Below are 144,179 nucleotides of genomic sequence, written 5' to 3' on the forward strand. Positions count from 1 at the left end.
CACAATCTTCTAACGTGTCTTCTGTGCCCGTGCAATTCACGTCATCTAGCCATATGGTTCCACTTCCGGTTCCGTAAAAGGCCTTAGTCTTGGCTACTCCACCCAACCTGTGGGACCATATTGATAAATCAATCGTAACCAAGTGTGATACGTGTTGTATCAAATACAAAAATGTAACCATGTGGAAAAAACAGTAGTTTTAAAAGTCAGATTGGTACCGGAATATTACACAATTGTGTTCATTGTCAAGGGAGATAATTCAAACTGCTGGAAAAGGGATGAAAGGAACACTAGAACACGTACACAGACTACACTATATATATGAATGCATTAATTTAGTGTGTAGTCTCGTTGACTTACGTGAAGCCTGCCATTCGACACACTACGCTTGCATCAGCGTTGTCCCAGCCGTCGTCACAAACTGTCCCCCAACGGTTCCGATACAAAACCTCAACGCGCCCTTCGTAAGGTTCCAAACCTCCAACCAATCTCACGCGCACCATTGGCTCTGAATTGAGGAATGATTTATTGATTTAAGTTCAGCTTTATATGCATTGTCAAATGGAGAGTTCCTTGAAGGACGAGACAGCTGTGTGATGAAGCGTAATTCATCTTTGGGCTCTACTGTATCTAATCAATGAAATGTGCAATTCACTTGTGTGTCTTTCGTGCAATTCTAGAGACCGCAGGTGGTAGATGCTGCCACAGCATTTTTAATTCCCGAGGTTTACAGTAACCTGTATGCCACGTTTTCATTTGAACAGCACTGTTTAGATTATACCAATGTACTTGACATTCTTTTAAAATCATCAGTTATATGGGAATTACTGATTTGATTGAATTATGGGACCTTTCATCTCCCCCTCTAGATTTTGAAAAAAAAATCTATATATTTGATTTTTCTTATTCGCCTGAGATAAACATCAATGGCGAATCCTGGAAGGACAAAACAGTCGTATGATGATGTATTCGTCATTATTAAGCTTAAGTGTATCTAAATTTGTATAAAAAAAGGTGTTCTTCACTTGTGTGTCTTTTGTACAATCTCGTTGCTCGTGAATTTAAGTAACACAAAAGAATGTTTAAATTTCTGTTTCGACGGACTGAATAGAAGAGGTTATTAAAAAGGAAAATGACCTTTCTTCACCTGGAGTGTGATTACGCCTGGGTTCACTACAACTTCCGTTATATTGACGTCACAAACATAAGTTCCGGCGTCCTTTAGCACCACGTCATCTATAATCAAGCGTCCGTCTCTATTGGAAGACTGGACGGGAAGTACCTACATCAGAATCAGAGTTATTAGCCGTCAGGGAGATTTATGACTCTGTAGCGCCATAAATCTTATCATAAATTGCCACAACAATGATTTTCAACTAATAGTTCAGAATACCTCTCGATGTACGTAATAAAATAATAATTATGACTCGTTGAATTAGTCGAATCATTTAATGTAAATTCACCTATTTTTCCATTTCCTTATTTGAAGACCGCTTTATCGGTTTGTGACATCGCCATAATACTCACTCCATTCGAGCGTGTCCAGTATATAGGTGCAGCGACAATTACGTCACCGGTGATGACGCACTCCAGCACGGCCTTACTACCTCGGTATACTATTATATCGTCTCTCTTGGTCTTCATGGTCAAGGACGGTACTAAATATAAAAGTCCAACGGTTGCAATAATGAACGCTATATAAATTCCACCATACAGAATACAAATCAATTTTGAAACAGTTATGTATTTTCTTTTACACCACAAAACATATTCATGTTAGCGTTTGCTAAATTATTTTAACTTAAATCAGAATTTAAACTGTTTTAGCATGTGTTTTGTATGTAAAATTAAAGAAGAGTTGGTACTGTCGGTGCAACACGAACGCGCCCACCGCTAACCAGTGAGACATGCCAAGGATGTGTTTTTGGGTTAATGGTATTTTAATTGATTGTTGTACACAATGTACACAATGACATTTCAGACAATATCAAGAAAATCAAAGGTTGATGTGCAATGAACCTATTCACAGAGGGTTTCTCAAACTCTCAGAGTTCAAGGGACATAACTCTGGATACAAGTCAAGTGACACTCGATATATTGTTACATGGGAATGTCATTTACAATATGTGTAATAGAACACAGACAAGTTGTTTTCCGACACTAAAATAGGTTATTATTATCATTTTTCATTATTATGTTCACTGATTGTCATAGCCAAATTATTGCAGATGTAATCAGATTCATTCTTCTTGATGCTAAAAATTAGTTTTACCTGCAGAATCTACGGTACAGAATATAAAATCAAATTGGATATCTGTCTGCATAATGGTAAATAATCTAAAATATTTGTATCTTCAAAACCTTTTGTTCAGATTCTGAAATTAGATATGATAATAACACTCACTGGCCACATGTTATAATTTTCACTGCAGTTACATACGGTTCTCCACTTTAGAACATCGATCTATTGTTAAAGTCATTATGCAAATATAATTTGTCTGGACAATACATAGTTACATGATTTAGGATTACCTTTCACGACAAGTTCCACAGTGGCCGATGTGACGTCATCGCCTTGTTTGTCATGACGACACTTGTATATGCCGCCATCGCTGTAATCTACATCATATATAGTCAGACTTCCTCTCTCTTCCACATATCCAGGTGACAATACCTATCATAAATCATATTATATACACAATTTACTTATCACAAAACATTTCTACGATTTTATTTCAAAACTTTTTTTTATGTTAAATCAAGGGACATATGTAAAGTCCCAATAACATATACTCTATCACAGCTTCCTGAAAACACTTATCTTGCATGACATGTACCCATAATACAGCTTACCGGAAACTGTTATCTTTCATAACGTGTATCCAATCAACTAACCAGAAACTGCTATCACCATTAATTGTACCCTAATACAGCTTACTGGAAACACTTATCTAACATTCAGTGTACCTTTGTTACAGCTTACTGGAAACACTTATCTAACATTAAGTGTACCCTGATACAGCTTACTGGAAACACTTATATCTAACATTCAGTGTACCTTTGTTACAGCTTACTGGAAACACTTATCTAACATTAAGTGTACCCTGATACAGCTTACTGGAAACACTTATCTAACATTCAGTGTACCTTTGTTACAGCTTACTGGAAACACTTATCTAACATTCAGTGTACCCTGATACAGCTTACTGGAAACACTTATCTAACATTAAGTGTACCCTGATACAGCTTACTGGAAACACTTATCTAACATTAAGTGTACCCTGATACAGCTTACTGGAAACACTTATCTAACATTAAGTGTACCCTGATACAGCTTACTGGAAACACTTATCTAACATTCAGTGTACCTTTGTTACAGCTTACTGGAAACACTTATCTAACATTCAGTGTACCTTTGTTACAGCCTATTGGAAACACTTATCTAACATTCAGTGTACTTTGTTACAGCTTACTGGAAACTCTTATCTAACATTAAGTGTACCCTGATACAGCTTACTGGAAACACTTATCTAACATTAAGTGTACTCTGATGCAGCTTACTGGAAACTCTTTTCTAACATAACAATATATAAGGCACCAAATCGAGGACTGTGATGGGATCATTCACGGGGGTTCATTAGGCAATACTCGAAGATAGCGCACTGCGAACTGTTAATATCTATGCATCATGGATATATGCATTGTAACTCACAGATATTTTACATACATGTACCCTATAATCTCTTTAAAGTTAGTACCAAGTAATGACGTTGATTTTGATCAGATAAGACATAGCTTAAAACAATACCTACCCCGCCTACTTTTGACCATGACAAAGAAATGTTTGTTTGGTCAATTCCAGACACACTCCAAATGCAGCCCAACACTGTCGTCCTTCCACGAACAGAGGTAACTACTGGACGGACAGCCCGCATGGACACAACTGGTTCTGTAGGGAATATAAACTTTTGGAAATGATAACTTGATAACATGATAATATTTTCAATTGCTTAACTAACGCGAGGCCGTCCGTGCAGCTTCCACTAAACAACTAAACACTGTATCAACAAGTGAAGCAGGACGGGAAAACTCATAACCAATCAACCAGCTAGTCAATGTCCGTCCATTTGTCGTCCGCTTGCCCGTCGTCAAATACTTTAACTATTATCATTTTTCGAGGAGGAACTAAATCGGAAAAAAGATAACTTAAAATCGATATAACCATAGTCAGTTATGTAACCTCCGTCAACAATTGGGGGGAGTGAGGAGGGCTACGATATTTCGCTTAATAACAAATTTACATCAGTATAAATTCAGAATACTGTAACTGGTATCCATGTAGACCAGACTTTAACAGTAAAGGTGCTTCAATCGGACTGTATGTTACAACATTCCTCAACCTGATTTGCCTCCTGAAGTAGACAATTTGCACTACAGCTTATGATAGTTGTGGAAACGTTACTTAATCTTTAATTAACGCAAGTAAACATTTTAATCGTATTTTCATTTGACTTCTATAAAGAAGTATAGATAAAATTACACCAAATGCATTCAAAATATACTGAAGTCTTATAAAAGAAAGGAAGAAATGTTAACTTGAAGGAAAGGAAATTCTGTGTTTGTGCTTATCGTCGACAATATCAACGATTCACCAATCAAAATTACGTTTGTATTTTGTGGTGATTTTGAAAAGTAAAAAGAAAAAAAATACCTGTTGTTGGCAGATCTATACCAGCCTTCTGCATGCCGAACTCCAAAGCACCGACGCGTGACGTCATGGCTTCCAGAGCGCCTGACATGTTCGACATTGAACCGAGAACGCCTTCGAATCTCCCTCCAAGGTCAGCCCTAGTGTCGTTTAGCGCGAGTTCAAACCCTTTCCTCATGTATACTGTCTGGTAATGGAGTTGTCGTATATCCGAACTGAGTGTCTGTAAGTGGGTCATAACGAGACGAAGCTGTCTCCGCGAGGTCCGGGTCCTCCCGTGTCCGTTCCTGTGTAGGAGTTCGTGGCTCCTGTTCAAGGCACTGGCGATCTCCTCGTGCATGTGATTTTTGTTTTGCAGGACCTGAACCTTGAGAGCAAGAAGTTCTGATACAACGTCTTCCAGTGTCATATTGGTAACCATGGAAACGCGAAGCGTATCCATAGAAATATCCTCAGAATTCGTTGCGGAATGACTTGTGACAAAAAACATAATGATAAACACACCCGATATTATAGCAACGTTCATTGTGAAAATTCTTCCAATGTGGTGAGGTTTTAAAGTCTATTTCGTACACTCTACTGCTCGCTGGTACCTGTTATGACAAAAAGACCCGACTAAATCTGCTCACATCTTTGAGATATTCTATTCAGTATCTAATTAGTGTTAGGTATCCAATTTCATCGGTGTATCTAATTTCGTTTCCTATGTTACAGGTATTGAATCGCACACCTTACAAACTAGACAACATCAATATTTCAGGCACTTTCGGCTAGTCCTAAGACACGTTGTATTTCCGAATCCAAGTTAAACGTGTTTGTTTTTCTTATGTGGGTATCTTGATGAAATTTGTAACGGTCTTGTCCGTCCATGAACTTCGTCCGATATGTGATCCGGAAAGTATGGTGTGAATATCCAGTGTCTGACGGGAAAGTGACCTAGCCAATCTTTCTATTACTCATGAACTCCCACCCATCTTGTTTTCCTGACCTGTGTTCGGTCCCGTGGTATGAAAGCCAGTACTCGCCATAAATGACTATTTCAATAATTTAGTTAATCATCTTTGTGGCTTTATTTTGGAACTTTAATGAGACAAGAAACAACACAAAACAAGAGGAATGCCTCGTTGTAACTGAAACTTCCCAGTAACAGTACGCTTACTTGATATTTTTATCCGTGTACTTTTTCATAAGTCTCCGTGTAAATATTTCTTTAGTTCATATTTTGCCCTAGTTTTATTGCTTTGAGTTTGGATTATGTTTATGTTTACATGTTGGTATATTTTTACCTCACCAAACTCCATTCAGGAAATAATTAAATTTCGTTATATCCATGCTTCTCTCCAATTTGCTTTCGTGAAAACATTTCAAATCAAATGGGTTTCAGTTTTGGACAAAATGACTTTATCCACGGTACCTTGGTTGTTTTCCTTCTGTGTCCGGAATGTACCGCGTTATCAAAAGCAAGAAAGAATCGCTTTGCATTAAAGCTATGATATTTATATCTCTTGTCGCGATTTCACGTAAATGTGTGGACCTAAAATAATTAATGTTTTCACACTTCATCTCGTCATTTCTATTTCCCCTACTCCTGACATACCCATAGAACAATTTTGTGCGTCTGTAACGTCACTATCCACTATTTAACTTGTCTTATTATATGTTTCATTCGGCAATATTCTTATCAATCATGTTTTTCCTGTAAATTGTTCTTCATCACCCTGTATGTATATGTATGGTAATAACACATGTTTACATTAATCCCATTCACTCAACTCTCAAGAAACAATAGACTGTTATCACGTTTTGTCACTTTAAGTGATATTAACGCTACATTAGCTAACACTTTCTTTTTCGCAAATGATCACCACTTACAAACTATTTCTGTTCGATCAAACTACAGCAGCTGGCATTTTTTACGGTTTGTTTCCGAATCTTGACGGAATTGGCCGCGATGCGTTCCGGTTTGATCTGTTCCCGACTGGCTTCCATACATGTACATTGTTTTCCAACTACTAGAGGCTGATAAGTCTTCTCATCAATTTGATATGCTGAAGTTTGATTGAAATATCGCATAAGTTAGGTTACACGTAGGGTGGTTTCAGGTCCATCTGTCTGCCATTTCCCCAGCTGGTCACTTCCCCGAGAGCCGGATGGTCAGCACGAGCGTTCTGTGGTGGTCACGCACGATTTATTTTGTATTACAAATCATGGTATCTGGACTAATTGATTAGATTTATCGCATGCCGAAAGTGCAGTAAACATGCTGGGGCGTTTCTTAATCTAGATGTGATTTCAAAGTCAGATTAGTCAATGATGTTGTGTATACATCCCACGCTTAACAGAAGAGACTAGAATGGCTCGGAAGTATTTCATTGTGCTCATTTGAATCGCTTGATCGGGTTTTAGAGAATATCATCTATTTCACTATTCCACCTCACCCCAGAAGGCCGAGCCCCACCATTCATGTAAAATTGATTCCTCCTCACCCAAGGATGATCCAGACCAAGTTAGACTTGATTTGTTTCAATATATATTTGACACTGGGTGTACAACCCTAATTATTTTAAGTCTATACCTGAATAATTCTGTATTACTATATATATGAATGTATGAATGATTGTGTACGGCATCCCATTTTGACCTTGACCTCATAAAAGCACTAGTTTCAGATAAAATTATGTATTAATGGAAATATCACGAATTCTGGGAAATAAATGAAAGTTCTTCCTCATCAAACTTCAAAACCAAATACCATCAAATTCAGTTGATTTTGGACTACTAGAAACGGGAAATAGTCCTTCAGCACTCCTTTCCTACATTTGAGATAGTGGTAAATGAAAAAGTCGGAAAAGACCACAAAAAACAGCCTCAATTGGAAGTAACCATCAATTTCTGCTCTTTACAAAGTTCTTCATTCTGTGCAAATAAATTTCTTGTGAAGCAGAAATTGTGTAGAGTGTTGAAGAAAAATGGAGAAACCTTGAAAGATAATAATTTGCTGTTAATTACAGTAAAATATCACAAACTAGTAGATATCGTATATACACTGTCAATAATATCTATAACCTATTAATTTATATAAGTAAGTCTTTGGTGTCATAAAATATTTGTTACGTCCGGGACAACCAATGATGTGGTAGCTTTCACATCATAAAATGATGTTACATCCTGACCAATAAAGGAGAAGATGGATGTTGATGTTGAGTTCTTGGATGTGTCTAAGACAACAACGGCTGTTCATTTGGGAATACGTTTCCTTCTCAATTAGATTTTTTTGTCAAATTCATGAAAAATTACTTTCTATTTAAATAATGTATTGCCATGAATATATGTTTCTTCAGTTTTAGGCCACGAAATAAGTTTTATTCACAAATATAATTAGCGGACGTAAAAGGACATAGATTTTGCAATCAACAAGTGGCACTTTTGGTACTTTAGATGAAGATGCATTTTTTCTACATTATTTTTTATTGCAACTGAATAAATAATATCTATAATTATCTCTTGACAATGATGCTATTCATCAGTTGCAATTAGGGTGTCCTGCGTTACATCCAGTTCAAAGTCCGAGTCTATACTACATCCAGATACAGGGGCGTAGCTTCCATAGAAAGAAAAAACCCGGGCTTACACATAAAAAAATCCGTGCATAGAGTATGTCGGACAAAATTACCAAAGTAAGTTAAATAATAAAAAGAACTGTGTCAGAAAACGATGCAAAACATCTTTGAAATTATGAAATTCATGACCCCTCGCCTGGGCTTACACATTTCTGCTGGGCTTGCTACGCCCCTGATGTATATTTATTTAAAAATATATACACCTGTCATACACCAGAAATTTTTAATGTTAAAAGTTGCTATACAAAGAGAATTGTGTCGGCATATTTCAATGTCAAAGTTATAATCTATTGCAGAATAGAAAGTTGGAAGGAAGACACAAACTTGTGTTTTGTGTCCCGTGGCGTCCAAGGAACAACTAGTCATATAATATGCAACATCCTTCTTCATTTGTTACAAGTAAAAAGACCTTTCTTGTATATTCTGTCATTTCAAAGAACATTTTCAATCGTTGGCCTTCATTTTCATCTAATGTCAAGGACGTAACATTAGCCTTTCATTTCTTTATTCTAACGGGTTTTACGTCCACTTTTACGACCAGCGGACGAGTGGATTTTCAACACCGCCCCTCCTTTATAAAGGTCATTTTTTGTATCGTAGTAGTGTAGACCCGCGTGAAACAATCGGAAAGCGATCTCTGATACGAACCTTGTAACATGATGTCATAAAACTTCTATACCAACGTCCTCGTAATAACAGATAAAATCGCTTTCGTTGGGACATTACATTTACACGTTTTACACAATCACTAAATGATTCAATTTCTTAAAAGCGTGTTAAGATGTTTTCCACTACATTCACTATTATCAGGCACTAATGCGAGGATATACTGCCACAAGGCGGAAATAATACACAAGTTACCATCATTCTAAGTATATCTTTGTACGTAACATTTGTTACCTCCATGTGCTAATATTTTCAAAACGTTGTAACTATAAATTAATGTACATTTCTAAAAAGTAAATAATTTCATTGATCTTTTCAATCTTACTCCATTTACCTTTTCTCATCACATTGAACAAAACAAAAAGTGCGAACAACTTAGAAACTTGATGTAACAGTCGCTGCCATAACAGTAGTATCATAACATAATCAATATAGGCAGGAGGTACTACATCTATTGTCTGTACTTTTACACGTGCAATTAAATTATTATTTTTGCAGTGACGTCTCATAATTAAATATTTTAAAAGGTGAAGTTTAAAGTGATTTTGGCTATTTTCAGTAACAAATTCATACACCACAATTGGCAAACAATACGCCAATCTGCGTATTTGACGACCTGTTTATATCGTTGTGTCATAATCAATATCTGACGGTGTTTAAAAAAGAAAGGAAACATGCTATAATTCGGAAACAAGTATGAAGTCCCCCTCTCCTTCACCCATGCACACTCTAATATGATATGTGTTCATACCCGAATAAAAGTCGTTTCCATGCTAATGAAGCTCTACCGTCATTTGCTGACTCTCTTCAGATATATTCCTTTTCTTTTTTTCTTATCTTTTGTTCCTTTCTGGTTTTTAGTTCGTTTAACCTTCGTCTGAAGACTTACAGTTAGCTGACATTTTGCGAATCATTTGTTAAAGCGATTAACTTATTGTATCAGCTCTGTCAATCTCTTGTTTTCTGTCATTTAAGAAATTGCTGATTTCCAAACAGGTATCAAACGGAGTTGCACGAACGCTCGCAAGTAAAGTGAAAGTAATACAAATTTGCAGGATCATTACTGCGTTTGTATTTATCAAGAATAGAGCGTCCTATGCCAAACATGATAATGACAAAGATTATGAGAAGCATGGTCGATGTGAGGATAGCTAGTAGTCGTTCCACAACGAAATCTACTGTTTCTACGGAAATAAGTAACCTTGTGACACCGGGAGATGTGATCACTGCAGACACTGGTTTCATGCGGTATGTTTGTTAAATTCCTCTTTACAGACACCAACGGTTAACATAAAGCGTTTTAGGTTACGCATTCAGTTGCAGGTTAAACACGTCTCTGATAAAAACAAATTTCTTCTTGTTACTTTTAAAGTCAATAAGTTTTAGGGATTCGACAATTACTTTTTGAAGAGAGAGGGAGACTTTCGACAATCAGCCGATATTTTTACTCTATTGACCAAGTACTGAAAGATGTGTTGTAGCGCTGGTACTTACTGTATGGTACAGTAATGATGAGGCTTCGTATTTTGGTGTTGTATCTCTGGGTTATGCTGTTATGTATACATGTGTGAAGACAGATTGGAACTATTTAACCAGAAACTATGTCATTTTTTCCATTGTTAATGAGTTGACCAAACTTAAGGGGGTGCCACAGCTACATTATCTTGATGATTGGAATTTACATAACTACAGAAGCTCTTGGTGTTGTCATCTTGGCCTTTCTGGTTGACATCATTAAGGTGTGTGATATCAGCGACATTTAAGGCCTTCCTACATTCCTCCTGAAAGGCTCTGTATTTACTCCACTGTCCAGTCTTCTTGGTGTGGTTGTATAGTTGGGCCTTCTGTTGTGTCCTCATAAAATTGTGGTTGAACCAGTGTCCTGACTTTCTCACTTTCATGAAGGGACGTTCTTTGTTGAGATGTTGCTGACACCTTCTCTGAAAGTATCCCACATAATCTGGATTTCAGTTCCTTGCAGCATGTTGGTGTGGTTGTCAGCATATGTCTGGCCAGTTTGCAGGCCTACAGGTTGTTTGACACCACCATGGAATAATCATTGATCCCTGGAATTGACTTGGATGGCTTGGCCAGGCAGGGGTTGTTTGTTACTCAAGATCCAGCATGAATCAAGGATAACTAGGCAAGATGTACAAAATGACCTTTATTTACGAGAAATTTTGTGATCTTTTTACATCTTTATGGATGTATTTATGTAACTGTGATAAGGTACCATTTGTTCCTACTGTGTGTACAACTAAATGATTATTTATATTCAGATTGGCCAGGGCAGAGAGGGTGGGTTGGTCTGTTTTGTTTGTTCTTTTGATATTAGAAAGTTAGGTTATTTGAGAGGATGCAGTGTAAAGCCATTGTAACCTCTAAATTAAACTGTTACTTTATGATATATCAAACAGAAGATTACTTTACTTTATGATATATTGAACAGAATTGTTAAATATACTTAAGAAGAGAGGCCATGATAGCTCAGTCAGCAGAGCATTGACTTACACAGCCTCAGGTGAATATCTGATGTGTGTGGTTCAATACTCCCTACCGTGGTGGTTGTATTTCTCGGGAAGGTGAGGAACAGGCCAGCCTGTGCTGTTCTGATTATGTTGTTGGGCTAGACACTTTACCAAAATTGCTGTGGATGGCATTTGAATGATGGACCTCCTGTATGTTGTTCAGTGAGGTAGTCATCATTTACTTTAAGGAAACTTAGTCTAAAAATAACTTTCACTATTGACGAAGTGATAGATTCAACAAACATGCTTAAGAAAACAACTTCAAGAAGCCAATAAGCTAAACAGTATCAGAATTGTATGAAATCAGAAAGAAGGAAGGAAATTGGATAATAATCTTCTCTGTGCCAGACTTTCAAATGGCATTTTGTAAGATAAGATCATTTTAAGCTGAAAAGAAATTCTGTTTAGTTGTAAAACAACATAAACTAAAGGTAACCCCACAGCAGTTCTTGCTAATTTAGGTATGATCTTCAGACCACTTTCTCCTAAACCATTGGATCAAAATTCACAGACAGCAGGGGATGATATCTGTTGGGTCATTTCTCTCCCCACCAATGATCAGATTTTGGTTGTCACAGCAACTGTTCTGTCAGTGTTAGAGTTTATGTTAATGATTGAACTTGTAGATTACATAAAGTATAGGTTGATTTTCAATTTATTGAGAGGATTGTAAAGAAAGTCAAATAAGAAGATCATAAAGAAAAAACTAAACTATTCAATCAGAAACTAATTTAACTTGTAACCATGTAGATTTCTTTGGTATTTCTTTCAAATATGCTTTGTCGGTGAGTTATTGCCCATGTTTTTCACGAAGTTAAAACCTAATAGAAGAATTATGTTTCAGTGGACATGGAACATACATGGAGGATGAAAAGCTCTACGCTTCTGTAGCAGGTGTGGTGGAGAGAGTTAACAAACTTATTTGTGTAAAACCTTTGAAAACCAGGTACAGTCACTGTTACGTAGATAAGTATTTTTGTGTCACAATATCTATCCATTACTACGCCCCTCATTCTCCTTTTCTAGCTTGTGTGTGTTAGCCAAGCTTCCTCAAGTCATGTGGCTTTAGTCATGATGAGTTGATTTTCTTTCTCCACGTCTGAAAATGTTAAATATGTTATGCGTAAGCATCAACTTTCCACTCAACCTTTGTACAGTCACATGTTTTAATTTGATTATTACAACAAGGCTGGTACTTCTGCTGTACCATGGTACCTCATTTGATAAAAACAAGAGCGAAAGATAGAAAAATAGATACACAGGTTTGTATATATTGTGTGTAATTCACCAATGAAAATCAATTAGAAAGCAACACTGCTTGAAAATGTATTTATTGTTACAATTGGTTTTAAAAACTTTGTCTGTCAAACAGGTACAATGGAGAAGTTGGGGATGTGATAATTGGTCGTATCCTTGAAGTTGGAACTCGCCGTTGGAAGGTGGATACTCATGCGAAATTGGATTCTGTACTGATGCTGTCCTCTGTCAATCTTCCTGGAGGAGAATTGGTAGGTAACCATAGTGAACTGACTGGCAGTGGTAACACTGCTGAAGTGACTGGCAATGGTAACTATGGTTAACTGACTGGTCAGTGGTAGCCATGGTATACTGACTGGTCAGTGGTAGCCATGGTATACTGACTGGTCAGTGGTACCCATGGTATACTGACTGGTCAGTGGTAGCCATGGTATACTGACTGGTCAATCAGATTGTGATTATAAACTTATTTCAGAGACATTTCAAACTGGCTTCTGATTTGTCAAGGCCTCAGGCAGAAATTTTCAGTATTCAATGAACTCTTTAAAATCTTTAGCATAGATTTCATGAATAGTTCCATCTATGTTTTGCACAAATGAAAGTGCGAAGATACAACTTTTTACTGCAGCCACAAAGTTACATTACTTAGATATGGTTTTTGATTTCAGAGAAGAAGGTCAGAGGAAGATGAGAAAATGATGAGAACCTACCTCAAAGAAGGAGATTTGATCAGTGTATCTTTTTTTGCTTTTAAAAACAGACTCTGATTAAAAAGAGATTTTAATCCAACCAATTTCCTGGGTAACTCATGTAACTAAATATTGGAGTTGACTGGAGAGTGTCCAAGTTATTGTTTAATTTCAAAACACTAGACAATGGTATGGTGACAGGCTGTGAGAATTATAGTTAACCTGTGAGAGTTTTTTTCTGAAACTGACCTTAATGAAACATCAGACAAAAGTACAGTCTGTATTTATGGGTAACAAGGAGGACTGGGTGTATTTTAGTTAGTCTGTGAGAGTTTAATTTGATACTAACCTTAACGAAACACCAGGCAGAAGTACAGTCTGTATTTTCTGATGGAGTTTTGTCTCTCCACACCAGGAGTCTCAAGTATGGAAAAGTAAGTAAAGATATTAAATTCTCTTTATGTATCCATAGTTATATAAACCAGGTATTATTCGTATTTATTTACTTGACAAAAAAACCTGACTTATAATTTATATGAAAATTAAGTGGTTTATATTGAATATACATTAAAGCAAGGTAAAAATGGTATTTATATACTTTTGTTTAGTTATCACAAGGTCAGTTGATTTCCATCTCACCATCTCTGATCAAGCGTCGTAAGACTCACTTCCACAACCTGCCGTGCGGAGCCAGTATTATTCTGGGTAATAACGGGTACATATGGATATGTCCTACCATCAACGAGGAAACAGAACAGACAGGAGGGTATGAGCAGAATCTGGAAGTAAGTGAACACTCTTAGTCTCCTGTCAATAAGATCAAAATAAATTGTATACCAGTATCTGTTCTTTATTTTTGGATTTTCTGATCAGGCAAATGGAGAAAAAACATTTCCTTTTTATATAATTATTCACAGGTAGGCAGGAAATTTCTGGCTGGTAGGGGAAAAGACACATATATTTATTTTATTTTGGCTCAACACTTGGTGAAGCTATCCACGAAACAATATCTGTTTTATGTGAAACATATGTCAGGGATGTCTATGTGAGGTCAGATAAAGTTTGTTTGTTATTTATAAATAAGACATTGATGAATCATTTTCTTTTAACATGTAATATTATGTGGAACATTGATTTTAATTACAACAATTTTGTTGGTTAACAACAAGGAAAATTGTTATTTTTAAGACCTCAGTGCACATGTCTGAAAGTCCATCACAAAGATTACAGTAGAGAGATTCAGAATGGTAGTTGAAAGGCAGACAAATCAGGCACGAAATGTAAATTTCCAGGTCTTCAAATTGTTCTTAGATGTATGTATTACAGCCAACTTGCCATTTAAATAATGAGTGAACTCCCCTTGATTAGTTTATATCTTTATTATACAGCCAATTCAGAAGTCTGACAGGGAAGTGATAGCCAGGCTACGTAACTGTGTACTAGCTTTAGCAGAACACAAAATGATGCTGTACGATACCAGTGTCCTCTACACATTTGAGGCCTCTCTTAAATACTCTGTAAGTTCCTATGTAGTTGCTTTCAATACTGTACTTAAGCCTTAAATATTTGCTAAATATTCAGTGGTTAAATATGGCATCAATAGTCAATGGCTCAAGCATTAAAGTCATGTTTGTACATAAATTGTACAAATTACTGCTTTGAACAAGTTTAACACTTTCATATATATCATGTAGAAGGTATTGATCTTTTCACTTCAAGTCTTTACTTTCATCTTTAGTCATTTTTAGCCCACCATCATCACTTGGTAGGCTATTTAAATCGCCCTGTGACGTAGTCTGTAAACAATTTTTGTTATTGCTATTTCTTGAGAAGGACTGGACAGATCTCTCTCAAATTGTATATATAGGTTCCCATTGGTCTCTAGATGTGCCCATGTAATTTTGGGACTGATAAAAAAAAACGGCCGAAAGACAACCATTTTGGATTTTGATGTCAAAAGTTTGTTATCACTATTTATTGAGAACTATTTTATAGACCTTTCTCAAATTTCATGTATAGGTTCCTTTTGGTCCCTAGCTGTGCCTATTTGAGTTTGGAAATGATCAGAAAAACAAAATGGCTGACAGCAGCCATCTTGGATTTCGCCTACTAAAGATTGTTGTCCCTATTTCTTAATTATTTACTTAATGGTTATCTCTCAAATTTCATACGAATGTTCCCTTTGGTCTCTTCTTGTGCCTGTTTGATTTTGGGACTGATCAGAAAAAAACAAAATGGCTTCCATGCAGCAATTTTGGATTTGGCAGGTAAAGATTATCATTGCTCTTTCTGCAAAGGAATGTTCAAATGTCTTAGCATTAAGAGCAAAAACAGAGAAGAGAAGAAAAAGAAAGAAGGGAAAAGATCCAACTTTCAAAGAACATATAAAGATAAAACGATGGTGGGTGACAAGATCCCTCTGGGATGTCCTGTTTTCATGTTTGGCACAAGAACAAATTTGATTGTGGGTATACAGTATTTTGCCTTTTCTGTTGCTTGCATTAAAACTAGTATCATGAACATTGGTCGTACTAGGAAAATGTGCAGTATACCAAATTCAGGGCCTGCAATCCCTTGATTACAGAATTATGTTGAAATTTCTGTCCAATTTTCATTTTTGGGTAGCATTCCTCAGTTTCACTCTTTCTGTCTTCCTGTCAAGTTCAATAATGCCACTCTTTTTTTTCTCCTGTATTTCAGGTGAAGGAGACACTGAAGCCTGAAGTGATGGCAGAGGTCATAGAGGTGACCCAGCAGAGACTAGAGAGGGAAGGAACATGATCTCCACACACCTGTACAATGATTATTGTCAAATCAATTGGGACATTTAACATACCAATAGGGTACAAAATATTGTCTGTTTCTCAAAACAACAGTCATCACATCATAAAAGGTCAAGGTTAATTACATACAGCAAGTCACACTTTTTTCATTTTAGAAGATATTTCCATTTTGCTAATGTGACTATTTTGAAGACCTAAAATGTGACATGTTTAATTCATTAAGGAGAATAAGAATCTGAAAGCGCTTTGACTTGTAAGAATATGACTTGGTACCACATAACTGGTGACTGATAAACAAGGATATGAATGTGCCTCAACACATCACTGAGTTAGGAGGGAGTCTGAATTTCTTTTACATAATTGTTGCGAGAATGTGACTACATCACAGGACTGATGTATGAGAGTGAATATGCTGCACAAGTGTGAGAAGTTGAATTTAATAAAAGATTATTGTCAACAAGTTGTGGTACTTGTTTATATTCTTTTCCAATCACAGATTTCAATTTTGATAACTTATGAATTCATTTTATAAAGTGTTGAGTGCCAATTGTAAGGCAATAAACTAGATATTATTAATTTATTTTAATTTTGGGGAAGGCACAAGTCAGCTATTTATTATTGTTTTCTAGTTACTGTTACGGAATCTATAAAAGGTCATGGAAGGTCACACACGTGACTTCCCTTAAAACGTCACAAGTAAAACTTGCCCACATTTAATATGATTCAGGAGAAAATTTTCTAAATTGCAATGTCCTTATGAAGCCCCCGATGTTCCAGGTGAAACCAGCCAAATCATATGAATATGAACCAACTTACTACGACTTGTCACAATTACTTTCCTGTTGTAGTATCCCTATTCCTCAGTCGCCCTGCATACATGCGGATATTATTCAAGCGACAAGTATCATAAACACTACAAACCTGCACTAAAGCAACAGGGTTGGGTCTTGGTTAAAACTATTCAGAGATATGTAAAGTCCAATGACAAAGGTCAAGGTCATTGGATCCAAGGTAAAGGTTGTATTTTCTACAGGTGAAGGATTAAAACAGAATCAAACAATGAAAAGTGTGACTATATCAATGTCACAGTATCAAAGGTCAGGGTCAAATGGAGACCAACCTTCCATGCTTCTGATTTGTAAATAAATTTGATTTAGCACCCAACTTAATATTGAATGAACAAATGTTGCGATAGTGTATTTACTTACCAGACAATATTATATGAACCTGATCAAACAAATGCAGTGTTTGATACAGATAATTATGTATAAAAGATCAATTTGAGTCCATGGGGGTTGATAACAACAAACTAAAAATGAATTTAATTGTTTTATTTTCACATTAATGTACAACCATATACATTGACTTTTTGGACAAAAATTGGCTTGCATGTCTAGTAAAGAGCTTCTCTCATAACAATACACTCAGTACACAGATTATAAAGCCAACTTATAGACACATAACACACAGCAGGCTCACTCCCAACTACCAGTTATATACTGTCTCTCAATTATAAAACATCTATACTTCACTCACACAAAATATATTTGTATGTAATTTACAACCTTAATTTCTTTTCAATGTATTTATATTTATTCAGGGGACCTAATGATACGATTTCTCCCTTTCTTCAAATAATCTAATAACTATATCACACTTGAGAAGAATTTAAGGTTGTAAGTTTAATAATATGAAGAAAGTATTTTGCACTTGAACCGACCATGAGCACTGTACAAGTTGTACTTCATTTACAAGCATGTTCCCATTTGGTCTAGAGTGAAACCGTTCCGTGCCAATATCTACCCATAATTTGGTTCTAGAAGTGTCCGTCACAAGACTGAGGCCATTTAAAGCAAGCAAAATGTACAGTTATTTCCATCAGCAATGGCATAGAGAAGGGGAGATAATTACAAATATTCACAGGTGTGTTGTTAAGTAGAAGTTTATCAAAACAATGACAATAATTTCTTTGTCTAAATGAATTAGGATTTTCTGTAAAAACTTTTACCACAAATAAATAAATATAAAACAATGTACGTTATCACATTTAAGCACATACGAACAGCCTTCCAACTCTCAACAAAAGGCTATTCTCGTTCGTTCGTTCTCCCTCTCACTTTTGCTCTCACATTGTACATGTGTGTAGAGGCAGGACACTGTATTATCATGAAGAGACCATGACATTTGTTCAAATGGAATATAAATGAAAAGGTTTAATTAATTTTTTTCAAAAAGCACCTCGCAACACTCAACATTGTACATTTATGCTTGAGTAAAATAGAGAAGGACAGTAAAGAAGCAAAGATGATCATGTTTAAAAACCAAATCCACTAATGCTGAGAGAGGTTTTTAGGTAGATTTATGGCTGGTCTGCCCAGGTACTCTCAATTTAACACATTATTCTACAATAGATCTGATTGACAAATATAATGACCTACTTGTATAAATCAGTCATTTATTTTACAACCCTGTCTCCATGCTTAGTAAAGAGAACTGATACCAAATGAATATCTTGGGAAGGCGTGTCTGTAGGTCTAAACAACCTTTTCATCATTCAATGTCAGCTGTTTGACAAAATAAATTGGATACATAGAAACCCAAAAATACTGATTCACATAACTGATATGCACTAATCGATACAGTATATATGTTCACCTGAAGCTTTTCACAACTAAGAAATATTTATTGTCAACTTTCTACCCATAGCTTGACTTATATTTCGTGTCACTGTAGTGAAATGGGTGACCATGAAAGTCCAACAAAAAACAATTCACCTTAATTTGTTAATCATCTGTAAATTATTAAAGAAACACTATCTAAATGAGATGGGGACAACCATTAATGCATATACAACCATTTGGTTTGTACAGAATAATGCCAGTATGTGGAAGTCATATAAATAGACTGTTTTTCCGTTTCTATATTGTTAGTATAAATATCTGGTATTTACAATTAATGAGAAAATTTTAACATATATATATATATATATATAATAAAGAGATGAAGATTTACAATGTGTGATAGCATACTGTTATACTTTTTCTATCCAAGCTGAGAATGGAAATCACCCCACACAGTCATTCCTGATCCACAATTGTTTCGGATATAATTAATGAAATGACACTGTTTTGGATGTAATTAGCAAAATTAATTTGACCATGTTAAATAAAAATTGCTGTGAGTGAAAAATAAACAATATTGTCAAAAAATTATCCAAGGTTTTTGAATACTTGTAAAATTAGTCACACGGAACTGTTAGAAATCACAAAATTAAATAAATCATGCTTACTTATTGAAAAAATAAACAACAAAAAAATGGTTTACTTTAGAACAGGAAGATCGAGCTTGTCTTTCAACAAACTAAGATTTAATACTATTTCTACAACTTTTAATGTATCAACAAATAAGTCCAATACCATTCTGTAAATTTTTAAAACAATTTTTAACAAAGGATATTATCAATGTTATAATATATAAGTATTATGCTATATTTCATAAGGAAGTTTTTAATATACCCATAAAAAACATCTTACTGTAATCTAAATTAAATGAGATATTGTAGTCCTAGAACTACAATATAATTCATACATCTTGATATATACCTGCAATTTGATTTTGTCTACTGATCACATGTTGCTTGCCTCATCTAGTAAAGGTACATACTTCATAGAACCCACATTGATTTATAGAGAAGATAATTAAAAGTTATTCTCCTGCTGGAGAGTAAGTAGAACTGATTGGACTAGACATGGAAAGACAAGATATAAAGGTACTGATTGTACAGGTAACAGACAGGGGAGTTAACTCTTCTAGAGCCCATCGCCTGCATTCTTTATAGCACACATATATACACACACTCTCTCTCAGTAATAGTACACACTCTCTACCAAGCACATCTCGTATATCAAAGTTTTACAGATCTGTACACAGTATGACGTATGAGTTAGTCTTATTTCATGTATTTTTGGACCTTAGTATAATAATATCAAGAATTAGAACAAAATCTATGCCAAAAGTGGTTCAGAATATAAAGCTTGCATGTATAATTCATGTATTAGTATTTGCATACTCACATTTCTTTTCATTGTTCATAAACTAAACAAAAAAGTATTCAGATATTGTCTTTTGTAAGATGATAATTGATTTCTTGAAAATTAACGACATTGCAAGCCTTATATTTGCCATCAACAAAAGTTGACCTTACATTGTTTTTATGTCAGGGTAAAGGTAAGTTTGATGTGTTAGAGTGCATATCATAGATATAAAAAAAAGTGGCGAAAAAGACATCAAAATATAAAAATAGGAAATGTAGTTTGTTGCTGATTCTATTTTTCTGTATCTATAATATGTGCATACTGACCATGATAATAACTTATCACTGTGCATCAAACAGCAACATTTTGTCCTTTACAATTGCAGTTACATAATTGATTGTATAAATATTGAAATTGTTTTGACTTGAAAGGGCAAAATTTTCAGCAGTAGAATATTTTGTGTAACACCTCCAGTTTCAGTAAAACCGATACCAAGTAAACAGATCATTGTATCTTTTAAACATTGAGAAGACAATAGTTATTGGAACTTGGGTCATTCAAACTCTTGTGATTAGCACTTTTAAATCAGCTTAATCCAACACTATGTAGGCAAAAATATCCTAGAAGGATTAGAAATTGAGTCAGAATATGCAGTTTGTGGTTTTAATTAGAAATGGGAAAAGATTACACCATCAAGTTGAACTAGGTCAACCTATGTATGCACAAATGTATGCATTTATGTTCCGAACAAAGTGTATCAAATTTGATAAAATAAAAAATACTGTTAGTGATAATTAAGGGGAGACAACTTTAACCCACATTCAATCACATGGTACTTCACGGGCACCAGCACAAAGCATTCAAATGAAAATCTACAAGAAGGCAGTTTAGAAGTGATGACAGTGAAACTTTCCCTCGATATATATTTCAAGGCATAAAATAATTACAGATGTTTCAATTTTTTTGTTTTGTTTCACATATTCACAAGATTTTTTTATTCATATGTAACTTTGATTTCAACACTGCATAAATCAGTTAATTTTTCTGTATCAATATATCCATGTAAGACAGAAAGATCTCTTTTCTGTTGTGTATTAGTATTTCATAAGTACCACTGTTTTTTCAATATTACAGGTTACAACCTTTGTTTTTTTCACATAAACATAATTTTAACGATGGAACAATTTTAATGAACCATAGTAATATTACCTTAAACTTTTCATGTTTGATTTTCATGTATACGAACCAACCCAACTTATCATAACATAAACAGTTCAACAAAATTCAATACATCTGAAAATTCAGAAAATGTAAAAAATTTACATTTAGAAAAAAACACACTTGGTATTTCTATATAAATATTGTTATGTTTTTACGTTATATATGTTTCTGTATCAAACTTGTTCACCAGTGTTAAACCATAAAATACATAGTTAATGGTAGCATTCTAGATAAGTTATATTTGGCAATAGGTTGTGAATTTATTTTTGTAATGAATCACTTCATATAAAGAGTTTTTATCACTGGTTACGTCAGACTAGAACCCAGACGAATCTTGTTTCATACACACATCAAGTAATGATGAAGATGGCTTCATGAAAATCCTTCACCATTATTTGTGTTCTTTTATCAAGTTTTGTTAGAGTTGGAATTTCATGCGAAAAAAGGATATGTTCCATAAAAAAAAAAAAAAAATAAATGGGAAAATGGAGATTTTGATCTTTCTACAAAACAAACAAAATGACAATATTTTATTTGGTGTGAATATTGACATATATGACTTAAACATAACTAATATAGGAACATGTCATACATGACAATGCTACTCTGAAAAGTTTCCCATCTGTACCACAACTCACAACATCTCGGTACAAAGTGCCTCTTTAATGTCACACTGGAACCTTTCACTTCAATTGACCTTTCACCTCTAAATGTATGTAGATCAAAGACCTTTCATATTCCGTGACTCTTGCACCAGTGAACTTTTCACATCCATGAAAGAATACCTTGCACTTATGAATTGATATACCTCAGGTTTGGTAAAACACATCACATCAACTTTCACTTTGGTTTTTAAGATCTATCAAATACCAAGAACACAGCATGGTCCCTATTTCTTGAAAAAATGCAAAAAATGAAAATTGAACTTAAGTAGACTTTAAGCAAATCCTCAGTCAATTTTTCTAATTTTCTTTTTCAGAAATGGAAACCTCACTTTTCACCTTTGTATAAGATCAATGACTTCCTGAACAGTCAGTTTGATATCACTTAAAAGTTTACCTCCTCCTGATGGATTTGTACTACTAAATTTTTTCAGATTTTCACTATGCAACTGCAGGCGTGACAAAAGTTCTCGCGCATGGAACTTTGCGTGTGGAGGAAGAGAGTCAATAAAATGTGAACACTGCTCATGGAAATTTAGCACTTGTTCTGAAAGTACCATGAAATTTGTGCTAGATTTATTTCCAGTTGCTAATAAGGAATCAATACAGCCTTTTAAATTACCAGACGAGTCCAGAATAGTTTCACGTGAAACCTTAGGTGTGTCTGAATCTGAGCTCTGTCCATGTAAGTAGCTCTCTGGTACAGTATCTAGAGTATCTATCATTGACTTTGACATGAGAGGGTTCATCCCACCCGATGATGCCGTCATCTTTGGTAATACAGGCTTGTAGATATTGTCATCTTTACTAGCTGTGGGTTTGTATGGTTGCATTTCTACACGAGGTTCACTTTTCCTCATGTCCGACTTTGTACTACTTGTCGATTTGTCATCTCTCAGTGATTCCCGCCCACTTTCCCCGCGTGTGAATGGTTTGAAGGAACTGAACTCACTTGATCCTGGTCCCTGTGACTGAAACATGGCTACTTTAGATAAGAAAGAGGCACCCTGTTTATCCTCTAGCTGGTTTTGAGCAATTTGCATGTGCTGTTGCATTGCTGCATTAACACTTGCCCACTGGTTTTCATCTGGTGTTGTGTCTTCTGGCCGTGGATAGTCCCCTGTGGATGAGGAACGTGACTTGTGTGTGAACTGGGGTCGCAGAGGTTGACCCTTGTCGGCACTATGTTTAAGTCGTGCCTCAATGGATTCAGGACTTTCTATAACAGTAGAGTCTGTGGTACTACCAGGGCTGTAGTCAAGAGGGGGTCCCAGTGACTTGTACACTGGAGTTGGTACAGACGACAGTGGCTCATGGCCCTCGTGGCTATTGGCCTCACCGTGGTCTGTGAACATACGAGACAGCCGGGGGCTGGGTTTAGGCTTGGGGTCAGAGTAATGTTTTTGGGGTTGCGAGGGGTCAATAGTGACAGGCATGGCTCCATGTGTCAAATCAGATTTATGTCTCTGAAGAAGAGCTCCATGATGAGAAGTGGAATTCTCAACAATTGTGTGCTGTGATTGTGATTTAACAAAAGCTGATGGTTTTACATTGGGTTCAGGTTTAATGATGTTTGCCTCAGTGCTGGGTACTACCTTAGCTGCTGAAGCCTCTGGTAGGAGCACTGGACATGAGGAAATGCTGGCAGTGTCTGTCCCAGAGTCATGGTCCTCTACTTGGGGAAGTTCCTGGACTGGATTTCGCTCAGTTCCACTCTCCATTGATGCAAGGTATGCTTCAATTCTACGCCCCTTTGGAATGGTTCCATACCTACTAATGGCTTTGGTAACATTATCCACATCTAATTTACCTATGGTCACACTCTCACTTTCAGCATCTAGTGAGCCTCGCCCTCTTATCAACTGGGTAGACTCAAATCGTTGCACATTTTCAGATGAGTATTTTCTACGTGGAATGCCCATTGCCTGTTGCGGGAGAGGCAGGGCCTTTTTAGGATATTGTTTACCTTTATAAGTTACTAAAGGAGTTGCGTCCGTACCTTCCTCAAAAGTGCTTGTCCCCTGGTCAACTTTTTTACTTTCTAAGTCTGATTGGCGTACAGTTTCACGATGGTATGGCAGTGAGAATTTCCTGCCACTACTTCGCTCTTGTGAGTGTTCAAACTGGCCAGATTTGACAGCACTATCTGTATTAATCAAATATTTTGATTTGTCTATCTGTGCTCGCTTTAGACTCTCGGTACTACTTTGTGAAATACCACTATCCTCCATTCTATTCTCCTTTAAAGCTTCCTTTGAATCCATCCTTTGGAAAGTTTTAGGTGAACCTAGTTCAAATCTTTTAGATGGTTGAAGTGTTACCATCATGGGAGTGAAATCTCCAGCTGATGAGTCCCTTTCTAGGGTTTCATTTTCATCATACTGCTCCACAAGAGTAGAACTTTCTATCTTAGCCTTCTGCAGTTTCATTTTTGCTTTCAATTCATTCTCCATATCTTTGGGATTTTCCGGTGTGTCCTTACACGATGTAGTTCTACGTGGTGGGGCAGGAGCCGGGCCTCCCTTTTTGCGTGATTTGGACAAAGACTTGCTGGTTTGTCGTAGCGTCAGTTCTGTGTCCTCCATTAGAGGTAACACACGCCTGCCTGCAGGGGGTGTTGGACCTAAGGAAAACAACACAAAATTCAAACTATGGTAACATAATAATATATAAAAAATTGTGACATCTTCAATTACCTCACAAATCTTTCTCACATTTGTCATGAAATGTGCAACTTTTCTTTGCTTTTGCTTTCTATTTCACCAGTCACTCAAGCACTAAAATATCTCTCATAACAAGAGGCCCATGGGCCTTAACGGTCATCTGACAAAAAGCAAGCCAAACCTAGAAAAAGGGTTGAGGTCATTCATTTGAACAAACTTGGTAGCCTCTCCTCCAAGCATCTTACAGGCCCAATATCAGCACTCATGGACTTTTGCTTGTTGAGAAGAAGTCGTTTGTATATTTTAACATATTTGACCCCTGTGACCTTGAAAGTGGGTTGAGGTCATTCATTTGAATAAACTTGGTAGCCTTTCCTCCCAGCATGCTACAGACCCAATATCGGCACTCATAGACTTTTGCTTATTGAGATGAAGTCCTTTGTATATTTTAACATATTTGACCCCTGTGACCTTGAAAGTGGGCCAAGGTCATTCATTTGAACAAACTTTGTAGGGCTCCATGGCAGCATGCTATGGGCCAAGTATTAGCCCCCTAGGCCTTCTAGTATTTGAGAAGAAGTTATTTAAAGATTTTGACATATTTGACCCCTGCGACCTTGAAAGTTGTTCAAGGTCATTCATTTAAATAAACTTGGTAGCCTTTCCTCCCAGCATGCTACAGACCCAATATCGGCACTCATAGACTTTTGCTTATTGAGATGAAGTCCTTTGTATATTTTAACATATTTGACCCCTGTGACCTTGAAAGTGGGCCAAGGTCATTCATTTGAACAAACTTTGTAGGGCTCCATGCCAGCATGCTATGGGCCAAGTATTAGCCCCCTAGGCCTTCTAGTATTTGAGAAGAAGTTATTTAAAGATTTTGACATATTTGACCCCTGTGACCTTGAAAGTTGTTCAAGGTCATTCATTTAAACAAACTTGATAGCCCTTCATCCCAGCATGCCACAGGCACAATATCAGCAATCTGAGCCTTTTGGTTATTGAGAAGAAGTTGTTTAAAGATTTTAACATATTTGACCCCTGTGACCTTTAAAGTGGGTCAAGGTCATTCATTTGAACAAACTTGGTAGTCCTTCATCCCAGCATGCTACAGGCCTTATTTTAGTTGCCTGGGCCTTTTGATTACTGAGAAGAAGTCCTTTGAAGATTTAAAGACATTTGACCCCTGTGACCTTGAATGAAGGTCAAGGTCATTCATTTAAACAAACTTGGTAGGGTTTCATCAAAGCAAGCTACAGGCTAAATATTAGTTGCCTGGGCCCTCCAGTTATTGAGAAGAAGTCGTTTGAAGATTTTAAGACATTTGACCCCTGTGACCTTGAATGAAGGTCAAGGTCATTCTTTTTAACAAACTTGGTAGGGCTTCATCAAAGCAAGCTACAGGCCAAATATTAGTTGCCTGGGCCTTCCAATTATTGAGAAGAAGTCGTTTGAATGAAGCATGATGACTATAGGTCATCGGACCCTTCGGGTCAGATGACCTAAAAATAGAAAGAGTATATTCAAGCCTGAAAAGACTGTACACAGAATATCCATACACATGGGTTACGCTTGAGAAAACTGCATTCTGGGTACCCAAATAGAATATCTTTACAAAGAGCTTAAAATTTCTTAAACATGTCAATTAATATCATGAATTTTGTCAAAAGTGAGGTTATTTCTTACCTGCGCTGATACGACCCTCTAGGTGTTCACTCCCATCCATACTAGGTGGCTGACGACCTTTCTTTGAGGGCACTCGTTTTGTATCATTCTTCTCCAACTCCTTTTCAACCTCTGTAAAAGATAGATTGTTTGAAGACCATGCATGTATATTAGACTTATCTCCTTATATGTGTTACATCTTTTGTTACATCTTTCCAAATAGATTCTACAGTATTTACTTTTGGGCACACTTCAGGGTCTTTGTTTGATATTTCATAAATGAGGTCTTTTTCAGAAAAAATTGGATCCTTATGTACAGTTTGAAAAGACCTCCCAGAAATAAGAAGATTGTTTAGTCAACTAAGTCAAATGCATAGGGACAGCTTCAATCAAACCCTGCTGATTCAGACACCGAAACTAGGACAAGTTAAAGACAAAGGGCCTCCAAATCTACTTACCTTCACTAATACTGGACTTCTCAAACATGTGTTCTAATGAGTTGTGTATATCCTTGAATGTTGGACGGTCCTTCGGGTCCCAATGCCAACCTGTAATAGCAGTCATAGAATCAATGATTAAGGTTCTACAATATATATATATATATACTACTCTACTGCATGTAATGCTTTATTGATTGTCCCAGAATTATTCGGAACAATTAGGGTCATGGGCAGGCAATCACAACACAAACAGCTGTAGAATTAAGGTTTGGGTAACTAAATCTTTATTACATTCCAATTTAATATTGTGCAATGCTTGGTAAGTATACAAACATTGTCTGCTATACTAAACTTTAGGTGTACTGAGAAAAAATATCAAATAAGGGGTAAGAAGACTCTGAACAAAAAAGAATGAAAATTTTTCACGCCATTCTTTGTACTTACATCTCATCATCAGTTCATAGACATTTGCTGGACACCCAGCGGGACGGTCCATCCTGTAGCCTCGCTCCAGTAGGTGGTAGACCTCCGTAAGTTCCACTCCAGGATAAGGCGACATGCCATAGGTAGCCAGCTCCCAAAGCAATACTCCAAACGCTGCAAGTAAGATACAGAAGGCTGAGCATATGAAAGTTATCAGGATACTACAGGAAAATTCACTAAAGGAACCAAAATATTCTAATTTTAAAAAGTATACAAGTTATCAAACATGTTTTATAAGTAACTCTATAATTTAACAAGGTATAACTTAAGCCAACAACACTAGCACAAAAATTCAGACAAGGATGACAAAGAAAACATTTGCTGTATCATGAAAATCTGTCCTGGTTGTTGTTCTACCATAATTAATCCATCAACTATATAAGATAAAATCGCGTCACATCTAAATTTTGAAAAATCAGAGTTATCACCTTTTTGGATGGCTTTTTCACTAATTTGAGATTGGGCATTTATGGGAATAAAATTTGTGAATTGGGAAGGAAATTTTCAAAAATAAAAATTTTGGGAATTCAGGTTAAAATATAAAACAAGGGTTGTCAGAGACAGAGTACGCTCCTTGAATGGGACAAAATTTTAGTGTGAAAATAACAAAGGGTTATAAACCTTGTGCAAGGCCCCCTTCTTGTTGAGATCCATCTACCTATGAAGTTTCGTGTTGATATCTGTTATAGTTTTAGTGTAATGCTCCAGACAAAATTATGACAGACAAAGTATATTAAGGTACAATCTGTCTTAACCTATGGGCTTATTACAGGATGCACTATTGGTTGTTCTTCCTACCTAAACTATAATAGATATGAATGCACAAAAAACTTGGCGTTGTCTTATCAGTATCACAGTTATACAGTATCAATACAATCTGAAGGACCTGCCCTTTCAGACTTACCCCATACATCTGACTTGGTGGAGAAACGGTTGTAGGCCAGTCCCTCAGGAGCCGTCCACTTTATGGGGAATTTGGCACCAGCGTGAGCTGTGTAGGTATCATCCTTCATCAGCCTGGCTAGCCCAAAATCTGCCACTTTGACTAGATGGTTTTCTCCTACCAGGCAGTTCCTGGCTGCCAGATCCCTGTGGTTACAAACAATGCACAATGAACAAAAATAATGTCACCTTACTATGTGTCCAGTCCCTGGCACAGAGTATGACTGAAATATCAGTCAAATTCCAAGTTTAGTTCCTGAAGTAAAACAGACTAAAAACATTAAATTATTTTCACATTTCTAGTATTTGTATCTTAACATGATATCTGTAAGTACCTTGTACACTACCCTATCAAACTTCTATAGTATCACATATGTATCCCTATTATATGTGAATTCCTAAGTTTAATCCCATATATCACATACATTTTCCCCCAAGTCTTTAAGTGACAGCTGAACCTGTGTTTTTACATATGATGTTCAGCTTCAGTTAAGTCACTGATCTAAAACGACCAACTTCTGTTCAGGTGACAGTCTATTGAAAAAGGGTTGCACTTACCTGTGGATAAACATCCTGGTCTCTAGATAGGCCATTCCTGATGCTATTTGGGTGGCCATATGCATAAGTATGGTAGCACCTACCTCCCCCTTTGGGGACCCTCGCAGGAAGTCCAGAAGGTTACCATGTGTCATGAACTCTGTTACTATATAAAATGGTGGTTCTCTTGTACACACACCTGTCAGAATGGAAAATAACATGAAATAACTACTACTTTTCTGAGGTTAGCTTAATTCATGTTAACTTATCATGCAATTATTCTACATTACAAGCCAATTCTGATTCTGAAGTTTAAGATGCTATTTCTCTCTTCATCTACTACAAACAAAACAAGGAGTCCGATTTCACCAACACAAACATTAAGCTGTACGGCTGATTGGAATGCCTTACATCATCTGTGGTCTTTCTAGGAGAAAACTGCTTGATCAATTAGCCAACTAAGTTCAGATTTAGTAAATGTTGGAGAATTGAAAGTATTCCTGATCAAAGATATCAGCTATGTAGTGAGAAGAAAACACTACATGTACAGTTTATAGATGCTATTTCAGTTCTATTATACGCTAGTCTTCTTACTGAAGTATTCTATTTGTATAATGCCACATTGAAAGGAAAAGTTAATACTGAATAAATACAGATTTTACTGCTGGTATATAGTACTACAGTTCCAGTCCTTACCCAGCAGCTGTACCAGGTTAGGATGTTTCATCTCCTTCATGATACATGCTTCCTCCAGGAAATCCTTCAGGGCCATCGTATCCTCCTGCAAGCAAAAAAGATTCATCTTAATGCCAAAATCATTGTTAATATTCTAAAAACATATTTCATTCATAATTTTTTTTTGTTCTTTTATATAACTTTTTTTTTCTAATAATTTTTTTCAATGATCTGTTGTATCAACAAAAGTCTACAAAAAGGATTCTGAAGAAAGTCCATCAAACTTTAAGGATTATTTTACAGTCACATTTACCTTAAACAAGAATAATACAAAAAAGATACTGTATGAAAAGCCAGACTAATACGTAACACCAACATTTAACCTTGACAAATACCTAAGTATCTATGACTATTAACAACCTACAGGTAGGAAGATTAAGGAGTCTATATAATACAGAGATATCTAGAAACACAAATTTTAATTCCTTCTCCAGTGATAATCAATTAAAGAATGCCATGATTTTGAAAAGTGAATGACCTCTCTATCATCATGAATAAAATTTCTGAAAAGCCTTTAGTAAACATTGTAAAATCTAGCTGCTGCTTGATGTTTAACATCGATTCAACAAATTATTTGTTTCATTAATTGATAAGATGTTGAAATAAAGATATGTATCAACTGGGTCACTTACCCAGGGACAAGATTTCATATAAACCCTGCCACCTCCTGTGGTATGTAAAAGCATTACTGCAGTAAATGTGTCAACTGTTTATATTTCTTACCTTTAGTGTTTTCACAGCCACAGTTTTGTTGTATCGCTTCCAAATTGCTTCATATACATCTCCATACTGCCCTCCACCTGAAAAAGCAAATAAAACACGACTTTAAAGATCTTCCTGAAAGGCCATAACACAATCTCATAGCTGTGTATATTATATTATAAACACAATGAAACTGATCTACTTGACTTTAGGACTCCAATATAAATTACTTCTATTAGTGGTTCAGTTCCCTGCTTATCAGTTTTATGTGAAGGTAATAGATAAACTGGGTGTTTTCCTGATACAGTATGTTTAGGGGCTTTTTTTTTGAAATTTTAACAGGTAGAAACTTTTAACAATTTTTATCCTGTTACAAGCAAAATAAGAATACTGCCAGCAGAACAATATACTGCTGTCCCATGTCAAAGAAATAAACCCAAATGGTTATAATGAGTCAAGAAGGTTTCAGGGAAAACAGTATACCAAGTTTTCATGAGATGTATGGAAAACTGGAAAAAAAAAACTCTGAACAAACTGAAGGAAGAGATATTTTGACAAGATAAAAAACAATTAAAAAACAGAAAAATAACTCTTATCAAACTTGTAAACTCACAATGTCATTAAGGAAAACACGGTATTATATGGTTATAAAGCCTTTCAAGTTTCAGAAAAAATGGTGAAGACTTAAGAAGTAGATCTCTATATAAAAATAAAACGCCAGAAAAGCAAAGGGCAACAACTCCTTCAAAAACTGCTGAATCATACTGACGTGTAGGAAAACATAGCTTCATTCATGGTTGTTAAGCCTATTAAGTTTGAAAGAAATAGGTGAAAACAGAATTTTCTTTGGACAAGATAAGCATCATCAAAACAAAAAGGGGCAGTATCTCTTCCAAACTGAATCAAACAAACACATTCCATGGTGTATAGGCCAACCAAGTTTGAAACAAATCATTTGAAAACTGAGAGAGATGATCTTTGGACAAGATTAACACTATGAAAACAACAAAAGGCAGTGACTCCCTTAAATACAGTTGATTCAAACTGTCCTTCAGGAAAACACAACTTCATGTTATGGTGATTAAGCATACAATGCTTGAAAGAAATTGGTTAAGGAGATCTCCAGACAAGATGAACATATCATAAAATCAACAAGGGGCAGTAACTTTTCTAAATGTAGAGGAATCAAACTGAAATTCAGCAAAAACAACTTTGTGTTAAGGTGATTAAGCCTACCAAGTATGAAAGTGATTGGTTGAAAAATGTGGGAGAAGATCTCTGCAAAAATTAAAGTTGATGACAGATGGACGACATCATGTTCCATAATATGTCCAGTCACAAATTTTTGTGGAGGGTACAAATTTTTCCTTGGGATTCCATTATCAACATGATCTCTGTGGGCATATTAATATGCAGGGCATTGATATTGTATGTAAAAATTAAACATTTGCACTTTCACCAGTAACTTCTACAATGTTGACAAATACCTAGCCTGTGTTTCATTGCAATTTCCGTGCGTTCGATCTCCCATCGGTCTGGCTCAGGACTGAGGCCAAATACAGTAGGTTTGGTGCGTTTTGGTGCGGGGTATAATAGTGTGGTAACCAGGCCATCTGAATGTATGGAGTGGTGGTGGACAAGCTCTGCCAGAGTGTTAAAGCGGTGCTCCTGGGTCACAAATACCTGTCACAGATACACAAAACCTCTAAATTAATTTCAAATATCATGAATTATTATCATGTACATGTTTTTAATCTATGGTTTATAATGCTGAAGATTGATTATGATAGCATACAAAACTTGTCACATACATTGTATTTCTTATAAAATGTCCTGCACTTCTGGATTTTTCTATGCATATAATTCATGACATTCAAATCCTTTTTTTCAAATTTTTTCTGAAACCACATGAAAACCCAACAGCTGATTTTTGAAGATAATTTTCATAAACAGAAATAACAAATGATATCTGACAGGACAATTTGCCCCTTACAGCTAAACCACGTCAATTCTATTCTATGACAATCAACAATAATTTTTGCAGATCTGTCTGCATTTCACGAAATTAATTGGTTTCGCAACATGGAGCACTGAGGTTGACTGTCTGATCAATATTGCTGAAATAAAATTATGAAGTTTCCATGGTATCCTTTTCCAAATCAATTATGGCCAGTTTAATTTCTTGATGAAAACTGACACCTCATCCCTGAACTCCTAATCTCTTCAACTGCTGCACAGCAAATAAAGAGAACTCATGATCTGAAGCTGGAATCCCAGATGTTACCTTCTTAAAACCAATTTTTTATTTTCTAGAAATTTGGCCCAGAAGTTCTGGTATTGAAAACAAGAGTAACCAACACAAAATGAGTTTTCTTTTCTTATTTCATGAATTTTAACCTCTTTTGTCCTAAATTTCAGCAACACAGCTGAGAAACAATTTTAACCAACAAAACAGAAACATGTTACTCTTGGAATACCATGGTCACTTGATGCAAAGTGATAATAAACAATTCTGAAAAATTACAACACTTCCATGAAAATTTATCTTCCAACATGAAAACACATATGACTACCTTGTTATTGTTTAGTTGTTGAAGTATAGCATTCTTTGTCATCTTTAAAGTATTTATCAGTCACATTAACTAAGAGTGTATTGTATACATGGATTATTTGAAGACCAGTAGAAACGTTTTATGAAAAAGTTCAAATATCTCAAGGTGATCTTACAAACAGATGTCATGAAAATGGAAAAACTTTTATCTAAATTGTCCATTCTAGAACAATATTTGACTGTATGAAATAAAGCAGATCTTTAAAATGAGAAACATTGACATATAAGTCTACCTTTCCATCTGAATCCTCGCTTATCCTGTAATGGTAGACCCTTCCTTCAAACCGAACTGATATTGACCTTTGACCGGGGCTGCTCTCACTCTCCCTGACCAGGAAGCTGCCATTGATGCCACTACTGAGCAGATATTCAGATGCATTCCGAGAAATCTGTCCATGGTACCAAGAAAATTTGTCAAGACTGTTGACAGGTGCAATGTAGTTGCTAGGCACCCAGCCGATGTCACCAGCCTTGTTCTTGACCTCGCACCATTCACCTCCTTTGTTGTAGCCCAAGATGGTCACCTGTTCACCTGCAGTGATGATGTCTGATAGTTAGATATATACTTATTCTAGTCTCAAGTTTGTCCTTTGTTCAGTCTTCAACATGCATCATGCCAACGTGCAAAATGCAGACACTAACACTAGAAGCTATTCATAAAGGAAAAGGAAATATTCACTACAGAAAAAGAGCATCGAATTTTACAAAAATAAGCTACAACACGTCAAAGAACTGATGAAACATCTAAAACCAAACAAACACAACATCAAAAACAAACTTGTTGATGGTTGAGAGGTGCTACTGTGGAAACTTTTACTTCAGTTTAACTTTCAATCAATTCATTCTTGTCAATAATTCAAAAATAAGATTGCCGTTTACAGTGACCAAAGTTTACAGCGGAGGCTGAAATGTAGGCTATGCTTTTAGGGCAAATTCAACACTGTAAAATAAATAATTTGGCAAAAGAGTGAAAAGTAACCCTAGACTGATGTTTCACTGTACGTAACACATTGATGATTGTACTAGTCATACTGGAGATCACAGCATCTGATTCTCACCATGTAAACAACTACACACTGTTTCAGTAAGTGACCAAATATAACATCAAAATGAACACCAAAATCATCGCAGCACTTGTCTTAAAAAAGCAAACAAAAACTTAACAATATACGTAATAATTCAAATTACATGTTTTAAACAAATTATCAAACATCTTTTCACCCTATTCATTCTAATCAATCCCCAATTCAGTATTAGAATAGGTAATGTAGATATATACAAGTATGATAACAAAATGTTACAGAAAGACCAACTAAGGAGGAAAATCAACAGAAAAGTAGACAAGATGCAAAATGAATATCAAATTGAAATACGTAAATGTAAAAGGACTAACAAGTTGATTTTCAGCAGGAAGGAAATCACTACTTCTACACTGCTATAGACAAAGTGAAAATTTGCAGACAGGAAAGAAATGTAATAATAACACAAAAAGTACAGTAAAGCTTTCAAGTTACGACTACATCATCACAATTACAACAATCAGGAGAAACATGGGAAGTGCTCATCATTCATCCAAATCCATAAAGTATAATAAGTAGTCAAGGGAGATAATTCACTCTTATACTCAAGGGAGAAAAGGGAAATCTTATAACAGTCAATTGGGAACGTGAGCTTAAATGTCCTGCATTAAAATAATAAGACATCCAGGAAGATCATTCCTTCCAGTAGTAATTAGTGCCAATTCTTTAGAACTAACAGGTAAAATAGTCAAGAGAGATAGCCAGCTTAGACCATCAAGGGAGATAACTCATAAACTCTAGCAGTCAATGGAGATAGACACTTAATAATTACATATTTTAAATGGGGAAAATAATTGTAAGTCACAGGAAATACCAATTTTGTCAGTTAAGGGAGATAAGCAACTAAGAAAGTCACAGAAGATAATCAGTTTTATCAGTCAAATGATTTTCATTCGAGAAATCATAAACATATACCGGTAAAATTATTCATTTCACATTTATTCCTAAGTGTCCCATACAACAAATGTAATTGAATATTTATGTTAACAATTTGGTTTAAAAAAAAATCTGTCAAACAAACAGCTGGAAAAGTAATTTGCTACAAACGTTAAGGTCTATTACACTCTTGTACAGCAAGACATGACAAAATATATTTTTGACATCAAACCCATCGGCCAATCGCTGATGTTTAATACTGTCTACAGAGTGTTTAATCTGGGTTCAATGTTACAATCGCTAACTTTTTATGTCCAGTAATTAATTCCATTATTGTATCCAAGGTTAGACACATCCTGTTCATTGTATTCTAATCAATATCCTGTCCTAATTAATGATTTTAAGACACCTGACTCCATTTTAATTCCATGATGTCGTTACAAATATCATTTCAATGACGCTTTATTGGGGAAGAAAGGCTGATTCTCGTCTTTGTTCTCGGAATGTTTACCTTTTCATTTTCAGAAAGATGACAGTTCTGCTAACCATGGTATCCTTAATGAAGATATTCAGTTAATTCAGCATTATTGCTAAAGGCAGTGACGCTTAATCAACTGTTTCTATGTCCACTGCATAAAAACTTCCCTAACATCACCTTTACTCTTGCAAACATTACATGTTCTTATAATTTTATATTGAAAACAGAATGTTTTGAAAATTAAAAATTTCCTACATCAACATTTCTTTGGACAACGTTTGTTATCATTAGCGAAATGACCTTAAAACAAACATCATTCTTACTGATGTGATACACATTTTTCTCCAATGTTTCCTAAACTGTCATGACAAGATTTGGGGTTTATTCATATTGTTGTTATGTAACATCTTGATCAGTATAACACACTGTCCTACCGATGATTCATCTGTTTACTCAAAATTATAGCATTTCTATATATATCCCGTATGTCAATCAATGTGGCACCTCCTATATGTTTCATCCCTAAAATACTTCAAACAGAATGATTGGATGGTGACCTTTTGAAGACAATGACATCTACCTTCTAAAGGATCCTAGCTAATTGAGGAATGTTAATTTCTGAACCATCCAAATTACTTGTATATGCTTATTCCTTATCACAAGGTCCAAAATGTCATTTTTAGCAACTGGAAAGGAAAATTATCAAGGCCATGAAGTCACCAGCATGGGACTTGAAACATTTACATATATGTAACAGTATTGATTTCGAACATGTATACTACACATGACAAAACCTTTATCTCTTCGATGAGAAAACAGGAATAGGTCGCTCTAACCATATAAAACCTATTAGCAAACACGGGATAACTTCAATTTACAAAACGGTTTGAAAGTCGTTTAAAATTCTCTTTGATCAACATACAAAATTATCTTTTTATGTTTACATGCTACACTTTTGTCTCAGAATTTGCTTCTAGTCTTTGAGCAGTAGATCTGTAAAGATTTATTTTTTTTAATTCTGACACTTCAATTATCTTGTTTGTGTTGAAACCAACCATCATACAATCTAAATATATAAATTCAATGTCATCTTGATCACTGGAAAAATTTCAAATACTAGAAATGTGAGAAACTGATACAACTACAGTATTGAACAACGTTAACTCTCTCAACTGTTAACCACAAATAACACAGTTTCCCTTGAAAGATCTAAAAAATGAGTGATCACATATCAAATCTAGGTCTCCTATCCGACATCAAATAAAGATGATTATCCAAAGTTGATCTCCTATACTGTATCAAAAAAATCATTGCCCTCCAACCTTCCTGGGGACAGATACCTTTAACAATGCTGAGCTGGTTGTCTCCCCCTGACTGAAAGTCGTAAAGGGCAACAAAGAGATTTGGATCATCCTCGTTCTGACTGGCCAACAGATTCTCTTTCGACATCCATTTTGTGTTGAGAACATCACCAATAGAGGGCGCATCTGGGAGGGGGCGTGTCTGCAGGAGGGAATCTGGAAATAAACCAAACATAATTCTTTGTTAGTATTATCTTTCACAATTGTATTTTATTCATAATAGAAGTTTCAAAATGTTTCAAAGTCCTTATATTCACTTGCTACATATCATGTTTAGCATACACTCGGCTCTGGTTGTTGATGTTTATGATTCAACACTTCAAACTCAATAAATACAACAAATAAACCAAAATCGAACAGGTAATCAGTTTCTATATTTATTTCAATAGACTGAAGATAATCATAAACGTGGTGGCAGATAGAGTATTAATTAGGCTTTTTATCTTGATTCATCATGATCTTTTTTTGTGTTTAACCTTGCCACTGAGACTGTTGACCCAATAAAAACATCAGCATATTGTTGAATTCTTTGTAAAAGCATGTTGTTTTTGTAACCCATTCACCCTTTGGTGTTCATCAGCCCATATGTTGATATCTATAGCGAATGACATTGTACAACAGAAAGGTTTCAATATCTCTCCTGTACTTCTTTATAACTACAATAAACACCATATACCCCTTGTCAGATAGATTTGACAATACTATCAAAAGTATATCTTGACCTATATCAAGATCTATCGTCAAAATCAAAAGTTTGCAAAAGAAATTACAAGTCTGATTCATCTCCATCAAAATATTTTGTTTAAAAGTTTGTCAAATACCATGTTACAGGTCTTTTCCAATAACAAAATAAATCTGTAATTGTTAATCAACTGGCCATGTTAGCAGTGATCACATACAGAAGGTCAGTTCTATTTTGTAACAGATATATCAGTGTTCTGTTAGGTTTGAACTCAGCTTTGTACTGTTGTAATATGAAGCATGTATGGAACTGTTCAACAGATTAGTAGAACAGAGAAGTCTTACAATGTCAAATCAAGCCATAGGTAATTTGTAATTCTCAATACAAACACATTACAAGAAGGCTGTGATGATTCTGCTTTTTCATCATTATTTTCCCCCCAAGGATCGGGAATTAAATCCACAAGCAGCTTCATCAGTGATGACATTTATCAGAGTAAATCACAGCATTCTAAAACAGAATTACAATGTACAAGATGAGATGAGAAGAGATTTGTAACAAAATGTGCAAAAAACTTTCCACACTGCACAGAGAGAAATTAATCCCTGTATCTGTACAAGAGATTCATTGATCAGCAACAGGGACTTAAAGGTAAAAGACACAACAGGTCCTGACTAGGTTAGGACAAACAACAGGTCCTGACTAGGTTAGGACAAACAACAGGTCCTTACTAGGGTAGGACACACAACAAGTCCTGACTAGGGTAGGATACACAACAAGTCCTGACTAGGGTAGGACACACAATAGGTCCTGACTAGGGTAGGACAAACAATAGGTCCTGACTAGGGTAGGACAAACAACAGGTCCTGACTAGGTTAGGACAAACAACAGGTCCTGACTAGGTTAGGACAAACAACAGGTCCTGACTAGGTTAGGACACACAACAGGTCCTGACTAGGGTAGGACACACAACAAGTCCTGACTAGGTTAGGACAAACAACAGGTCCTGACTAGGGTAGACAAACAACAGGTCCTTACTAGGGTAGGACACACAACAAGTCCTGACTAGGGTAGGACACACAACAAGTCCTGACTAGGGTAGGACACACAACAAGTCCTGACTAGGGTAGGACACACAATAGGTCCTGACTAGGTTAGGATATACAACAGGTCCTGACTAGGGTAGGACACACAACAGGTCCTGACTAGGGTAAGACACACAACAGGTCCTGACTAGGGTAGGACACACAACAGGTCCTGACTAGGGTAGGACACACAACAGGTACTGACTAGGGAAGGACACACAACAGGTCCTGACAAGGGTAGGACACACAACAGGTCCTGACAAGGGTAGGATATACAGCAGGTCCTGACTAGGGTAGGACACACAATAAGTCCTGACAGGGGTAGGATATAGAACAGGTCCTTACTAGGGTAGGACACACAATAGGTCCTAACAAGGGTAGGACATACAACAGGTCCTGACAAGGGTAGGATGTACAACAGGTCCTGACTAGGGTAGGACACACAACAGGTCCTGACAAGGGAAGGACACACAACAGGTCCTGACAAAGGTAGGACACACAACAGGTCCTGACAAGGGTAGGACACACAACAGGTCCTGACTAGGGTAGGATATACAACAGGTCCTGACAAGGGTAGGATATACAGCAGGTCCTGACTAGGGTAGGACACACAATAGGTCCTAACAAGGGTAGGATATACAACAGGTCCTGACTAGGGTAGGACACACAATAGGTCCTAACAAGGGAAGGACACACAACAGGTCCTGACAAAGGTAGGACACACAACAGGTCCTGACAAGGGTAGGACACACAACAGGTCCTGACTAGGGTAGGATATACAACAGGTCCTGACTAGGGTAGGACACACAACAGGTCCTGACAAGGGTAGGACACACAACAGGTCCTGACAAGGGTAGGACACACAACAGGTCCTGACTAGGGTAGGATATACAACAGGTCCTGACTAGGGTAGGACACACAACAGGTCCTGACAAGGGTAGGACACACAACAGGTCCTGACAAGGGTAGGACACACAACAGGTCCTGACAAGGGTAGGACACACAACAGGTCCTGACTAGGGTAGGACACACAACAGGTCCTGACTAGGGTAGGATATACAACAGGTCCTGACTAGGGTAGGATATACAACAGGTCCTGACTAGGGTAGGATATACAACAGGTCCTGACAAGGGTAGGACACACAACAGGTCCTGACAAGGGTAGGACACACAACAGGTCCTGACTAGGGTAGGATATACAACAGGTCCTGACTAGGGTAGGATATACAACAGGTCCTGACTAGGGTAGGATATACAACAGGTCCTGACTAGGGTAGGATATACAACAGGTCCTGACTAAAATATATACACTTACTATTGTATACCTTCTTAGACTGTCTCTTCGTAGTTCTAAATTATCAATAAATATCAAAATTCATGTTACATGTACAGCTATCATTTTTTCTAAACTGAAATTCACACCATATTTTTCATGTGTATGAATTACAGATCACTATACATATCAATCTTTATCTACAGTTACCTTAAATGAATAACAGGAAGTAACTAAATACATCTTTATCAGGCTTTAATTTTTGATGTTAAATAAACATGGCTATGTCATTGCTGCTTTCTTCAATGGGACTGTAACATGCGATTTGAACATGATCTACATGACAAGGTTACTCGAGAGAAAACTAGTTCACAATTCAACCTCATTGTCTTGGTATCTCACTGAAATTATATGAATGAGGAGGGATAAAAAATGGGGTACTAAAAATGATAAATGCCAATCATTGTAGTTGATTTAACAAGTATAAAGTAAGACTTACATTACCTTACTAAATACACCTGTAATTACACCTACTGCCCTGTGTGATATGCTGAAGTTACCCTGACAAGTAACGTTTCATTCAGGCTTACAGTTATTACACCAAATCACATCAAGCCAATTTATCATCTCGCATACCTATAATACACCCCAAATTTTATGACTGATTTCACTTTTGGCTTTTGAAGAATTCTACCCTCCATTATCATAAATTCATTCATGATGTCCAAATTCATGTAAAAATTCTGAATCACAGATATACATTCCATTCTTAATTCATTTATATAACTGGATTTACTCAAAACCTTTCGTTTAGGAACTTATTTCATTAAATTTAGTAAAACTTTGCAGTCAACATTGATCCAGACAGTTCATTTAAAACCCTTAGATCAATTCATGTCTCTGTATTCCAAAGGTAAAAGCAAGGCCTTATTCAATATCTATCTATTGTTTGTGTGATCAGATTTATTCCTGTCTTCAGACAAAAATGTCCACATTTTTAAGTATACAAGGCTGAGGTTAACGTTGTCAGAACTAAACATCCATGGAAATGAACATCTCTCATACCTAAAACCAATCTGTTTAAACACCTGATTAATGATCATGAAATTTGATCATTCCCCATTTCTGCATTTTTCAAGGAATGGTTTAGTGGTAGTGTGGTAACACACACTCACACTTTCACCAAGGCAACTGGGACTGGAATCCTAAAACCAGAAATGAAAAGGGATGGTTGGGTGGTAGTACTGGATCCTAACCACAAGGCTTTTCCCCAGATTTATGTAACATGTTTCATACTTGGTGTATTGATAAAAAAGTGTAAGTGAAAAGAAAACACCAATTACTATATACATGTATGAATACAGAAAATCAATACATTTGTATATGGTTTCTCCTCTTTTAATTTCTATTTAATGAACTGCACATTTTTACAAGGGTAGGCATCAGTAAATACCTTAATCAAATAAAGAGACAGCTAGCTTCATTTCAAGGTGACAATATATATCGGACATGCTGTATAGCTCATAATACAGGTTGAAGAACCCCGACAGGCATTGCCTTTCAGCTTGAACACTTGTGTTCCTGGTACTCTACCGAGGCACTACTTCACAGAACTGATGACTCAACTAACGGTATTACCAGGCTGTTGTAGTCCAGACAGGGAACTTATAATATCACCACAATGTACACACTTCTATAGTACTTTTTATCACATATTGCATGCCCAGCTATATTTAAAGGGCAAAACCATTTTCTGACCATCTAATGACATAACAACTTAGCTGCTAATCCTGAATACATACATAAATGTATTTCACACATTAATCGTTCAATGGTTTCAGAGGATTTGTGGTAAGAAAAAGATTTTTTCTGTCTGCCATAAAAATACCTCACGTTATCCTCAACTGAGTGCTAGGGAACTTGATGGGCTACACCAGAATGTTTGGACATCTAAAACCTAAGGCACTGATGAAATAACTATTGCCTCATCTAACAGTGATCACAACTGTGACAAACACAGGCATAAACCTGACTCAATCAAATGGTGACAAATTGCAGCCTGTCTGTATGGAGGCTGCAGCATATACCATGGTTAGAATCAACGTTGATGGACTGAAGTCTCATAATTGCCTCCTGCTTGTTTCAGTGATGTGAAGTATTGTTACAACCAAAGATATTGATGGTTTGGATCATAACTTGGTTTGTAAATGTCGGTGTTTGTGCCAGCCAGTGGTGATACAACTAACTATCACATGCACTACCTTCAATACAAATCCCTTACACAAAATCAATAGGTGTGCTGTTTTTTACAAGCTGCAGAGGGAGGGGCACACAGGAGCAAGCTAGTGTTGTATCACCTCTGCTAACCTCATTCTCCATAAGCCTACAGACACTCATGCCTCTAGCAGGCAATATTAAAGGGCAGGTGGTCAAGGCTAAATGAAACCTTTTTTTTCCCTTCTTTTTTCTGTTTTTGTTTTGATTTCTGGTTAGAATTGTTCCTAAAAACGAAACTGCAGTCAGACAAAAAAAGCTTGATCCTGGCCCTGTGTGATTTAGTTTTTTAGGAAGAAATTTATAGCACCCGCATCAATGAATTAGTGAGAAATGATATCCATCAACATAGTGAATTACACAATACATCCTTTTACATACCTCGCTGAACCTCACAGAAAATACAATTTTACTTTTTAACATTCTGAAGTTGTTTACTTCCCTCTGGCCCAATAATCCAAGCACATGTGATTTATCTATTTTTTTGGCTGACCACAAACCTCACAAAACTACAAATCTACATGTATCATTGTCACACACTAATAAACTGTGTTGTTGTAGGTCTCAAATTTCAAACACCCACTGCACCACAGACAGACACCAAGGTGTGTTTCTTTGTGAGAAAAGTCAACCCTAATGCTAGATGTTGATCCCTGTCAGTTTTTCTATTACTTCCTGTACTTGGCTTTCACAAAGAGTACAAAAGAGTTCTGTTTCAGGGTCTCTTCACCTCCATAACATATAACAGCAACATTTCAAAGAAGAATGTTCTATACAATTTTATACCACAAAAGATAGTTCCTAAGACATAGAAGTCTGTGGTAACAATATTTGTACTGATTACAGCCTACAGCAGACTGTTCAAAATGATATCTATCATCATCAAAGGTTTGAAAATGTTTACATCTCAGGTTCACATCCAATTATGAATATCTTGAAAGCAATAACAAAGAACAGAAAACAAGAGTTGGAAATTCCTCTCAAATCATTTTGTTGTTGTCTTTCAAATACATGTTATACTGTTTTCAATATCAATTCGTTTGAAATAGTAAGATAATTTTCCTACTGCACCTGGACTGACAGAAGTGATAATGTAACAATTTATGTTTATGACAGAAAAAATATCTACAACAGGCACATACATGATAACTGACTCTGTAAACGCAAATACAGACACAAAGTGATGGTCTTCCTTCTTTTCCTGTCATAGCAAACTCTGATAGATCATATGTACAGATATAGGTATATCTGTCATGGTACAAACACCTATATCTACACAGTAATATCATAGATAACATCTAAGACTCAAATACAGAAAACCCTGCTAGGTATAAAGGAAATCCCATGTATATATAATATACGTATTGTTCATACACACACCTTGCTCTCATGTTCTGTGGCGATATCAATCAGATATTCTGAGACTCATCATGTCTATTTCCTGTTCCAACTCTAAAGAAGATACTTGAAAACTTCAATGAGCTGAACAAGCAAAACAAGGACTTATTCAGCAAAATATATCATTTATCACAGAATCTGTCACATTAATGCAGCTTTAGTAAAATGTCGACTAAACAACCTGCTTCATTTCCCAAATTCAACAACAATGATTTCAACTGTTATCAACAATTGAAGTGGAAAAGCATGTCAGTAGGATAAGAGTACATCGGAAGCCCATTAGGGACCAGATCAGAGCCTGCAGGAGAAGTGGGGGGGGGATCAAACTGGTTTATCTTAAACCAGTGAGATTGGGGATGAGGAATGAGATGTAGACAGTATAGTAATATTGGACTGTCTATTGCTACTGAAATACTGGGGAAGAAGAAAGAGGGAGGGGAAGAAATGTTAAGTTTTTTGGTGAAGTTAACAAAAGTTGAACTTATCATAGCATTACATAAGAATAGATTTGTTTGCAGAGAGCTATAGATTTAAGTTCCATATGTGCTTCAAGGAAATAATTCTTTACTTATAATTAACCAAGAAAGGTTATTTGTATATTCAAACAATAGATAATGTGAAATATTAATAGAATGCTCAAAGATTAATTCATACTGAAGACTGCAAAATGTGAAGAATTAAAGACAGACAATATTTATTACATATATTTATATGTAGTCGTTTGGAAACTAGAGAACTACAGAGAGACAATATTTATTGCATATATTTATATGTAGTAGTTTGGAAACTAGAGAACTACAGAGAGACAATATTTATTACATATATTTATATGTAGTTGTTTGGAAGCTGAAGAATTTCAACTAGCAGGAAAAAATATCGTAGTTAAAAGACAAAGTCAGCTGGTCTAGAAATCATCTTACAACTGAAATCAATACTGTATGTTGCATACATAAATTTTGGTGTCAATGGCTGCCACTCAATTATACTTTGATAAAAATGTAGATGACAACCGCACAAAATGTATCCAAACATTTCTCGTTGAACTATAAGCTGATAACATCTTGAAATGCTATTTCCATCATTGCATGCATACATATCACTTATTGATGTTGTGTATTTATATGTAGAAAGCCTGTATTATGGCTACATCATAGTAGAGTGAGGGTCAGACATTCATTTCCTCCCGACCTAGTACAACAGAGGAAGTAGTCCATCTCTATTTAGCCTCAATTTATTGCCATTCCCAAGTGTCACTGATATATATATAGGTGAAGGACCTTTACAATTTTTAAACAACTGGTTAAAAAATGACTTCTCCAAAAATACGTTGAAGTAAAACTGTCAGAAATTTGAATTTTGATATTGAAAATTAGAAATTTCATAATAAGTTTACATAATTTATATAGGTGAAGGACCATTGCATTCTTTTGATAGAACCAACTATAAGAAAGACTGACTTTTCTGAAAACATCTTAATACAAAAGTATCTATTTGAATTTGAATCTAGGAAAAGATTCATATGGAGGTAATTTGATTTGTTTCCCCTATAGATAAATTACAGTTATACTGTATCTTACACTATTTCTACCCCATAATGATGCTAAAGGTATAGCTTTTAAAGTTTTGCAGAAATTTTGTCTGAAGAAAGTTGTGTAAAACAAAACAATGTCATTTATTAACTAAATACTATATAATTTGAGGAAGTGGTAAGTATTTATCAGCCAGATGGTGAAAATCATCAATAATCTTATTTTCTAATCATTGTAGTTTTTTGTCATACAGTCTTATATTGTTGAAATGATGGCTTAATTGTCTGATATGATATTTGTGGGGTTTTTTTTTTTGTACTTTTACACTGATCAATACAGCTGAACATTACACAGACCATAACATCTGACATGGTCACATCTACACATGTTCAACAATTGTAACAGTTAAACATCTTTAAAAAAAGTATTTCAATACCACCTAATTGTTTAAGAAATTTTAATATTTGTAATTAAATCTGAAGTGACTATTGAGTGTTTAGTGTGACACACCTCTGGTGGTCTTTAATAATAACACTGGGAACGCAAGATGGGCATCTTAGTAGAGGGTGGATAGAGGTGAGACGTGGGCGTGTCCTTCACACAATCACAAATACAGGTAAACAACTTGATAAAAAAAAACATGGGAAGTACATGTCAGTGAGTCTTTATGCTGATGTCAAAGTACTTTTCACACAATTAATGTCTATAAAGGACATGTGTGCAGGTTACAATTGTCAAATATATGAGTAACTTATAAGCTATTGCTGTTGTACTGCTCCTGAATCATAAGCTACAATTCAAATGTCTGTGGAAATTATAAGTACATTTCCAACTTAAAAAAGAAACTATATGTAGCCACCACTGTTTTGAGTAAACACTAACAATTTGTCGATGGTACAATACAGAACTAAGCCAACTGAACTCATGCACCTAATTCTGACAGCATTTACAATGTTGAGTGCCACTTTAAATTTGTTTATTTCAAAATACAGCTACAAAGTCACACTAGAGCTGCAATTACAGTACTGAAACAAGCATTACTTTTGATATACTGATAATCAGTTATGCATCATAAGCTATGAAATACTTCTGCACCACAGTATTTATAGTGTAATGACTGCCACTAGAATTTTATATCAGAACACATCTAAGTATGAAGTTAACCAGACTTAAAAATCTAACAGTGTTTACGGTATGTATTTAAGTGACTGCAATTTTGCCTACAAAAATCTAAACATATAGAGTCTACTACTACCAGACATCATGAACTTATTCCAGACATGTGATTTATCAAACTTGAGGTGTTCAATACCCAACACCGATCACCAGACATGATCCATAATCGTTCGACACATCACAGACTGTACACACCAGTGATTCTGATGCATTTTATGCACCTCGCGTGATGACTAGAGCACAATAAGCACCCCTCACAGGGGGAATCCATAGCCACAAATATCCAAACACGCACTGCATGCGCACCAACTCTTCAAATCAATGGCAGCAAGGAAAACCTACATGTGGATAACCATATTTGGTTATCCAGGATTGTAGGGGAAAAGAACTCACTGAAAACAATGCTTGAGGAGCACCTTGTGTGTCTGGCATGAAAAATAAGTTTTAACAAAAAATGATATCACAACATTCTCATGGCATTGTTTGAAGATAAGAATTTTATAGAACACTAGGAAGTATACATAAATTTGTACATAAACACACCAAGCTACTAAATTGTGTGGATATTTATGTGTCATCAGTTTAAGACACGTAGATTGTTGGTGTGCGATATCGTACATTGTTTGTGTGTGATCATGTGTACTTACATCTATGGTAAGACCTTCAACCCAGTGATGGTTACAAACACCACCCACACAGTCCTGGACCACCAGATGTGACCATATAAAGGACTTAAATGTCCTCTTGTTGACTGCAGCTCCACCTTGACAGAACTGAACCTTGAATGGCCAGTGTCACTTCAGAAACCTGATCTTAAACTCACTGTTGTTAGCTCTCTTGTTACTTTCCCACCGTCAGACTTGTGCCATTCAAGTCTTTACTTCTCAGAAGTCTTAATTAATGCCTTATAATAGTATAACCAAACATCAGATGACTGCATGGGTTTAAATTTTATGAAAGAACACTATCAAATGAATCAGAACATGGTAAACATATGACAGAAAGATGGGAGTCCGCAGGGATGACCAAGGTTAATTGAAGTCAAGGGCTATTACAGAGGTGGTTTGGAGGTGGTTCATGGGAGATGAATGGGAGAGTGAAGCATTTATACTATGGTACTAAACTACAAAGTACTGCCTTTAAAATTCCATTTTATCTAAAACTCTTGTTTTATCTAGTGTTCCAGACATACTGCCTGCGATGATGCTACTAAAAATTATAAAGTTCATTACTCATTCCCACCTGAACATTAAAATGTCTAGAATCAAGGATTCAGTTTCACTCAGTACAAAATGTACTGGTCATGATTGCCAGGGATGGACCACAACACCCAGAGATTGTCTCCACCAATGATTCATACATCTGGAGGTTTGGATCCTGTTAACAGAGTCCTCAAAGGATCCCCTATCATATATCAGTAACATTATCCCTAACAATATTCCTTATCAGTTGATATCAAGCTTAATCCTACTAGTCACCCCAAGTTTGCACCAATTAACCCTGAATTTACAGAGAAAGTGCTTCCTTATTGAACATAAACCTTAAAATTTTTAATTGTATACATATGTAATATATGGGTTATGTAAATGAATCGAAGTAGCTAAATACAAAAAAATACATGGCATTAGTAAAAAGAACATTTTGTTAAATTATTTCAGAAATGATCCAATAACCTTTAACATGGAAACAGAGTTTATCTCTGATTGAATAACATTTTAATAAATCAAAAACATGATCATAAAGCTACTTTTAAGGACCCCTGACACTAATGAAAAATCAGAATTCATTTCCCATTGAATAACAATCCAATAAAGAAAAGGAACCTTCTGTAAAATACCTGCTTGATGATTGGGTCGACAGGTAAATTCTCCTACCAACACTCTATTATGAGGGAGCTCCATCAGCAAACAATCATCATAAATATACAACAAAAATGTCTACAAATTGGAGGAGGGTAAATAGGTCAACAAGAAGGCCCCCTTAATTGTAAATAAGGGGTATGTTAGCTCCTCCCATGTGCCATTAAATTAGGTACTATGCGAAAATTCCCTTGGAATGTCCAGCATATTTTCCATGTGCCTCCTGCACCAGTGTTAAGTCTATGAGTAACTCAGATGCCCTGGAAATGGTATTACTTCTGCCAGGTTTTTTTCATTAATTGGTGTCATATTTTCAACAGAAACAGTTATCCTACATCCCAATAAAAACATAAGGTAATTATTTCTTTAACATTAACAACTATTATATGTACAATAAATTTGCTTTCAGATTCCTTTATCCTCCAATGTTTGTTTTCCTGTACATGTGCCAGAGAGCTAAGTCATTGTTGCAAGTGAAACCAGACTTATTATGCTTCATGGCATTTGACACTTTAAACAAATGTTGTTGACAAATTTTCTATCGATCACCACTGTAACGAAGGAAGCGAGAAATCACTTACTGGTACATCCTTATATATACTGAAGCCAGGTTTTGTCTTTATTCAGACCTAACCATCATTAACTCTCCCTCCAATGGAAGGTTCTACTTCATGATGTTAGGGTGAGAGTTACAGGAGATAATTAAAATGCACACACACACTGAAGTGGAAACTTTCATGATATCATGTTTGATTGTAGTAAAATATGGACCAGCGCCACCCTGTCAGATAGACCTGTCTCTCTGTAGCCACTGATCTGGTGTGATCAGAACAGAATACCAGGGGGGGAAAGGTCTTTATCTCCAACCTTACCCATTGATCTGAACCTGTGTAATATAGATTGCAGGGATTGGAAGGGTTAAGGAGAAAATAAGAGACTGCTTAGTGTTTTTATGACACAATGTGCAATGAAGTACAACATCTGATGCAAAGTTCAGACCATAAACAAGGTCTTTTTACAAAAACATTCTTACTTTATAACCCTTGTACCTTTTTTATTCCCAAATGCTTTAGGCACAACTTGCAACTAAATCAGTGGCAACTGATAGTCTTCAACTTGAGCAATACAACCCCTCAGTAGACCCATAACATCAGTAACACAGAGTACATAAAGACACACCAATAGACAGGGATTGAGACGACACAACAGCATGTATAGTTTATAGATTCCACAAGGGTGGCCTTCAGTGTATAGACATTAAGCCGAGATTCAGCGCCAAAATCCTCTGCAACTCAAGTGGAAAACAGCTGATGAAAACAGAGAAAATCTGAAAACTTGCATTTTTTGCCAAAAGGATTATTATATCACCTATATATCAAGACTTCAATGAACAATGTTTACAGAGAACCGTTCAAGTTGGAATAATATTCTGCACTTTTACTGATTCGCTTTCTTTTTTTAACTTCAAGAACTGCCATAAAATTACTGAGAGATAGAATCCATAGTAAACAAAGCTACCAATGATTCATCGTATAATGCCAAACTGGCTCTGCACTACTAGATAATTGATCTCTAACTAACTGTATAATTCCATGCAGGTACAGCTTGATTGTATTGCATGTATATATGAAATGTCCATTATGAGCTAAAGACATCTTTATTACAATGAAAATCTGTCAAAACCTAAATGGTCAAGCTTGTCATTCATGTTAAGTGGTGTGTGTATTGATGACCATGAATGTTTCGGATCAATGGACAGATTGTTCATCTGTACTAAGTGGTTACATAAACTCCAAGGTGAAAAGGTCGCTGACCAGATCTGATATTGTGTAGCGGACAATGACTTGTAGGTTGACACCCACTATTACGCCACATAGGTGATGTACAGGTTAACGTCTTTACCATAATGACGTAAGGTATACAGGGTAATGGACAAGTAAGGGCTGAATTATACATTATTGAACAGTTTAAGGCATCTACATAAACAGAGACAAACATCAGGTACCAGGCTAATAGGACCACATGATGTCTAGGGTTTAAAGTGCTGTAATGATACTATACTTCACCAATAAAGCGTTAAATGACCTTCAATTCATACAAGAAGCCTACCATGTGAATGTGTTTCCTATGTTGTAAGATGAAATACATATGCACTTCATTTAATTATTTATTGGTGGGATGTATTTGAACACCATAAGGGAATTTACTTTAATACTATTTATATAACCAATTTTCTATTTAAAGAATATGACCTTGTCTTTAGACCTTCAACCTGAAAATCAATCACAATGAGAAAGCACTAGAAAGCACTTTTGATAAGAATCAAAGCAGTCCTTCTGTACAATTTTTTGATTCCCATCTGGCCACTGGAAGTCAAGATATCCACATCTGACATATTCAAAGGACTGAGGAATATTTCCTCTGTAATTAGAGTGGTATATACATGTATCATCAGCTAATACTCCATATTGCCTTTAAGTCTATTTACCACTGTCCTACATACTCAATGTGTAATGACATATATAGCTCTATTGGTGTTACTAACAGTATCCCCCTATATAAAATGCTGAATGTGTTTACTATATCCATGAAGACTGTCTCTGGTCCAGAGAGCATTACAATCGCCCTACATTATTACTGTTAATTCCTGTGCCATTAAGATTAGAATCCAATGTGATTTAAGAGATGAAAATTAATTTAGCCTGTGGTCCAAAAAGTGCTGATGTTAAGAAATTAATTGAATTTCAGACCAATTTGCAGTTTTCTGACTAAAATCAGCCAATTTTCTCCAGTAATTTCTGATTTACACACAGAGTGGGAAATCCATTGTTGTAACTCTGGCAGAAACAATCAGCTATTACAGAAGTTTTTCCTCTCATTTCTTTGGCAAGACTTATTCTGCAATTCTCTTTCAACTGAAATCCTATGAATAATGTCAGACATAAACAATGATATATATCATACGATACAAAGATCTCACCACGCAATATATATATAAACATCCAATATTGTAAATAAAGCTTTCTCACACCAAGTAGTTACCAATATAACTTAATTCAATTATGTCTTATCAAACCTTCATTATTGATGACAAGCATTGATGAGAGATTAACAAATACATGTACATATATAAATTAGAGACAATTCTCTTGATGTCACTATCACATGATCATTAAGCATCCCTACTCACAAGAGGATGATTTGTTTCCTTGATATTTATAAATAGATCTTACTTAATTCAACAGGTTTTATGTCCCCTATTAAAGCCTATCAGTAGAGGAAAATAGCTCTTACACAACAAATATATATATATATATATGTATCCCATCATGAATCTAAAACAAGTAACTGACAGTTTCAAGGAAGGGGTATATACAAAGTAACCCTCAATGTTTGGTGGCTGTCAGTCATCTACAGTGACATTTACATTTGTAGATACAAGCCTATGTATATATTGGTGCTTACAAATATCACTACACTCGGACCTGTCAGAATAAATAACTTCATAACACTCTGCACCATTACAGTTGTTCTCTCACCTTTTTTCAATTGTTTTTCCTTGGCACCTTTCCTTAGTTGTAGTACCTTTTTGATAATTAAATCCATGTACCTGGTAGAGTTCACATTAAAATCAGACTTGACACAGGTGGCTGCTGTCCATTGTATACTGTGAGGACTGTTTCAATTATACAGTACACAACCTGGACGAACCTACCACCTTCAGTCATACAAAATACACTGAAATTTGTTGGAAAAACAACTACATAAGTATATAGACACAGGAGATTACATTACACTACACACAAGATAAACTAAAAAGTACTGTGTGCCCTTCGCTAACCACTTTATGGAAAACCCGGCTAAGTGTACCGGCCTGACTAGAGATAAGTGTGGGCGTGTGTTGTCCAATGTTGTCTCAGGTGTGTACCTGTGTTGACACCAGTATAATACTCTAACCTACACCTGCTGACTCAGTGTCTCCCAGATCCTTCTTTACCTACAATAAATCATCTACTTATACGCATTTAACTGCAAATTACAGCTAATGTCCAACACACAGTATAGCCCTGGGTATAACTCTACACAACATGTACATTTTCTGACTATTTACACACATTTAAACACATCTAATAAGGACATTAACTTAGGAACAAAATATTTCCATCAGTTCAAATCCACAGCAATATTTATACCATAAGATCAGTTCTCAGACCTTGGGTACATTTATGATGAAGATGTAACACTGAACCTGTTATCTGTTGGTGGATATACCTTATAGCTTCCAGGCAAGAAAGTTGTCTCATAAATAACTATAACTCAGAATACATAAGGAAACAAGCCCACCCAAAAACACTATTCTGACAAGAGAAGGATGGCAAATAAAGGAAGATCTATATCATTCCTAAACATCCTAAACAATCGTGCCCTTATTTAACCCCCAATTTACAGATATCATTTTCCAGAAGAAAAAAACTGTAAACAAACTTCACCAAAGTTGTAAGCTTTGGATCAGGAGTGGATAGCTCAGTAATTATTCCCCTTTCATTACGATAATCATGGATAAACAGTTAAGGATGAAAGAAGGGTGAGTGTTTATACAATGAATGAAACACTTACATGGTCAAACAAGTCTTTTTTTAATCTTTACAAAACGCTTCAGCATGACATCAGATTTAACCCACCTATACCGCAGTATAAATTAAATGCCTAGGTCACTGTCATACTTCATTTAATTCTAAGAGACAATATTTTACTTATCTGATATAGTAGTGAAACACATACATATATAGTATACATCACATCCCAAGACATTTTAATGTGCCTAAAGGGTCGAAAAAAGGGTTGAATGCCTTTGCAATTGTCAGATAAGCAACTTCTAGTCAAGTTTTGTCTTATTTTCACATTCATTTGGTAAAACTAATTAACTTTCCAGTAACAGTGAGTGTGAAGAAAATGAAAATAATGCTTTTGTTTGATAAAGAAAACAGGTGTGTTATTCACTTAATCTTGTAATAGTGTAATGAATCTTGTTAAGGTAAGACTCATTAATCTTACTCAATTATATAATGTCCAAAAACCATCTTCAAAAATAACGATCTTGTTCATTAGTATTTCATAAGCATAAGACCATATTGAAAAGGGAAAAATAAATTCTATGGACTAGTTAAGAAACTTGACGGAAGCATATGTCTGATATTTTTAATAATGTATAGGAGCCATATTCTGCTTCATTTATATTTTACACAACAAAGGGAATTAAAACTTAGTAGACAGATGAAAATTAAAAATTGTCACTTTTCTTATAAACATTGATATGCTTATGAATTACTAGGAAATCTTTCTTTACATCATGTAAATTATCTTTCTTCTGATATAATCTGAATGAACATTCTTCATTAAATGCAAGTTATTTTCTGCAAAGAACTTAATAAAATGAATAATTATCCAGATTAAAAAGAGATTCCATTAAATATGATATAGTCATTTAAAGAGAAATTGAGAAAGTGTAATCTTAAGCTGCTTTGAACACCTATAGTTGAAGGTCTGGTTGTGAAAGCTGGAGCTAACAACTTGTCAAACTAATCATCATCATCATCTGCTAAACAATGTCAAGAGCACTTAAAATCTACTTATGAAGTTTAAGTGGATGTAATGGCTGACTGTTGTACATGTTCACCACTGTATGTATGTAATATACTCAGTGGTAGCTTACACAAATAATATCTGATATTTCAAAAGCATTATAAATAGAAGCTTGGATAAAGTTGTTATAATTTGGAACTAACAGACTCATTCGTGACTTGAGCAATTATGAAATAAACTCAAATTCTGTCCATGTTTTCATGGGTAGAATTCTGGTCCGATCTATGTCCTCTAACAGCACCATCATCTTCAACATTAATCCAAGTTCTCAAATTTAAATGTTAAAACATCATCTTCGTCAAAACAAAATATCACAGGAAACATAACATATTTCGTGACATCCTACGGCCAAGATCTTGTTTAGGAATAAGATTCTATTTTGTGGCAGGGTTGTATGTAAGCTGGCCCTAATTTGATCACTAAACCAAAACACATGGCAACAGAACATTTGACACCATGGTAACACTGCACATGTCTGCACCACAATCAGGCTTTTCTCATTTTCCCATTCTATGCTTCAAAGTTTTACAGGGTATGTAATTACCACATACAACAGCAGAAACTAATATAGTGCCAGTTATCATAGACTGAATGACTTAGTTCTACCTCCCAATAATCATATATTCTGTTAAATTGAAAAAAAAAATCATGAAATTTAAGACTTCCTGGAGATAATATCTGAATCTGCTTACATTCACATAATTGCACAAAATTAACTACACCATGTCTTGTTCAGAAATTGGGTGATGTGACTACTAAGCAATTGGTTACCTGTGTACTTGATTGTATTACACTAAACAGCTCCTCAGAGTTAGTGTTATTTACAATGATTAATGATGCAGGTAATAACAGTGAATGCATCATCATAGATTGGGCAGGTGAGAAACCGATTCTCTACACCAAGGTGCTCCACAGTGTAGCAGTACATCTATTACTCTAATAACTACATACAGCTGTAGTGGGCTAGAATTAAATCCAGATCAAACTTGATACAAGAGGTCAGCAGGTGTATAATCATCACCATGACCACAGGAGAAATAGACTATGACCATCACTCTAACATAACAATCTATAAGGTTGGGATTTACTTACAATCATGAGTTGCATGGCAGGCTATTTGCAGTACTGTCAGATACTGAAATATCATTAATATTATTTCTCAATCACATCACTATCTATCTATGCTGGAACCACTAAATATTACTCCCACTTTTGAAGGCATCGCCAAATAGTGAGTTAATGTTACTTTGAGCTGATGACATTGTCGAGTAATCATTTCTCTTTGCCAGGATTGCACCTTCATTGATCTTAATGTACCAAAACATTAACAGATTAACAAGCTCTACACTGATGTAGTTCCACATGACCAAACACTGATGTTATGTAATTAACTAATATGTCACATAGGCTTTCAGCTAGATTCTAAACAACACCAACATACATATTTACCGGCTGTGACAAAATCATGTTATGCATACAGTACAAATGAACTTCTATTTTACCAATGAATTCATGCTCATTTTCCAATTAAATCTCCGTACAACAAACACAGTCCTCTAACTCTTGTCAATTCGAGGCCTTAAAGGTATACACACTACCTAGTCAAATCAATTTGCTTCAGCCCAAAACTAATTCTGAGTTTGACGGTTGAACAGCCAAGAGATTTAAAACTGCTTTCATACCTCCAAAGTGATTTTGAATGACCCATGTTAATGGAAATTTAGGTTGAAAATTTGTGTTGAGGGATGAGAAGGAGGCCAAATTTATTGACATTTTAAGACGTGTTCATCCTTTAAATCTCTATGGAATAGCTTTATTTTAATTGACAGATTATTCCAACACTACAGAATAGGGGATAGAGAAATATTGAACATATGCAGCGAAGATGATGCACTTTATGTTGGTAGCACTGCAGCAGCTGAAGTTATGGCAGCAACATAAACACACAAATTGTCAGGTGAGAGCACAGTTACTTCAGGAACAGCCAAATCAAAACACCATTTCAGTATGAGTTGGCATCACAGAGCTAGCATCCTTGTTAAACCAATGTGCTCACGGCATGATCAATAACCCTGCACATCAATGACCATGTGATGTAACTGTTTGATACACATTAGCAAACGACACTATATATATAGGCTCGTCTGAGACATGTTTCACCAGGTCAGGGTTAATATGTATGCAGATCAAGATCAGTAATAAATCCAAGTACAGACCTGTGGAAGTAAGAGTCCAAACATCCAGATCTATTTCAAAGGTCATTCAAAAACACAGATCTTCCAATGATCACAAACATTTAGGTCAGGAACAGTCAAAACACATAACACTATCTTTAGGAACACTGATCTAGGTCAGGTACATCCAAACACACAGATCTAGGCCAGGGATTTCCAAATCACAGATCTAGGTCAGGGACATCCAAACACACAGATCTAGGCCAGGAACATCCAAACATACAGATATAGGCTAGGGACATCCAAACAAACAGATCTAGGCTAGGGACATCCAAACACACAGATCTAGGCCAGGGACATCCAAACACACAGATATAGGCCAGGGACATCCAAATCACAGATCTAGGCCAGGGACATCCAAACATACAGATATAGGCCAGGGACATCCAAACACACAGATCTAGGCCAGGGACATCCAAACACACAGATCTAGGCCAGGGACATCCAAACACACAGATCTAGGCCAGGGACATCCAAATCACAGATCTAGGCCAGGGACATTCAAACACACAGATCTAGGCCAGGGACATCCAAACACATAGATATAGGCCAGGGACTTCCAAATCACAGATCTAGGCCAGGGACACCCAAACACACAGATCTAGGCCAGGGACATCCAAACACACAGATCTAGGCAAGGGACATCCAAACACACAGATCTAGGCCAGGGACATCCAAACACACAGATCTAGGACAGGGACATCCTAACACACAGATCTAGGTCAGGGACATCCAAACACACAGATCTAGGTCAGGGACATCCAAATCAAAGATCTAAGTCAGAAATATCAACACAAGTACACAGATCTATGTCAGAAATACTCAAGCACTCAGGTCAAGGTCAGAAAGAGTCTAAAAGGACAATCTATTAATTGAGATCTTTAAGCAAAATAGATTAAAGCCCTGCTCCATGCACAGACTTTGATAAAAAGATTATTTCATTTCACCTTCTACACTGAAAAGATTTTTAACCACAATACAGGACTGATATGAGAGATCATAAAGTTTTTATTCCATCAAAGACAGATTAGCCATGTCAACTTTGTCATTGATAGTTGGCACACCATAATCAGCCAGTCTAGCCATACACTGAGTGGACAGTCCTAAAATAGATGGACTGAATTCATGGTAACACATATGAGGGTATGAATATTCATACAGACAATAGGACAGGTCTTGTGCCCTGCAGCTCCTTCATATTCCAGTCACTGGACATGTACAACCCATAAAGTCAGGTTTAAGTCAGGAAGCAAATAGGAAAAAAGAATTCTGGCTAGGTCTTTGCAAACATAAATCTAATGTTGATATCACATTTAAATATTAATGATTTGGGGTGAGGATACAAGGTCTGTTACCAAACTTTATCAATAACGAGTTTCTGAATTTTCCTAGAAGATACTAGTCACATCAATGACCAAACAGTGTCAACACCATCTTAAATACGACTAATAAAAAAGGATGATCACTTCCTCACTGATATTCTTATAACTGTCACATCTAAAAGGAGATCATGGGCCTGTATCAAACTAGCCTCACAAAACTAGACACATAAAATAAAGGGATAAACAGCTCCATACTAACACAGAGCATTGTGCCAACTAGATTGGGTGCTCCAGACCTTCATACATACACTTGTGTTAAATTAAGTATAACACTAGCCAATGGCTTGACCTACTAAGCACACATCAAGCTAACAATACTAAGTGAAAATACAGCTAGTGACCTTGATGGTCATCCATACAAGGACCAGTGACTCTATTGTGATCAGTTATTGATGAGGCAAACAAATATTGCTAATACAGCAGACATATTCAAATATCAATGAAGAGCTCATCACTAAAACCTTGATAGAGATAAACATTACAGAATCGCTTAGTCTACAGGTGGACACTTGTCCTGGTAGAAAATTACTTATCATGGCAATTAAAGAATGTGAAACACTGATGGCTCCAGTTGTCCTGACAGTCACAAGGATGCCCAGCTACTGTAAAGAACAACCAAGGACCATCACTTTTAACTCTTTACTCTATTTACCAACTATTCAGTTCATAATAAAGGAATCAAAATGTAATTCCTGTATATGGACAACAACAATATAAGTAGGATGTAATCACAGTTACAGGTTTGGGGAGTTCCTGTATACTGACAACAACAACTATAAGTAATGTTCACAGTTACAGGTAATTCCTGTATATGGACAACAACAACTATAAGTAGGATGTAATCACAGTTACAGGTTTGGGGAGTTCCTGTATACTGACAACAACAACTATAAGTAGGATGTAATCACAGTTACAGGTTTGCGGAGTTCCTGTATACTGACAACAACTATAAGTAGGATGTAATCACAGTTACAGGTTTGAGGAGTTCCTGTATACTGACAACAACAACTATAAGTAGGATGTAATCACAGTTTACTGACAACAACTATAAGGATGTAATCACAGTTACAAGGAGTTCCTGTATACTGACAACAACAACAACTATAAGTAGGATGTAATCACAGTTACAGGTTTGAGGAGTTCCTGTATACTGACAACAACAACTATAAGTAGGATGTAATCACAGTTACAGGTTTGGGGAGTTCCTGTATACTGACAACAACAACTATTAATGTAACCTGCATGGAGTGTACCAGGATATCCTAATCTAAGACTGATCAATACAGATACAGAAAACCTCTTTAGGAGAACATTAAATCTTAACAACAGGGAGGCTAGCCCCTATTGTGTATATAAATGGTACTATGTCAATTATCTGATAATTGCAAGCTCCATATTTGCAAAAAGAAAAAAAATATTGTCACACACAGACATATATATATCTTTAAACAGTTTTCTGAAAACACACATGCAGCTGCTGGTTAGTTTAAGTTATATGTTACATGTAGGTCTGCTTTTGATTGTCTTTTTTTATTTTCAAGAACACTACAAGTTGATTATATCTAAAAGCTTATTAACAAATATGGTTTATGAAAAACCTAGGTAAATAATAGCAGACATGAATGTCCATGCACCCATGCAAATTAGCTAATTTTCTATCAAAAGTAAAGGTGACCTTGATCTTGGTCCTGGAGAAATTCCTTAGAGTGATGGTAGTGGTTCTTATTGGGAATGGACAACCTCTCAGGTTTAGATAGCCCGAGTGTGGCCCAAACTTCTCAAATGTTTTCAATTGATTTTACATTTTAAATTTTCATCCCTGAAGACAGTTCCCCTTTGTACAAACTCCAGTTGGGAGGAAAATTTGGAAAAGGAGAAATATTATACAGTTAAACAAATTAGTAAATGGAAAACTTTTACAGCTAGGTATCAAGCCCCCAAAATAGTACTTCAGTCTATCTCGACACATTCAGGTGTCATGTCAAATAGGTGTTTCTTTATTGCCTTCATTAACACCAAAGACAGAAAAAGATTATCATGATAAATATAAGCTTGAATCATTTATAGGTTGATGCAATAATGAAAGCCTCAAAATACCATTTGAAGACAAAATTGAAAACTTAACCATGATTGAGTGCAAGGCAAATTACAAGTTATTTATGAAGCCTGCATGGTTTTTATTACAAGGTAATAAAGGATGGGTTACTTCTCCCAAAATAACACTTTATAACGATTCCCCTCCTAGTACCAGCATGAAGTCAATTTTACACTTCCATAAAATTCAAGTTGTCAGAAAAGAAATTAATTTGAATTCATCTTGTCATAAAATTGCAAGAATCCGATGATTAAATCCTTATTCAATGAAAACAATTCCCACTTGAGGCAGATTCTATTTTCTTATTCATCATAGGACTCAAGGTGATTTCCTGAATCACTGATATGATTTTGGTGAGGAAATTCACAAGAAAAATTGTTTGGTTTAATTTTACCCCGGTTTTTGAGTAGTAACTGTCAAATTGGCAATCCATATAACATGTCTATTATATTTATCTATTTATCAGTTCTTGTCTGGTAATAAGCCCAGCCCTATCAAGTACTATTCAGTAGAATTACAAACAATTGCTCATTTGTATACCAATATTGGCCAACTACTGGAACTGACACTTCAGTATCCAATGTAAAAGTTATAGTGAATGTTTCATAAACTGCCAACAGCAAAGGAATAACAAGCATTATCAAACGTAAAAAATATCAGCATTTAACTACTTTCAGTTGACATTCATTGGCTTAAAAATTGGCATTCATGGTCTTGTGAACGCAAACTCAATGCAGTTCTTTGCTTTAGACTATAAGCAAACTCCTTCCTTAACTTTTAATGTTATGTAATTTGACAGCCCTTGGGCTTATAGAAGGATAAATACAGTAGACAAAATGTGTTTCTGTAACAACAGTGTTTCACACCGAACCAGTAAAAATATCAAACTCTTAATCACTCTACAACAGTAAACACAATGAAACCATAGCTAAAGTTTGTAGTATAGTCCTATCTCACTAGCTCTTTCCAGAGGTAACTGTAATCATGTGGCAAAACCAGAAAAAAACCAAGTGTATATTTCTGATACACCTCTGGGTAGACCTTTTAATGACAAGGCTCAGAGAAGAGCTGACAGTGAGAAGGATGGTGTCATTAGTCTTTCCCAGCTGAAATGGTACTACATTTGTCTCCAAGTCTGGAACTGAATGGAGTAATTCTGGATACCACATTTATCTTGGTGTAGTAATCAAAGACAAATGAACCTCCTCACACAACAAAGGCCTCTTGACAATTCAATAAAACAAACAACGAAAGAGCAATGCTTTTTGAATTAACCAATCAGAAAAAGACTTGTGTTAACCTTCACTATGCTTACATCTATAGTTGATATCATTATTATATTGTCTACTCAGGTCCCCGTGAACTCCTAGATCTAACATATCACCAACAATTATAAATCAAGGCACATACATTCCCTAATATCAGCTGGATATGGGACAAGGTCCTTAGAAATACATCTGTCTTTGCTGTGGAGTCCCTTCCATCACAGGCCCACTGATATCCATCCCTCACAGATATCCCTACTACCCTACTACACCTGTCAATAGGAGAATCAATCGCCTCAGGTTTGTTTTATCCAAATACATTTATAGATATGTACTTAAATCAAGAAGAATAATGACAATTCCAGTTCACTGATATATAGGATTTCACAGTCAAATGTATATTGTAAAAAAACAGTTTCTTTGTGAGAAAATAAATGTCCAAAGTGGGGGGATGCACTATAGGATTATCAAAGATTCTGTGAGGCCACCATCGCTGATTGTTGGGATAATGTGCCACTCAAAACTGACACAAGAAGGATTAGATGATTTATTTATAAACAACAATAATAACTAAGATAATTACTGCATATTTTAACTCACACTTTCCCAGTCAATATCATTCAAAATCGGGACAAAATGTTTATAAACGTTATAGCAACTAGCAAGAGAAAACCATCGGCAAGGACAATGCCCTGTTCGGGACATTGAAAAATTTGTCGATTATATCATAACTTTTGAAACACTTACAGGTTCAACTGTTAAGAAATTGACATATCTCATTTTATTCTACTTCACATCTGACATTGCGGCGATCCAGAAGCTATGATCACACGGTCTGTTTTCATGTGTAATGGCGGACGTTATTGCTGACATTATATTACACAAAGTGTCAATTGAACTTGATCGTCGGACTATGGATTTAATTCAATATTTATTAAAATTGGTCTTATTGGTGTTTGTGAATGATATCTGTACATCTAATAATAACAAGGAAATAGCATCAGTACAATTAGTTTACTAAAACGATACTTCATCCTTCATTCGCCAATACTCATATACATGCATATTCCGTGCAATTCTATTCCATGCTCCGTATACTGATTGCTTGCATATACAGAGTTGGGGTCTCATTTTAGGTCAGCTTGCGTGGCACAATGTAACAGCCAGACATGAAAGAAAACTTGACTCACGGAGATTGTAATTACCCGAACTGGTGATTAATAGGTAGATAATGACTTGTACCTGCGATTTCAACACTGAACACTGTTGATTAAGCCTAGTGCGAAGACAAGTGTTTGTGTTCGTAAGATAAATAAATCTCGGTCAGTTGGATCGGTAAGTGAATGATAAAGCCTAACATGTCTGATGTCAAAGAAAACAAATAAGAAATGCTCAAGCATTAGGCATTTTTTCCTACCCTATAATTAAACAGAAAATAATTAAAGTCAGTACATGAAATGAAAAAAATTCTGAAGAGAATGCTTTCAAGTTTTGGACTTTTTATCCCTGGTACAACCTGTAAGCTGAGATCAATTATTTTTGGCTCCCGGAGATTGATTTTGATTGAATTTTTAGGTGTGCACATTATACAAGTAGAAGCATTTTTTCACCTTTTTCAGCTCCAAAAAGTATCTGCGCACATTATGTAGGTGCACACATTATGTGGGTTTATTTGGTAAGTCATTTTATGTCTAATGCATTTGTTTCTGTTGGCAATAACTTCTTCCTCAACAAGGAAATGCTATAGATAACAGTGACACAACTAATGTTCCTGGAGGGACTCCTAATGTTGAAATAACAAACCACGATATTGTATAACAAAAGATGATATACAATACAGGTGCTACCGTACCTATAAACCAGCTAAATATACATTCACACTAAATGAAGGAGACAAGTCTCTCCTTCTGTGATAATTAAATTACTTGACTGTAACAAGTTATTTCCTGTCTGTGTAATAGGGTGACAACAATTTACTGTGTACAATTAATTACAGCTGCTGTCAGATACTTCAAAATCGATAATCAGTAGAAGAAAATCAAACAATTGTACAAGAAACCTCAGTAAACCAAAGTCCTACATAAGATATCTGATATACGGATAATAGGTTTTGTTAGGAATATGTAATGTCACATGGACGTTTCATAGGCCTTAGAATTTAATTACATCAAATCTTAACCTTGATCAGATGACATTTAAAGCAGTTTCTTAATTTCTATATTTATTTGACAGCAGCTTGAAATGTCAAGATTGCCAATATTGTTCTTAAATCAACAGCAATTGTATACTGTGCACTTCTTTACCTGCAGCTGCAATTATATAGCTTATAAATTTCAATTCTTTTTCTTGGGTTCAAGTTTTTTCTTTTCTATCCTTTCCTCAGTCTGCTATCCTTTCAGCAAGTATTTACACAATCACCACTTACACTGGCTGCACGATAAAGTGAAGGTTTATGATAATATTCAGAATTATAAAGAATGTAGTTCAATCACAATATTGATCCTGATCAGCTCAAAGTATTAGAAAAGCATGGTGTTTAAGAAAATGTATATGTCTAACTGTCATAAACTGTTTCCAGGTAAACAACTGAGGTGGGAACTTCTCACATTAATGTACATCTACTGGCCAAACGTGTCATCAAAACAGAGAAATTAGAGCTGTTCAATCCATCAGGGATTATCACATGTGTCATACAGTCCCTCACTTCAGCCCAATGCCACCCAAGCATGTGATATACCTTATACAATGCTAGCTCCAGCAATCCGACCCGACAGCTCTAGCCAGCTTGGAATAATCAATTTTTATTGAGAGGTGGAAAAAATCTCCATCAGACGTATTAAATTAATATCCCTGTACATGCCCCAGTCTGACAGTTTAATTCTCTTGGTCACCATCAATTATATATATTGATACTAGGATACAATGTGAACAGAGCCTACCATTTAGATCACATAATCCTGATCTTGGCAAGGATTGATGCACAGCAACAACTCAGGTCTTACAAATACTAAGACTGTCATCATAATCACCAAACCAATCAGTGTCTAAGGAATTCAATATTTGATACATGATAATGTTTCAGGTATATATTGAGTATAGGCGTTCAGAAGACGCTCTGTTTAAACTATGGATTATTTTGTTAATGTACTTATCAAAACTTATCCAAACCAGTCAAAGGACTGATGTATCTACATCATGTTTAATATCAATAACTGCATGATTTACCAGTGTTTGTTTTTGTTAAACAAAATAGTGTTCTTTACTAGAGCAGCTAATGCATAGAATGATGTATTATCAATTAATGACATATAGAAAAGTATCTATCGTAAGAAAAATCAAATGTTATGATTCTCCCCTCTTTCAAAACATTTGCATGTGTTTTTTTTTGTTTTTGTTTTTGTATGATGCCAATTGTACGAATGTGCTGACACAATGCTTAATAAAGTACTTACTATATTTTGCCAGATTATAAGCCACACCTTATTTCCTCTTGAGTAGGGATTGCGGCTTATTTACCAGTGCGGCTTATAATTGGACAGGAAAAAAATGCCAGAATGAAAAGGAAACAAGAGTACAGCAAAGCGGAACAAAATACACCCATGAATATCCAAAACAGCAAAGGGGCATAACTCTTATTCAAATCGTCTAATCAAAACCCTGTTCAGGAAAACACAATTTCATATCATGGTGATTAAGCCTACCAAGTTTCATAAAGATCGGCTGAAAAATGTTGGAGGAGATCTCCGGACAAGATTTCTATAGTGAAATAAACAAAGGGCCATAACTCTTATTCCAATCACCAAATCAAAACCCCATTCAGGAAAACACAACTTCATATCATGGTGATTAAGCCTAACAAGTTTCATAAAGATCAGCTGAAAAATGTTGGAGGAGATCTCCGGACAATTGAAAGTTTATGACGGATGCCCTATGGACAGACGGACAGTGCCATACCATAATACGTCCGTCTTTTGATGAGGGGAGGGATAGTACCTGATTGTCAAGCGTTTGTGACTGAAACAGATCATCTAGAACAGCCATTTGCAATCGTATACAGGATGATTTGAAGATTGAAATGAAAATAACATTCTCGTAAATTTAATTATCATACCTTTTAATATGAATCGCATTAACATCATCTAAACTTTAGCGATTACTTCAACGCCACAGCAGAAGTATACAATAGCCTTTTGCATTGTGGGATCAATAGGTCATCGCATTATAGGTCAAAATTTAGAATGACTGCCATGCTTGTTTACAATACGAATGGTTCTGTGTAACTTACAAGAAGAAATAACATGGGACTATAAGAATTTGGTCAGCATGCAACAGCCTTTGTTAATATCTAATAGTACAGGAACCAATGGAGAGATTATTAAGTAAACCATACATCACGTCAGGCCCTATCTCTGTGCATAGACAATCTGTAAAGGCATCAAACAAGTTTGGTATTTGCTATTTCATGTTTTTGGAAATACATCAATAAAATAAAGGATTATCTGTGTATAATTCATTTGCAAATTTTATGAAATATTTCACTGACGATCTCAATACAAAATGCTCTCCATTGTCTGTTATATCAACAAACTTTGGTCAACATAACAGTTACCACTTCATATGAACAGCCTTCTGTTATCTGCTACCAGCATATCAAAGTTTAACAGTTGTGGTCACTACATGGTAAGAAAGGGTGTGGTTTATATTCCAGTGCAGTTTATATGTAGATCAAATAAAAAAAAACACCAGTAAAAATCGGCTCTGCAGCTTTTAAACCGTGTGGCTTATAACCCAGAAAATATGGCATTAATTTGTAATAATAAACAAATTTCTTGAAATGACTAAGCTAATTTAACCATCTTTAAATGAATCTATGTATGTAAGTTATGTTGTAAGAATACATGTCTCAGCAAAGCTTCCCAACAGTATAAAGTCCTTATACAGACCTGGCCATGCTTCAATAAAAATCCAACTAGGCATTGGTACCCAAATCGCCTGTGACACCAGACAGCAGCAACTAAAACTAGGAGATACCTCTAAACAGGCACATGGAAACTCCATCTTCCTAATAATGATGAATTACTGAGATAAGAACAGTCTCATTTTCTAATGGTTGATTGAGACATCATCCATGCACCATGCAGCCCAGCTTGCCAAGAATGGTTTATTGTTAAAAAAGAATACCACAAATGCATAAATACTTTTATAAACTAATATAGTTTTGTTTTTGTTTGGCCATATTACCAATATGTAAACATTTGATATGGTATGACTGACAAATGATGTCTAGATATTGGTGTTGACTTGTGTGACACAATAGTTTATATATGACCATCGTGTTCCAGTCAGAGCTCCAGGCTACCCTTAGCTGCACTGGTGCCTTCTGGGCTATGTCTTCACTTCAAAGCACCAATCAATCAATTTTTTATCAGCATGGATAATTTTTTCATTATTATTATAACTCTTTTTTCCTTATAATGCTTTAACCATTATTGTGTATGTGCTTTAATAAGATTAGTGACATCCATGCAGCTAAGTAACTAGGTGAGATGGATTTTATCTGTGTTTCACTGACCTCAAAATCAGGAAGAACTAGCACTGACATATATTCCTCAGACAGATATCAATGCTGATCATAATCAATCAAAAGCTTGTAAGGCATGTAGGAGATATGGCAGAAACCTCTACAGCACATCAGATATGGATTACCAGTTATCACACATACTGTCTGCAGACAATTTCTATCAATTACCTCCCCTGTCAATAACAGACAGTATATGATTGGCACCTGTTCCATAGCCTTATGACTTGGCTACATCGCCCTTTATCAGCTGATGTCCAGTCTGTGTTGGCTTGAGGATAACTAAACAATATTAGCTCAACATCCATATAAAAACATTCCTGATCAAACTGAAAATAACTGCCGGGTACATAAATATCTGATTTTAGTCTACTTATTGAGCTATCAATTTTCTAAAGACACCTGAGGAGAAAACTACAATGTGATGTCTTTATTTCCAAAACATACAGCTCCATACATTAAGTTTATATAGGCAGACCAATAACAATGATATTCCATTGAGCTTAGTATGATTCATCCACATCAATTATGTCAAACTCTACTAGGCAGTAGAAATCCTTCAGATAAAAAATGGCTATCAAACCAACACAATGAATATATTGGTGTTTTTTTTCACATTACTGTCTGTTGTTACCTACATTTGAATGTCAATATCAGGTATATTTATATTACTTAACATGATGATTATCCAAGTACATAAATACCAGACTGATCCACATGTTCAGCAGTCTATCAGATTTCCACAGGTTCAGTTTTTTGGTTCATGATCATGTGGATTCAAATTCTATTACACAGGTTATGTTGACGACGAAAAATGATTTGAGTCATATACCTGTTGGTTCAGTATAAACCTATCAATAACGATTAACACTGTGACACCTACACACTACTTACAACCACAGCCTTACCCCTGAGGCCAGCATCAATATCCCCCCTGGGTCTCCTAAAGCAGGTAATAACATATAACCTGTCCATACTTTACATAGTCAAGTAATTAAGGATGAGCAAATTATATATATCTTATCATTACACTTATTTTCTCCAAGTTCCAAAGTCAAGAGAAAAAATTTCATCAGATCTGATACAGCAGTCACTTATTGGTACTAGTATCTAACATCAGAAATTCAAAAACATTTCCAATGTTTTATCATAATCACAATTTCATTTAAATATTTTAATGTATAACAATCAATCTTGTGATTAATTAAATCAATAATTATAATTAGTAAATGATTAGTGAAAAAGTATTCTATAAACTTTAGAAAGCTAACCATACCTCCAGCTGACAGCCAGAAACAACATGGCCTGAGGTTTAACTTCAGATAGAAGACACTACTAAAGAAGTGTTTACACTTGGTGCTTATACTTAGCAAAAAGCCCTCCAGCTTTGGTCCTGAGTTAACATTGAATCAAAATTGACATAAATGTGACAGCTGATAAACCCATCTTTTCCGTTTTAAGTACAGACAGATGGAAAGGAAAGCAATATTTTTACGGTTAAAAAACAGTTTTACAAGTCTTTTATATACTTGATCCAAAACATCCCTAACAGAACCAAAAACTGTAAAAGATACAAACTCCTCTGTATCACACTGATTTTTCTAATGAAACAAGTTTTTTGTGCAAAGCTAAGTAACTAGATTGAACCAGACAATATATTTGATTCATTCATTAACTTCTGAAGTGAAGCATAGTTTACAAAAAAAACATCCTTGATTAGCAGATGTGGTCTCGTGTTTCAATGAATAGCAGAATACCTGTGTGTGGGAGAGTTGGAGGGGTTAATTAAACGTGATTCAGCTATCAGAAGATTTCTCTATACATTGGGAGGAACCCCGACTATCAACCTACTGGGTTAGACCACTGAGACAATGATGAGATGGACATCGACAGTATCATTATAGCTAGGGAGGTCAAACATAGTGTGTAGGACATCGTCACTTAGGATGGTCAACCTGTATACTATCTACAGGTGAGAGGAGGTCTTATAGAGAGAGGGAGGGTATGTGGGTGGTATCTCTACAACCTAGTTAGTGCTTGACACAGATCTTACCATCTGTATGGACTAAAAGTGAGGGTGTCTCATATTATGAGGACAGTAGAGGGTCAGTATGACATAAAGACAATTGTATCTTTTGACATCAAGAGGACAATAAGCGAGATGGATGGTTAATCTAGTGATATTAGTAAAAGGCATTTCAGCATAAATCACATCTAAATCATTTACAAGTAAATCCAACTATAATATATATATCTGTGATCATATTTTCAGTTCAAGTGTATACTGCATAATTCAACCTTTTTTCTTAATATTCTTATATATTTTTTTTCCTCATTTTTAGCTTGATTAAGCCATTTTGAAAGCTCACTCCAAATTCCAATAACTCATCATTAAAAATGCATAGTTTCATTATCATATTAATCTACAAATATAATCAGACCTTGAACTAGGTCCCACAATAGCTATTTTCCATGATAGCTGAATATGAAAAACTTCCATTGTGTATACAACAAACTAGTGTCCCTATTGTAATTCATTTAAACGTTTGGATTTGACTGGGTGCAGAGAAAATAATATGCATTTTCCCTGAAGAATAAACACGGAGTTGTACATGTAATTCAACATTTCAAAACTATTTTTTTTATGTGTTAGATATATGATGAAGGTTGGTGCAGCCAGGCAGGGTGGGTGGCAGCTAATAGAACTGTCCATGGAATTTGGTGAGTACAACATGTAGATAGAATATACCTGAGGAATGGAGGTTGAAACAGGTTTACATGATGTTACCTGACAGTTTGGTATCTAAAACAGGTAAAGGTACATGGAGATCACATAAGTCTTACAGACAAAACACTGCAGCCTTCACATTGATGAGATGCCACAGTAATTATGCCCAGACATTTGGAGCTACTCTGAATGGGCCATAACATAAACACACACAGCTTCCCCATCTTCAGGTGTATACCTGCTGTAGTAGTAGATATCTAACACTAAATATATGTTTGTACACTGTATCAACATAATTCAACATCTAGGGTCATGGTTATCATAATATTTGTGAAGGTAAAACAGTAGAAAGAGAAAGTCAGTGGAATCTCCTTGATCAATATTACAATGATTTAGAAAACACTTCTGATCTGGAAATGGAGACTTCTTGTAGTAATTGATTGAGAAAGGTCTAACATGGTTATTGTGTCATCCAAACATCTGATTTCTTTGTCTGTTTCCCTCTATAAACACATCAAGTGTGCAGTTCTATGTGCTTGTTTCAAATTCTTTATAAATAACGACAGTAAATTTGATAGGATACATGTATAAATAATCTGTAATCATTTGTCATAAAAATCCTACAGCTTCTGGCCGATATAGACTCCTGGTTTACACAGTCAGCATTATATCCACTATGTTAAACACACACAGTGGCACGCTGATGTTCTCCCGAGATCAAAACATTTAAACCTGCCACTATCTGGGGTAGATAAGATAGGGTAATCAGTCACTACATGCTGAGTAGATAACGAAAGGTGTTTTCTCACAAAAGTCCCATCGCTTTATCAGAATATCAAATGTTTTTTACAATTGATAGGCCAGCACACAAGTGGCAGTGCACAATCAAATATTGCACAAATATACAAAGAAGTTTATTAATGTAGTTGGTTAGGGTCAAAAGTTAAGGACCTCATACATAAGTACTGATTACATCAACAGAAATAGCTGAAAAGTTGAAAATACATTATAGCCTTATAGTCTGTATTCTAGGCTGTATAATTACCAACAATTAAAATATATCTATTCATTCATATTAGAACAGTAAAACCTGTCTATAAGGGTCACTCAAGGGAGAAAAACAAACTGGCCTGTAAGGAAAGGTGACCTTTATATAATGGTTCTACTAAGAAATGTTCTTTATCACGTTGATACCAGAATGGGATTTTTTAGGCAGGGATATAATTGTCAATTTCATAGGATACTGGATGTATATTTTTCAAGCATCAACTATTTAAACACTTAGAAGTAACGCATGCAACACAGTATAAATATCAGTATACATAACTACACAACCATCCATCTCTCCTCAAACTATTATATATTTCTTAGTATGGAAAATACATTTGTATCCACACAAAGTGACACATGCTGAGCAATAAATTTGCATGTACACATATGTAGTATGGAACACTTATCACCAGAGTTGTAGGAAACAGCTGAGAATGTGACACGTCATATTCCCCCTTCATGTCGCACTTGTGGAGAACTAGTTGTCATCACATGGCAATTATTTTGAAAATCTAAGGCAAAAAATGTAAAATAGCTATCACCTTCATTGAGAAGAATTATAGAGACTTAGCCTGTCATCTGATCCCTTTATATATAGTTTATATATATGATAAAAATTTGCTGAAATAAAACTATGAATTACTTAATAGGGCTTGAATAGACTATTCCATAATTTTTAGGTTTCCTTTTCACATCTTACCTGATGTAAGTACATAACTTCATGTCATATTGCCGTTCTGGTTCTGTTCAATTTAGTATCAATGACTCCCAATAAAGCACCGATTTCCATATCTATTGAATGTATATATCATTATTGTGTATAGTGATACCTATTTAAACAGAATCTGACAAACACATTGATTAAATGATGGACCATACCTTAATGACTTACAAGTCACAGCCTGTTAGTGCAATAAATAGCTTCATTGTGTATCCCAATTCAATTAACATATTAACCCCACATCACAAATCTCATATGAACAACCAATAACTTAGCACATCAATCATTATTAAAGAAGTCCTGCAAAGAAATTCTCCTCCATGCATCAATGATCTTATAAATAAACAAAATCGACACTTACACATGTACTGGGAGTTCAGATGATGGTTCACATAGCCAAGAGGTACTTCAATCCTCGGTACGTATATATACTAGCATACATTGTACCGTAATGTATTTTACCTAATAAGGACAACAGTAAGTTGGGGGTCATTTTTTATCCGAAATATTTTATCAAACATGAAGATCTCTTATGCCACCCCTATTCCAATTATTATCATTCTGAAAGAATGCATACAATAATGGCAGTTTTGTTTTCATTCAATTACACTGTAACTGACATCACTGTTTTGTTGGTTTTTGTTGATGGTACAAAATCCATCTGACAAATTGTGAAATCTGAAACTGCAAAATATCCAGAATGATATGACAGCATTGTAGTTTTGCATGTTTTTTTGAAATAATCATTATCAACTAATATTCTAGGCACTAGATTCCTGCTCACTATTATGTTTAACACTTAATAAGCAGTGTGAAATGTCTGCACCATCCCATTGTGTTATTCACATCAGAATATGATAATGCTAACGGTATAGGCATAAGATAGGATATAAAAGCAAAATAAGAGGCAGTAGCCAGAGGCTTATTTCAGACAAATATTTTGGACAGATGATTTAAAGGTAATACAATATGAAACACACCTAATCCCTTTCCACCAGCAATCAGGTGGAGCTTTGATAACTTGGTACCATTTCTTTTTACCCCTAAATCTTCTGAACATGAACCATGAAATACAACAAATAATAAAATGTACATATACAGGACAATTGTGAGGTCAAGTCTTTGAACATCTTCACTTTACATAGTTGTGAGTACCCTAATTCTAAGCTCCTCTATATTGCCCCTCTAGTTGACTGAAGAGTTCCTAACGGCGTGTCCATGACATGGTAATTATAAGTTCTAATTGACAAGTGTTTTAATGAAGTATGCATCAAGATGTATTTAACTTTGCTATATGTTTGGTTGTATAAAAACTGCAGTTAATGAGTCTCAAGTATTATTGTACACCTGTAATGTCTAGAATTGTGTGTTACTGTTCCTATAACTTTGCCTGCAGACTGGAGGTCTTGATGACTGATTTTAAGCTAAGCCTGTTAACACATTATCATCCTACTGTACAATAATAATACCCTACCACACCATTCCTACTGCTTCATCTAACTCACTCAAACAAATGTACCATAAAAACTGACAAATGTAGCAGAAGATCATGCCATGTCATATACAGGATGTTTTGAGTTACGACCAGATTATCTGAAGCACACAACTGCCGCTTATTTTACAGCAGAACACATTCACTTGGCCTGGTGATGAAGGACAACCAAGCTTTGTCTTTATGACATTGTCTGGAAAGAATTACAAATATATCTGACGATCACACAATATGCAGCCATCATTTGCAGTGGTTTATTTGGTACAGTTCTTTGATGAGTTTACTATTTCTGCACCAGTGTAAAATGTTTTTTCTGTTGACATACATGCATGTGAAAGGAAAAACCCTTGAAGTGTTATCTTATTGTCTTAGAACTAAAAAGCAAACATTTTCAGTTTCTGAGTATGTACTAGTGTTTGACATTTGGAGTCCTGCTAAATCAGGCTCCAGTAAATCACAGTTATGTACTGGTAAATGCTAGAAGTGACAAATAATGAATCACATGCATACAATTAATATTTCATTTGTCATATCACATGTACAGCAAATTATAATTGGTTGAAAATACAAGAGGCCCATGGGCCTTAACGGTCATCTGACAAAAAGCAAGCCAAACCTAGAAAGTGGGTTGAGGTCATTCATTTGAACAAACTTGGTAGCCTCTCCTCCATGCATCTTACAGGCCCAATATCAGCACTCATGGACTTTTGCTTGTTGAGAAGAAGTCGTTTGTATATTTTAACATATTTGACCCCCGTGACCTTGAAAGTGGGTTGAGGTCATTCATTTGAATAAACTTGGTAGCCTTTCCTCCCAGCATGCTACAGACCCAATATCGGCACTCATAGACTTTTGCTTATTGAGATGAAGTCCTTTGTATATTTTAACATATTTGACCCCTGTGACCTTGAAAGTGGGCCAAGGTCATTCATTTGAACAAACTTTGTAGGGCTCCATGACAGCATGCTATGGGCCAAGTATTAGCCCCCTAGGCCTTCTAGTATTTGAGAAGAAGTTATTTAAAGATTTTGACATATTTGACCCCTGCGACCTTGAAAGTTGTTCAAGGTCATTCATTTAAATAAACTTGGTAGCCTTTCCTCCCAGCATGCTACAGACCCAATATCGGCACTCATAGACTTTTGCTTATTGAGATGAAGTCCTTTGTATATTTTAACATATTTGACCCCTGTGACCTTGAAAGTGGGCCAAGGTCATTCATTTGAACAAACTTTGTAGGGCTCCATGCCAGCATGCTATGGGCCAAGTATTAGCCCCCTAGGCCTTCTAGTATTTGAGAAGAAGTTATTTAGTTATTTAAAGATTTTGACATATTTGACCCCTGTGACCTTGAAAGTTGTTCAAGGTCATTCATTTAAACAAACTTGATAGCCCTTCATCCCAGCATGCCACAGGCACAATATCAGCAATCTGAGCCTTTTGGTTATTGAGAAGAAGTTGTTTAAAGATTTTAACATATTTGACCCCTGTGACCTTTAAAGTGGGTCAAGGTCATTCATTTGAATAAACTTGGTAGTCCTTCATCCCAGCATGTCACAGGCCCAATATCTACACTCTGAGCCTTTTGGTTAATGAGAAGAAGTTGTTTAAAGATTTTAACATATTTGACCCCTGTGACCTTTAAAGTGGGTCAAGGTCATTCATTTGAACAAACTTGGTAGAGCTCCATGCCAGTATCCTCTGTGCCAAGTATTAGCCCCCTAGACCTTCTAGTATTTGAGAAGAAGTCGTTTGAATGAAAAGTTTACGGACGGCGCACGGCGCACGGCGGACGACGACGGACGAAGCATGATGACTATAGGTCATCGGACCCTTCGGGTCAGATGACCTAAAAATTCAACAGGGACTTTGATAATTGTAATTATACAAGTTAGCATTATATCTCCCATTTCCTTTCCAGATTGGTTGACACTAAACAAGTTAGACCTTGAAGTTAATACAGCATACAGATATAAAAATTAACTGGTTGCATGGTTTGTATGATAACTTGAACATAAAGTTTACATTTTGCAGTTGGGAAAACAATAGCTTTCATGCTGACCTTGATCAAGAACAACCAAAACCTATTCAGATATAGAAATTATTGTAATATGGTGTGTAACGCTAAATGATCTTTTGAGGCTTCATGCTTAATACCAGACCCTAACGTAACAGCTGAGAGTGGGCTAAATTAGCCCTCCAGTAAGGGGATGAGGGAGGGGGGTATAATTATTAATACAGATCCAGGCCTGTTTGTTAAATAACAGCTAAGATTCCTAACTAGGAATTATACATCATTACTTGTACATACCCTGTTGGTAGATCTCGATCGTAATGTTTTCTCAGAGATTATTTTTTGGATTATAGCAAATTAGAGAGGGTACAGGGCATGCATTTATGCATGTGCTTTAACTATTTAACATTCATATAAAGTACATATACTAATCACTATGGCAATATATTACTGGGAGTTCTGAAACTTCTTCCACAATTTAAATCCAGTTACAGATTCTACAGCAAAAGGGTTGAGCAGGTGTGCCTTCCAAATCATGTTAATATTTCTCAGATTCAATGCATTTTTCTTTCAGCTTTTCCTATAATTTTTGTGACACCTACTTTTCAAAAATTCTTGTCATTGATTTATACAATGTGTTTATATTTCCCTTTTATATGATGTGAAAAAAGAATGAGGTACAATGCTTTCCTGTTAGCCTTAGCACTCAGGTAACCATCACCATCTTAGCTGTATACAGACCTGTAATGACTGAATGGCTATGGTCAAACATCTAGTTCAACACTAAATGACAAGGTGACCTCCTATACATGTGTCGTCATGGCTGTACATGTCAAACCACTGTATGTATGTACATAGATGTGCATGTATCTTACATTGCTAATGCCTTCATCTAGCTCATACAGAACTCAACTAGAACTCAACTAGAACTGTCCTCCTCAGGAGAACTAATACCCTGTGCAGATGGAAAGACCTTTCAGTTACCAGTTACCATGGCAAGAAGGATTTCGAAGAAGTTGCATTTACATCAACATATGATCCTTAATGTTGATATGAGGTTTCATTGGAATCGGTTCACTGGTTTAGGAAGAGTTCTGTGGATGGACAAACAGATTCCAGTATACCCTTCCCCATCCCCCATCATCACTCAGTCTATAATTTTCATAAAGTATTGCATATTCCAGCAATTTTATTCTGAAGTGTTTTTACTGGAAATTAATCTGCCTCGGCACCTGGTTATTGCCATCAAACTTGTTATTATCTGCTATATAATCACTTTCAGGGTCTGATTTTGTATACAAATTTCAGACATTACACCCAATGACATTAACACAAATGTAAAATGCTGGGAATCTTTGGGCAATAACACAAAAGATACTGTGACCTTAAGATGATCACCATCAAGACAAATGATACCTTGACTTTCAGATTAACACCAAGACAAATGATACTGTGACCTACATATGAACACCAAGGCAAATGACACCTTGACCTTCAAATAAACACCAAGACAAACAATATGGTGACTTTCAAATGAACACCATCAAGACAAATGATACCTTGACTTTCAGATTAACACCAAGACAAATGATACTGTGACCTACATATGAACACCAAGGCAAATGACACCTTGACCTTCAAATAAACACCAAGACAAACAATATGGTGACTTTCAAATGAACACCATCAAGACAAATGATACTGTGACCTTTGTACAAACACTATCAACACAAGGATAGTGTCACCTTCAGATGAGCACCATCAAACACAAAGGATCATGTCACCTTCAGATGAGCACCATTAACACAAAAGTTATGGTGTCACCTTTAGAAGAACGGTCTCAAAAATAATATGTCCAGCATTAAAATAAAATCAACACAACAATTTTTCATTTAGGCATATAATTTACAGGTACAACAAGTAACATCAATAGAAATTAGCTTGACCCTAATGTCATTGTGCAAGATGATTCAAGACCAAAATATTTTTGTGATGCTAACATACCAGGCAAATAATGTAGAATCACTTCTTACAGTTGACTAACAGATGCAGTAATATAGCTTACAGTACCACCAACACTTGTACACATGAAGTTAGTCTAGTCTAATTGTAACCTAGAAGTTGTGAGGGAAAAGAAACATGATCTGTACAGTTGTATATGCCTGTCCCAAACACATGGTACTTCCAACATCATAAAGACACTGCCTCCTACCACTGTTACAATATGGTGTGGGCAAGAGTGTTAGGACCCAGATTTATGCCAGTGTTTAGTAAATATATATACTAAAACCTCGCAACAGTTGCTCTGATGATAGGCTTTTCCCACATTTTGTCTTTGATAACACATCCTGATAGCTAATAAAATTACTAATTAAATTGGTTTTCCCTTTTTAGATTTTTCTAGCATCAAGACTATACAACACTGGCACATAACTACAATGTTAACAGCACTAAAATCAAAACCAAGTATTTGTATGCGTGCAAGACATGCAGCATCAGTTATTGCTATGAATATGCAATACTTAGGATAGTACAGTGAATGACTCATTGATCTTTCAAAAAAGGATTGAACCTGTTAAGAAATTCAGAAATTTTCAAGTCTTTCTAAAATTGTATGGTATATGGCAAGCATTTTGTTTCATGATCTGACGTCTGTTTATAAGTTGGGACAACATGTACACCTGCTAACAGATCTGAAGTCACTAGCTTTATACACTAGGTGTAGCAACACAACATTATAACCAGAATATGACTCATTGCCCAATGAACTCTGACCACCAAAGTATCAATATTCTCTCACAGCAAATCATCAAGACCATATTTTGTTAAGAAAAATTCTCATATTTTCCATCATCTAACAGAATTGGTTTCAACAAGAAGAATTATGATAGAAACAGAAAACATGTGCTGTGTATCACACAATACCTCTTTTTCCCAATACTCCTGAATGAGTTGAATTCAAGTCTTGTACCCATGGTTTTCTCTGTGGGCACGTTAGGGGTATAATGTGTCCAAAGTTTCACAAGGGGCAGGATGGCCTATATTTTCTGGGTTATAAGCCACACCAGTATATAAGCCAAAGAGCTGAATTTTACCCATTTTTTTTATTTTATCCACATATTAGCCATACCGGAATACAGGCCACGTCCTTTCTTATGATATGCTATTGTAGACGTTTGATATATATATAAGGTAGTTCTTACGAAGTGGTAACTTTCACGCTGACCAAAGTTTGTTGAGATAACAGACAACAGAGGACCATTATCAAGATCGTCAGTAAAACATTTGATAAATTTTCCAAATGAATTATACACAGATAATCATTTATTCTATTGACGAATTTAAAAAAATGTAAGAAAACAAATATCAAACCTGTTTAACTTGGTTGCCTTCACCGATTGTCTACGCACAGATATAGGGTCTGACACTATGTAAGGCTTACTTAACAATCTCACCATTGGTGTCCGTACTGTGGAATATTTACTAAGGCTTTGCATGGTGACTAAAAGGCTATTGTAAACATGCAATATGGCTTCCAAGTAATAAAGTGCTGACGATATTATTGTCATTCATATTAAAAGGTATAATTAATTAAATCCACAAGAATTTTTCAATCTTCAAATCATCCGGTATTCAATTGCAAATGACGGTTCTAGACAATCTGTTTCAGTCACAAACATGTGACAGACAGGTACTCATAAAAAAAATCAGTACCGTTTCGTACTGGTGTACAGGTACACTTCCTGTTTTTTTTGTTTTTTTTTCATCCTGACAATTTTTTTTTCTCTCGACTTATAAGCCGCATCAGTATTTAAGCCCCATGCCTAGCCCACGAGGGAAAAGGTGTGGCTTATAATCTGGAAAACACAGTAATTAGGAAAGTAATAGACATCTGCTATTTGTCTGATCAGTGGCTACTATATGGTAGGCAAAATGGAAAATGTCATGATGCATTTACAGAGAAAGACACCTGTGCTTAAACTAATCATTTCAATATGCCTGGTAAGTGTCTATACCATTATAGAAGTGTAGAAATTATAGATTGTCTATACCATTATAGAAGTGTAGAAATTATAGATTGTACAGCTAGTCTGATCTAATTACACTTGGTACAAGTCATATCACACCCCACTTACCCTCATCATTTCCACCACAGATCAAATACCAAATCAGCACTTGTCCTTCCAACACAATGAGAATCAATAACTAATGTATACTTATGCAACATTACAGTAATCTTGTAAACAAAACCGTGTATAATCCAGGAGCCTAAAATCTATAAAACACAAAGAATCCCCACTGAGCACAGTACTTCACCAGTTTATTCAACTTTTGCAAAATAAAAGATCGACTAAGCTGGCTATTTCAATCTAAATTAGTTTTAAGATTTTTTTTCTTGACAAATTAAGCACTTGGCAGAAATGAAAATTTGAGGCCAAAAAATAGCCCTCAGCATATATTTCCCATATAAGGTAAAAATACATATATCTCTCATCACTTTTTCCTTTCGAGACTTAACAGTGCCAGGGTCTTACATATTTCACTATAGGATAAAACCTGCATTACCTCCTGAATACTAACAGGCCATCATATCTAATCCAATATATAACATAATGTCTAAATAACTGTGTATTCTGATGTTTTGTCTAACCTGACCTATAGTCCTTCTCCGAGGAATTTCGTATAAGACAGATTTCATGAGAAATTTACATGAAAAGTGAACAATATACATGAATAAGTAATATTACACATCACATGAATGAGACTACTTAGGCTTGTACTAGGTTAATTATTTAGACAGATCTAAGAACCATCCACAGTATTACTGACTACATGATAGGGTTAACTCTAGAGGAAATGTTACTGATTGTGAAAGGAATTCTCTGGATATATTGTAAATAAGAACATAGAACCAATGTTTGTTAGGTAAACACAGTCACATACCCTGTATTGGTCTTCATTTCTACTTATCAAACTTTCTTATAGCATAATTAACTACTGCTCTGTACGGGATAACTGGAAATAAACAGACTTGTTCTTTGGGGTGTAAAAATACACAAGTAACAAATTACATAATAAAACCAACATCACTATTGCAGGACATGTACTTGTTCAGCTGTGATGATGTACACACTAGATTGTTAATCTGTTGACAGTGTTTACTCCATCTCAGCACTGAAGTCCACTAAAAAGAACTTCTACAATATGTATTGCCTGTGCAAAGACACTGACCTAAACTTGATCTTAATTAGTGATATATCACACTACACTCACTTTATGTCATGAACATGACGAAATGTGATGGTGATTGTAATTGAAGATTGCAGCTGAAATCCACTTGCTTTGTTTGTAATGTACACATGTCAATCAAATATAAAATGGCATGGCCAAAATAGCTATCTACAAGGAGTCACATGTTACATGGATTGAAAGGAAAGAAGGCAATAACAGTGTCATAGGTAATCACTCCTCAAGGGAGGTAATTTTATCATTTACAATACATATCACTATTTCTCAAAATGTGTAGTTGGAAGGAGTATGACTGTCAGTTACACATTTCCTAGAAAATTAAACTGACCTTACAACATGGCATAACATTACAATAAACAAAACATTGTTAAGTGAAAAAGATTTACCACAAAGCTCTGCTCAAGACTTGGCCATATTTGTTTAATGCTGTGGACTATCATTCATTCAAGCATGATAGAAAAATATTAATTTTGATTGATACAGTATTATTGGCTCATACCTCCCTAAATTACTATTTGAAAACTGTCATGTTCCATTTATCTAATGTTAATTTCAATGTGAAATTACAAGAAAAAACAATTTTAATATCCGGTCTATATCAATGTTGGGATGCTGATCAGAGAAGGAACTGTTTGTAGGAGTAAAACGCTATATCAAACAATGGATGTTTAATCAACACAAACAATAATTGATACTAGGATGAGAAAGAAGACTTGCTACAGCTACACATTCAATACTACACCATACTACAGCATTGTAACAAAGCATGCAATCAAGCAGCAAAATACAGCTCCTTGTCAGGAAGTTCTGCGCCACATGGGAAATTTATAAATGGATGAGATGCAACAAGGTTGAGGAGTGATCTCAAAAGGTTACTTAGACAGGCAAAGGGGTGCTCTCAAAAGTTTAAAGAGACCATGGAAAGACTCCAAAGTTTTCTGCGCAAAAATATGGTCAGGACCTTATGTTATGATTGCCATTTGTAAATTTCCATAGAATCAATTGTGATGTTGCTATGCAATCAATTCTGCACACGGCGTTCAATATTTAAAGTGATAATGTCTTAATACTCTTGATCTTTTCGTGTGCACTACTGTATATTTCTCATAAGGTGAAACAGAATATGACAAAAGCCATACTAATCATTAACTTGTGATTATCTGACTTGTAGTAAACTTACAGGTCTATAAAACTGAATCCAATCTATCTGGAGACTTTCATCAGCTGGCCATATGTAAAGGTAAATAATGTCAAGGTGGAAACAGCAATGAGAGATCAAAAATTAAAATACTATACTAGGCCACTCTACAATGACTGTTGTTCCTACTCAGACTCCATGTGATGAAGCCAAACCTTATCCAGTCCATTTTAGTGGACATGGTACAAAATAATTGATGATAGCTGTAACATTTAATCCTATATCACAAATGAGAATCTGAAAGGTTTTATATTCATGTACTATTACATTATATAGAACTATGCATAACGTCAAACGTATCTTCAACTTTTCCTTAGAGTTAGAAATCAAAATTATTCTGAAATGTACATGTGTGTGCAAACTGCCTATCTGTGTACATACAGGTAGCAAAACAATAAAACAGTCACTACAATTGGCCATAGCGAAAGTGATACTTAGTCCTAGACACATGCAGGCAAAAAGCAATAATCCACAGGGGATTCTTTTGGAGGTTTAATGTATGACAAAACTGGTCCTAAGTCTGGTAAAGCGGTCATTGTACCTACATCAAGTTAGAAAAGATTACTCTACATCATATCAGACACTGTGCCCTGAAATGTCTCGGGTTAGAATGTCAACAAAATATCACAACAAAGGTCTGATCAATCAAGATGGAGAAAACAAATGGATCACCTTGGTGGCTAATTATGAAAAATTGCTGAAGACAATCATTAAAATCCAAGTGGCATCATTACTCTAGGAGCAACCCAAGCCTTCTCCTTGTATTGAAGGTCATACAATGTGTAATTAAAATATGTAAAGTGATTAAAGAAAACAAATACATGTATACAGTACCTATCACCATCAACAACAAAAATAGATCACAAAGGTGTAAGAAAAAACCAAAATGAGCCCGAAATAAAGCTGAAAACCAAAAAATAAATAAGTCTTGGGGAGAGGGGATGAAAAACAAATGATAATAAAACAACAAATAACTAGACTACATGATTGATGACAGGCAACAATTGAAAAGACCCTATGTGGGTACAGCAGCATACCATAAACAGATTTTGTCATCCCCTTTCTGCTGTCGGGGCTCATGTCCTTAGGATCAACTGAAAAAGCAAACATTGAAATGGCTTCAACATGACATAGGCTACCACACAAGGACCAACACTATCACTCCCACTAGGTAAAAATAATAGGCTACAAAAATAATGGCTTCAAATAAAAAATCAAGCTAACTGAAGCTAATAAGTCATAGCAAGAATGTGTAATGCATTATTATATACAATTACACGCCTCTGGCTTTAGGTAACTTGAATTTTGATACATTTCTGTTTTTACTGGTGGAGCATAGAATTGTTCCAAATTTTGATGTCAAGATTAAGACATTTCAGCGACCCTCAATTTGCATCAAATTTCAAGACAGCTGACCCTGTTACTTCTTAAACGTATAAGAAGCATGTAATATTGCATGCATCACACAAATTTCACATTTAATGCATTAACATGCCATGTTAACATGTTAGATCTTAAGACTATTCATTTTTATCAACAGATTATCAAAAAAACATTTTACCATCCCAAACATCAACTGGACTGAGCAACAGTATTGATTTCGCTGATGCAACATGGAATTTTATGGGAAAGAAGAGTGAAAAGTAGCGAAGAGGATCACAAATTATAAAATTTATCTCAGCAGTTCTCATAACAATTATATCACTTGGTAACAAATACTCTGATGAACATGTCTGCATGTAATATTCAAGGAAATTTTATCACAATGTTATGGAATATTGAATTAATGGAATTAGTATTACAAGAAACAGTATCATTTTAAAGCATGCATACTGCAATATTAAAGCTACATTATCAAAACACTTCACCATTACAATTTCTACTTATAGCAATGTAAGGGAGAAAACACATTCTCCCATGTTGTACAACTAAATATAAACAAATATATGATGTATATCTACTTTAGCTAGGTCAAACACACTTTGATCAATTCATGAGCTGTTGATGAAAGTCGCCTCAAGTTATACAAAATTAAGATATCTATGATTTATGATATAAATTGTGTTACGATAACTAACCAGTACACAGTGTATATGGTTGTGAAAAATATTGTGTCACCAGCTTCATTTATATTTGGCTGTAATGTCAAAAGACTAGCCACCATTCCAACAACAGCAATGTCAATGTTAGCATCATCTCATGTGGGACTAACAAGAATGATAATGGATGTTCCATAATATCCTGGAGCAGTAGATGGAGAAAAAAAAACAGATCCATTTCAAGATTAGGGTATATATAGGAATATGAATACCCCAATGCACAGCATGATCATACATATACTTCCAGGAAGTTGACATCATGTGATCGTAAAAATCACAAACACCATTGCATCCGAGACAGAGTGTGGGAGATTACATATTGCATTCAATAGACTACAGTATCTAGAAGTATGCATATTAGGGATTTATTCCTATCCTATAAAACAATCTTGTATTTCAATTCCATTTCATTTGAGACTGCAGTAACTCAGAATCACCACAACGACCCTGCTTGAAAAATGAAGCTTGTGAAACTAAACTTGTTTTATCAACAATCTTGTATGACATGGAAACTAAAAATATTTTGCACACTGTATTCCTATATCACAGTATAACATATTAGTAACTTTACTGACACCTATTTGTTAAAATGATCCTTGACTGACAAAAAGCCCCCAATTAAATTTTCATAAAGTCTAGCTTTATTCCTCTACTTGATTATCTCCCCTTTGTTTGAAACTTGTTGGGATATACAAATGTAGCATTGAAGATGGAGCATCAACATCTGGATTCTGTGGTTTTATGATAGTTACTATAGTTAGGATTTTTCATTCATTGTTGGGATATTGTGTTGGAAATTGGTTAAGATTTCAACATCCATGATTCGTAAAAATATTGTTAGCTACAACAGATCGATTTTTAATTTAGAATTACTGCTCCAAATCTCTTGTTTTCACTCTTCTATAGCACTGTTGCACAATACTAACAATCTTCAAACATCTGTTTTGTTCATTTCTCAAATTAATGAATAACAGCTATGTTGTTTGACTGTTTAATATGGTTCTAAAATTAGAACTAATGATAAGTTACATTATACCCACCACTACATATTTTGTTTGCAGCATATTTTCAGAATTTCAATTTGGTAACATCATGAGCAATGATATATGCACCAATTAAAATTGGTAACACAAAAAATTCCTGTTTGAAAATACAAAAGTATACATGATAGAAATAAAAGCATAATTATGCCTTTAACTTCCACATAGAGACCACGAAGATAGAATAGCAGTTTTGCTTCAACCAAAATGAGTTTGTAAATCTTTGCTTGCAATGGTGCACATTTCAAGTTATTTCAATATTACAAGAATTAATGCATAGTGTAAATGCATTTACTAGACTAATATGAAATGACGAAAATACAAGTGGATTTAGTTGTTCAACAATCGTACTTTCAGATGTCGAATCACAAGTATTGTACCTCTACAGTAAAATTTGAACACTGCAAAACTCACTAACCTTAATTTACATATATATATATCTATATATCATCATTAAGCCTGTGACCTGATGTTTTATCCGTGTTTATTTTGTCAATGGTAAACCTTCAATTATTTACTTAAATAAGTATGTATTTTCCACACACTCATTCGTTATTTTCATCCATGATCACAAGACACTTTTTTTATCATACACTGCCAGCTCTACCATACATAGTTTTGTAAATGTAAATTTTGAAAATCTTCATTGAGCATCATTTATTAACACTTTTCAAATATTTACTTTATATATATTGAGTATCTGGCAAGAAACTGTATTTAAAAGCAACAATGAAAGTAGAATATAAACTTCTGGTTTTGAAAAATTATCATTTTTGTTGGCATCTAATAATCGTTGGAAAGTGGTTGCCTATTCCATTTGATATTGATTATAATTGATCTTTGGTACAACACTATCAGGATATGCAAATATATATCTAAGAGATCAAAACTATAGTTTCATATTCAAAAGAAATAGAGTTGTACAGTCATAGCTGATTCGTTCATACAGAATGGTAACACTACTTCTTCCCTACACCACTGACTAGCAGCTCTGTCAATATGCATGTCTTTTTCCTACATATATACACAGTACTAATTTCTGTTACAACAGCTGTGTATAATTGGACAGACACTACATGTGCAATAAAACACACACTTGTATTCATTGAGCAACTCTGTATCGTAAGTCTTCCACAATCATAGTAATTCAACTCGGGCAGACAAAATCAAAATAGCGAACATCTGACTTATACATGAAATTAACTCCTTACTGTCTCTTAACTCAATAATCAGTATTTTCTTATACTTCTAATGATGACAAGGAAAATGATACAGTCTGGATCTGTCCTTGTTGAATGCATTTTAATTGATAGGACTATTTCATTAATATCATTAACAAAGTTTCAAAATGCACACTCAAAATCAATCAGAAATAGCCTAATATAATTCCGCAGATTTGGGAACAATTTTCTAAACATGAGTGACCTCCCTTCTCATACTATGAGCCTAACACTATTATCAGTTTTTAAACAATGTGTGACATTCAATGTTACATGTTCCAATACCTTTAAAGACCCTTCCAAAAGACAAATGATAACATTGAAAGCAATCAATAAAAAACACACACACACGCACACACACAAAAAATAAATACTTTAATTTATATTCAGGATGAAATTATTGTTTTTCATCAGTGATAATCCCTTGAAACTTGAAAGTGTGACAAAATGCCCTATGCTTACAAATTAAGAGTAATCAGGTAAGCACAAGTATAGTCTATCATCAATAAATGGCATCATATGTTTATCTTGGCTTTGAAAAAAACATGCCATCCAGTTCAAAAGTTGTCCAAAGATATTCTAATATGTTGTTGGTTAATCTGTCACACTTGTGGCCATTTCATATCAAAATTATTATTTATTGATAAACATAAGTAATTTCAAATGACACTCATCTTAGTGTCATATCAAATTTCTGAACTTGTTAAATAAATAATTATACAGCAGTAACTTTTGTAGGATTTTTTTAGGCCAGTTCTGAACACTATATCCAAAATTTTGATGAGTCACATTACTAAGAGATGTGAAAAGTGTTTCCAAAATTTGAGCTAGTCCAAGAGAAAAACCTTAAGTCCAGGATTCATATATCAGAGTCAAAACAATCACTGCATTGCATTGACATGGTCAGTACATTCTATTACAAAATCATCATATTTACTTGGCTTATAATAATCTGACATCTTTAAGAGCCAAAGTTACAGGTACATAAAATAAACTTACCAAGCAAACTGAATGTTAGAATATTACTGTGAGCCAGATGGGGTTTCTAGGTTTTCAACTATCTAAATTTTAATATAGTATATTTACTTTAACATTAAGTTCCTACACTATTTTGATTTTCATTGTGCACAAGGCCTGTGCAATTCATTATCCCCAGTAAATGAAAATATTTTCCATTAGCAAGACTTAAAACTCATAATACAGATGCTTATTTCCATACCCAATTTTAAGTACAACCCAGATGTACTACAATAAGGTAAAGTTTAAGTGCAAAATGAAAATGTCATCCACATCAATACTTGACCTTGGCTAGAACACTTAACCTTTGTAACTAGAATTGTGTTTTAACACAGGATGAAATATACTGAGAAAGGAGATTAACCCATTGGTTACAGTCCATTGACACTTAAATGTAAAAACTTTTTTTCAGTTATAAATTTTTACCTTTTAACATTATAACATGCTGCATTCCAGTGTCACCTATCATTAATTTGTATGCTGTGTTCTTCATCTCGCTGCATGTAGTAAGCCTTTATCTTGTAACAATATCTATATAACCCTGGTAAAACACTAGCTGCAGTATACTTCTTGGCTAGTGGGTAAACTAGAGGTCCTAGGTTTCAATCCTAGAGGAGGTATCAAAATAAATAATGGCCTCTGGTACATTGTGCCCAAGTAGACTCGGAAATAAAGAAATAGCGTTACTTTTATAAGCACTGCTGTAATCCCTGGAAACTCAACAAGGACGAGTAACTTCCTGAAGTGGGATGTGCAACACTGGTAAATTACTAACTGTAGTATATATACTGCTTGGCTGCAGACAGAGAATTTCTGTAAAGCTCACTCAGCTGAGTGCAAGACTGGTAAGCCTGAGGTCCTGGGTTCGAATCCTAGCAGAAATATTGCAATAAATAATGACTAGTTACCTTTATACTGGTGAATACTACAGCAGTCCTATCCAAGCCTTCTCCTTCAATGTTTGAATCATGTACCAGTCATTATAGGCTTTTTTTCAATATTAACACTGCTTTAGAACAAGGTAAATATTTCAAGGTATTGAGTTCTCAAATATCTGTTATGCAGTTTAACTTCAATTCCATATGTACCTAACAGTTACACACTTCATACATTAAAATCAATAAGTTTGTCTATTGGTCAAGCTTTGTTGGAATTCATCATGATATTGCTACTAAAAGCTACCTCTAAAATATATGTATTCAGGATGGTAGTCATGGCTTCCTTCTATGACCTGAGTGTCCATTTCCTTCTATGAACTAAGTGTCATGAACATTACATTCCTTTTATGAAGGGGTGGAGGTGGGGATATAGATACACAGAATAAGATTCAACATGAATATTTATACCCAAAGTCATTCATAAAATGAGAATAGATGTTTTCATTAACACCTCATGCATGTAAGAAGTTTGAGTATAATGATGGAAGTTTTTGTAAACCTTTTTTGTAACTTCAAATAACAATTCCAAGAGTTGCCTTCAAAATCTTTTTTTTCAACACAACAACACCTATGACACTAGTTAGTGTATAACACTAATTTAGTTTGTGAACAAAGAAACTAAGAAAATGAATGACAGTGCAATGTATTGACTTACACGGGTGTGCTCTGTAAAAGAAGTTAAATAACATACATCCGGTATGCCCATCTTACAGTTTATTTTCATCACCCAACACATTTCATACATGTATAGTAACTCCTTGTATCATCATCATTTATCGAAAAATTTAATGTCATTCGTGTCGCATAACTCTGCAGATATCAACCATCTGAGCCCATTTCCGACCACTTATAACACTCATGCATCCGGATGTGATACTTACCAGCCGGCTCAAAAAAAGTCCCCGGTGGAGGTCGGGATGGTTCTTTTTGTTTCCCTTTGCTTTTTCCAGCAGTCTTATTCTCTTTTCCTTGTTGAGCCCCCATTCTTCATACAACGTCGGTCTCAGACCTATTTCTAACCCCCTACGCCTAGCACCATGCTTACAAACGATTCACTACATCTCTGTCAATCTAAGATGTACAATAAATGGCGTCACTAGGTTTCATAAATGTTATATACTTCGTCACAGCGGCAAAATATAATGACACAGATCTACTTCCTTCCCTTTTCGGTGGCCGCCATATTGTCTATTCCGCATCGAAAACGAGGTTGTAAATTTCACCGACAGATGACGGTGACCTCATCACTGATCATTTACGCACGCTTTGTTTGGGGAAACACCCTTTAATTGCTATTTTTAGAACGGAATCACGCCTATTCTGGACGCTGATAACCGCATCAATCCGTGAAGGAGGAAAAATTAAAGATGGATACATATATTTACTTATTTTGTACCTATGTGTTTGGCTCAACCACTGTGATCGTTGCTAACATTAAGTTATGGTAAATTAATTGTGAGTTTCCACGGCATTTTAGTTCCATGCGCATCACTTTATCTTAGTCCGTAATTACAATACACATTCCTCGATTCGATAACTTTGATATATTTAAAGTGAGCTTTTAGAAAAAACATTAGAAGTCAACTACAATGAAATAATTTACCAGAACAAAATGCCAATGTGAAGTGCCAATTGAAATATTACAGATCAGTAGCAAGTGAAAATGTAGAAGCATTATATAGGCCTAATGCAAGCTTTTCTTCTACACTAAATATCATCTAAGAAAAAATAAACCATTTGTGATATGACAATTTTTAGCATCTATTATAAGAGAATTTACCGAATAATGCATTGTATCGTAGAAATAACAAAGATTTATCGAAAATTGAATAGAAAAAGGCAAATATGACGATATGATACGCATCCGGATAATCGTTTCTTTAATCACTTCAATGTAAAGACGTGTACAAGGTCGTGCTGTGCAGTATTTTCACACTCACAAACATCAGACATCGTGAAATAAAACTCTTCATGTCTTTAGAAATATGTTAGTTTTAACAATTTTATTTTCATTCAATATTCTACAATATTACACATACATAAATTACACATGGGAAGACCTGCTTAGAGCTTATATTAATGTTAATAAAAGAAAAATGATTAAAAAAAAAAAAAACCAGATACGCGTACAGCTCAACCTCATTAGACTAGCGTCAGATGTATCTATAAGTATCCAGTTACGGAATTAACACAACTTATCGATGATAACTATGACATAAACGAAGGGAAATATTGATTTTTTAAAAACGTCTAAAAAAACCCAGAAAACAACAGATTCGTTTTGCTGGATAAAAGAAATAACAACCAACATAAAAATGGACATTATTCGTTTTAATCTCCAGCAGATTTATTCAACTACAGTTACTAATAGTGTAACTAGTGTAAGTCGATTTTTGTAAATTTGTTGAATTCTTTTATCCCCCCCCCCTTCCACACACAACTGTAAATCTGGATTCCCACTACCTTTTCTAGTTCCGATGATAAACCCTGATTTAATTATCGTTAGAAAGCTCTGCCTATGCAATATTTAGTTGCTTTAAATGATTAAGAAAAAGGCGTATAAAATAACGGAAAGTAAGTTAAAAAGGCAATATCTTAGTTTCGAAGGTGATATGTTGGAATGTTCGAGAAAATGTGATCCAAGGTCCTTGGGAAAAAGAAAGCGACCCCGCCTTTTTAAAACTGCAGTCAACTGTATAATTACTTTAAATTTTTGTGTTTTGTTCACAAAGATTCTGATTCCGTTTTTCATGACGAAGTTTATTTTATTCACAATGATACTACATTCAAAGAATTAGATGTCCATATTTCATTACAGGAAATTAGTAGCACTATACGGAAATTGAATTGTGGTAAACCACCAGGACCTGATGGCCTGTTAAGTGAATGTTGCGAAGAATTGCTTCTTCAAACCCTTTCCACAATGTTTAATCACACGGATGTATGGAGAGTGTGGATGGTGCTAAGCATTCATACACGGAATACGGTAATCACACGGATGTATGGAGAGTGTGGATGGTGCTAAGCATTCAGACACGGAATACGGTACTCACACGGATGTATGGAGAGTGTGGATGGTGCTTAGCATTCGGACAAGGAATACGGTACTCACACTGATGTATGGAGGAGGAGTGTTGTGCTAAGCATTCAGACACGGAATACGGAATTCACACGGATTTATGGAAGGTTATGCATAACAATAAGGAGCTTTGCAAAAATAGATATACACAGATGATCTTAGAAGAGTTTTCATTTGATATAAAACATATTAAACGAGTCTGAGATTTGTTTTTATTTCACTGAGCCTTGAAATGAAAATTCGGGATTATTTTTATAAATCCTATAAAAGCGAGTATATTGTGATATTTCGTTAATACAAAGATATGTTTTTGCGATTTAAAGAGAAAACAACATTAGCGTTAATCCAAATACTAAATTGACGGTAATCTTCCTCCGTGTGTCTTCCTTTGTTGACGTCACAATGTATATAACGCCATGAATTAATGGCGTCACAATTAAACATTGAGAAGCTCCATCCTATCACAGCCCAGTCAGGCGTTAATTGTACATAACATATAATATGTGTCATTTTACCGTTACTAAGTAGTTATAAGATTGATGTGTACCATATGTACAAATACCATTCTTTTCTTGGTGTCGAAGTCCTTAACTGAAGTCAGTGTGCAAACTACTCCCTATACCGTTGACTGTAAAAGAAACTTTTGAACGTGATCGCTAATATCTAATGTTACAGGTAACTATTCTTTAATGTAACTTCTTACCGTCTAACTATAACTAGTAAACAATGTTGCATCAACAAGTATTGTTCGATTTTTAAGAAACCATTCAAGGTTTGTTTGAGGAACCTCAGCAACACATTTTATGACAACAGTCAAAATCTCCAACGTTTATGGATAATATTCTATGTACTGTGTAAGAGAAAATCATTGTTTTCCGGAGAAAATTTTGCCAGGAACATGTCGCGTATGGCCGAATATGAAAGATGGCGAGCAATCTAGAGGGTGAAATATCTCAAAATAATTTGGCATGACAACTGTGAATGCGTTTTCGGGAAACAAACACAGTACGGGACCGTCTACATACGTCTGCGTATGCCGTCACGTCGGTAAGATACCTATTTACAGATGTCATAGATGCATAACCGATCCCAGTCCTCAGTATCCGCCAGCGACGTCTCGCTATCTGCCCTGTTTTGCTTTAACGTCACAGGGTTGCGCGTTTAGCATGAGCAGAAAACATCAGCGATTTACACAAGGACAAGTCTTCAGTGTTATTCACAAATGAGTCCAGATTTCACCTTGATAGCAGTAACGGTCATGTTCGGGTGTACCGATGGCCGGGAAACGTTACAGTGACGCTTGTATAACTCGGCGTCGTCAGTTTGGCGAAGGAGCATTATGATCTGAGGTGACACTACAACATATGGAAAGAACCTGTTTGGTTTAGAAAGCAACTGTGTGCGCTACCGTGACGAAATTATACGTCATCGCATTCTTTCATGTAATATCCAACGTAACAGTATTTTGCAAAAGATCAGCGTATGAACTCACACTGAACGTGTTGTTGGGGCATATCTGCAGCAACAGAATGTCACCGTGCTACCTTGGTCTACTTTGTCATCATAGTCTGCGACAAGAGTTTAACCCTCATGCGACGTTGGACGCATGGCCTCGTAGATCGTTATGCATCTGCGCTTCATGGGTTGTAGTTTTGTGGCATTCATCAATGCGAATGGAGTACATAAAGAGTATTAAACTTGTGTGAAACTTCACGTTGTCCAATATTACAGCGCTTAGAAAGAGGACGAGTTAAGGAGACGGGAAACTTTACAAACCAACCAATCATCGATTTGCACCCCTCTTCATTTCTGTGGCTGTAAATTTCAATCCCGATTGACCGAATGTCTGATTCACTGTGTCATTATGAATATAATACGCGGTGCAAATTAAAATGACGTGTTTAGTAACGTAAGAAACAGACCGGCCTTCGCCTTCATGGGAGTGTCCTTGGACAAGACATCTTACTCTCATTGCTCTGGATGACACGAGACGGCCCTGCAGTACAGGGAGGAAGCCATCAGCTACTACATGGAGATTCCACCTCAAAATGATACAGGCTGCAAACAAGCGAATAGGAAAGCTATTTACTTATACATGATTAGAGTATCAAATCGTCCTGTTTTGTAACGACTTTGTCCTTCACCAAGTTACGGTACTCCAATAACCTTGAGTGGTGTGCAATGGACCTCTCAAATGGTCTTCAATGAGGAACTTTCAGTGACTGCAGTCCAATTTACGAAACAATAAACCTAGCAAAGAAACATGCAGACAAAAATCAAAATAAAATATTTTTAAAATCTACTCATAGATTGATTTCAATCTGTGAATAACATTTAGCTTATTTAAGTCCAAAGTCCATTTAAGCAAGTGAAATGAAATTTTTGAATTTGTAAAACAAGTTTTTTTTTGCCACTCCATTTTTCAGATATTCCGTATTTTCATCATTGTATGCTCACGATTCACCAATGCAGACAAGTCGAAGTATACACGCTTATCTCCCCTGATTGTCAGCTATTGATAATGTCATTTTTGTAACGGCCTATACTTTCAATGTTCCCAGAATGGCGAGCCTTGCCACCAATCCCCAACAGCACTACACGTATTTGTGTATCAAATGAGTCCAAGAGTTCGGTGACAGGACTACAACAGCACTACACGTATTTGTGTATCAAATGAGTCCAAGAGTTCGGTGACAATACTACAACAGCACTACACGTATTTGTGTATCAAATGAGTCCAAGAGTTCGGTGACAGGACTACAACAGCACTACACGTATTTGTGTATCAAATAGTCCAAGAGTTCGGTGACAGGACTACAACAGCACTACACGTATTTGTGTATCAAATGAGTCCAAGAGTTCGGTGACAATACTACAACAGCACTACACGTATTTGTGTATCAAATGAGTCCAAGAGTTCGGTGACAGGTGTATCAAATGAGTCCAAGAGTTCTGTGACAGGACTACAACAGCATTACATGGCATCTGAGTTTTGTAAGACAAACTAAAGGGACAGATTTAGTGGGAACTAAGTAATAAGGGAGAGTAAATGCTTGTTAAGTACATTGTATATAAGAGATACATGTAAAGCGTTTATGCTACACTGTATATATACATCTTGAAGTAAATACTCTTAATGCTTGATTATCGGTGTCTTTGTATATGACGAGAGCATCAAATGTTTTCTTCTTTGAATCGTGTCTTTATTTCCTTTCCGATTTGACTTTGGTAGACCCCTTTCGCTTACCATAAAATACCTTTAGATTATCGTTTCGGATGTGACCGGTTTGTTTGCTATTATGGGTAATGGAAAGTTATAAAAGCCAATAAAACAGTATGGAATTTCAAGGACATAGTGAAATGAAAAACGATGACCAGAATTGGACGGTTACCAGACATACAGGGAGACAATAGAGGGAGGTAGGGACCATCCAAAAGCTCAAATAGTGATGTTTTTCCTGCCAAAACGTTGCCGTGATCAGGTTTAATAGACAATTTCAGATGGTATGCTGCTCCCATATCCAATGGGGGCGGGGCAAATTGGTGCAACGTCGAACTTTTTGGTGTTTTTAACGAGTACATACTGTATCTCAGTACATGATAACGAATCGAAGACTAATTATATAAAAGTTTACCAATTCCTTTGCATACCAATTCGATAGAAGCACAACATATAAAGGCCACTTTCATAGCTTGGCTATTCCTCATGAAAATGTCTTCTGTTTTTCTGCCGTTAATATCCGTGTAATGTACTTCCGATTAAAACGCAACTTCTTTATCGGATAAGCCTTTTTGGGATAACAAAACGTCTAATCATTTATTTGCAGTCAAATCCGTCACGGCGATATTGAATACTTTCATTATTCAGCGCGGCAGATTTGCGAAGACAGAAATCATGTCAAGGGGAGATAAATCGTACAACTTTTGGTTGTCGATTCTATTAACTTTGAAACAGCACAGAATAAGATTACAAATTATGGGCGTTTTGCATACCGACATTCTTATTCATCAGATATATAGGAAACTGAGTTGTGATTGGAGTTTTCAAAAATCAATTTCAAGTCATTAAAATTTGAATTGATCAATCCATATATTTACGGCAACTGAGCTCTGGTTTCTGATACCAAAATTACAGCATGAATGCTATAACTTTAATAGCAAACCAGTAAAATCTTTCAATTCCTATTATGATGTAAAATGGACCAGCGATTTCATTTTTAGTTCAGCAGTATTTATTGATACTCACGTATTTCGCAATTGCATTTCTAATCATGGAATTCCTCATCACTACAGAAGCGCTTGTTGTTTTCTTTAAACTTGATAACGTAATTGGCTAATTAACTTCTATTTCTTTATTTCTTTATGTATTAATATCGGCATGTAGACTCAAATATAATAAATTATTTATCAATACATAACACACAATTTCGAATTGAAGAAGGACGCACATTTTCTTTCAATTAGAAATAACCGTTTCTTATTTAGTATATTGTTCTCGTGTTCGGCCCTAAACCATTGTTTAGAATTATTTTTATATGTAATAACATAAAGTCCCGTGCAATGTGGAGAGAGACAGATGGCGGGATGTCCATATTGTCCTTCGTCCATGGATCATTCACATGATTTCATATGTCGACTTCTGTCTACTCCACCCTCTCCTATTCCCATCCTCTCGTTTGTAGCTGTGGTATTCTAGAGAAGAAATGGAGAGATTGTATATTCATGAATGTATAGTCCTTACTAATGGGAGTTCGTTTATGGATCCAGTCAGAAAAAACAAAATAGTCTACAAATGAATGCTGGTATGTGTAGGTTTTACTTTAAGTTTTGAATTTAATTTGGAAATTAAATTGCTGTCGCTGGTTTTGAAAAGATACTACAAAGTTGTGCTCGGATATCATTTTATAGGTTCCAATATGTCCTTTATTTTGCCTGCTTCATTTTTGAAGGAAAATGGTAATTGTAATTAACTTTGGATGTCTTATACGGGGCATAGCCCCGAAATATTTATTTTTAATATAAACTGATAAATAAAGTCCCCAGTTATTTGAAATTCTACAGGCTATACATGTGTGATGATGGATTATTAATTTGATTATTTTTGAAAACAAATTTTTCACTTAGTCTTTGTGCTGTCAAATTCTGCCATTTAGAATGTTGGCTTGTGTCCAATCTTATTGTTTGATGTTATTGCTATACAGTATGTTTAAATCAGGTTCTGCAATGTTAATGTGCCAGTTTTGTTTTCGCTCTTTTTTATCACTTTCAGTTACCTCTTCGCTTTGTTTTTTTAAATTTGGTCTTTGTGTTGTTTTTGTTTTTGTATTTTTTTTAGGTTTTTCCATCGAATCATATTTCCACGTTCCAGACTAGTTAATGTATTAGCAAAATTGATGTAGACGTTATATCCACGGATAACCTGAACGAATGCTAAATTGAGTTTTTATATATACTTTTTTATTTCTTTAGGAGTGACTACCGCACAATTTTCACCAAAATATTGCTCACTAGTACAGCAAGAAGATACAGTAATGCAGTATTCCTGCCACAGGAGAGCTATATCATCACCGTACTGCTGAACGTGGTTACATAAACCTATGTTAATATAGCCTCTGACCACTGTACCAGCTCCTATAAACTCCTTAATACAACAGATAAGTCTATGTGAATGATGTTTCCTATATGTTGACATACACATGTACTTGACTTACGAGTTCTACAAGGACAAAACAGCAGATTAATTAATTCTAGAGTTGGTGTTTTTTGTATATAATTCCATTTCTTACAAAATAAATAAATAAATAAATAAATAAAAGAACATAACAGGTGCAAGTGACCGGATGTTAAGCCTGATGATTTGTCATCATAAACCTATTTCTTATAGTCACTATCTTATTTTGCTGTTATCAATTTTAATTAAAAAAATAACATTGTAATAGAGTTCAATTTGCTTATGAAATGATAGAAATTAGACAAGAAAATGCTGTTAAATGCTATTTAAAATGCTTGATATTTGGTCTACAGGTGTAAAAGCCGAGGTCTGCCGAACATCCTTCATGGATCTGTAAAGAAAAGATGCTCGAAAGTGTTTTGTTTGGTAAAATCGGCGATAATTTGATCTTTCGCGGTGAAGACAGAGACAATTGACTGATAAAAAATACAGCAAGAATTCCTGCTATTTACAAAATATTATAACTGTATCAATACTGAAGAAAGACAGAAAATGTAGAGAAAATACTTCTCCTCCCTCATAATCAACATGCCCATTTGAGATTTGACAAGGACTTATGAAATATGATGACTCTTCTCAACCTGTTTCCTATTTAAGTGATCTCGTATCGTACGTTATTTGGGAAAATACACGTATGTGTACAAAGGTAGGAAATCTCCTAAACGGCTACTTCTGTCCAATTACTAAAGAACTCCCTATCATAAAGTGTTCTTGATAAGGTCAGAATAGTCGATGACTTTCATGACCTCATCACTCTCCTGTTGTACAATGCTGTTCAATTTAGCACATATTTGAATTTTTGAAGTACATTATTATTTTCGGTCAGAATTATAAATGTAATTAATATGTTCAGACCATTTCCAGCTTGATTGGAAAACAAATTTTGATTTCAGTAAAATTTACAAATTCACCCATAACTATGTCAACTTCGCCGCTAAACTTCAGTCTTCTCTCGGTTAAAACTAACTAGCGCTTCTTTGTCCAGTTACCAAAAGCTTTTAAATCGCAATTCATGTTTCTATTTCTACATAAAATCCGCGTAGACTATTTGAAAACAGGTGTACATTTGTATAGTCCGTAAAAAAGGCAAAATGATTGAAAATTATCACCAATATTGTTAATGCAAATTAGTCAATGATAAATATCTGAGGTTTTAATTACGCCAGAACGAGTAAATGAGTCTACTATAAAATCTGCTGTTTTCTGTGACTTAAATATTCTTTAAACTAACTCGAAAGATTTCCAGTTATACGTTTTGTTGTTAAATCTAACAAAACCTTCATATATGTCACGAAATACTGAACATGAACGTTCCCTTTCTTCCACTGCCAAGCAACTGATATGCTATATCTAGAGAGAGAGAGAGAGAGAGAGAGAGAGAGAGAGAGAGAGAGAGAGAGAGAGAGCTTCTTTGCGATTGATATTAGTCTAAATAATGCTTAATAATAAGACAACAGTAATCACATCTAACTTTATATCGAAGGATCAACCAATGTTCAGAGTGAAGTCATCAAAAAGGTATAATACTATTGTTCAAAAGGATATTATTTTAAATTATAAATTTAAGAAATTATCATTTCGAATGGTTCGTAGATAACATTTGTTCGGAGATGTAGATCGTGAATTATCAGGGCTGGACGTGAATCAAAATTTTCCGTTCTCCGTTTGCATTTTATGTAATATACCGAAAAAATAATGGAGATATATCGAAACACTAGTATGAATAGATAGAAACCCCGAGTTGCATTTAAATATACACATAATAATGTCCCTTGTTCTTTTCAGAATTTTAATCTTTTCCAGAGATTTCTCTCAGTTTCCACCTTTCTCATTAAAACTGGTTATACTTTGAAGCATATACTGTTTTCCCTCTGGACTCATTCTTATCATTTCTACATTTTCGTTACACTTAATCCTGAGTATTTCTTTGGCATGGGACAGGCGTATATTGTTCCTATTATTACTATTGTTAAAATGCTGTTACCTGAAATGAGCCATGGTCAAAGAGAAAAACTTAGACATTTATTTAAGAGGTAGACGAAGTATCTACACTGTATAATAACAAAGGCAGTGTATTTCTGTATAAGTTTATTATGGCAAATTTCAAGCTTGTTCACAACATGCCCCAAAATTCTAAACAATCACTCTAGTAAAGCTAATGTGTACAATATTTAATAAAACCGTTATATGCTGAATAACATACACTTCGTCATGATGTACGTCAATATCGTGTTTTAAATGCATTTTGTACATATCCCATAAGTGTACATTACTGATCTCGCTTGATTACATTGCGCCGTATGACATATCATATTATATATATTATATTCATAAGTTTTTTTTTCCAAAATAAGACGAATAATTCTGAACTGTATTCAATTTTCCGTTCAAAGAATTTTATCAATTTTCGAATTTCAAGAAAAACACCAAAACTACTTGTCTGTACTATGTATATACACAGCTAAAATATATATTTCCAAATTAATCAAAAGAACTTCAAAATCTTTATGTTCAAGACAGTTAATAAAACTCATTATTTGTTTTATTGTCTCCACTCGGTTTCGAACTCCTAACTTCTGGTTTGCTAGTCTTACGCTCAACTGATCAGACAAAGATTCTCTCTAGCTAGTACTCTACTACTATGAGTAGGATACTCCCTAAACATGACGTGAATGTACATAAAATAAATTGCCAAGCATGGAAAATGATCCTACTCTACAAACTGCTTACCTATAAACCATACATACATGTACGTATAATACCTTTAACAAAATTGGAAGTCTTGTATTGTGAATCTTATAAGCAAAGTGCCTTTAGAGTCAGATGCAGTAGAACCAAATACTGGAGTAAATTACATCATACAGCTATTTTGTCCCTCTGGGACTCGTAAGTGATTCTAAGTGCCTTAATGTTGAAGACTTAAATTAAGATTATTACATATTTTCAAAATATTAAACATATACATTTAAGGCCTTGGTCAGCAAAAATAAGTTGAGTTTTAGCAAATCTACCATTAAAATTCAATGTAACACCAAGACAGCTAAAACTATCAACATTTTCAAAGAAAAATTGGTCATCTGCACAAACTCTACCTGCATTTCTAAAGATAACAATTTTGATTTTTTCAGTGTTAACTGCCAGCTGCCATTTGTCACTGTACTGTTTTAGTGAATATAACATGTTCTGGAGACCAGAGGCAGACTGTTTCATATGTAGGTACATTTTTGTTTCATGAATTGCTAACTGAGATTTACCTGTGTTTTACACTTCACACAACACATTTACTAAGACCTACAAATGAAAAGATATTAATACTTCTATTTGATTATTCTACAATAAAATATAAAAACAATGATTTATGATGTATTTAGTATCTTCTATGTTATGATTGAATACTACCATGATAAGTAGTAAAGATTGAAATTTTGATTCTATGAAATAGATAATTATGATAACACTTAAATAAATCTATAGCATATTTTGTAATTGAAATAGATAGAAAACACCTAATGAGCTTGTGAGATATGAAAACAATTCTTTACCATTGATTAAAAAAATTATCACAAGTTCTACAGAATGCGTCTTATCTAATGAAATCTTACTGATTACAACATCCACATATATGTGAAATATATATCTTTTTAAATGATTGACCTTTATGTTGTTTAATGTTGATTAATATCAGGAAACTCCCGAACGGAAACTCAGATTCACTTTCAAACCCCAAATACCATGGGTATATGGCTTTTTGTTCAAATTTTTAGTAAACTTTTCAATGTCATTTTGAATGAAAGACTACTTGATTGTATGATTAGTTATGCCTTAACCTACTCGCCACCGTTGATTTCATGTACTTTACTTTCTTATGAAAGTATCAGTCATATGAAAACTGCTGAAAGGTGCTATTTTACAATCTTTGTAGAGTAAAATGTAATAAAATCAAATTTACAAAATGAATCAAGGTATTAAGTCTGAAAAGCATATAATGTTCAGAATTCAGCATTCTTTACATGTGATAATGGGTTGAAAAAAGGGGAAATTCATTCTCATTTTTATTTAGGAAGACATATTTTGTGTGTAGCCAGGAAATTTTAATCAATTTTTTATCTGTTAAGAGTGCTAGTCACTAGCCGAACATGGAAAATAATACTAAGATACATTTGATTACAGAGGGCCAAATGCAATACAATTTTTAGATGTTTGAACTACAGCTATTCTCAAATATTGAAAAAATTGATGAATTTGAAATTAATATGATATGACATTACATACTGTAGGAAATTATGTACATTATATTTGTGGTTAAAAAGAATCACTTTTACTAATATGAAAGCTATTTCTATAAAGTAATTAAAGTAATAATTAATACTGATTAGGATGTAGCAATGAGTGATAGTCAAGCAATTCAAATCTGATAAGTTAATCACTGATAATTACAATATACATATATTTGTTAGATTACAAAAAGAATCATAAACATCAAACTTTTTAAAATATAACATACGAGTGCCTGAGTACCAACAGGTAACTTTTACAGGTACATGTTTGTGTGGTTTTCAAAAACAAATGTCATAGGTAAATGGCGACTACAAAAGTTGCCCGTTATGTAAACTCGATGTCAACAGAATATCACATTTTAGGCAACACCTAGCTTTTCAACAAGCCTTCACAAAACGGGCAGAAATTTTCCATCCTGACGTCTTAAGATTTAATATAATGTACTATATTTGCCATTTAGTAAAACAAATCGCTTTTGGAATAAAAAAAAAATCGTCGTGAACTTTTATAATAATAAGTACCAATAAGTGTTATGATACTGTAGTTGTTTTGTTTTAATTTGTCTTCTATTTTGCCAAGTTTAACATCATTTTATACTCAATGCATTGATTGCTTTCGCAACATTTTACAGGAAATCGTTGCCCAGAAACAAATGGTGTTATTCTCCTTGTACTTTTCATGTTTTGCTCTAGTTTTTTTAATCTGAAATTGAATTATGATTATATTGACATGTTGGTATTGTCTTGTTGTTTTTCGATCAGTTATATGGACACTGTAAACATGCACTTTTCCCGGTAATCTTATTTTAGTGCGCGATGTAAATGTCGCGCTAAAATAGGATTGCTCTAATGGTCCTCTTAACGTTATTTATATATGATCGTATTTACTGGTTCGCAAAATCATCATTGCGCTGATTTGCCAAAAGTGATAATGTGCAAACATTTTGATTGTGCAAAATAAAGTACGTTTACAATGTACTATTTTCAGAATATATAACATGTTATACATGTGTATAATTTACATATTTACATGCAATATCTATGTATAACTTGTTTCCATTTAGCATAGTATTGACATTTTTAATATTATGTATTCAAATAAAAGTGTAATTTACAGAAAATAGAACGAAAATAGAATATCACGAAATTCAGCATCTCATCATCAACACAGCAGGACACAAACATAGCATGATTTCTACGAAGACGAACAGCATACCTGAAAATTAAATTAAATTTTCGTGTCGTTTTGATCTTAATTAATTTATTTCGTTTTTCAATAATGATTCTTATGTTAGATTTTTGTACAGTAAATTACAAAAGTTGTTAAGGAGATAAATACATTTGAACAAATAAGCCAGGCGTCGTTGAAATCCGCCAAGATTCGGTTTCAATGTATTGATTCGAGAGAAAAAATCTCGAGTTTATTGGCCCGTGTCGAATTAGGCAAACATGATAAGAAGTTAAGAAGTTGTATTAAGCACATATATTTAAAATAGTTTCTTCAATAATGTTATTTTAACGCGTAAAAATTTATATCAACCTTGGAAAATTCCTAAAAGGATAGGCTTTAACCTAATTGTGGTTGCCGTGTTTGTCAGTTGAACTTCACTTCGGAGCCATCACTCCATCTGAGACGTCTAATCGTGTTGTTGTCACCATCGATATATTCTTCATAGAAAGGTTGTTGTATGTTCAGTATAACGTCCTTTGCGTTCGATGACTGATTGGTCTCTGTAGTTTTATCTTCATTCTTTCTATTGTCATTAAGTTTTTGGTCGGTCATGTTTAAGAAAAAGCTGCTGTAAATCTTTGTTTGATTCTGATATACGGGTCGCTCACTAAATGCAAATGTTGGAAGGAATATGTCATGAAAATGCCAAAGAGGGTAAGTTATCTCTTCAAAAAACAGTATAACAGCAAGACGTTGAGTGTGATAAAACGCTTTTTCGTGTTGTCGCACTAAGGAACAAGTTTCTGAAATCATTCCTATCAAAGAATTGAGAAGAACGAGGTATGTTAATATTACATACGACAAATAGACAATGTAAGCGATGGCGGGCTCTCTAGCTGTATCTAAAACTTCAATATCTGTGAAACCAAATATCAGCCTTAAATTGATTAGCAACGTATGAAGGAAAGTCATTCTTGTATCCGTACTCTCAAATAAGCCATATGCAGTTGGGATACCCGTGCCTTGAAACAAAACTTGGAAAGCAAGAGTGAAAGAAACCAGTGATAGCAAAATGAACGAGGCAAATCGAGGCAAGTCTCCAAAAATTACTTTCTGTATCATTGCAACGTAGAAGCTTATTTGTGAGAAAACACGCAGAAAGAAAATGATGAACCACCAGCCGGACAGAAGAGAGACCAAAAGGAAATACACACCGTGTTCAAGGTCGACGTAATACCATATTCGATCTACTAAAAGCCCACCCGAAAACAACACAAGCAGCACGACATATTCAAAGTCATTGATGTTTTGACGATGAGTCTTACTCCAAATTCTTGTCCCTACCAACATTGAAGTTATGAATAAATAAAACGGCAAACTATTGTCAGAGCGATAGAGCTACCAAGCACAAAGTCACGCTGTATCTGTACAGCGTGTGTACTGTACAGATTGCAGGATGTTTGATCATTTCGAAGACAGATGTTTCGTCACGCGGATACTTGCTATTGCACACCAGCTGCAATATACTCATATATGGACGTTTTTCAGTTTTTATGCGTTTTCCAATGTGCGTATTCTTTTCCATTTTCTGTTCTTTTTTGTCCGAAGATGTATCGTCTGCATGTCCCACCTGATTTTTGTTCTTTGGTGCCTTTTTAGCTTTCCTAAATTTGAAATAAGCTACTGTATCAATGACTGATACATCGTAAAGAAAAGAGTCAAAAAGTTTATCCTCGTAGTCTGGAATCTTTTCAGCGTCTAGTATCATTTTAAACAGTTCAGGAATGCCTAGCTTGACAGCCAATTGTAACGGTGTGACGTTGTTGTTGTTTGTTAGTCTGAAGGCTTGTTTAAGTCCAAGCGCTTCTAAGAAATGTGTGTTAGGTGTTTGAACTCTATCGTCATAAGACGAAAGAAAGTTCCACATTGCAAGCACTTCCTTCAAATCTTCCTTGTGTCGGGCAGCATGATTAACCAGGCAGTGGTACACAGTGTTGCCCTCGCTATTCTGCGGTTTCATGTTGTCACCTGTCATCTGAATCACTATTCTGACAGTTTCTATGTTTAATGTTAATGCTGCTACAATGTATGGCAGTTCGCCTTCCATGATTGTGTTTCTAAACTTTTTACCTGTTACTATAGGGTTGAACATGTTGTTACGAACTGCCTCTCCTATATCCAGTTCTCCATCCCTTGACAACAAATCTCTGATTGTCCTGAGCGTATGGTTGAATTGCCTGACTATATGTATGTGAAAGGGTGTTTGACCCTGATTGTCACCTAGTTTATAGGACGCTAGTAGCTCAGGAGACAATTTTATTATTTCCTCTATAAGGAGATCTTGATGTTTGTCTAGACGCGTTATTGCAAGATGTAGAATAGAATCGTCAGTCGGAATGACTTTGTTCCCATCGACATTAATGCAACGATAGTGAGTCTGATCTTGTTTAAAATGAGATTTTCCTGCGTGTTTCTTGATAATGTCAATCGCGATTTCGTGTTGTCCTTTTTTATTTCCTCTTGTAACTCGAACATTTCTGTTAAAATATAACAAATAATGAGATCTTAAAATTTGTCGATGAATGAATATATATATAGTCTTAAATGGGTTTTCATTCCATAATGGGATTTTATTAAGCAGTCGTAAAAAGTTTTATTTTTGGGAGATTTGGTGAGTTTAATCAAATCCCAAATGAAATCAAAACAAATCAAAGATACTTTTAATCACATGACATTTTAACCGGTTTTTAAATTGAAATCAGTTGGAAACTTGTTATCAACTTCACAATTGCTGTGAAATGAATAAAATAAAAAATATATATATTTATATCATATAGATATTGACGTTAACTTGAATAGGTAAATAATTCTTTAAAAGATTCATTATTATTTAATTTGGCATATAATTATTTTGACTTCTTTAGAATAAGATGTTTGAACAAAACAGTTTATATTTTAGTGAAGGAAGGGTTTCTATAAGGGAACTTTTGAGACCCAATCGAATCTGGTATTGTTTTGTATACACCTTATTAAGGGATATTACCTTTAGAATACTCGGCTTTAAAACTTGAAGCCGAAAAATATTAATTCAACGCAAATGTATGATAATTGACAGTTTAGCTACCACCAGTAACATGGCATTTTCACAACAAAGCGTTTACAATTCAACCGAGCAGTTACAAGTTTGTGTTTTAGGGAGCAATTTGAAATTAACTCACAACGTTTTGAGGTGAATTTAACTGAAGTTAAATAATGCCAATGTCAAGTAGTTTCATGCTAATTTCATTAAAATGAATAAATGATAGGTAGCCATGAAAAACACATTAAACATGGTAAACATATTTTCGACTTACTTGGAAAACACCAATGCACAGTGTTTTCGAGCATAATTTCACCATGTTCTTACATGTTTATCTGCCACACGCAATATCTAATTACATCTGTGCAACTTCTTTTGAAAAAGGCCTTCAATATTTTCTTTGTTGTCTTTGATATAGCATTTAAATAGTCTGAGAACCTGCTACCCGAGAAGGTTAGGGTTAGCAAGGTACAGTTATCATACTGGGTATGTGAGTTTACTGAAATACATAAGCAAGTTTTAGTTCCAGATCACGCTCTGTTTCAGGTTGATCATTTACAGCAAAAACTCAATGCAACGAACAATTAAAGTGTTTAAACTTTAAAAATAATCTGGTTACCTCTCAATTAACAAACTGTACGTCGCTAGAATAAAACGCAATGGAAGAATAACTTAATCGGAATTGTTTAGTAAGCCATGTCGAAAATTTCACTGTAACTTTATACAGGTGTGGTAATATGCTGCGTTCTACACTTAAAAAAAATGGCGATGGTCAGGGAAACCTAAATCATAGCCATTCGAGATAAAATATGATGCCGTTGTTGGTGAGGTAAACACTCTATCTTGAAAGTGGATTCTTTACTTTCCCAACATGGTATTGATTGAATTAATAATCTAACCCAAAATGTTGGGATATTAGCCATCACATCCCCACAGAACATGCATGGTAATGAATTCTTTTAATTTCCCATACTTTGATTTTGCATAATTATCATGTCTGATATTACTTATGTAACGTTAATACGGGTACACATCATGTAATAATTAATGTGATAACATACAATTATGATAACTTGAGAATTACCTCGTCTCTTTACTGATATTTGGTGGATCAGCATAGATCATAATTCCGTTCTCCTTTTTAATTATATTTGCGTGTTGCGTATAAAATATTTCAGTCTTGATTTATTTGGATTTCATGACGGTTGCTGATATTTGTGTTCAACGTATACAACAGTAAATAGATAAACTATATACCATCAAAGCGGAAGATTATTTACCTTTTGATCTTCTTTCTTGTGTCTCCTCTGCCATTTTGGTACCATTTATCTGAAATGAAACAAATCTTTTTATTAGTAAGATATTCCGGAGTGATTATCGCACCGACCTTTGTTTGATCTTTTGGCAGTGAAAGTTGAATATTTTCCCTTCGTTTCACTTCTTTATTTTGTCTCTGTATTATATGAAGTTGGAAATTCTTGATGACAATTCTACTTACATCTAAGATGGTTACCTGTAAACCATTTTCTTTTTATTTTGACCCGCCCAATCTCAGGAGGACAAAATCAATGTTAAAAGGGGAACCTGCATATGATATTTGAGAAAGATACATCTAACACTTTTCATCAAAACCAATATCAGACTTTCAAATTCAAAATCCAAGATAACTACCTTTTAGCCATTTTGTTTTTCGTGATCAAGCCCAAAATTAAAAGAGCACAAGTGAAACTTGTACAATGAAATGTCAAAAAGATCCATCCAGTGCTTCGCAAGAAATACCGTTTACAATATATCACTATCTAAATCCATGATAACCACCTTTAGGTCATTTTGTTCTTTCCAATTAGTCCCAAATTGAGAAAGGCACAACTAGGGACCAAATACAAAATCAAAAGTGTACATATAATTTTGTTTTTCTTATGAGGATAACTAGTTATGATTGTCAAAAACTCTGGTCGCTAGATGAGAGTTAATGTATCACCGCTGTGTTATCAGCCCATAGTTACGATAATTTGAAATCAAGCTCCTATAATATCTTACTCAACATTAGAAGAATGTGACTTTAAGAAAGAAATATTATTTTTTAACAATTTTTTAATCAAACTTATTATATACCTTTAAGAAGGTAAATATTTTCCTTGTAGAAGTAAATATATATTAGAACAGTGTGTTATTGCTTTCCCGCAATATATGTATATTTAATGATAATGCAAATTCTGTGACGGGAAAACTAATTATTTGAAAAAATGGTTAGTGTTCGTTCAAGTAAATATCCAAAATATGTTTGATTTTAAACTATCATACTCACCATTCTCTCTGTAGTATCATCAGATGACTTCGTCTGAGGCGTTGGCGTTAACGGAAGTATACACGCTTGTGTAGTTGATTATCACACCAATAAAGCTTACCTCCATGAACAAAAAGGTAAAAACTGCAGTTCTTGACAACACCTTACTATTTATATATAACGGCTAATTGCCCTTGAACTGTCTTGCTTTGTTTAGATATCTGATTCCAGACATTGATTGGTTGAATTTAAATAGTAAATAATGCATTAAATGTAAATGCATAATATTGCATTAATGTTTATAAAGATAGCAAAACGACAAAAGATTCTATGGTATTCTATTCCGGGATAAAAGGAAATAAAAGAAATTAGAATATCTTGCCATTTCTTCATAATCAAGCACCAATATTCTCTTATCAAATTTTGCTTCTGTTAGTTTCGAAAGACTAATTCTTTATCGTCACGTAATTTTGGAAATGTGTTTTCTTCTAGTTACAGGTGGTTATGACAATGACATATAATGAACAGTCAATTATGTGAAAATCGTATTTCAAGCCCTATGAGAAAAAAGTGTGCTGATCATCACAGTTAACCGGTTAATGTGGGTGTGGGGGTGGGTGGGTGTACCATTTTGATTTATACATGGTTATCTAAGAATTGTTGGCATGTAACCTTATGAAAAGCTGACAGATCAAACAAAATATCGTCAGTTATAATGCTGAGATACCGTGTCAGTTAAACAGAATCTCCCTATATACAACATTGAGGTACGCTGTTCGATAAAATAGAAATATCCCTAGTTACAATTTTGTGACACATTCCCAAATGGGTAGAAATGTCTGTAGTTATATCATTGAGATACGCTTTAAGATTAAAATAAATCTCCTTAGTTACAACATTGTGAGATACTGCCTGATGAAATTTCCCTTATTACAACATTTAGCTTAAATAACTCAAGAGAAACATACAAAATATCCATTATTTCTTATATTGTCATTGTAGTTGTTTTTATAGGGTGTATGATTACTTATATTTCAATGGCAAAAATGTAACAAAAATGGTGCACATATACATAACATTATTTTATTCGTATAATGATATAAAATAAACGTCACAAACTTCAAGTGAGTGAGGTACCTGATAGGTCCTCTTTGTAGGAGGAAAACACGCGAACTGGGAAACACATTTGGACATGCCTCTGAATTCTGACACCTTCTGGTTCAATCGGGGAACCTAATCCAAAGTGCAAAACTATTGAACTCACTAAGAATGACAATAATATTAACCATAGTCTCTTAAGCATTTGTTTAAGAAAAATGTTTTAATTAACATGTCCGCTGATCAGCATTGGTATAACTACATACTTGGTCCATTTAAATCTTATTTCGTGGAAGTTGAACCCGTAATTGTTTAGGCCATGTCCCGATAAATTAAAATGTTAAAGATTTTACCTTGATAGTTCCACTTGAGCCAAAATAACAGCATGTCAGCTAATCGTATTCTAAAAACATCAGGTGAGGCTTTTGTGATACCGATAAATAAAGTCATTCAATCCCCCTAGCTATTCATAATTAAATAATTGTGTAAAGCATTTGTCTGGTAAATGTCGTATTGCATATTAAACATTACATTTTCAAGATTGCCATCATCAATTCAATTGCGTGATTTTTTTCCTAAGTTCATTCTCCTTCTGCATTTTTTTCGGACCCCTTGGCATTGCTGCACCATATGGATGCATAGCCGTTTAGAATCTGCATTTAATAGTACATAGTTATTCTCAGTGCGACCTTATTGTAACTCATTGGCATCAAAATTGAGGCTACCGAGGAGTAATTGAGGAGTCATCTAACATCATTGAAGAGGCATCTTGTATAATTGACTGTATTGTTGAATTCATTTGGTATCACTAATGAATCATCAATCAATTGAAGCGTCATCTACCCTCATTAACTCTATCACTGAAATATCACGTGAGTCATTTAGTGTCATTTAGCAGTCATCTGAAAAAGGCAAAGCAAAACAATACGAATATTTGCAATATCCTCAGAATATTTTACTCTTATCCAGGACTGTTGACGTGAACGTTAATGCCAATTAACTACACAAGATCTTATCTTGTTCTATCAGGATGTGATCTGTTGACTCAATCAAACAATAATATTGTATCAAGGTTTAGCAAGATTTAGTCCGAAAATCAGAATAGATATATTACTGGTGGAATTTTGTTTCCTACGTTACATACATAATGTAACTGTTGAACTATTTGTTTTCGATGTATCAAATTTAATTTTATACCTTAAAAGTAAATATCCATAACATGTCAATATGTGCCTTTTCTATACATTCACATAAAAATCATTGATATGGTCTGTGAAGATTTCCATATTGGTCACAGGTTTTAATTTCATTTGATAATTTAAGAGGGATCTAGACAAAAATGTATTCGTTTTCCATTTAGAATGAAGTTTAGAGTGAATGATAATAAAATTTATCATTCTCATGAAAACATCTGTCCCAAAAGTACAATAATTATTATGTCATGGACCATCCCCATACCCAGAATTACGGTAGTTTTCTACGTTACCAAAATATCGTCAGGTTTAAAATGTCACAGGTTCATGAATAAAGGAAATATTTTGAAAAGGTTTATTTTATGTTGAATTATGGTTGTAGTCCCGTTGTCTTTAAATGCGATAAATCCATTTTTAAAATGAATTTGATTGCTATCGAACATTGTGCGAGTGTGATTTGTTTATTAGTGGAAAAAATGGACCAACATACAACAATTCAAGTTAGATAACGAGCAAAAACAATACAGAGTCATGAATAATAGTTACAAGAAACCATTGTTGGTTAATTGCAACACATCGTGATTCTTTTTACCAATTAATATGCTTGTTTATCCGTTATATGCACTTACATTGCAGCCTTATTGTTTGCGTAACGTAGGTAACAGGTAGGATTCCCATTGTTTCCGGCATCGTATCAACACGGCACTGTCAAAATTTTATTTCAAACCATATGCTGCTGACCTTTTGCAAAGATAATTTTTGAATGGTTGTTTTCCCAAAGATACTAACTTCTGATTAAAAAAACAGGTCAGAAAAAATATTATTAGCCATCGTTTAACTGGTAAATTTATGTGAGAATCACTATATAGTGTTTCTGTGTTGGTGTTGTATGCGTTTCTGTTTGTTACCTCCTGTGAAATGGAGGTGAGGAAGGAAACGTGTTTTAGTATATTAAACTATTTCGAGTTATATTGTATTACCTCATCGCCTTTCCCAGTTCCTTCTGGTTGTTGCACAGAGCACCAGCTCTATACTGCTGTATAGTTTACATTTATTTGTCATTATAAGGTAATGCTTATGCATTGTTTCTAGTGTGATTTATATCGCAATGATACAACTATGGTTGGTCATTATGTAATTTGATAATGATATCAAATATATATTTTTTTGTATTTCCATATTTTTACAGCTATGATACATTACATCTATATCGCACAATAATTCTTATAACTATATCGAACTGAAAGAAATTTGTTTCGGTTATATTTCCAAATGCGCAATGCATATAACTGTTCCTCGCATACAATAACATATAACTTTGGTAAATATACAAAATATGTTTTCAAAGCAAGCTTAAAATTTGCATTATTAAGATATTTTTGTTAGATTTTATTTACCTTCTCTTCGGTAAAACATTGATATAACGATAAATGGAAAAAAATTTGCGAGATTAATTACGAAATCAAGTGCAAAGGAAACCCACGAAATCTGAGCGCTACGGAAATATATGAATTTAGAGTATTGTAGAAGAGTATTCTGATTTGCGTGTTTTCAAGATGTTATCAATTCGCATAAAACAAACTCAGTTCAAGTATAAAGAACTTTATTTTCTAACAAGATACAAAAAGGTCAAGTCAATTTTGTTAAACCACGAAATATATAAAGCCACCATTCTGCGATTGTTTTGTCATTCGATATAAACGAAATATCTTAACGTCCAGTCCTTTAGTACGCACACAAGGTAAATTTACTAATCAGCACTGTTCTGCTCAGTAAGATGCTTAGAAAATTATTTTCTAATTTTGAAACCTTATACAATGTCTAAAGTATTATAAAGGTTGATATATTTTAAAGATTTGATAATAGCGAAAAATAGATAAGTTGTATATATCATTACTACTCTGTGAAAAAAAAACAATAGCACAATTCACTTCATCACTTTCGTGAAGAATACATCCATCTTTAATCTTTTATATCTAAATTAAGGAAAACTGGCCTATTTCAACAACAAAAAAAAACCTTACCGTACATGGATCGTTGTAAGATTAAATTACTACGTTGTCCATCACAAAATTTTAATGTTATGTACATCGCATCAAAATTGTTAATTTGATATTATAAAAATGGTGTTTGTTCACAAATATTACAATATACCTCAAAACTGTAGTAGGTTATGTAAGACACTTATTTGTAATTTCTTTGTTACCTCACTTCATTAAAACAAAACACAAAAACGCCCTAGTTCTCTTGTTCTGAAAGCTTTCTTCCCGTGTTGGTATTTTCTTGTTTTCTTTTCTAAATGAGTCTAAGACACCATGTCAGAGTTAAAAAATACTTCATGCATTCTACTATTTATCAACATATTCGTATTACGTATTGTCATTCTTTCCATATTTGGAATAAAGTATACTTCATCCATTGCAGTATTAAATCTTAAATGTTGTTTTTAAGAGGAATATGCACATATCTAGAATAAAAAAGGTTTGCCATAAGTTAGAATTACGGAACTTGAAATTCTTCCTTCAGGTCTATAAAAAGAAAAAGAAAAAAGAAAAAGCTTACACTGTTTATCATCATTTCATTCCTTTGAATAAATGCAAATGTTCTGTATCAGTCCCTTAAGGAAGTTGTCTATGTTTAGACATTAATTTAGAAAAATCACGACATGTTAACAGATTCTTAATTCAAACACAAATTCGATGAAACCATGGCAAATATGTACAAAAGAAGGGTTTACACAGAGACTCCTGAAAACATACATACAGAATTAGAAGAAGTGTTTATTAAGGGTAAGCATCTTCTTCATTGACGAAACTAGCCATGTAAATCTTGGTCAATTCAAGTAAGAAATGTCACGTTCATCAGTCAGGCTAACGAGCACGTACAACTTCATACGGAAAAAGGAAAGAGACTATCTTGAATACTTTGTACACACCTCCCTATCTTCATGATATATTTTGACATTCATTTTGACCAATTTCGACTTTCCTAAGTAGGCTCCTTGCTAAACTTTAACCGAAACATTACTGACAAGTCATAGAAGGACGAATCGGCTGTCTTAGGCATTATTGCTTATCGTCAGTAGTATTCAAAGGTTTTACTAAAACAGTTGAGTATCTTGAGTACGTCGTTATCACAAGAATCAAACTTTCTCTACTGTATGAAGACCCAGTTTACGACAAGGAGATTATATAGTTTGTAGGACATTCCTGAATACACACATTTCGATTATTTATAGTGTTAATTGAATTTGTATTCTCTGAATTCACGGAAAAAAATTGTGATGTAACAAGTATAAGTGCTTTGGTTTAACTCTCTGCCTTGAAAATCGCTAGATTCCTTCGCAAAAGATAATAATGATAATAAAACCTTGTTAAATAATTTTTCATAACATTGTTAACAGGAACATTTGGTATATGATGTACATTCATGAGAGTTTACATATGTACATTTATATATATATATATATACGTCGTTAATAAAAACGGCCAATTTTAATTCATATTGAGCCTTTGTCGTTTATTTACAAGTCTAACTAGCTTGCCATGGTAGCTGTTCATAGTGGAATAATTTATAAATATTTATTAAATCATGGGTTTAATGTCATTTATGAATGTTCCACATTTATTTTATTTCTTTGTTATGTTGACTAAGTTTATAGATGGAACTATATAATGTTTGTGGTTATGTTATGTATGAGCGGATGCTGACCGTTTGGAAGGAGGTGATAGGTCTAGGGATGCAGTAATTAAATGCTAATTTTAGCATGCTATATAAGTAAAGGGCACTGACCACCACTGGTCAGAGACCTTTCGGACATTATGAAGGAACAAGGTCAGTAGCATCTTTCATTTAAATAATTTGCTGTCAAAGTTTATTGACATTTAAATTCCTTTTCCCACCTCCTCCCCTGCAGTCCTCCCGTCATCTTAATTAATTGTGTACTTATTTTGTCTGTTGTTTACATTATTTTCCCATTGCGGTTACAGGAATAAATCTTATTTGCTTATTTTATGACTTTGTCATGAACTGAATTTTCTTTTCTTAAATGCAGGTAAACCAGTAATTATTACATGTTGAATATATCCTAAGATATGTCTTCAATAAAGGAGTTAATTTTCCCCATTCATAGTTGCTTGCCTGGCGTTTTTTGATCCCCATCTCAGACTTGTTAAATAATTTTTCATAACATTGTTAACAGGAACATTGGATATATGATGTACATTCATGAGAGTTTACATATGTACATTTATATATATATATACGTCGTTAATAAAAACGGCCAATTTTAATTCATATTGAGCCTTTGTTGTCTATTTACAAGTCTAACTAGCTTGCCATGGTAGCTGTTTATAGTGGAATCATTTATAATGATAATAAAACCAACTCGTAGAAATCAATCAGGTCTCACTAGAAGAGCAGAAATGTTCATAACCAAATCGAACGGGATATCTCCTCAATTCTGTAAGGTTTGTATTGTACAATTTGCATTTCCCCATACATAACATTTTGTATTCGATATAAGATCAATACGACATGGCGTGTTTTAAGACTTAAAATTTGAAATATTTAAATGTAACTATCCTGTTTACAACTTAGTACAACTTATCAAATTATAACCTTAAAACACAAAACATTACACATGTACAAAAATAATAACGTCAGTGCACTTTAAAAAAGAGTAATTTATAAATCCGCAAATGTATCAACAAATGATACACAAAATTGAGTGTCATCTTCAAAAAGACCGTAACATTTAGAAAAGATTTACATCATTTTCACACATGACACTTTTTGTTTAAAATCAGCAAATAAATTATATAAACAATTACAGTATACATTTTTAAGTCGGAAGTAAACTGAATTTAGACAATGATTTATATTCAAAGCATCTTTATTTGTATAGTTAACACGCAAATAATAGCTGTACAATATCTTACAATGATGTAGAAAAAATCTTATAAATGCAAATACACTGTACTAAGAAATGAATTGTTCCTTTTGGTGAAGCACTAACAGGAAATCGTCATTAAGACATTATACCTAAAGAGATTTCCCCGTTACAGTTGGGTTACTATTTAATAATAATAATCATTATAATAATGACATTTTTAAGTGCCTATCAACACATGAAAGGTCATTAGGGTCATCAAACGGTAAAACACACAGCGATCCAAAAAGGAAATACCACCGAACAAAGACAAATGCTAAAAAATTCGAATGGTTATATTATCACAAAAGATTAAAATTGTAAGTCATAGTCTATAATACAGGCCAACATCTTTCAGATAACCTAAAATTTTATTAATCTCAACAGTTTTAAAAAGGGTATTTAGACATGTAATGTTACGCTGAAAAATTCTTGAGTAGTTCAATAAAAAATGTTTAACGGTGAATGGTTCATCACATCCTATGCACCGAGGGTTACCATTTCTTGAGGCTGAAGGAATTCAGCTTAACAGTACAAGGAAGATATCAGTATCGAAATTCCATTTTAAATGGTCTGTAACAAAAGGGAAATAACTACGACAGCATTAATCTGTAAACACAAAATATCTGATTTTGAAAACGGCAAGTCTGACAAAGTCATACCGCTGTATAATTGCGGTAAAAATTAGTGTGGATCCATTGCATTTGTGAATATATTTTGTATAAACTAGTATAAAGATATGAATTGAAATGTAAATATCTCACAAAAATGTAATAGAAAGATGATATTATTGTATAATTATTTTCTGTTTACTTTCCTTCAGTAGACAACATTTTCTGCCAAATTGGAATCGTTTTTCTGTTATATCAATTTTCGGCCCGATCCGTCATTGCGAATAATCTAAACAGCCTAATTGAAAATGAATCCACCGCAAAAAATGCGTTTGCTTTTTTCGTTTTTTGTTCTTGTTTTGAACTGATGTGTAAACTACATGTTTTAAAGATTAAATTAACAATTTCAAACTGACTTGCTGACGATATTTCCTAAGTATACTTTAAAGTCAATGAAACAAGAAAAATAACCAACAATAGTGAATTAAAAATGATTTTGGAGACAGATAATGAAACAGCTTAATTTGAGTTTCAAATTTAAATGATAAGAACATAATTAAAAAGATATCATAGAACAGTTCCATGGCCTGATCCAAGTTCAATGGTTTATGTTAAATTACACATGACAATGTTAAAGAGTATATAAAACTAGGCCCTTAACATTGTAATAGTTGTATAAGACGGTTAAATGAATTATTCATCTGAACTGTTTCTAATTCTGAATTTCTACTGTAGAGTGTTATTCTCGTATTTGTGTTTTCGCAATCACATAAAATCAACACAAGAATATTCATATATACATTATATGTGAGATTTTGTGATAGGGGAAGTTTTGTGAGTCTTGCAGACAAGTATTGGTGTTTCGAGACAAGTTTCATGAAATCTTGATTGAAATGAGACCAAATTGATGCAGCCTTTTTGTTGAGACATTTTCAATTCATAACGTAACGTCATTGTTCATATTGTTACATCAAAATCGATTTGTGACAGGAGCAAGAAATGACAAATTTTTAGGTTATGTTACCATTTGTGACATTTACACAAAATCATAATACAGATGAATTTACTGGATAACAGGAAAATCATGTGATTAAAAAACAAGAGGCCCAAGGGGCCTTAACGGTCACCTGAGGAATATATGTTTGATGAAAGATCTGACTACACATTTTGTCTCGCCTATATGGTTGTCATAAACACACAAAATGTCTTTATTAAAGATTAATATGTAACAAATATCAGAAGGGCTAATTTTGGACCAGTAATTTTTATTCTCACAAACTTTGCAGCCCTTTCCCTAAAGATCATCTATATGAAGTTCACTTTTGGTTCAGGACAACAAGATTTGCTAAGATTTAACAAATTCTACTTCTTTCTGCCCCTTAAATATGCCCCCATTGAGGCCACACCTTTTTCTATTGTAAACTCAAAGAAGCTTACTTTACCTAACCTTACTCCTTTTTTACCCCAACCTGGGGCCCCGATTGCAGCCATTACTTTTTTCCCCCCAAACTAAATGTGTCTTATTACACAGATGCTTTGTACTTAGTGTGGTTGTACCCCAAAAACATGGTCAATGCCATTAGAACCCATTTCCAAAACAAAAGATCTAATTGACCCCTTTTTGCCCACATGAGGCCCCAGAACCCCTCAGACACTTTTTTTCAACTCAAAGTCACATGTTCTTCACTAGGGGACCCTATATACTAAATTTGGTTGAAATCCGTCAACTTTGAATTTTGACCCCTTTTTAGTGCCCCTTGGGGCAAATTTTTTTCTAATTCGCAAACTTTGTAGACCTTGCTCTAAGAATCATCAATTTTGAATTTTAGGAAAATCTGATACTTGGTTCATAAGAAGAAGATTTTTTTTTAAAGATTTACATAATTTTACCACTTTTTGCCCCCTCCTGTAGCCCCTATTGGAGCCACACCCTTTTCTTTCGCAAACTTGATGTATCTTACTATAGGGATACTTTGTGCCAAGTTTGGTTGAAATCCATCCAGTGGTTCTTGAGAAGAAGTCGAAAATGTGAAAGTTAACGACGCACGTCTGACGACGACAGAAAAATCATGATGGCAATAGGTCACCATGAGCCTTTGGCTCAGGTGACCTAAAAAGTTAACGTTGCACGATGCACGAACTTAATCTGATTGTTGGTTCATGCGAAGAAGATTTTTAAAGATTTACCAAATTTTATCCCCTTTTCCCCCCCTCCTGGGGCCCCTATTGGGGCCATGCCCTTTTTTTCGCTTACTTGAAGCAGCTTCCCATGGGGATGCTTTGTGCCAAGTTTGGTCAAAATCCATCCACTGGTTCTTAAGAAGAATTCATTTAAAAAAGGTTTTTACTTATGGCCCCTTTTACATCCCTTATATGCCCCAAAGGGGACATTATCACTTTTTTTAACTTAATTTCATATGTCCTTCACTAAGGGATGATGTCTACCAAATTAGGTTGAAATCGGTCAAAGTTGAATTTTCGACCCTTTTGAGCGTCCCCTAGTGGGGCCGTTTTTGACCCGATTTTTTTCATTCACAAACTTTGTAGACCATGTCATAAGGACCCTAAATATCAAATATGAATTTAATCTGACTGTTGGTTCATGAGAAGAAGATTTTTAAAGATTTACCAAATTTTATCCCCTTTTCCCCCCTCCTGGGGCCCCTATTGGGGCCATGCCCTTTTTTTCGCTTACTTGAAGCAGCTTCCCATGGGGATGCTTTGTGCCAAGTTTAGAAGAATTCATTTAAAAAATTGTATGCCCCAAAGGGGACATTATCACTTTTTTTAACTTAATTTCAAGAGTATTCTGATTTGCGTGTTTTCAAGATGTTATCAATTCGCATAAAACAAACTCAGTTCAAGTATAAAGAACTTTATTTTCTAACAAGATACAAAAAGGTCAAGTCAATTTTGTTAAACCACGAAATATATAAAGCCACCATTCTGCGGTTGTTTTGTCATTCGATATAAACGAAATATCTTAACGTCCAGTCCTTTAGTACGCACACAAGGTAAATTTACTAATCAGCACTGTTCTGCTCAGTAAGATGCTTAGAAAATTATCTTCTAATTTTGAAACCTTATACAATGTCTAAAGTATTATAAAGGTTGATATATTTTAAAGATTTGATAATAGCGAAAAATAGATAAGTTGTATATATCATTACTACTCTGTGAAAAAAAACAATAGCACAATTCACTTCATCACTTTCGTGAAGAATACATCCATCTTTAATCTTTTATATCTAAATTAAGGAAAACTGGCCTATTTCAACAACAAAAAAAACCTTACCGTACATGGATCGTTGTAAGATTAAATTACTACGTTGTCCATCACAAAATTTTAATGTTATGTACATCGCATCAAAATTGTTAATTTGATATTATAAAAATGGTGTTTGTTCACAAATATTACAATATACCTCAAAACTGTAGTAGGTTATGTAAGACACTTATTTGTAATTTCTTTGTTACCTCACTTCATTAAAACAAAACACAAAAACGCCCTAGTTCTCTTGTTCTGAGAGCTTTCTTCCCGTGTTGGTATCTTCTTGTTTTCTTTTCTAAATGAGTCTAAGACACCATGTCAGAGTTAAAAAATACTTCATGCATTCTACTATTTATCAACATATTCGTATTACGTATTGTCATTCTTTCCATATTTGGAATAAAGTATACTTCATCCATTGCAGTATTAAATCTTAAATGTTGTTTTTAAGAGGAATATGCACATATCTAGAATAAAAAAGGTTTGCCATAAGTTAGAATTACGGAACTTGAAATTCTTCCTTCAGGTCTATAAAAAGAAAAAGAAAAAAGAAAAAGCTTACACTGTTTATCATCATTTCATTCCTTTGAATAAATGCAAATGTTCTGTATCAGTCCCTTAAGGAAGTTGTCTATGTTTAGACATTAATTTAGAAAAATCACGACATGTTAACAGATTCTTAATTCAAACACAAATTCGATGAAACCATGGCAAATATGTACAAAAGAAGGGTTTACACAGAGACTCCTGAAAACATACATACAGAATTAGAAGAAGTGTTTATTAAGGGTAAGCATCTTCTTCATTGACGAAACTAGCCATGTAAATCTTGGTCAATTCAAGTAAGAAATGTCACGTTCATCAGTCAGGCTAACGAGCACGTACAACTTCATACGGAAAAAGGAAAGAGACTATCTTGAATACTTTGTACACACCTCCCTATCTTCATGATATATTTTGACATTCATTTTGACCAATTTCGACTTTCCTAAGTAGGCTCCTTGCTAAACTTTAACCGAAACATTACTGACAAGTCATAGAAGGACGAATCGGCTGTCTTAGGCATTATTGCTTATCGTCAGTAGTATTCAAAGGTTTTACTAAAACAGTTGAGTATCTTGAGTACGTCGTTATCACAAGAATCAAACTTTCTCTACTGTATGAAGACCCAGTTTACGACAAGGAGATTATATAGTTTGTAGGACATTCCTGAATACACACATTTCGATTATTTATAGTGTTAATTGAATTTGTATTCTCTGAATTCACGGAAAAAAATTGTGATGTAACAAGTATAAATGCTTTGGTTTAACTCTCTGCCTTGAAAATCGCTAGATTCCTTCGCAAAAGATAATAATGATAATAAAACCTTGTTAAATAATTTTTCATAACATTGTTAACAGGAACATTTGGTATATGATGTACATTCATGAGAGTTTACATATGTACATTTATATATATATATACGTCGTTAATAAAAACGGCCAATTTTAATTCATATTGAGCCTTTGTCGTTTATTTACAAGTCTAACTAGCTTGCCATGGTAGCTGTTCATAGTGGAATCATTTATAATGATAATAAAACCAACTCGTAGAAATCAATCAGGTCTCACTAGAAGAGCAGAAATGTTCATAACCAAATCGAACGGGATATCTCCTCAATTCTGTAAGGTTTGTATTGTACAATTTGCATTTCCCCATACATAACATTTTGTATTCGATATAAGATCAATACGACATGGCGTGTTTTAAGACTTAAAATTTGAAATATTTAAATGTAACTATCCTGTTTACAACTTAGTACAACTTATCAAATTATAACCTTAAAACACAAAACATTACACATGTACAAAAATAATAACGTCAGTGCACTTTAAAAAAGAGTAATTTATAAATCCGCAAATGTATCAACAAATGATACACAAAATTGAGTGTCATCTTCAAAAAGACCGTAACATTTAGAAAAGATTTACATCATTTTCACACGTGACACTTTTTGTTTAAATTCAGCAAATAAATTATATAAACAATTACAGTATACATTTTTAAGTCGGAAGTAAACTGAATTTAGACAATGATTTATATTCAAAGCATCTTTATTTGTATAGTTAACACGCAAATAATAGCTGTACAATATCTTACAATGATGTAGAAAAAATCGTATAAATGCAAATACACTGTACTAAGAAATGAATTGTTCCTTTTGGTGAAGCACTAACAGGAAATCGTCATTAAGACATTATACCTAAAGAGATTTCCCCGTTACAGTTGGGTTACTATTTAATAATAATAATCATTATAATAATGACATTTTTAAGTGCCTATCAACACATGAAAGGTCATTAGGGTCATCAAACGGTAAAACACACAGCGATCCAAAAAGGAAATACCACCGAACAAAGACAAATGCTAAAAAATTCGAATGGTTATATTATCACAAAAGATTAAAATTGTAAGTCATAGTCTATAATACAGGCCAACATCTTTCAGATAACCTAAAATTTTACTAATCTCAACAGTTTTAAAAAGGGTATTTAGACATGTAATGTTACGCTGAAAAATTCTTGAGTAGTTCAATAAAAAATGTTTAACGGTGAATGGTTCATCACATCCTATGCACCGAGGGTTACCATTTCTTGAGGCTGAAGGAATTCAGCTTAACAGTACAAGGAAGATATCAGTATCGAAATTCCATTTTAAATGGTCTGTAACAAAAGGGAAATAACTACGACAGCATTAATCTGTAAACACAAAATATCTGATTTTGAAAACGGCAAGTCTGACAAAGTCATACCGCTGTATAATTGCGGTAAAAATTAGTGTGGATCCATTGCATTTGTGAATATATTTTGTATAAACTAGTATAAAGATATGAATTGAAATGTAAATATCTCACAAAAATGTAATAGAAAGATGATATTATTGTATAATTATTTTCTGTTTACTTTCCTTCAGTAGACAACATTTTCTGCCAAATTGGAATCGTTTTTCTGTTATATCAATTTTCGGCCAGATCCGTCATTGCGAATAATCTAAACAGCCTAATTGAAAATGAATCCACCGCAAAAAATGCGTTTGCTTTTTTCGTTTTTTGTTCTTGTTTTGAACTGATGTGTAAACTACATGTTTTAAAGATTAAATTAACAATTTCAAACTGACTTGCTGACGATATTTCCTAAGTATACTTTAAAGTCAATGAAACAAGAAAAATAACCAACAATAGTGAATTAAAAATGATTTTGGAGACAGATAATGAAACAGCTTAATTTGAGTTTCAAATTTAAATGATAAGAACATAATTAAAAAGATATCATAGAACAGTTCCATGGCCTGATCCAAGTTCAATGGTTTATGTTAAATTACACATGACAATGTTAAAGAGTATATAAAACTAGGCCCTTAACATTGTAATAGTTGTATAAGACGGTTAAATGAATTATTCATCTGAACTGTTTCTAATTCTGAATTTCTACTGTAGAGTGTTATTCTCGTATTTGTGTTTTCGCAATCACATAAAATCAACACAAGAATATTCATATATACATTATATGTGAGATTTTGTGATAGGGGAAGTTTTGTGAGTCTTGCAGACAAGTATTGGTGTTTCGAGACAAGTTTCATGAAATCTTGATTGAAATGAGACCAAATTGATGCAGCCTTTTTGTTGAGACATTTTCAATTCATAACGTAACGTCATTGTTCATATTGTTACATCAAAATCGATTTGTGACAGGAGCAAGAAATGACAAATTTTTAGGTTATGTTACCATTTGTGACATTTACACAAAATCATAATACAGATGAATTTACTGGATAACAGGAAAATCATGTGATTAAAAAACAAGAGGCCCAAGGGGCCTTAACGGTCACCTGAGGAATATATGTTTGATGAAAGATCTGACTACACATTTTGTCTCGCCTATATGGTTGTCATAAACACACAAAATGTCTTTATTAAAGATTAATATGTAACAAATATCAGAAGGGCTAATTTTGGACCAGTAATTTTTATTCTCACAAACTTTGCAGCCCTTTCCCTAAAGATCATCTATATGAAGTTCACTTTTGGTTCAGGACAACAAGATTTGCTAAGATTTAACAAATTCTACTTCTTTCTGCCCCTTAAATATGCCCCCATTGAGGCCACACCTTTTTCTATTGTAAACTCAAAGAAGCTTACTTTACCTAACCTTACTCCTTTTTTACCCCAACCTGGGGCCCCGATTGCAGCCATTACTTTTTTCCCCCCAAACTAAATGTGTCTTATTACACAGATGCTTTGTACTTAGTGTGGTTGTACCCCAAAAACATGGTCAATGCCATTAGAACCCATTTCCAAAACAAAAGATCTAATTGACCCCTTTTTGCCCACATGAGGCCCCAGAACCCCTCAGACACTTTTTTTCAACTCAAAGTCACATGTTCTTCACTAGGGGACCCTATATACTAAATTTGGTTGAAATCCGTCAACTTTGAATTTTGACCCCTTTTTAGTGCCCCTTGGGGCAAATTTTTTTCTAATTCGCAAACTTTGTAGACCTTGCTCTAAGAATCATCAATTTTGAATTTTAGGAAAATCTGATACTTGGTTCATAAGAAGAAGATTTTTTTTTAAAGATTTACATAATTTTACCACTTTTTGCCCCCTCCTGTAGCCCCTATTGGAGCCACACCCTTTTCTTTCGCAAACTTGATGTATCTTACTATAGGGATACTTTGTGCCAAGTTTGGTTGAAATCCATCCAGTGGTTCTTGAGAAGAAGTCGAAAATGTGAAAGTTAACGACGCACGTCTGACGACGACAGAAAAATCATGATGGCAATAGGTCACCATGAGCCTTTGGCTCAGGTGACCTAAAAAGTTAACGTTGCACGATGCACGAACTTAATCTGATTGTTGGTTCATGCGAAGAAGATTTTTAAAGATTTACCAAATTTTATCCCCTTTTCCCCCCTCCTGGGGCCCCTATTGGGGCCATGCCCTTTTTTTCGCTTACTTGAAGCAGCTTCCCATGGGGATGCTTTGTGCCAAGTTTGGTCAAAATCCATCCACTGGTTCTTAAGAAGAATTCATTTAAAAAAGGTTTTTACTTATGGCCCCTTTTACATCCCTTATATGCCCCAAAGGGGACATTATCACTTTTTTTAACTTAATTTCATATGTCCTTCACTAAGGGATGATGTCTACCAAATTAGGTTGAAATCGGTCAAAGTTGAATTTTCGACCCTTTTGAGCGTCCCCTAGTGGGGCCGTTTTTGACCCGATTTTTTTCATTCACAAACTTTGTAGACCATGTCATAAGGACCCTAAATATCAAATATGAATTTAATCTGACTGTTGGTTCATGAGAAGAAGATTTTTAAAGATTTACCAAATTTTATCCCCTTTTCCCCCCTCCTGGGGCCCCTATTGGGGCCATGCCCTTTTTTTCGCTTACTTGAAGCAGCTTCCAATGGGGATGCTTTGTGCCAAGTTTGGTCAAAATCCATCCACTGGTTCTTAAGAAGAATTCATTTAAAAAAGGTTTTTACTTATGGCCCCTTTTACATCCCTTATATGCCCCAAAGGGGACATTATCACTTTTTTTAACTTAATTTCATATGTCCTTCACTAAGGGATGATGTCTACCAAATTAGGTTGAAATCGGTCAAAGTTGAATTTTCGACCCTTTTGAGCGTCCCCTAGTGGGGCCGTTTTTGACCCGATTTTTTTCATTCACAAACTTTGTAGACCATGTCATAAGGACCCTAAATATCAAATATGAATTTAATCTGACTGTTGGTTCATGAGAAGAAGATTTTTAAAGATTTACCAAATTTTATCCCCTTTTCCCCCCTCCTGGGGCCCCTATTGGGGCCATGCCCTTTTTTTCGCTTACTTGAAGCAGCTTCCCATGGGGATGCTTTGTGCCAAGTTTAGAGTATTGTAGAAGAGTATTCTGATTTGCGTGTTTTCAAGATGTTATCAATTCGCATAAAACAAACTCAGTTCAAGTATAAAGAACTTTATTTTCTAACAAGATACAAAAAGGTCAAGTCAATTTTGTTAAACCACGAAATATATAAAGCCACCATTCTGCGGTTGTTTTGTCATTCGATATAAACGAAATATCTTAACGTCCAGTCCTTTAGTACGCACACAAGGTAAATTTACTAATCAGCACTGTTCTGCTCAGTAAGATGCTTAGAAAATTATCTTCTAATTTTGAAACCTTATACAATGTCTAAAGTATTATAAAGGTTGATATATTTTAAAGATTTGATAATAGCGAAAAATAGATAAGTTGTATATATCATTACTACTCTGTGAAAAAAAACAATAGCACAATTCACTTCATCACTTTCGTGAAGAATACATCCATCTTTAATCTTTTATATCTAAATTAAGGAAAACTGGCCTATTTCAACAACAAAAAAAACCTTACCGTACATGGATCGTTGTAAGATTAAATTACTACGTTGTCCATCACAAAATTTTAATGTTATGTACATCGCATCAAAATTGTTAATTTGATATTATAAAAATGGTGTTTGTTCACAAATATTACAATATACCTCAAAACTGTAGTAGGTTATGTAAGACACTTATTTGTAATTTCTTTGTTACCTCACTTCATTAAAACAAAACACAAAAACGCCCTAGTTCTCTTGTTCTGAGAGCTTTCTTCCCGTGTTGGTATCTTCTTGTTTTCTTTTCTAAATGAGTCTAAGACACCATGTCAGAGTTAAAAAATACTTCATGCATTCTACTATTTATCAACATATTCGTATTACGTATTGTCATTCTTTCCATATTTGGAATAAAGTATACTTCATCCATTGCAGTATTAAATCTTAAATGTTGTTTTTAAGAGGAATATGCACATATCTAGAATAAAAAAGGTTTGCCATAAGTTAGAATTACGGAACTTGAAATTCTTCCTTCAGGTCTATAAAAAGAAAAAGAAAAAAGAAAAAGCTTACACTGTTTATCATCATTTCATTCCTTTGAATAAATGCAAATGTTCTGTATCAGTCCCTTAAGGAAGTTGTCTATGTTTAGACATTAATTTAGAAAAATCACGACATGTTAACAGATTCTTAATTCAAACACAAATTCGATGAAACCATGGCAAATATGTACAAAAGAAGGGTTTACACAGAGACTCCTGAAAACATACATACAGAATTAGAAGAAGTGTTTATTAAGGGTAAGCATCTTCTTCATTGACGAACCTAGCCATGTAAATCTTGGTCAATTCAAGTAAGAAATGTCACGTTCATCAGTCAGGCTAACGAGCACGTACAACTTCATACGGAAAAAGGAAAGAGACTATCTTGAATACTTTGTACACACCTCCCTATCTTCATGATATATTTTGACATTCATTTTGACCAATTTCGACTTTCCTAAGTAGGCTCCTTGCTAAACTTTAACCGAAACATTACTGACAAGTCATAGAAGGACGAATCGGCTGTCTTAGGCATTATTGCTTATCGTCAGTAGTATTCAAAGGTTTTACTAAAACAGTTGAGTATCTTGAGTAAGTCGTTATCACAAGAATCAAACTTTCTCTACTGTATGAAGACCCAGTTTACGACAAGGAGATTATATAGTTTGTAGGACATTCCTGAATACACACATTTCGATTATTTATAGTGTTAATTGAATTTGTATTCTCTGAATTCACGGAAAAAAATTGTGATAATGCTTTGGTTTAACTCTCTGCCTTGAAAATCGCTAGATTCCTTCGCAAAAGATAATAATGATAATAAAACCTTGTTAAATAATTTTTCATAACATTGTTAACAGGAACATTTGGTATATGATTTACATTCATGAGAGTTTACATATGTACATTTATATATATATATACGTCGTTAATAAAAACGGCCAATTTCAATTCATATTGAGCCTTTGTTGTTTATTTACAAGTCTAACTAGCTTGCCATGGTAGCTGTTCATAGTGGAATCATTTATAATGATAATAAAACCAACTCGTAGAAATCAATCAGGTCTCACTAGAAGAGCAGAAATGTTCATAACCAAATCGAACGGGATATCTCCTCAATTCTGTAAGGTTTGTATTGTACAATTTGCATTTCCCCATACATAACATTTTGTATTCGATATAAGATCAATACGACATGGCGTGTTTTAAGACTTAAAATTTGAAATATTTAAATGTAACTATCCTGTTTACAACTTAGTACAACTTATCAAATTATAACCTTAAAACACAAAACATTACACATGTACAAAAATAATAACGTCAGTGCACTTTAAAAAAGAGTAATTTATAAATCCGCAAATGTATCAACAAATGATACACAAAATTGAGTGTCATCTTCAAAAAGACCGTAACATTTAGAAAAGATTTACATCATTTTCACACGTGACACTTTTTGTTTAAATTCAGCAAATAAATTATATAAACAATTACAGTATACATTTTTAAGTCGGAAGTAAACTGAATTTAGACAATGATTTATATTCAAAGCATCTTTATTTGTATAGTTAACACGCAAATAATAGCTGTACAATATCTTACAATGATGTAGAAAAAATCGTATAAATGCAAATACACTGTACTAAGAAATGAATTGTTCCTTTTGGTGAAGCACTAACAGGAAATCGTCATTAAGACATTATACCTAAAGAGATTTCCCCGTTACAGTTGGGTTACTATTTAATAATAATAATCATTATAATAATGACATTTTTAAGTGCCTATCAACACATGAAAGGTCATTAGGGTCATCAAACGGTAAAACACACAGCGATCCAAAAAGGAAATACCACCGAACAAAGACAAATGCTAAAAAATTCGAATGGTTATATTATCACAAAAGATTAAAATTGTAAGTCATAGTCTATAATACAGGCCAACATCTTTCAGATAACCTAAAATTTTACTAATCTCAACAGTTTTAAAAAGGGTATTTAGACATGTAATGTTACGCTGAAAAATTCTTGAGTAGTTCAATAAAAAATGTTTAACGGTGAATGGTTCATCACATCCTATGCACCGAGGGTTACCATTTCTTGAGGCTGAAGGAATTCAGCTTAACAGTACAAGGAAGATATCAGTATCGAAATTCCATTTTAAATGGTCTGTAACAAAAGGGAAATAACTACGACAGCATTAATCTGTAAACACAAAATATCTGATTTTGAAAACGGCAAGTCTGACAAAGTCATACCGCTGTATAATTGCGGTAAAAATTAGTGTGGATCCATTGCATTTGTGAATATATTTTGTATAAACTAGTATAAAGATATGAATTGAAATGTAAATATCTCACAAAAATGTAATAGAAAGATGATATTATTGTATAATTATTTTCTGTTTACTTTCCTTCAGTAGACAACATTTTCTGCCAAATTGGAATCGTTTTTCTGTTATATCAATTTTCGGCCAGATCCGTCATTGCGAATAATCTAAACAGCCTAATTGAAAATGAATCCACCGCAAAAAATGCGTTTGCTTTTTTCGTTTTTTGTTCTTGTTTTGAACTGATGTGTAAACTACATGTTTTAAAGATTAAATTAAAGATTTCAAACTGACTTGCTGACGATATTTCCTAAGTATACTTTAAAGTCAATGAAACAAGAAAAATAACCAACAATAGTGAATTAAAAATGATTTTGGAGACAGATAATGAAACAGCTTAATTTGAGTTTCAAATTTAAATGATAAGAACATAATTAAAAAGATATCATAGAACAGTTCCATGGCCTGATCCAAGTTCAATGGTTTATGTTAAATTACACATGACAATGTTAAAGAGTATATAAAACTAGGCCCTTAACATTGTAATAGTTGTATAAGACGGTTAAATGAATTATTCATCTGAACTGTTTCTAATTCTGAATTTCTACTGTAGAGTGTTATTCTCGTATTTGTGTTTTCGCAATCACATAAAATCAACACAAGAATATTCATATATACAATATATGTGAGATTTTGTGATAGGGGAAGTTTTGTGAGTCTTGCAGACAAGTATTGGTGTTTCGAGACAAGTTTCATGAAATCTTGATTGAAATGAGACCAAATTGATGCAGCCTTTTTGTTGAGACATTTTCAATTCATAACGTAACGTCATTGTTCATATTGTTACATCAAAATCGATTTGTGACAGGAGCAAGAAATGACAAATTTTTAGGTTATGTTACCATTTGTGACATTTACACAAAATCATAATACAGATGAATTCACTGGATAACAGGAAAATCATGTGATTAAAAAACAAGAGGCCCAAGGGGCCTTAACGGTCACCTGAGGAATATATGTTTGATGAAAGATCTGACTACACATTTTGTCTCGCCTATATGGTTGTCATAAACACACAAAATGTCTTTATTAAAGATTAATATGTAACAAATATCAGAAGGGCTAATTTTGGACCAGTAATTTTTATTCTCACAAACTTTGCAGCCCTTTCCCTAAAGATCATCTATATGAAGTTCACTTTTGGTTCAGGACAACAAGATTTGCTAAGATTTAACAAATTCTACTTCTTTCTGCCCCTTAAATATGCCCCCATTGAGGCCACACCTTTTTCTATTGTAAACTCAAAGAAGCTTACTTTACCTAACCTTACTCCTTTTTTACCCCAACCTGGGGCCCCGATTGCAGCCATTACTTTTTTCCCCCCAAACTAAATGTGTCTTATTACACAGATGCTTTGTACTTAGTGTGGTTGTACCCCAAAAACATGGTCAATGCCATTAGAACCCATTTCCAAAACAAAAGATCTAATTGACCCCTTTTTGCCCACATGAGGCCCCAGAACCCCTCAGACACTTTTTTTCAACTCAAAGTCACATGTTCTTCACTAGGGGACCCTATATACTAAATTTGGTTGAAATCCGTCAACTTTGAATTTTGACCCCTTTTTAGTGCCCCTTGGGGCAAATTTTTTTCTAATTCGCAAACTTTGTAGACCTTGCTCTAAGAATCATCAATTTTGAATTTTAGGAAAATCTGATACTTGGTTCATAAGAAGAAGATTTTTTTTTAAAGATTTACATAATTTTACCACTTTTTGCCCCCTCCTGTAGCCCCTATTGGAGCCACACCCTTTTCTTTCGCAAACTTGATGTATCTTACTATAGGGATACTTTGTGCCAAGTTTGGTTGAAATCCATCCAGTGGTTCTTGAGAAGAAGTCGAAAATGTGAAAGTTAACGACGCACGTCTGACGACGACAGAAAAATCATGATGGCAATAGGTCACCATGAGCCTTTGGCTCAGGTGACCTAAAAAGTTAACGTTGCACGATGCACGAACTTAATCTGATTGTTGGTTCATGCGAAGAAGATTTTTAAAGATTTACCAAATTTTATCCCCTTTTCCCCCCTCCTGGGGCCCCTATTGGGGCCATGCCCTTTTTTTCGCTTACTTGAAGCAGCTTCCCATGGGGATGCTTTGTGCCAAGTTTGGTCAAAATCCATCCACTGGTTCTTAAGAAGAATTCATTTAAAAAAGGTTTTTACTTATGGCCCCTTTTACATCCCTTATATGCCCCAAAGGGGACATTATCACTTTTTTTAACTTAATTTCATATGTCCTTCACTAAGGGATGATGTCTACCAAATTAGGTTGAAATCGGTCAAAGTTGAATTTTCGACCCTTTTGAGCGTCCCCTAGTGGGGCCGTTTTTGACCCGATTTTTTTCATTCACAAACTTTGTAGACCATGTCATAAGGACCCTAAATATCAAATATGAATTTAATCTGACAGTTGGTTCATGAGAAGAAGATTTTTAAAGATTTACCAAATTTTATCCCCTTTTCCCCCCTCCTGGGGCCCCTATTGGGGCCATGCCCTTTTTTTTCGCTTACTTGAAGCAGCTTCCCATGGGGATGCTTTGTGCCAAGTTTGGTCAAAATCCATCCACTGGTTCTTGAGAAGAATTCATTTAAAAAAGGTTTTTACTTATGGCCCCTTTTACATCCCTTATATGCCCCAAAGGGGACATTATCACTTTTTTTTTAACTTAATTTCATATGTCCTTCACTATGGGATGATGTCTACCAAATTAGGTTGAAATCGGTCAAAGTTGAATTTTCGACCCTTTTGAGCGTCCACTAGTGGGGCCGTTTTTGACCCGATTTTTTTCATTCACAAACTTTGTAGACCATGTCATAAGGACCCTAAATATCAAATATGAATTTAATCTGACTGTTGGTTCATGAGAAGAAGATTTTTAAAGATTTACCTAATTTTACCCCCTTTTCCCCCCTCCTGGGGCCACGCCCTTTTGCTTTGCAAACTTTAAGCGATTTCCCGTTGGGATGTTTTATGCCAAGTTTGGTCAAAATCAATTGAGTGGTTCTTGAGAAGAAGTCGAAAATGTGAAAAGTTAACGACGCACGACGACAGACAAATCATGATGGCAATAGGTCACTATGAGCCTTCGGCTCAGGTGACCTAAAAACCACCAGTTTATAACGACGCAATGATGATTGTAAACATGTTTCTACGCCATAAAAACATTCTTTAATGAAAACACAAAATTAAAGCATGAATTCATAATCCAGTTATCATAATGCTACAACATCAAAAGAACATTGAACATTAGCATCATCTTAAAAATACGTGCATATTTTGCTACATGACCAAAGCGAGAATAGTCATAATTAAGTGCATATATTTCAAAGTTAACAAATATCAATGGATGAGACAAAGATCAATCCTTTAAAGATACGTCTTACCAGTGGCATGCAAAATAAAAAGAGAACAAAACTTCACTTTTTTCTTTGAAAAGACGTACATTGTTTTTAAGTGTCAAATCTAAGATCAAAGAAATAGACATAAACCTAGATTTGTGGTTATGAATAAACGAAAACTAGATATGTTTCTAGCTAATTTTAAATGAATATTTTCAAGACATTTTCAGATCTACAGTTATCTCGTCTCGTTATCATTAATAATTGATACCGTTATAACGATATTGCTTATCATGTTATCAAAAATATGTTATCTGGTAATAACGAGATGAAAATTTAAGATGACACGTATAGTCTTCCGTAGTTTACTAAAGTCTTTGTCTTACTCAAAATACATTGAGCTTTGATTAGAAGAAATATTAATATTCTCCTTTCAATTTTTAAAATTTAATGTATAGCATGTTTTCATACAATTTAAAGGAAAAATGTTTAAGTGTGCATCGTCTCACACGGAATATTGTATAACACTTTATTGCTTCAATGCGATATTGAGTAGTTTTATCTGATATTGGTTTTGGGATTTCCATCATAAAATGCCATCCATAACAATGAAGATACAATGTATAATTGTCAGATACAATGTCAAATGTATAAAACATATCAATCACAAAAGCTATTTTTTGCCATTAACTACTCATACTACTAATAGTAGCTCTATTCATCTTGTTCTAAAAACAAAAACAATACAAAAGCGAAATCTTGACAATAAATTCTTGCACGTAGAAAACACATTCATAAAATCACATAGTTTGATGGAACATAGAAAAGTACTTCAAAGTCTTTGCATGTATTTATACACTGTTAAATATTGTTATAAATATCATACACAAATCAAATACTTAATATTTAAACTACATGATAAATCGACACCGTAAAGCAACTGTTACTAAAGGTACTACTATTTTTCTTATTCTTGTTCTAACATGTTAGCGCTGTACAAAATGTTGATTGACGAAAACTTATCCGAAAAATGATTTTACATGTTTTACGGATACTTCACACTGGCTTAAATTCTTTATTATGATATTGACCATATATATTGCCATGAGCAAAACAATCGCAATTTATTATTTCTATATAAGGAATCAGACTCATTAGTGTGTCTAAATGTATAAAAAAAATAAAAGGCACCGCCGGTTTCTCTAACAAATAGTGTGGCTTTCAGCAATTTAGACAGCTATGGGTTACAGCTGCACCAAAGTAGAACTCTATAATTTTAGGAAACAAATTTTCCAACAATAATTTTCATGTTCTGTAGCTAATTACTAAGCCTAGTCATACAAACTTAGGCACAGGTGTCTGTGTTTATGGTACTTCCTTGCTGAATGGTTTGTCAAGCGCTTCCCAGTTTCTCATTTGCCTTTGAAACCCATGCTTGTTGTATTTTTTGTGTTTGTTTTTGCTCCTATGTAGTATAGGTTTTCTGGGTCACTATAAGCTGATGATTGGTGGTCATGTTGATGCTTTGAAAGTGGTTACACACCGCAGCGTGTAAACAAATAAGAACACATCGCTACGAAGTTTATCACTTCGCGTATCAATTGTGAAAAAGATGTAGTATGCGATAAAATTTTTCATTAATATGCCGTCAGAATCATAGTTATGTTCGGTGAAATTTCTCTTCATCAGAACGCCATGTAAAAAGACATGACCTACATGGGCTACATACTAGTCTCCGGAGAGCCATCATTCCATCTGAGTACTCTGACAGTCTTGTTGTTGTCATCGATATGTTCTTGATAGAAAGGTTGTTGTATATTTATGGTAAGAGATTGCATATTCTTTGCGGATGTCATGGTTTCATGAAAATCAGTTGTTTCCAATTGTCTGTCAGTCATCTTTAAGAAATACCTGTTATATGAAAATTTTTCATCTCGAAAAACAGGTCGTTTGTCAAATGGTATTTTTGGGAGCAACTTGCCTTTACGCCAAAAAGGATAGAATATTTCTTCTATAAAGAGTATAACAGATAGACGCTGAGTCTGGGAAAATGCGACATTGTTTCTACGCACATGGACACACGTTTCTGAAATCATTGCTATCAACGAATTCAAAAGAATAAGGTTTGTCACTATCACATATACCGAGTATACTATATAGGCCAAAGCAGGCTCCCGAGCTTTATCTAGGATTTCAATATCTGCAACACCCAACATCAACCGGATATTTTGTTGTAGTATTGAACCAAAAACTCGGAGTGAGAACGTTGTGTCTTCTTCGTCATTGTTTACAGGTATTATGTGGACGCCATGAAACAAGACTTGGAAAAGAATAGTGAAAGACACAATATCCAAACAGATAAACACTAAAAATCTGAGAAAGTCACCAAAAATTACTTGTTTTAACATTGCTACGTAAAAACTGATACGTTCAACGGCACGGAAATAGAAAATGAAAAACCACCAGCCAGAGAATACAGAGATCAGAATGAACAATGTAGTATGTTCCGCGTCGATGTAATACCATATCCGATCTATGATAAGACAGAAAGAAAATAAGAACAGCAGTACGACATATCCGAGGTCACGTGTGGCGGTATCAAATGTAATTGGCCGTAAACATCTTGATATTATCAGCAATAAAGAGATAAAGAAATAAACAACGCCCAACGGTATGAGTACAATGGAGGAGGCAAACACAAATGTGTTTTGGAAACTTGTGGTGACAGGGTGGGTAAAGTTGAAGGGTACAGCTACATTCGACCATTGTATCGCGACTATACTGTAGAAAATCATTATGAAACAATGGACAAATCCCCACAAAAACAGGCAAGTCTTGTATGTGTTCCACTTCAGATCAATCAGCTTCTTCATCGCAGGTTGGCTTATTATTTCATAGACAGAACTGTTGTTCCTAGCGATCCGTCTGTTGCATATCATTTCCAATACACTCTGACTGTACTGAAATACGTCGTCTTTTATCACTTTACCAACTTTTTCCTCAGCTTCTAATGATCGATTGTTGGCAGGAGTCTTTTCAGATGGAGTCACCTGTGTCTTTTTCCTGGTTGTGCTAATGTCTTCCGGCTTCTTTTTCATTTGATCCCTTTGATCAAGGAGATGAGTGACACTATCGATGACAGTTATATCATACAGATAGGAGTCAAAAAGTTTGTCTCTGACGTTAGGAATCTTCTCTTGGTCCAGTATTGCGTTGAACAGTTTCGATACACCATGTTTGGCAGCCATCTGCAAAGGTCGCATGTTCTCTTTGTTAGCAAGTCTAAATGCGCTCTTAGACCCGAGCGCGATTTGCCTACTTTTGTCTATATCATCGGTTGGATTATCGGGTACAAAAGCCAAAAGGTAACCCCACATGGCCTCCACTTCCTGTATCTCTTCTGGGTGTTTGTGGGCATATTCTATCAGACAGTGGTACACCGTGTTCCCCTTGCTATTCTGTGGTTTGATGTTTGCACCTGTCATCTCGATCACAATTCTGGTAGTTTCTATATTTAGTGTAAGGGCTGCCACTATGTATGGAAGCTCGCCTTCCATGATGGTGTCTTTGAACGTTTTACCTGTTACTTTTGATTCGAATATGCTTTCCCTGAGAGCATAACCTACTTTTGATTTTAGGTAGAATGGCGAAATTAAATCTTTTATTTTTCTCAGTGTTTCATTTTGTTTCCTAACTATGAGGATATGCAATGGATTTTGCCCTTGATGGTCGTTTGTTTTGCACGATGCCAGCACCTCAGGTGATAGTTTTACTATTTCTTCAATAATGACATTTTCTTTCTCGCCCAGGAACGCTGCCGCATAATGAAGTATTGTATCATCGGTATCTTCACTTCCCTCAACCCCTGGGTCTTCAGAGCATTTAAAAAGTATCATATTTGATTTAAATGTTTCTGACATTCCACCATCTTTCAGGATATCAATAGCTGCTTCGACGTTCTTCTGCTCAATGGCTTGTTCCAAACTTTTCAACCTCTTCTTGTCTAACAAAATAACATACATGACTTCATCTAATACAGCTGTTTGATAAATAATTTACAGTTTCTACCTTACGCTCTTGCTTTAGTTTTGTTAAATCTTTTCAAAGTAAGAGTATTATAAATCAAAAACCAAAAAACGTAAACAAATCCTCTTTAACGCAGAATGCAGCATACTTAACCTTTTTTGTTCAATGCATATGGTTTATAATTATAAAAGTTTTAATCAATGTTTTTAGAAAAGTGAATGCTAAAAATCTCCTTCATACCATTGCATGTGCCCATTTTAGATGACAAACCCGACGTGAATATCTTCTACTCTTTTATTCTACTGTACTATCTTTGAAGAAGATAATCAGGTAATTTCCTATTTGACAGTATTTAAAAGCGTGTAATGAAATGGAATTGTATAAGAATGTTGTATATTTTGTTATGAAAAAATTTGCCCGCCACATTTCTGTGCATTATATATATATCTGTGTACATAGATACGTGGATACACACATATTAAGCGCATAAATTGACTGATAATGTACTAGTATGCCACACATTCTACTTTCTTGTAACTTTCTGAATGTGTTGCACATGCGTATGATACACATTTTGATATTTCCTGTTTAAATATTTGGACTACAGCACTGTTTTCTAGTATATGTTGGTACCATCCCTCCACTATAGTTTAATGATAAACATAACATTATAGAATCAATTAACACCACACTTTATAAAGAATGTAAGTATTTACCTTCTGGATGACTTATCGTTGCCATTTTGTCGTCGTTGAAATAAAAGTTACCTTGATATAAAGAAGAAATCATACCATTAACAAACAAATGATGTCATTGACAATATATAGTTTATGATATTGCCTTAACCATAAACAACTTTCTTTCTCTGTAACATAATGTACAATCAAATGCATCCTTATCTAGTTGTTAAACTAATGAGATATTCATATGATAATAAGATCACGTGAAGGTTTTAAAAAATAGATTTAGACATGGACATGCATATCTATTCGCGCCTAGGTATTGAAACTTCCGGTGTGTTTTCGTCATTTTTTCCACGTTTTTTTCCCCCTTTTGTCATTTAACACTTTACATCCGTTATCAGGCGAATGAGTATTAAAGCGATATTAATCAATTGATTATTGATTATATCGGTAGCAACACTGTATTAATTCGTTGTCCCGTGAAGATTTTGTGATTAAATAAACGTTTTTGTGAAAATCAGCCTTGTATTTTAGTTTTGGATTATGCACAGATAATAACAGTGATAAAACTATTACAATCTTTATATTCAATACCTGAATTCAATGACCTAGCACGTCATGGTACCATACATACAAATATAGTCTTCAGAAAAGATATTACACACTTCATTGTTTTAATGAGAGCAAATAAACAAATTACCGTAATTATGTTAATCAGGCAATACTGAAATTGGTATTTCCCCCTTTACATGAAGAATCAGAACTTCTGTTGGCCTTCCAACCTCGTATTTTGAAAAATCAACAACATGATAGTGGTATTGGTAAAGCGAATTAAGCAGTTCATGCGTTTTTGTTATAAGTATTTATACCCCAAACTGTATAGTATAGCGGCACCTTTTTTCTCACACCATTCCATTTTAAGTTGAAACCTCCTCAACTGTTTTTAAATCTTCGTTAACGCGTTCCCCATTTATACAATACAACAGTAGGCCGTTAGTCTAACGACGCTTTAAATGACTATTTATAGAATATTCATTAGCTGATAAGGATTTCAAAAAATCACATTTATGTAATGTTTCCCTAACCGAAGTTTCCACTCGATAAGTATTCTTTTCTTCTTATCTCTGGTGAATTTTGCAAAGTTGAAGATATACCATGTACTTAAGCGTCAACTTATCGCCAGCTAAACAGTTTGAATATTAACAAAAGATTACAGAGAATCGCATTCAAAACTTTAGATATAGAATGTATAGAACAAATAAAAACGTAACCACAGTCCCCTTAGGAAATATTTTACATTTTGAAGTTTCTTTTCACTTAAAATATATACAGCTTTATATTTTTAGCTAAAAATAAATACATTTAAAGCCAATGCTACGACATACTCTTTTGCGTTTGACAATTCCATTTACACAAATGTCGGCGGTTGTCAGTATAAACAAATGGTCGTTAAGCATCCTTAGTTACAGTGTAAATGAATATATTACACCCGAAATATTGTTAGCAAATTTACATACAGCGTCGATCTGCAAACTTCAAACAATGCATATTGACTTACGAAGTACTTATAGCATATACTTTTAAAAGGACTAAATTTACAATTACTTTTATTCAAATCTCAAGAATAAAGAAAGCAATGTCCCTTAGTTACATCATCACAACACGTGATACTGTCTGAAGAGTAGACGCTTTTAAAACACATAAAACAAACATGGAATGAGTCCAATTTCGGACTCAAGTTAATGAAATGAAAAATACCGAATACAATAAAAGCTCGATATATAAAGCCATTGGTTCATTTGCCATATCGTAATTCCTGGTACAATTATATCAAATGATGTCGTTCCTACCACATATCCGGCGAAATACCCGCAACATACCGGGTAATTAACTGATATCACTTGACGAAAATGGCATTACAGTGATGTTTTACTGTTTTAGAGACATACAGTTTTACTCACCAGTTATAAGGAATGCAGGATCGCAATATATAAATCTATAAGTCGTGTCCTAGTTGTCATCCGTAACCGAATGGTATCGTGAGTAATGATGTAATACTATTGCTGTGAACGGTATTGTGTTAACGAGACGGAGCAGATATTGATTATTTGTTCTATATTAGTTTTCACTGTAATGCAAACCCGGTCAACATATTTTTTAAAAATATGTTTTCCAACCTGAAGAATTTAATTTTAGGACTATTATTAATCACGTTTTTCTTTTTTTTTTCTTTAGTAAATTAATACATTTAAAGCCAATGCTACGACATACTCTTTTGCGTTTGACAATTCCATTTACACAAATGTCGGCGGTTGTCAGTATAAACAAATGGTCGTTAAGCATCCTTAGTTACAGTGTAAATGAATATATTACACCCGAAATATTGTTAGCAAATTTACATACAGCGTCGATCTGCAAACTTCAAACAATGCATATTGACTTACGAAGTACTTATAGCATATACTTTTAAAAGGACTAAATTTACAATTACTTTTATTCAATTCTCAAGAATAAAGAAAGCAATGTCCCTTAGTTACATCATCACAACACTTGATACTGTCTGAAGAGTAGACGCTTTTAAAACACATAAAACAAACATGGAATGAGTCCAATTTCGGACTCAAGTTAATGAAATGAAAAATACCGAATACAATAAAAGCTCGATATATAAAGCCATTGGTTCATTTGCCATATCGTAATTCCTGGTACAATTATATCAAATGATGTCGTTCCTACCACATATCCGGCGAAATACCCGCAACTCCGTTATACCGGGTAATTAACTGATATCACTTGACGAAAATGGCATTACAGTGATGTTTTACTGTTTTAGAGACATACAGTTTTACTCACCAGTTATAAGGAATGCAGGATCGCAATATATAAATCTATAAGTCGTGTCCTAGTTGTCATCCGTAACCGAATGGTATCGTGAGTAATGATGTAATACTATTGCTGTGAACGGTATTGTGTTAACGAGACGGAGCAGATATTGATTATTTGTTCTATATTAGTTTTCACTGTAATGCAAACCCGGTCAACATATTTTTTAAAAATATGTTTTCCAACCTGAAGAATTTAATTTTAGGACTATTATTAATCACGTTTTTCTTTTTTTTTTCTTTAGTAAATTAATACATTTAAAGCCAATGCTACGACATACTCTTTTGCGTTTGACAATTCCATTTACACAAATGTCGGCGGTTGTCAGTATAAACAAATGGTCGTTAAGCATCCTTAGTTACAGTGTAAATGAATATATTACACCCGAAATATTGTTAGCAAATTTACATACAGCGTCGATCTGCAAACTTCAAACAATGCATATTGACTTACGAAGTACTTATAGCATATACTTTTAAAAGGACTAAATTTACAATTACTTTTATTCAATTCTCAAGAATAAAGAAAGCAATGTCCCTTAGTTACATCATCACAACACGTGATACTGTCTGAAGAGTAGACGCTTTTAAAACACATAAAACAAACATGGAATGAGTCCAATTTCGGACTCAAGTTAATGAAATGAAAAATACCGAATACAATAAAAGCTCGATATATAAAGCCATTGGTTCATTTGCCATATCGTAATTCCTGGTACAATTATATCAAATGATGTCGTTCCTACCACATATCCGGCGAAATACCCGCAACTCCGTTATACCGGGTAATTAACTGATATCACTTGACGAAAATGGCATTACAGTGATGCTTTACTGTTTTAGAGACATACAGTTTTACTCACCAGTTAGGACCCTCCTATCTTCTTGTGTTTTCGTTTTGGAGTACAATTTATTGTCACCCGCAAACATTTTGACCTAACAGGATATTGTTTCAAGAATGTCATTGACATAGATTAAAAACAGGATTGGACCTTAATCCAGTCTAGGACTTTGCCTTTGATACCGTATTTTTCTAGCTAATATAATAGTAGCTTGTGACTGACCTTGTCGAACGCCTTGCTGAAATCCAGATAGATAACGTCTGTATTAAACCCTTCCTCCATTGCTCTTATCCAATCTTCTAGGGATTCTAGTAATTATGTAATACATGAACGGCCAGTTCTAAACCCGTGTTGTTCTTTGGTAAACAAATTGTTAGTATCCATATGATTTACAATTTCATCCCTGATAATACGCTGTAACACTTTGCATGGTACGGAAGTGAGACTAATGGGCCTGTAATTCCTGGGTCTTTCCTAGATCCTTTCTTAAAGATCGGACACACATTAGCTTTTTTCCACTCTGCTGGTATTTTCCCTTCGTTCAAAGTTGATTAAAGACTATGGTGAGGATTCCATTCAGCTCGTTTATTGTTTTTACTAATAGAATGGGATGAATGTTGTCTGGTCCAGGAGACTTGTTAGGATTTATTTTGGAGACTGCCTTCAAACTACTTCTTCATTAATATTAATCATTTCCCGGGGATTTGAACTTCTAGCTCTGTTAATATTGGCGATGGGTTATTTTGATCATCTTTCACAAAGACACATGCGAAATAGTTGTGTAAAGTGTTGGCAATATCCCTCGGAGTTGTGACTAGATCTCCCGACGGTTTGTTGACGCAGCTTATTGTTGAGACAATTTTTGTTTTGGACCGGACGTACTTCCAGAAAAGTTTAGGGTTGGTTCGAATTTTATCTCCCAAGCCCTTTTCGTAGGTATATTTGGATTCTCTTAAAGCCTTAGTACCTTTTTTTCCTGCTTGCTTCCATAAAGTTATGATTGATTTTACAGTGATCCAAGTTTGTTTCTTCTGTTTAATTTTCTCTTTCACATGCCTGCTGGGGAACGACTTGTTGGTCTTGCCATTGTATGGTTTTCTCATTGGAATATGATTTTGGATTTAATTTTCTAGAAGCTTGCTTGTGACATTCCAGGCTACCGATTTATCTAATGCGGATAATTGTCGCTGGTCAATTTTTTTCAGGTTTTCACTCATTGTGTCATAGTAGTCCCCTTTATGAAAGTTTTGTCGTGGTGCGTTGTTTTCTACACTGATGGGTTGTGTGTCAGCCACAAAATCAAACGTCAAGACCAGGTGATCACTTTTGCCGAGACTCGAATTGTATTTTAACATGTCGACCATACCTTCTTCGTTGGTAAATACCAGGTCTAGAATGTTACTGACTTGGCCTTCTCTGTACCTTGTTGGTTCCTCAATGTGTTGGTAGAGGTAGTGGTCTTTAATTTTGATAAGAATTTTGCCGCTGGATGGTCGTCACTTTTTGTAGTTGTTGATGTACACGCATTTATTTGTAGTTGAAATCCCCTATTATTAAAATATAGCTATTATACACTAAAATAGCAGGAAGTAATTTTATATATATTTGCATGATTTTGCGAATCAATAATTTTATGAATGACCTGTGTTGGCATTCCAAATACGAATGCTACAGTAAGGGCAATCGGGTACCTTATGGTTATCCTAACTGTATATGTAACATTAAAACAAAGTTAGAATAATCGGCTCCCGCTAGTCTGATCTCACAGAGTTACTGCCCTTTGTTAATGCATATCCGCTTTCAGAAAAGAGCAGACGTGTGAAAATGGGACGTACAGTATTAGCTGATGAAACTATTCAAGAGTATGTAGAGAAACAAATCAAGAGTAGCCCATGGAATTTAGGTCTGATTATTGGACAGGTATGAGTTAACTTCAGTGTAGACATTTCATACTCGTCAATTAAAACGTGACTTTTGTCAATATGTCAGCTGATTCACTGGGTTCGTTAGAAAATTATATTGCGGTCCACCTCACATATTATGTAATTTATAACGATCCCCTGTGACTTGTTCAGTGACCTGATTATTGTATTGTATATGGCGATTGATGATTACAGTAGACAATTCATAGTAAATGTAATATCTTCGATAGCAGCACTGCTTGACAGGATAAATATTCCAAACACAATATACCTACTAATAGCAGATGTTCAAATGTGTGCTACTCATTATCTTTGACATTAGATATAGTCTAAACTAATATCACATTTACTCATTCCGAGGCTATATCTTGTAAAATGAGTGAAACAGTTGGTTTAAATAGGGTCTCTGTCACTCAACTTTCAGAGCATGTTTCTTCGTCTCAGTTGGTATATTGTACATGGCTGTGGATTATCGCGTCAAAGACGCGGGCTTGATTCTTGGTCGGGGCACTGAGCAGGTTGTGTTTGTTTTTCTGTCAGTTTACAACTGTATAATGTAGAGTATTATTTATTGATACATTTCCACACTCGATGGTGAATAGTCACAAATAAGCAGCATATTGTCACAGCAGGAAACAAAATACAAAAAAAATGTCAGGCCATTATTTATACCTTCAAAATTTACTTTATCTAGAGTCTTTTCATGTGCAATTCATGCTCAGTCCAATTATCACATTAATTCATGCATTTGTATGTTAATGATAGCTGACAGCTCACAAAGATTATGCTGTGCGTTTGGTTCGGACCCCAGAGCCAGTTGAAGATGAAGTCAGTGAAGAGGAAGAAGATAGTGATACAACTACAAAAAAAAGGAGATCAGATCATCGTCCAGAAAGTCTCTGTGATGTCAATGAGAAATGGGCAGCTACTCATGCTAAACAAGTGAATGTTTTACTCTTGTAAAAGTGGTAAAGAAAGATTGTACTAGACTCACAAGAAAGCAACACCTTTCAATGCAAATTTTATGTGGGGATGCAGATTATCCCAACAAATTCATAAATTTCATAGTTTTCATATATCTGATAATTTCAGAGGAACTTCATGTACATGTCATGAATATGTTAGGAGATACAGGATGTACTACAAACAAAGAACATTAATATAAACATGAAATGTATTATTCAGTCTCTATTAATTGGTCATCCATCAGGATGTGAGATTTCATATCTATTGTATTTGTTAAAAGGTTGTTAAGAATATTAAATAGAAAATTATATGTTTTATTGATAATGAAAAGTCTGTGGCGAAACAGCGCCATGTAACTTTATTTCCATTCAAAGTCAAATTCACAACTTATTTGGTTATGAATGAGTGATAAAAGTTGAAAATTTTCAAAGAAAGTCATAAAAATAGATATGTTTTGATAATTAAAATATTTTTTCTAGTTTTCATTACGTCATCATTTTTCAATCAACAGGTGATCCGAATGTTACCGGGTGGTATAGATGTTATTGGAGTATTCGCTCTTGCTCCACCAAACATGATGCAGGCATCACAAGTGAAACTCAGACAGGTACTGTTCTCAGACCAGTTTAACTAGTAGGAATTTGATGTGTACCTTGGTATCAAACATCAATTTATTCATAGTCATTATTTCAAATGATAAGGAATGTTTATAACTATTTCCAATGACTATATATATATATAGTAATTCTCTCATTATTGTCATATTTTTTTCGATATGTCAGCTTTATAAAATATTATTTTAGAATTTTATTCTTAATAATCTTGACATAGATTTGTTGTGTAAGTAAAATTAAAATGTTGCTAAGTACAAAAATCATTAATAGGGTGCTTAATTTGACATTGTATATAGTAGCAATTTTTTTCAGGTTATATACAATTTAGCTTATAAATTACTATTAATTGATCCTAGGACATCAAAATACATGATTGCTGCCTGTTACTCTAAAGCAAATTATCAATTAAATTCTATGGTCAGTACCCCAAAACAAAGCTTGGATGGAATAGATATTATTCTATTAGCTCTAGTTTGTAAAGTTTTAGTTTGTTTTTAAATGGCTACACTATATACCAGTAGTAACCATCAATTTGAGATTCCTGTTTTCTCTACCTATTTGTGATGGTCTTTTGTATATTTCAGATATTGTTTTCCATACATAAGACCCTTATGAAGGGACAGATAGTGTCTGAAGAAGGAGTTGTCACAGACAGAATTCTACTTCAGATTTGCTCAGCCACTAGAAAGTATCCTTATATTTAAGTATTGATATTTTCAAAAGTCCATTGCATGACAAACAACAAGAAAATACCAATATGTCAATAAAATCATAATCCAAACTCAGGTTCAATAAAACGAGGGCAGAAGATGAAAGATTTACACAGAGACTCTTGAAAAAGTTCAAGGAGAGCAAGACAAGGTGCTCTGGATGAATAAGCGTGTTCTGCTTCATCGAAGACACCTGTCATGTAAATTTTGTAAGTCCATATAGGTAATGTTGTGTTCTCAAATGAAAACAAAGTATTAACAGCAGAACCAATAGGCAAAGTAATGAGCATCAAACATGCCCAGCCCCAAATAGCACAAAGAAATAGAATATTTCTCAATAAAATCACTATGACAGCTGTAAAACTACCCCATAATTTTTATCATCCTGCAACTTTTGAAACCTTGCATTAAGAGTTTGTTCATCAAAAATTCTTGAAGAAGCACATTATTCACCACAATAGTGTCACTCTCTGATAATATTTGAAATTAGAAATTTTTGTTACAGGATAAATGATGATGTTTCAAAAATAGATTTTCATCTGACATTAGCAGTTGGAGACACAAAATTGTACTTCTATTCAGACATTTTCAAATATTTTTTATTTTTCAGGTAACTTTACAAGTGACTGATGCATGTAATTTCAACCAAGTGCAATGATATTGTTAAATAAATTATAGGAGGTTTTACCTAAGGGTTGAGATTACATTCCTAAAGTGGGGAATGATTATTTCAGCTAGTAGAAACCATGTAATTGTTCCTGTAGTGATGAAATATACTAGTAAATATTAAAAATTCATACTTGGATCAATATCAGTATTGATTAAACCTCAACAACAGGAAACTCAGTTACTTCGGAATACAAGTGTGCTATGCATTTTTGATTCAGCAGATGGATAGACCTCACATAGAAGAATTTATGGATACATATCTCAGAGCAGAAACAAAATACACCAACCTTATACATGTATAAAGATGGAGATGCAGTCAGGTATCTGTGCAGACAGAAACCTGTGCCTTGATTGATCAACAGTACCCACAGGTCTCTTTACAGTAGTGACTAATTCAGAAACGAAAAGCCAAAACATTTTTTTAGTTTATTCTATCCTCTCTTCATCCTATAAAACGGGAAAACATCAAATTGATCAGGAGGTTTTCAATTCTAGAATTCT

General features: G+C 34.6%; 4 protein-coding genes across 4 annotated transcripts in view; 2 read left to right on the forward strand and 2 right to left on the reverse strand.

The window, feature by feature from the left end:
- The window catches only part of LOC132558294 (uncharacterized), a 6,906-nt gene extending 1,789 nt beyond the window's left edge, over positions 1 to 5,117 (reverse strand). The window contains exons 1-7 of the mRNA XM_060222842.1: positions 4,712 to 5,117; positions 3,813 to 3,949; positions 2,533 to 2,674; positions 1,528 to 1,658; positions 1,138 to 1,282; positions 361 to 508; positions 1 to 107 (exon numbers count right to left, since the gene is read on the reverse strand). The exon at positions 1 to 107 is cut by the window's left edge and continues 78 nt beyond it. Of these exons, the coding sequence (XP_060078825.1) occupies positions 1 to 107; positions 361 to 508; positions 1,138 to 1,282; positions 1,528 to 1,658; positions 2,533 to 2,674; positions 3,813 to 3,949; positions 4,712 to 5,117 (1,216 nt within the window). The remainder of the gene's footprint in view (positions 108 to 360; positions 509 to 1,137; positions 1,283 to 1,527; positions 1,659 to 2,532; positions 2,675 to 3,812; positions 3,950 to 4,711) is intronic.
- Positions 5,118 to 10,126: 5,009 nt separating this feature from the next.
- Positions 10,127 to 16,711, forward strand: LOC132558183 (exosome complex component RRP4-like). The gene is made up of 8 exons (XM_060222717.1): positions 10,127 to 10,242; positions 12,367 to 12,468; positions 12,895 to 13,030; positions 13,448 to 13,513; positions 13,834 to 13,902; positions 14,077 to 14,253; positions 14,857 to 14,985; positions 16,169 to 16,711. Exons 1-8 carry the CDS (start codon positions 10,127 to 10,129, stop codon positions 16,247 to 16,249), a joined length of 876 nt encoding a protein of 291 aa, XP_060078700.1. The 3' UTR covers positions 16,250 to 16,711.
- Positions 16,712 to 21,635: 4,924 nt separating this feature from the next.
- LOC132558081 (tyrosine-protein kinase Abl-like) lies at positions 21,636 to 88,054 on the reverse strand. The gene is made up of 12 exons (XM_060222609.1): positions 87,865 to 88,054; positions 36,723 to 36,899; positions 33,183 to 33,481; positions 31,826 to 32,021; positions 30,360 to 30,436; positions 29,598 to 29,682; positions 28,923 to 29,100; positions 28,327 to 28,511; positions 27,384 to 27,536; positions 26,958 to 27,047; positions 26,521 to 26,631; positions 21,636 to 24,791 (listed from the first exon to the last, which is right to left on the reverse strand). The coding sequence occupies exons 1-12, from the start codon at positions 87,965 to 87,967 to the stop codon at positions 22,504 to 22,506; spliced, it is 3,942 nt and encodes a 1,313-aa protein (XP_060078592.1). The 5' UTR covers positions 87,968 to 88,054; the 3' UTR covers positions 21,636 to 22,503.
- Positions 88,055 to 140,621: 52,567 nt separating this feature from the next.
- LOC132558060 (protein odr-4 homolog) overlaps positions 140,622 to 144,179 on the forward strand; it is a 10,942-nt gene continuing 7,384 nt past the window's right edge. The window contains exons 1-4 of the mRNA XM_060222587.1: positions 140,622 to 140,717; positions 141,485 to 141,661; positions 142,197 to 142,292; positions 142,884 to 142,987. Coding sequence (XP_060078570.1) covers positions 140,622 to 140,717; positions 141,485 to 141,661; positions 142,197 to 142,292; positions 142,884 to 142,987 — 473 coding nt within the window. The remainder of the gene's footprint in view (positions 140,718 to 141,484; positions 141,662 to 142,196; positions 142,293 to 142,883; positions 142,988 to 144,179) is intronic.

This window comes from Ylistrum balloti, unplaced genomic scaffold (genome assembly GCF_031769215.1).
Source record: "Ylistrum balloti isolate Yb309-2 unplaced genomic scaffold, AGI_CSIRO_Ybal_v1 Utg369658, whole genome shotgun sequence".
In the NCBI taxonomy this organism is placed as follows: Eukaryota; Metazoa; Mollusca; class Bivalvia; order Pectinida; family Pectinidae; genus Ylistrum; species Ylistrum balloti.

Coding starts and splice junctions, on each gene's coding strand:
- LOC132558183 (XM_060222717.1), top strand. CDS start 10,127: ATGGTCGATGTGAGGATAGCTAGTAGTCGTTCCACAACGAAATCTACT. Junction 13,031..13,447: donor ATCTTCCTGGAGGAGAATTG/GTAGGTAACCAT, acceptor TTTTGATTTCAG/AGAAGAAGGTCAGAGGAAGA. Junction 14,986..16,168: donor AGGCCTCTCTTAAATACTCT/GTAAGTTCCTAT, acceptor CCTGTATTTCAG/GTGAAGGAGACACTGAAGCC.
- LOC132558081 (XM_060222609.1), bottom strand. CDS start 87,967: ATGGGGGCTCAACAAGGAAAAGAGAATAAGACTGCTGGAAAAAGCAAA. Junction 36,900..87,864: donor GACTTTTTTTGAGCCGGCTG/GTAAGTATCACA, acceptor GTTTATTTCCAG/ATTCCCTCCTGCAGACACGC. Junction 27,537..28,326: donor CACCAAGTCAGATGTATGGG/GTAAGTCTGAAA, acceptor TCTTACTTGCAG/CGTTTGGAGTATTGCTTTGG.